The sequence below is a fragment of the Cydia splendana genome, chromosome 9 (assembly GCF_910591565.1).
Source record: "Cydia splendana chromosome 9, ilCydSple1.2, whole genome shotgun sequence".
NCBI classification, from domain to species: Eukaryota; Metazoa; Arthropoda; class Insecta; order Lepidoptera; family Tortricidae; genus Cydia; species Cydia splendana.
The window spans coordinates 12703765-12813837 of NC_085968.1; the positions used below are offsets into that span (position 1 = coordinate 12703765).

Below are 110073 nucleotides of genomic sequence, written 5' to 3' on the forward strand. Positions count from 1 at the left end.
TCAGCATACATGTAAATGTTGGGGCCTTTTATGACCTGTGGGAGGTCATTGAGGAGAATGCTGAATAGGGTATTCGAGAGGCACGAGCCTTGAGGTACCCCGAGTAGGCATTTCATTTCCTCCGACCGAACGCGACCGCCATCACCTACGACCACTTGGCATCTATCGGACATAAAAGACATAAGTAATGCTAGTGCAGGCCCACGAACACCGTAGTGCCCTAGTTTGCGCGCGATAAGGCGGTGGTCGGCGGTATCGAACGCGCGCGAGAGGTCGCAGCACACCACAGCCACCTGCAGCGCTAAGTACATATATATTTACTTAAGCCAGGCCAATAGGTACAGACCTATGTCATACTTCAAATTATAATATACTTATCATTATCTAAACTAAAACATCATCACGATCGAGGATCTCGATTAGCCTTCCAATTGCATAATCGCGTCCTTAAAATATTCTCTTTTTATGATGTAAGTATCTCTTATCCAATATTCCTCCTATCAACCTGGCTTTCATTCCCTGATAGGATAATAATATCATCTAAATAGGACCATACAATTAAACTCACACGTATAAACAATACCCTAAATAAAATTCCCAGTAGGCAATCATTTGTAGGAGTAACACAACACCTCGCTATAAAAAGCGCAATCATTCTGTCGTGTGCCATTTCAATTGTAAACTCTTTCGGGTATCCATTACATTATAAATTTGACCTATTTCAACATAACTGTTCAGTGACCAGCGAAAAAATATATTAGGGGTGGTGATTGTGATTTAAACGGGTGGCGGAGCGAGGGCGGCGCGTCATCCATCATACGCTTTACATATGTTTGAATAAAGCTCGTGGGAAAAGGATTTCCTCTCAGAAGTCAAGCTACATTCTGCAACAGCGTAGGGTGACCGTCAGTGAGCAGTTCGGGACAAGTCCTAATTGAACGCGGGGAAAATTCATGTTTCATTATCAACCGTAACCTGTAACAATACTCAACAGTTTCTGACATAAGCTCTACTGCACTTAGCATATCCAAAATCCATGTAGATAAATAGGTAGGTACCTCACATATTTGCAAACTATGTGTTACCTACCTACTAGGTAGCTAGCCTAGGTTAGGCTTAGGTATTTTTTTAGGACATAAGAAGTGTAGTAAGTTAGGTACAACTACATTTAAGCTCAATTTTATTAAAACCAACCCGTTTTAATTTCTTGGAAATTTCTATGGAAGTTTCTTTGTATGGACATTTTCATGTAAAGTGACCCTTGATATTGAATGGGTACCTATAGATACTTATTTGTAAGCTGCATTCTCTACTAGGTGTTATTTTCTGCATATACTTATATTTATATTACTCTGGTACATGATACTAGTTTATTAGTATTGACGTAGGACTGTGGACGTGGACCGATAAAATAATACAGTCCTGTGTCAACCCGCTCGCTGCATGGTGCTCCCACACTACAAATAGCGGATTAGGGCAGTTTGGCAAACAAGGCGTCGCCCGCGCCCTTACGGCTAATGCCGTATTAATGTCTATTAGGAGCCGGCATTGTTCGACGCGATTTATTCAGATTAAACTAATGCGACACAAACGCGCGACTTTCGCACGATTATGCGACGACTAGTTGAGTGCGTTGATTGCCTTTTTGACAGACGGTTATTATATGCGGAGTGTTTGTTTTTACTTAGGTAGCTAAGTGTTACATTGGTGCAATATTAGACATAACATACATATACAAGAGTACAAATATACACTCGGTTACAAATGCACACGGTGAAACTTTACGAGTTGATCTCTCTAATTTGACTATAGAACCATTATGAAATCGAAAAACGTTACGATCATATCAGCATAAAATGTAAACAATTTAAACAAACCTCGGTTTTCCGGAAGATGTGTTAAACTACCTCAGTACGATTAGTTACTATGAATGCCAACCATATCCTTAGCGTAGCAAAAGATTAAGGAAGACAGATAGACAGCTACAACACTAATTCGGTATTTGTATATTTAATATAGGTGAAAGTGGCCCAGATATAAAACTCTGATGTTACATAAAAAAGGAAATTGCATAACAATAACAACAATAGCAACCACAAGATAAGGGCACCGTGAAAAAATGTTAACAGCACATGAAACATACAATACCGGAAAGGAAATTTAGATTAGCTGAAGCGATCCATTTCCCTTTATGCTTTTGAAACAATGGTTGACATGTAGAAACCTCCGTATGTAGAGCCCGCCTATGTTTCAAAAGGCAAAATTGTAAAATCTTATTTTGTATAGCTGCGTAACAAATCCATTGAATGTTCCTGGCGTATTCACGTAAGCGTGAAAAGATAAAGTGGTGGAACAAAAGCCAAATTAGCTAAATATTGCTAGTCTGCTACTCGTCTTACCTGTGTACCTATTTACATTCTTATAATTACGGTGATATGTACTTTCATTAAATAGGTAGGTAATGTTAGTTATATTTCGACCTGAAAACGTGATTTGTTTGCATTTTCTTATAATGAGTGTCATAAATATAATAAACTAGGGACACTGGGTAATGAAATGAATAGGTACCTAATTTTTAACCACTCTGACGTAAACCAATAGTGATATGTCATTATTTCCTGCAGGTAGGTCTAGATTTTTATCTTTCTTCCCTTATCGCCAAAATCAGTTCGAATAGAGACCTATAAATTGACCGAGACATAAGAAGCTCCAACCTTGCCCTGAAGGGCTGCACAAGGCCACTGCCATAGATGTTATCTGGTAGAAACTCGATAAAATAGGGTAAGCTTATCATCACACCAGCACGCGCCGCCACCCCGGCTGTATACTTTATTATGGTTAGACGAGGGACCCATACGATTGCTAATCTGAATTACTACTACCTACTACTGTTTAAAGAAAACTCGCTCATGGTTACAAGCATGGTGCATGGGTAGTCCAAAAAATTCTGCAAATTATTTATTTTAGGCTTAACATACGCACTGATGTAGAATTAATAAGCAAAATATAAGTCAAAGTCAAATATTTTATTGCGTTTCATGTGTACATTTGATGCTTATTTATAGCTTGAAGCTAAGTACAGTTATATATACAACTTCATGAACATACGTTGCATGATATTAACAAAACACGTACTTACAATAGTTTTCGTCGGGCATTGATTTGATTGTGCTATTTGTGCTGTTTTCCTTTAACACTTGATTCATTATTCTACATTCTGTTCGTAGTGGTAAGGTTCACAGAACTTCCGCAGAACCCATGTGTCGATGGTAAAGTGACGGTTCTGCATTTTGCCCTCGAGTTACAGAGACTGAATGTCTGATAATCTCAGCTCGTGTGTGGTACGCCTAACTTGACTTTTGGAAGTCTCCATGCCGCGCGAAGGTTTTTAACTCAGCTTTCACACTTAGGTAGATGTTTGTCTTCTGAAAGCAAAGAAGGACACAGCATAAGCAAAGAAGGACACAGCATATCATATAACAACTGTTAAGAGCGAGCACCCTTCTAATATTTGGCCAAACCCAGCAGACGTTAAACATCTTTCACAATCAAAACGTAGGTAATATGTAAAGTAGGTAAATAAATACTTATATATCCGAATATCACTGCAGAGCAGCCTATTAGACGAAGGCAGTGCTAACTATACGAGTAAAGGATGACTCACGCTAGACCGGGCCGGGGACGGGTCGGAGCTTCCGGCGCTTCGTTTTCGACTCCACAGATGTAAAAAAAATAGTGGTATTTGGCCCAATCCCATTATAGGAGCTGTAAAACTGCATACCTCCTATGATGGGACAATTTACATAATGATGCTTGCCATGCCATAATTTCATGTTTAAACAATACAGAAGTAAAATGTATTTACGAAATATGTCAACCAGGAGGTATGCTCGGACTTCGGATAAATTAATATCGTTTTTCCAAACTTTTATTTAACTTGCCCTGTTAGTTAGTGTGGGTCAAATCTTAGTAGCTGAATTTGAGCCACTTTCCGATTTCCGATTAAGTTGAAATTTTGTATACGTAATTAAGCATACAAATCGGATGATAATGCAATATTAAGATAACACTTCAGCAGACAGGAAGTGGCCATAGGAACTCTGCGATAAACGCTAACTAATTGTGTTTGGGTTTATTAGAATTGTCTCGATGGGTCTAATACAATAATAATTGGCTGTGGAAAGAAAAATACGTTCAGCAATAAAAGCTTATACCAACAATTTACGTTTTTGCCATAACTTATTCCCTATTTCAATATTTTATACTGATAGAGCAATTGTCCATTATAGGGGGCCCATTACTGGATCCACGTCCATTACCGGGGTTCCATTACTGGAGCTTTGGTGTCCATGAATGGAGAAAAAAAAACATAGTTTTAATTTGTTAAGTATGTGGAAACTCATTGCAGTATCTTTGATACGACACGCCTGAAACATGAAAGACGGATAGGACATTCATCTTTTAACACGCTAAGCGGTAGACCATTTACATGTATCAGGGAAATATCACAAATACTCCAAATTTCCTCTTAAATGTCCCATGACTGGTGCTGTTACAGTTCTTGATCGTCAAGAGACAACCCTTAGTAACAACTATATCGATATCAAAAAGGCGTATGCAACTACGGAACTAAAAAAAATATTTTCGTGAAAATTACATTCTGTCGGAGACCTAGGCCAAATCAAGAAAATTTTAAACGACGTTTTAGTCTCAAAATATGATCAGGAGTACACTGTTGAAATCCTTAAGGTTACTCCCGGCTACTGTACACTGTGTGTAGGTACTTATGTAGGTACCTAAATGTCGCCGACGCTAGGTTAGGTATCGATTTCGCTAGTTCTCTCGTCATCCCACAAAGCGATCTCATTACCGCCGTTTCACTTTACACTTCCTGCTCATTCGTGTGCAATCTGTAGTGCAAATCCGTTAATCTTATTTGGCGGTAGTAGCTGCACGCGGCGCCACGTGCCGCCAAATCGAACTAATCTAAAAGCCGTACGCGTCGCGGGGCAGAGCGCGTGCGCCGACGCGATAACGCCAAGAAACGCCATTCATTCCCGCTCTTTTGTCGCGAACAATCACTTATTTATTTATGATATTTGCTGCTATTCAACCTGCCACCCTCGTGAGTTAATGCCCACTTAGCTCAGGAGCTTTCTAAGTTACCTACTAGATATTTTAGTTGCCTATAACAACCCTTTAGGATGCTGTCTTTAGGCAGTTCCCCACACCTACTTTTTGGTCTTTTTGTCATTCATTACATCCTGCAGGAATTGCAGGATCATAATACAACTAGGGTGTAACAAAAATAGTGGGAGTCCGTTTAAGGGCATATTCGGTAATTGCGGTAGGTATCGTGTTTTGATTAGGAAAAAGTAGAATAAAACTTTTCTATTGGCAGCGGGATATATACTGTTGCGCCATATCCGTCTGTCTGTCTTTCCGAGGCTAAAGCGGGGATGATTTTTAGAGCACCGTACAAAACTTTGTTCACGGTGCTCTTATGGGATCACTTCGGTCTTGCAAATCGGTTAAATGCGTTTTTCTTAAAGACCGTTTGATGTAGGTACCTAAAATTTGGAATAGTTATGGCAAGTACCATCACTAACACTGTGAATAAGTCAAAACTGCTTATTTCTGATTTTAGGGGGAAATTTAGGGGGTTGAGAGGGGTAGCCTGATTTTTTTTTTATTTGGAAGAATCGTGTGGGGTACCATTAGAAAGCTTGCAAAAAATTGAGTCGATGGACTGATCTTGACTTCATTTTAGAGTGCAATAGTTTCGATAAAAAATGCATTTAAAGTTGCAAGTTTTCATACAAAAATTTTCACCTCTGTCCTGGTGATTTTCGCGAAAACTATAGCTAACAGGCAGCTGACCAGTCAATACCCAACTTAAAGAAGCATGGAGACGGCGGGAAAATTATCAGCTTAACTTTATCTTTATTAGTTTTTCAACTGCAGCCTGATCTTTGGTGGCTTAGGGCTAGCTAACTGATGCACTGGTCATTTCATATTAGGAAGTAGTTTTAGCGAGAAAGATCCTTAGTTAAAACTTTGGCATTGAAATTTATGACTAATGACTTTGATACAAAGTTTAATTCTGCTTGCTTATTTTTGTGGGATATTAATTTTTTTCTGAATAGCCTACTATAAGTATGAGAGAGATCTACAAAATACAACCTTATTATATTGCAAATAAGTTTAAATTTCGAACGGGCTTTCCAACCAATTGACTATCTCAATGTGCTCAGTAAGAATCATATTTATTTATGCAGTTTATCTGAAAAAATTCAAATTAAGAATTCCGTTCTTCACTCTCGTTGTGTTTTTTTTTTCACAATAGAGCACATAGAGTTAGTAAGGCGTATAGAGAAAGGGAACGGTGCTCTGAACACCGTAGTCTTGACTTCGTGCTTGGCCAATTATTTTATCTTCAAACCTACAGTAAGGTGTAGTTGTGGTAGGTCATTTAAATCGAATATGACCCCTATTCGATTTAAATGACCACATAAAGAATAACAAACATTTTTTGATAAAATGAATCTGTTTGGAAATATAGTGCGTCAAGCAAATCTTGTCAGTAGCAATGTAAAGCAAACTAAAGTAGGGCAACACTCAAAGAGCAGTATTGCGCTAAGAAAAGCAGCAATGTACGTCGAACCAAAACGAATATGATTTTTTTTCCGCTGAGCGCGCCCTACGTACGTCAATTCAAATTGTCACTTGCGGCTTATTGAAAATTTTAGAAATTGTTATTTAATATGGACGGACAATTTAAAAGCCATGTTAGTCAAAATGATTAACAAATTTGAAGATATCAAATTACAATTAGAAACGGACTATGCCATTAAACCATTCTGAGAGAACTCAAAATCACCAAACGACTCTCAACAATCTGCCAGGAGAGGGCTCTTAGATTCTTTGGGCACATACTGCGGTCGCCACACCACAGCCTCGAACGTGACATCATACTGGGGCAAGTTGAAGGCAAGCGCGCAAGCATGTGGTTCCATGCAGAGGGCAGCCCAAATAGCCCTTGTTCGCGATAAATGGAGGGACATAGTTATTGGTCACGATCCTCAGTCATGAGGGAACGACAAAGAAGAAGAGATGCCATTAAACTAGAATGTATGAATAAAATCATTGCTTCCGCAGGTACATGTCCTACTGAATTTTAATATTTTATTAGATTTCTCTGTTGGAATTCAATTTTAATCATAGCAAAATGGAAATTGTGGAATATTTGATACTTACAATATAATATGCTACTTGTTAATGTAAATTAGTGTACTTTTCTGGATCAATATCACATACCTACCTGTGTAATATTTTGATTGGTATATGTATATTGTACAATATACTTACATAATAAAAATAAAACAAATGATATTTGGGTGCTTATTTAATTTAAATGTAAGAGAAGATAAGGGTCACTTTAACCTACCTACACTTTAATTCAGGGCATTCATTGAAAAAATATGAAGTTACCAAGGTTACCTGGTCACTTCAACCAAGCATCATAATACTCTGTAGTCATCTATTGCATCTTAAGCATAAAACAGATTTGTTACAAAATGTGTAATTTAAGTTTCCAAACATAAGGAGTTAACTCCTTTTATCTTCCCTATATAACTTTAATTAACTTACAATAAACATTTCTTGGGTAAACTAAATATTTTTAGTTTAGTTTAACAATAATTTGTCTAATTTAAAATCATACTCTTTTTCTTATGCTAAAGCTATGAGTATAATTTTCTTGGATCTGACTAACTGGCTAGTTGTGTTTGCCCGGCTAAAGTTTAGGAAATATGTTTGAGAAATATAACATAATTATAATATTGTATAATAAAAATAAAAAATACTGTTAGGAAATTTTATTAACTTGTACATTGGGCTATTCAAGACTTGTCATTTTGGAAATGTGAAAATACTTTTCTAAAATGATACCTACACTGCGTCTAGTGCTCCATATGAATGCTGACTACATTATTTTCTTTTATTGAACAAACAGGTATGTAAAGCGACTTAAAACTTCTTTTAAAAAGATACATAGGTACAGTCAGCAGCAAAAGTTACTAAGCGGGCCAGGTATTCAAAATTACCTTGACACACTCTTATTCTCTTAATAATAAAGTCGCGTGAAGATCATTTTGAACACCTGGCCCGCTTAGTAACTTTTGCTGCTGACTGTACCTGTTTCAGCAAGTATAAACTAGGATTTCTCATAGGTATATATGTGCAGTAGCTGAGAGCATGAAACAAATTAGCCTAAATAATATACTTTCTTGATGACTAACATAAGGACAACTTATACAAGAATAATCTATTCCATCAATATTTAAGCTCTCAATATTTTTGTTACATTTTTAAATAATAAATTTATTTTTCGTCTTGGTTGCGCTGTACACGTATATAAACCGCCGTAGGTAAGTATTGTCTGACTGAACTTCTGAAGAGAAACTACCTACTACGAACGCCTCATATTGAGCGAGATTTAATCCTGCAACAAACATATGTAAGGATTAGGTAATGTTGCGAAAGAACGGCGATATAATCAAAGTTCTTAATACTGTTTTAAAAGTTTACCTTTGTAAATTATGTAGTCGAATCAGTCGCTGAAAATAGTAAGATATGTGGGCCTATGGACGGTTTCCAGGACACAATGTGTGGTCTTATTGGATAGATTTAGGCATACGTTTTAATTTTATTTATGCCTTTTAACCCTAAAACAAAAAAAACTGCACATAATCTTAAAAGTTCCCAAGTTCTTCCCATGTTCTTCCAGTACTTGTCATAACCTAAAATTTTAGTAATGTTTACTATGAACGAGTATGATTATACATTGCAGGCTTAGCTTTGCTTAAGGTAATGCACAATCTTATTAAATATCAGAAAATATCACAGGTCACAGCAGAAATATCTCTTGAAATAAAAACGATTCAGAATGTCAACAAACAAGTTGGCCACAGATAAAACACAGACGACACGCGATTTTGGAATTATTCGAACACAGTGTTGCTAGCCCGCGATTTTTCAAATTTGCCGCCTTTTTCTACTGACAAGATTTGCTTGACGCAGTATAATTGCTCTAAAAGAAAAAAAATATCTTACTTTATCTTACTTTTTAACCATGGAACCAAAAAATATCGTGAAAATAGAGCTTAATATAGATATTCAATGAAAACTATAGCTAACATGATCAGTTTAGCCGTTTTTTAGTTATCGCGCTTTTCGCGCCCTTCATAGTAAAAATACATACCTACAAAGCGCTTTGAATTTTGCTTATCATGATACTTATTAATAGAGCCCGTTCAAGGTATATTGTGACGGACGGGTAACTAAGGAACTCTACACTGAGCATGGCCCGACATGCTCTTGGCCGGTTTTTTGTTTTTGAATAGGGGATATTACTGCAATGTTCTGCCGCCAGAGTGCAGCACTACCGACTCAGTAAATTCGTAGACTAACCATGAATCTAGTATTTTAACTGGATAAGGCATGATGGGTGGGGGAAATGAGCGAACGGGATAGTCTTATGTATCTTTCAGTAGGAGTAGCCGCGAAAGCGCTTTTATTGTTTGTCCTTGTCACAGTCTCACATTTTATTTGTTCCCCACCATTTTTTTAGTATGGATTATGGTGGGCAACAAATGAATTCGACCAATCACAGTGTCGCATCTGCGTATGTTTTGTTCCTCACTCCTCCTTCTATGAGACTAACTTATACATACTGTGCCTTAAACTGTTTTTTGACAAGTTTTCACAGACGATAAAATATGGCATTGATGCATCAAGTCGGTTTGTTAACAAGGGCCTACCGGTAAACGCGAAAATCGAAATTTAGTTATCTGCCTCTTTATCGCTCGAATATGCAAGAGTGATAGAGAGATTAGATAACAAAATTTCGATTTTCTTGTTTCGCGGTAGGCCATGTGATTGACGTGACGTGTGATGTGTCAATGTGGTTTGTTTACTGTATGTGCCACAAAGGTGCCACCTACGCAGAGCTTTGCCTAATATTCCCTATTGCTTAACGCACCTTTAGGCCCCGTTCGCACGGCAGCTTTTTCAACGCGCGTTAAAAAAGCGTTTGAATGACGCAAATGGATAACCATGTATGTATTCACACGAAGGCGGTTTTTAAGCGCGGCGCTTTTTTATCGAGCACTGTTCGATTTTCGGCGTTGAGCGTTGGCGTCAAATTGAATAGAGCATACGGAACTCCGTGTATCTGTTCTCACAAGCGTTAAAAAAGTGCCGGCGCTGCTGTCAGTTGGCTGTCAAGTGTAAATTTTTGGTGTCAATCGTCATGATTATTATTAGTTTCACCTTAAAAATGTCAACTTTTGCTTACAAATTCCTGAAATATTCAAGCTATATTCAAATAATACGTCGTAATAGCAAATAAAGTATGGCTTTGCTGAGATGCGTACGTGGCAGTACGACTCACAAGTGATTTTTAAGCGTTCATATGAACACAAATATTGGAAACGGTAAAAAAGCGCCAACGTCGGGTTTTAACGCAACGCTTTTTAAGCTGTCGTGCGAATGGGGCCTTACCGTTGAATCATGTTTGATGGGATTAATTTTTACGTGTAGCTTACTTCCTAAACACAACCATAGCGAAAACCACAGACTAAAGACGTATGTCAGTGTCATGAAAATTGACAGCTGCGTAAATAGTAAATACGTCAGCCACTTCGTTGTCGTTGTGAAATTTGTGAATATTGTATTGTGATTTGTGGTATTTCAATGAGATTTTTGCTGTTTATTTAAACAAACGGTTTCAATAATCCTTAATAATAATCATGGGGGAAGAAGACGAGTATGCCTGTGTCAACAAATCCAAACTCAAAATCAAGACGGACTCTGGAATAAAAAAGAAAAAGAAGAAGAAGGCTAGCAAAGATACTGACAAAATCATCGAAGAAGAGTTAAAAGAACAGATGAAACAGCAGACAAACACAGACAAACGGACCAAAGCCGAAATCGCCTTCCAGAAGATGCAGGACAAAATGGTATGGCATGGTCAAATGTTTTTTGTAGCCATTACAGAATTACACTCATTTATTTGGGTGAATCAAGTATTTATCATTTATTCACTGGGTCACTCTTAAAACCATTGTTTGAATTAACCAAACATGCATTTTTGTGGTATTTGTTGGACACAACAATGTTACAGTGAATCTAGAATATTAACAGTACCTATCTGTGGTTCTATAACACAGCAATGACAAATATATTGTCAGGTGCAAACAGGAGAGGGCAGCAATAAACAGCAAAGAACTAATTAATGCTTTTGTTTTACTGTATGTCTTATATGTTGAATAAAATAAACATGAAAGGTTTTGCCACTGAATTTCATATACATATAAACTCAAATTTTCCCCAATATTGATCAACCCAAAGATTTTCCATTTCAGAAAAAGCAGAGAATACTACAGAAGGCAGAGATGACTCACAAGCAAAGAGTAGAAAAGTTCAATCAACATCTGGATAGTCTTACGGAGCACTTTGACATACCTAAAGTATCTTGGACGAAGTAAAAATACTGTGGAGATGTTCAATATCATTGTGCCCATTTTATTCTAATCTTAATAGGTTCAAAATACAAATCACACTGGATTGAAAACAACTGTACATATTTGTGGTTCAGTTTATTTACCAATTGCTGAAGATCTCTTTCTTGGTTAGGTTAAGTTAAACATAAGTCATGCAGCCTGCTTGTTTCTCATTAATTAGAACCTGAGTTTGTCTTTGGACAAAATTAGTACTGAATCGTTGTTTTTTTTGTTTTATAATTACTTGGTGAATGAGATAATTAATAAATGTAATATGAAGAAGACTACTTTATTATTATCAACCTTTTGTGGTATGTACCTACTAACCTGAGGCTAACCAAATACAACTAAACTAAACCATCTAACTGAATACCACCAAAGTCCACCTTAACCCTTTACCAGGCTGACAGTTCAAAAATGACAATCAAATGTCAATCTTACTCATCGAAAATAGAACACATGTTTGAAGTGCCGTATGTGGGAAATATATTATATCCCTTAGCCTGGTAAAGGGTTAAAGATCAGTAGTCCCTAGGAGTACACACAGAGCTTAACCTTTTGAACGCCAAACAGCGCATTCATTTGCCGTGCCACTGACGCCACGGGGGTAAAATTTAGTTTTGTGAATAAATAATGCCAACCTAAAAGTGGGGTGTTTTTCAGTAGATTTTCATCAAAAAACGATCGATGTCAAATGCCGTCTTTGGCGTCGTTGTCACGATTTTGCGTTGACGTCAATTGCAGTCTGTGGCGTTCAAGAGGTTAACCCTTAAATGCATGATTTTTTCTTTTTGCCCGAGATTAATATATGTATCATATAATTCTGCTGTGGTTCTAGGAAAAATAGTAAAAATATATAACATCGATTTTCACTGCGAAATCAGTGTTAGAAGTTGCATAGGCTAAATCATATTTATGTGAATATATAATTATTAGTATTACCCCTTGGTATAGGAAAAATCTTACTGGCATCAGAAAGGTACACTATTTGTGATATGGGGTCATCCATTAATGACATCACACGTTTAGGGGGAGGGAGGGATCAAGAAAATGTGACATGTTGTGACAAGGGGGAGGGGGGAGTCACAAACTTTGTGACGTCACTTTAACTTCATCAGTAACCGAAAATTTATTTAAATTATTTTATTCGCTATATAGTTATAAATAATAAGTTTTTGAAACGATAATCGTTTTTATGCGTTTAATTTTATTTCTTAATCATTTTTGGATTATAAAATTAAATTACTAATATTTCTTTTGTCAAAAATATTTTGATAAAATATTAAATAAATATTTGCCGATTGACGTGAAATGTGACGTCACACCATGGGGGAGGGGTTTGCCAAATGTGACCAAGTGTGACAAGGAGGGGGGGAGGGGCCAAATAACCTAGAAATTCGTGTGACGTAATTAATGGATGACCCCTATTGATATTCCTATGATAAAGCTTTTAAATATAAAATAATTACCAACCCCGAAAAATCTGCCCTAATCACACACTAAAAATCATCAACTTCCGGTTTTTCCAAGTTTTCCCACATTTCGTCTTAAAACAAATGTAATTTTTATAAATTAAAATATTGCGTATATTTAAGTACAAATTCGGAAAATGGATTAGTTTAACTATTGAAATAATATACAGGAACAAATAGAATTTGTCTAATTATGCATACAATTTGATGTTTATATTGTGTAGGCTGCATCCTACACTATGCATTTAAGGGTTAAAGAGATTATAAATAAAACAAACCTTTGTTGACTTTAATTGACAATCAACATATTTAGTAACTTCCAAACAATTGGTGCCAGCAAAATATATATTTTTGAGTGGTCCCTTAGCACTGAAAGAACCATTGTTATAGATTTAGATTGGATTCCATAGTCTGAAGGACTTGAGAAATTGTAAAATGTAAAAAAACACAGTTTCCTTTTATATATTTTATTGTGTAAGTTTGACCAAAATAAAATTAGGCTTATTACATAGTTCTCTTTGTAGATGTTGGAAAACCTGTAAACTTAATACTAGTTTTACTTTAAAAAAAATTGTATACATATATAAATTATTCATTATCATTTATTTTGGACGGATAAAAATGGAATGGTAATGCATATAGTTATCATTTTTAAACAACTACCAGACATGTTAAAAAAAAACAAGGCACATAATCACATATTAGGACGGATGATTATCTAGTCAATATAACTAAGTCTTAAAATAAAAGTATTCAAAACACAAAATGACTAAGTATATGTGGCGCATGTGCGTAAGGACCCTTTAGACATGAGACGCCACATATGTACCTATATTAACTACCATTGTGTTACTTCCTAATTAAGGCACATACCTAACATATATGTATAATATATTTTCTCTTTAGTTTCTGCTGGTAAAAGTGAGAGAAAATTGTATAAAATGAAAATAAATGAGATTCACTTTAGCTTATATCTACATTCAAAGCACAACACAGCTGCACAGTTTACATTAAGTTTAAAGAAAATTTTACAGTAAATGTGTAAAATGTAAATTAAGTATCCTCTATTATAGTTCTAAACTAGTTTATAGCAAAATGCGGACTTCATACATCATATTACAGAATAGTTCATTCAGAGATAAAATTCAATAAGTTGTCTTACTAAGTGCCAATTATATAACTTACATTATTTGATGTCATGTGATCTATCACAAAACTAACCACAATTTTGATATTGGTCTAAATATTATAACAGCTGAATAAGAACAGCCAGTATAAATGTTTTAAAGCTTAAAGCTAGAAATGTTGCGTCGTTACTCCTCCAAAACGAGTAGCTGAATTTAAATATTTTGATATAATTCTCTTTGGTGGTCCACGGGTCGCTGCCATCGTCAAAGTGCATCGGGCACTGGTCGCGCTCTCTCTCGTACTCCTCCATCTCGACGGCGACTGCGGCGCCCTCTGTGTAGTTCCATGACGTCACATCCTGCTTGAGATCGCAAAACGGCCCTATAGCCTGAGACATCAATATTCTGAAAGAAATAATTATGAAGTGTTGAAACTTTGTTGAAACATTTTCAGTTTATAATAATTTAAACAAGAATATATCCACAAATTTCAAGGCAAAATGAAACTAAGAGGAATATTACTAAAGATAAATATAAGATGGTTATAATTATTGTAGTAGGCCTAGACAGGCCCGGAACGTAACGGTACCTATAGTTCGCAAAAGATTAAAAGACCATTCATGAAATAGGAAAAAGAGAGGGAAGGTTTTTGCCCAGCAATTAAACACACCAAGAGGCTAGAAAGAAATTACCTATTGAGATCGGCCCTCTGATACACCCAACATCTGTACTTGGAGAAAGGATCCAACTCGTCATAAGTAATAAGATAAGACTTTAAATTTTCTTTCCAGTATCCAATGCATTTCATTTTATAATCAGGATCACTGTAAATATCCACCGGTCGGCCGAGGTAATCCACTGAGAGGCAGTAATTTTCTTTGATTTGTATAGTCTTTTGGTCAGTATCACAGACAGAGAAGTCACTTATGTTCAGTTTGCAGTACAAGTTGGGACGAGGGCTCAATGTAACACCGCCAAGGATTCTAGTCTCGAATCTGACATCGCCTCTTTGAGTAAAGTTGAACTTTCCAGCAACAGGGCAGCGGATGGGAGATGGATCCTTTTTAAGGAAAAGGTCATAGCGCCATTGTTTCTTATTCGGGAACTGCACCCATGAACACACTGTATGGAAATTACTCTGGATCATAGCAAGACCTTTGCGGTATCTGAAAAAGTAGTCAGGTGTTAATAAATCATGAAAATAATCAATAGTTTGACTTCTACACCTCTCAATATTATGTACATACCTTATTATATTGTGATGTTGTGGCACAAAATCGAAGCAAACATAATCTTTTTGACAGCCATCTACTGTAAGGCGAGCCATCATCACCCTGCTGTCACGCTGTTCCCTGTAAAATACAGTAATTGAGTTATTTGATAGCTAAAAAAAAGTAAGTTGTTCATGGTGTAAAAATCGTGGGGTCTCGTTCAAATGAGCAAGCAACTGAATTGTTATTTATTAATTTAAAACCAAGTGCGAGTCGGACTCGCGCACGAAGGGTTCCGTACCATTGCGCAAAAAAACTGCAAAATATCACGTTTGTTGTATGGGAGCCCCACTTAAATATTTATTTTATTCTGTTTTTAGTATTTGTTGTTATAGCGGTAACAGAAATACATCATCTGTGAAAATTTCAACTGTCTAGCTATCACGGTTCATGAGATACAGCCTGGTGACATGACAGACAGACAGTGAAGTCTTAGTAATAGGGTCTCGTTTCTACCCTTTGGGTACGGAACCTAATAAGTGACTAAAATGCTGTTTTCAAAGACCCACAGGATTTTCAAATAATTCTATGATTGCCACAAATATTACCGGCAGACATAGATAGTCCTTCTGAATCTGTCCTCATCAGGGTAATATGTCTCTATTATATGTGTTTCATTTATAAACACATCTGCATCAATGTTGGCCGTGTTGATCCAATCTCCAGAGAAGTTTTGAGGTAGCCGACAACCAGGTTCAACAACTTCAGACTGTAAATAAAATTAAAAGAAGAATCAGTAAGTTTTGAAGACAGGTTTCCTCATTCGATTTTTGCCTGAATAAATAGCCAGTTGGTCCTTTGCTCAACCAGTTAGCTATTCATTTTACACCCACAAACCACCTCCACCGGGTCAAAATGTGTAGCTTCTTTAACCTAACTTACCTTGACAGGGTTGACTTTGTATCTTTCTGGGGACTTTTCAACAGTCTTCAGTGCATTACATTCGGGAGTAATTGACGCGCCGAGGTACAAGTCATCATCTCTGTTCTTAAGGAAGCAGCGGTATTTCTCATCTTTTCGAGATTCTTTAGTGTTGGCCACAGCAAAGAAATGATTTTTACCAACAAACCAATGCCCTAAAAAAATAAAATTCTAATTGGAATATGATAAAAGTGCCTAAAAGTCAAATGAATCGGTCGGATTTACAGCTTGGCAAAAAAGAGTAGAAATTAAAAAGTGGGAACACTGTAGTGTTGTCCCTTTCAAACCAATTTATATAAGAAAACGGGACGACACTACAGTGTTGCCACTTTTTAATTTCTACTCTTTTTTGCCAAGCTGTATTTCCAGTATCACCACTTATTAATTAGAATAGGCCAGTATTACCTCTTAAAAGAAAATGGTGGTTGTAGGATTACAAAACACTGAAAAGTCATCATATCTGATGAAACAAACAAGCAGGAAATAAGAAACTTAGTTGTTCAACTGATTGGACAAGTCATCAACCAGTTGAACCAGATCTAAGGGATTTCAAAATATTATATCCCGCATGGACAAAATAATTGGGTAGATATTTTATGTTTATTTGTCTGTGAGCAAAAAGCATAGGTATTAGTGGTGTAAATGCCGGCAGCCGATCGTAAGATCAGGCATATCGTAAAACGTGAAAATCTTTGACTTGTTCCCTGAGTCGACGGAGGCTCCTATTTCTGGGCAGTTTGCCCTTCGGGCATCTGAAGCAACCTAACGCACCTATCTTACCTATATATTGGTTTAATGTGACTATCGTCAAAACATTACACAGGAACATTACGATCTGCCTGATCTTACGATCGGCCGCCGACATAAACATCAAAATTTTAGTCATATTAGGTTATCAACTATACAGATAGTAAACTCAATTTGGTGCTTTAAAAGTAACATGAACACACAATCTTTGACCTGTAAGGTCAATATACAGTTAAGTTCATAAATATGTATACATTTTTTCACCTTATTGCAATGGATTAAGGTCTGGAAATGTTTACATAAATATGAACTTAACTGTACAATACTTTACCTAAACAACTGTACTCCACAACTCCATCAAATGTGCCAGACATTCCAGGGCATTTTCGGTAAGTGATGTTGAATTTCTGGTTGGTGATCAAGAACTGTGTGCCAGCTGTCTGACAGGACCTGATCTGCGCGTCTGGGTGGCTGCACTCTCCTGTGAACCTGAACCGGTTCTGGTATCCAAATGTCCACACACCTTCTAATGATGAACGGCAATTCACCTGATACAAAAGTAATAGTTAAAAATATATTCCAAAATGGCAAGTAAGTAGTCAGGGTATTATTGTACAGTTGGTGCCCTAACATAAGTATCCACTTTTCTATACAGCTAGTACCTACTGCTTGTACAACATCAAATAGATACACCTTTGTTACCATAGAAATAATAAGGATGTGTTCCATGTGTTCCGATATATCTGACTGCTTTGGCCATCACTATCTATTTCATGCTGACTGTACACAGTTTATTACAATAAAAAATACTGATTTATATACAGTACTGGATTGCTCAAAACTAAAAGTATATAAGTTAAATAAAAAAAATCTCATAAGAAACTTACTGGGATATAGTTCTCAGAAAACAGTGTTGTCAGTTGCTGGTCATTCCTCAAACCCCTGCAAACTCTTTCAACCGTTGGTTCTTCATCTAACGCCAGATCGACACAAGGCGTCTCTAACTTCTCCAGAACATTGATTGTCCTCACAATCAACTTCACACAGTAGTAACAATTTGTATATTTGAAAACCATCGTGTAGTTTACGTGAAAATCGGCTTTAATGTTTTGGCAGACTCCCCTAAAAAATAAAAAAATACGTTAATCAAACAAATACTACATGTGCCGACTAACTGAAGACAAAGTAAAATAAAATATACCTTCCAGTCATATCGCTTGCGTTGATGTCGGTAATAGTTTGCTTGCCATTTTCAAAAGAAAACCAAGTATTTCGTAAAACAATCGGAATAGTACACTCTGAACATACCGAAGCAACTGAAACAAATTAAAAATCTTACGTAGGGCGTCGCCTTTATAAATGCAAAACATATAAATAATTACAACACGCAATTACTTACCTCCTAATATTAATATTGGTATAACCACTTTCAGAAACACATTTGCACCCATTTTATACAATTTATTTTTAAGAATCCATACATAAAAGACATAAAATATTAGTTACCGATTCCCCAAACTCGTTTCGTTCGTTTAGTTGCTTTTGGGCTTTTGGCAGTGGCACTGGCAGTTCGGTTCGGTTTCATTCACGGTTTGGTTTGTTTGATTACTTTGAATTTGAATGGCGGTCGGAACATGTCGCATTTTAAGGGCTCCACTCACCTTGCAACAAGTCGCATGCGATTTTAGATACATTGCGTCATTTGATTGAACGACCTAATTTATTGCACCTACTGGGTCAGCAATGTATCAAAAAATTGTATGCATTATGTTGCAAGGTCTGTAGTCCAGGGTCATTCCATGTGATTTCAACAAATTTGAATTAAAAAGTGTGCCGCATATTTTTGATTTGCATAAAAAAAATTGAGGATATATTTCATGGTGGCAGAAGTGCTGAACCACCACCAGTTTTTTTTTTATCTTTTAATTTCCAATATTTGCCCATTCGAAGTTAGCAGTGGGGTCAAATTCTTGCTTGTACAAAATCAGACCTAACTTTTTTTCTATAAAAGGTAACGAAATAATTATTACTTTTTTTGATTAGGTAAGAAATGTGGATATTATACTGTATGACAAAATTTATCTGAATTAACTACAAAAAAAATGGTGACCACCCGAAGTGTACACCTAATTGGTCAATTATTGCAATTTTAAAATGGTTCTTGTGCCAACCCTGGTGCATATCAAATATTACTTTTTTCTGAAATAGAATGTACTTGCCGTGTTCATCTTGTAAAATAAATATAATTGTGTTAGATCAATTACTTCTAATAGAAAAATATAAGTGAAAATTGAGAAATTCGAAAAATGCTCGTGTTTGACTCTAAAAAAATCCATGTGGAAGAGAAAATAAAAATTTGATTGTAGTCAGAAAATATAGCTGATAATTTCGTTAATTAGATTTAGAAAAAAAAAATTTGTTATTTTGCCTATTTTTTGAAATATGATTTTTTTAACATGCTACTTTTTACAACTATCGATACAAAATGTTTTATGTTATAAATTAATAAAAATGGGACGGTAATTGGTCATACGGATATTATTTACGTTTTTTATGTTCAAATAATTTTTTTGACATGGCAATAATTTCATTTGTAAATTTAATGAGGGTAGAAATTCGACAATGCACTGTTACCTGACAAGGATTGTGAATCACTTGCGAATGTTTCTTAATTTAGCCGTGTAGTGAATAACCGACGCCTCCTGACTTGTTAACAAGCTTTATTTGCATGTTACATGGGTAAATTACGAACATAAGTAAACGGCCCAATAATCCTTATCGAAATTCTATAGGAAATCGTATTTATCTAGGAGATAATGAAGTGGTGAATTAAAAGTGCGACGTTATTCAACTTCAGAAAATTTTGAAGTAGCAAAGGTTTGCAAATGATTTTTTTTTGTATAAATATATAAAGTAAATTTCAATCGTCTGGATTTTATTTATATTTTTCCATCGAATTCATTCATATTTATAAGTTTAAGGTCATATGTATTTTAATCTGCATAAATACAACAAGAGCGAAAATGTATGAGATGAGCAGTTTAAAAAATCATATTTCAAAAAATAGGCAAAATAACAAAACTTTTTTTTCTAAATCTAATTAACGAAGATATCAGCTATATTTGCTGACTAAAATCAAATTTTTATTTTATCTTCCACATGGATTTTTTTAGAGTCAAACATGAGCATTTTTCGAATTTCTCAATTTTCACTTATATTTTTCTATTAGAAGTAATTGATCTAACACAATTATATTTATTTTACAAGATGAACACGGCAAGTACTTTATATTTCAGAAAAAAGTAATATTTGATATGCACCAGGGTTGGCACAAGAACCAATTTAAAATTGCAATAATTGACCAATTAGGTATACACTTCGGGGGGTCACCATTTTTTTTGTAGTTAATTCAGATAAATTTTGTCATACAGTATAATATGCACATTTCTTACCTAATCAAAAAAAGTAATAATTATTTCGTTACCTTTTATAGAAAAAAAGTTAGGTCTGATTTTGTACAAGCAGGAATTTAACCCCACTGTTAACTTCGAATGGGCAAAACTTGGAAATTAAAAGATAAAAAAAAAACTGGCGGTGGTTCAGCACTTCTGCCACCATGAAGTATATCCTCAATTTTTTTTATTCAAATCAAAAATCATACGGCACACTCGATTTGTTGAAATCACCTGGAATGACCCTCCATAAAAAATAAAAATCTGTCTGAGACCACATTTAAAACGTCCATCCAAACGGTGAATCTGCCACTGCCACACCACTATTCTGTCAAACAATTGACGTTCCAATTCTTCATTTGAACAGCATTTCTTTTCTTTTTCGTCTTGTTCTACTTGAATTATAAGATATTTTACATTCCTTAGATTAGAGCCAATTTGTGAGACCGTCCAAGGACAAATCTTAGAAATTGCAGGAGAAACCTCAACCTTTAGAGCAAAATATGGGACTTGAGTAAAATCATCTAAAACAATCTTGTTCAACAGTTCCCGATCTATAACAGCAAAAGCTAGCAAAGTCCCGAGTGAGTACAGCACAAAATATTCCTTATTTAATGTATAGTTCACTTTAATTACGTAGCTCTTTAGCAGTAAATAATTAAAATATTTGTTTCTGCAGTATGGGTCGCCGCAAGTCAAAAAGGAAGCCGCCGGCAAAGAGGAAAGCCATAGAGCCGCTTGATCAACAATTCAACTGCCCATTTTGTAATCACGAAAAATCTTGTGAAGTAAAAATGTATGTGTAATTTGAAACTACATTATCCAAATGTTACTTATGTGTTCATTGTTTATATTTGCCAGATGGAATGATTCATTGTAATTTCATTGTTTTCAGGGATCGAGCGCGTAATACAGCTCGAATACAATGTCGAGTGTGTTTAGAAGACTTTCAAACCACCACCAATGTACTGTCTGAGCCCATAGATGTTTATAATGACTGGGTAGATGCTTGTGAAAGCGCAAATTAGCCCTGCAAAATGCCCTAAATGTGTATTATGGGAGTCTCTATAAAATCTTTAAGATAATATGTATTTTAAGATGTGTACTTTTGTATTTATTTCCAGTTTTTAACAATCTTAATTATTTTCAAATATGTATCTCACTGTTCAATGAGCATAATATAAACTTATTAAAGGCTTGTTTCTGTAAGAAATGCTCACAGAGATCTCAGGCTAAATGTATGCCATATTATTGTCTTGTAAGTTACACTGTACTGTACCTAGCCCAGACCATTAATACTGATTCTACAGCCTTGACTATTTTTTAACCATTTGAGCGCCTTGCAGCAGTTGCAACTCTTAAAAGTGTAAGCTACATTAGGGTTTGGGTCACACCTACCCAGTCAATGTCTGACTTGAAACTATTGTTGTTGCCATTTTCTGATACCAATTTCCTGTTGCAATGAATTTATAAATTGTATTCAAACCAACTTACCAAGTTAAGGTATTTTTGTATACAGTAAGCCAGAGTTGCCCCAGTTTACCACCTATATGCACCTTGTATTTGCAATGTTCTAGTAATTAGCAAGACAATCAGATATCAACGTAAACCTAGGTTTTTAGCTTTGAGGATAAAAGAATAGTTTATAAACTTAAGATCAACTAATTGTATTAGATAATGATTATCAATAAAAACATGAAATAACATTATATAGTTTATCAATCACTTTATTTCCCAACAGTCATTTGGTAATTCCATAATCAATTTTACATTTCATTACACTGTAATACACTCAAGCACTACTGAGTTACACTCTAAAAGCATGATTGAAATTCAACACAGTATACATTAATAATGGAATTCCTTTAATAAGTACATTTGACTACAATATTAAAATGAGATTATTGCTTAAATGAATGTGAGCATGGAATGTAATCATTAAATCACATCACGTCAACCAATAACATATTAAGAGAGTTTTGTTTAGAAAAAATATAAAAAAACAATACAATTTCGTTAATAAAAGCGTAATATAACATACCCAAAAATCTATTTAAGAACTCAATTTAAACACCAAATTGTTATAAGTATATATAATAAAATTGATTTGTAATATTTTATAAATACTTTTATTTTTTGCCTTGTACTGCCAATGTGCACAGGCAGTTAATCAAGACCCTAAAGTGCATTATTTATCATATTTGTTTAATTGTACTCATTTCTAGTTGATGAGTCAATCAACTTTTTATCGTTAATATTATATTTTTGACTTGACTCAGAAAATAACAGTGAGTGAAGTAGTTTTATGTGATATTTGCTTCTTTATCATGTTGTTTCCCCGACCAAATAAGAAATTTATTATTTATTCAAAATTAAAATTGTATATGCTGCAATACTGTCTGGGTGATACCTGGACGCTCCCCAGATGGATTGCTAGCTAAGACACATCCAAGGAAATTCGGATGGATGCTCTTCTCACTTCAGTAGGCAACATAATGCCCATGAGCAACAGAAAAAAAGTTGATTGACCCCAGTAATTATTAATCATGTCAATAGAAGCTTTGTAAAGGTGCTACCCTCTACTTCATAACAACAATATGCTTTAATACTATTAATATACTTTATCAAATTGACAACATCTTCATCTTATAGCTATTCGTCAAGTTATACACTGATCAAAACATTTCTAATATAAACATAAAGGGACAGCTATCGCTGAAAAACATATCAACAGTAAACTGAAATAAATAATATTGCTCTTTCAACTAATATAATACATTTGAAATTGAGCTATTGCCTAGCATAAATATTAAGCTATAACACAACTAACAACCCTGGGATTCTGTAACCATGTCATGATGCTCTTACATTATATCTACAGATATGGTGTTCTACTTTACGGAAAGCTTAGTGTTATTTACACAGAACTAGTAACAAGAGTAATAAATAAGTTTGTAAATTACAAAAGAAAATGACATGGTTACTAGAGCTGCATACCACCATGCCCCCTCCGTGCAGAAGCCGTGTAGGTTCGGGTGCCAGAATAGCTCAGAACAACTAACTTGCCCGGATACAAAAACAGGATGGAGTGCAATAGAATCGAGGCCCGCTTCCACACTATCTACAACATAATCTTCACACTTCGCAAACACAACATCCTCTTTTTATAAACTTTTATACTCTCAAGATAACATAACATGTATACAATCATATGTTAGATAAATATTAAACAGTGACATGTCTATTATACAAGTAAACATGTGCGGAAGCTTTACAACATCGTATGTAAATAGTAAGAGTAAAAGGGTAAATGTTAAAATTTAGAACTTGCCCAAATCTACAAAGGAGTCATACTGCAGGTCGGAGCTGTCGCACACCGTCGTGTCGTCGTCGGAGGGCGCGAACTGCAGCGGCGGCAGGCGCGCGTCGCCGTCGCACACCGCCGTGCTGTCCGAGCTCGAGCTCGAGCTGTCGATGTACTCGAACAGTTTGCCGCGCGAGTCGTCTATGATACTCGAAATGTCTGATATCTCTAATGTACTCGGTATGGTGGATGTGTCTACGTTGATAACGTCTAATGACTGAGAAAGCAGGGCGTCCTCGCACGAGGACACCGGGACCGTTTCTTGCGAAGCCGGGTAGTGGGATGAGCTGGGGTCCTCCGTGAACCGACCGGAGTCGCCCATTTCGGACACCAGGAGAGACAAACTGACGTCTTCGATGGGGAACGTTACGCTTTCGCTTAGCGCCTGAGTGTCCTGATCTTGGACGTTGGACTGGGGACTGTCGGCTTTGGGAATATCGGGGCTGACAGGTTTCAATGACACCGAGTTGTCTTCAGAGAAGTCTCCTTCTGCGTTAAGCGTGACGGAGTCGTTGCCCTCCCTCTCTAGCAAATGTTCCAAATCGTCGACGCATTTAGTGGAGTCGTCGCTGCTATCGGACACGATCAGTTCAATACTTCTATCCAGTAGGCCGGTATCTGTACAAGTGGACATTTCGTCTTCGAAGACGATCTCGACACTCCTTATCCTCATTAGGGGCATTTTGGCGGGGGAGAGTTCGTTGCCTTTGGGCGAGCGGCCCTTCTTCCTGGACTCTGCTATCTCGGAACATTCGCTTATTTCGTCGTAGTCTATCTCGTAGCTTCTAAGGTCTGCTGTACATGGCGTGCACTCGGTGGCCTTGGAGTTAGGCCTGGAGTGCGTGAGGTCGGGTGAGGTGCGCGTGGTATGCGAGTGTAGTCCCTAAGGTTGCGATGATCCTTATTGTATAGTGGTGCCCAGGTCGAGCCCGCCTTCCTCTTGCATCTTTGTGAGGAACTTGAATACTCTGTTCTCCTCTTCCGTCTGTTTCACCATGTCTATTAGCGCTAGCAGCTTCTTGATTCCGATGAAGATCCTGTGGAAAGTATAACATATTACTGTTGTGGTTATATACGAATAAGTTCATTGGCAAGCAAGTATTTTACATACTTGGAGTTCTCTTGGTCTTTAGGTTTCGTCAACTTCTTTTTATACGTCATTGACGGCTGTAGCCGTTGATACCACCTTTAACAATGAAATCTTATGTCCTGTATACTTAGTATGAAAGTACCAATAAGATATAATTAGTTTACCTAATTACCTTGTTGTTTTAGAGTACATGGGGCCGGCGTCTCTTTCGTATTGTTATTTGTTAGCAAAAATTAACGTGCAAGTGTATTCTGTCACTAATAATATAGCGTACCTGGCGCACGACCATACGAAGCACATACGACAGACTGCAATCCAATGGAACGTAATATTCATCATCCATACTGTTATTCCCAAGCTTTTCTTTTGAATTTAGTGCCTTGGTTACCAGAGGATGTTGTATGGTGCGTCATAGGATATACAGCAACATGTCGATCTACGCAGCGTGTGGTGTTAAGAGTCACAAGAATTTATCTGTCGCTATACAATGGGGTTGGCAGATCGAAACATGTTACAGTTGGCGCCAGCATAGATGGCCCTGTTTTTTTTTTGGAATTTTATGACCTGGATGCCAGCCCTTTAAGCCAAATCTCATAAAACAAAACTAGAGACAGTGGAAAGCTATGATGGCGCCATCTATGCAAACCTTTGACAGTCGCCAACCCCATTAAGAAAATGTTAGATAATGTAACGTACTTGGCCCCGCGCAGGTCGTGCTGGATCTTCTGCAGGTCGCGCTTAGAGAAGGCGTCGCTCTCCTCGAGCACGGACATCACGTGCTCCGGCTGCGACAGGTTGGGCACGTGCAGCACGCCCGTGAACGCCGACGTCACCTCCATGTCCTCCAGGACTTGTCTAGAAACAAGTGTTCATAATGAAACACAATACATATACGTAGGTATGTGTGCATTCAAGTCCCAGTAACCCTTATGCAATTGTGTCAATTGTGCTTATGTAATTGTAATCATATTTACCAAGCGACGTTGCCGGACTTCGGACGACATGTAAGGCGCGCAATGTTTCCCGACATGTTGAGCGAAGTCCGGCAGCGTCGCGGCACTTCATCCGACGTCGCTGGCGACACGTTACGTGGGACAATTGTCCCTAGTCTAGCCGTGGTTTTATTGTGTGATTCCAGTTTATTAAAGTTTCAATCGTTGAACATAGGAATCGAGAAGAGTCTCCGTTTAAGCTGCTTGTGTGACGAAAGAGGAAGATAGAGAGAGAGAGAGAGAGACATTCCTGCTTTCCCCAGGAATTAATGGTACTTTCATAAAGACCCAGCTAAAGATGTCCTATTCCAAGATAGTGGAATCAATATAATTAACCTAAAAGATCAATCATTTGTAAAATTCTTGAGTTAGCGCTCGATGTTGTCTATCAGGATACATCGTCTCACCTGCGGCTGCTGGTGCAGAGGATGAGCAGCTTCTTGCCCTTAGGCGGCTGTTTCTTGAGCAGCACGAGCAACGCCTGGAGGGTCAGGTTGGAGTAGCGCGGCCCGATGGGGCCGTAGTCCAGCAGGCGCTCGATGTTGTCTACCAGGATACGTCGTCTCACCTGCGGCTGCTGGTGCAGAGGATGAGCAGCTTCCTGCCCTTAGGCGGCTGTTTCTTGAGCAGCACGAGCAACGCCTGGAGGGTCAGGTTGGAGTAGCGCGGCCCGATGGGGCCGTAGTCCAGCAGGCGCTCGATGTTGTCTACCAGGATACGTCGTCTCACCTGCGGCTGCTGGTGCAGAGGATGAGCAGCTTCCTGCCCTTAGGCGGCTGTTTCTTGAGCAGCACGAGCAACGCCTGGAGGGTCAGGTTGGAGTAGCGCGGTCCGATGGGGCCGTAGTCCAGCAGGCGCTCGATGTTGTCCACCAGGATGCACGAGAGCGTGGAACGGTAGGCGTCGTCGAAGTACTTTGAAAAGGAACAATTTTTTTTAGTCTCTCTTATACTACTATCGCAAGTGAAGGTATTTCTTGGGTTTTCCAAGCGTTTTTTGGAAACGTCGGACCAGCCGACCCCAACTAGTGTGCATTTAGGTCGTAATATCAAAAGAAGCATCGAATGTAGTTGTATATTTTCCTTTATTTTGGTGGATCGACTTTTTTCTATCGCTAATTGCATTTAAACTCACTGGGCAATGTAAGTGTTAAGTTAATAGAATCAGCAGAACGCGTGTCGAAGAAATAGTTAATGAAGTACTTAGATTTCGGCTAGGTAAATATACTATTCATGCAATTAAAATGCGCACTTGAAGCAAACACCCCAGGATTTTGTACGACTTCTTATGTGCTTTTTCCTTCTAAAATGAACATACTTTAATATCTCTTACCTTCCTGATCTGCAGACACTTGGCGGTCTCCGTGAAGCCGACCATGTCCTCGGGCGAGCACACCTTCACGAACGGGAAGTCGGACATTTTGGCCAGTTGCGCCGCCAGCGCGGTCTTACCGCTGTTGGGCGGGCCTTCTAGCAGTACTGATACTAGACCTGAAATTTGTCCATAGTTTAGACATACAGAGTACCTGTTGGGATCATCACAATTTAGCAGGGTGTTCTATTTTAAACGTGTACCATTAACGGCCCGTTAGGTCCAAAATTGAACGTAAGACGTGACTTAAACATAACTTAAGTCGCGCTTTAAGGTACAAGTTAAAGTGAAAATGCCCACCATCTACATTTCTTCTTCGTGATATTAATGCTGATATTAAGGTGAAATGAGTGTGTCTGAACATTTGAGTGATAATATACCAGTACCACTGATATTACCACAAAATAGGTAATAGAATTTTAGACATAAAAATAGGGAAGGAACAATTAACGGCCTCCTAGCCTAGTCGATAGTGAACCTTCCTGCGAAGCAGGAGGTCCCAGGTTCGAATCCCGGTAAGGGCATTCATTTGTGTGTTTATCACAAATATTTGTTACTGAGTTATGGAACTTATCTATTTATCTAAGTATGCATATCGTCGCCTAGTAGGTACCCATAGTACAAGCTTTGCTTAGTTTTGGGCTAGGTCGATCTGTGTAAAATTGTCTTGAAATATTTATCTTATACCTTTAAATGAGCAATTCTTGTATATATATATATATATATATATATATATTATGGGGATCTCGGAAATGGCTCTAACGATTTCGATGAAATTTGTTATATGGTGTTTTCGGGGCGAAAAATCGATAGCTAGGCCTTATCTCTGGGAAAACGCACATTTTTGAGTTTTTGTATGTTTTCCGAGCAAACCTCGGTCTCCCACATATTTTATTTATATTATCGTAAACTCACCGCTGGCTTCAGTGGCACGCGCCTGCTGTATGTAGAGCTGGCCGTCCTCGAACAGCGCCGAGATGGGCGCGCCCCAGTTCACGATGCCGCGCGCCAGGAAGTGCTCCAAGGCTTCTGCCGCCGTGCCGAACGCCTGCCGGAACACAGTTAATAGTTATTGAATGAGCCACTTTCATTTTGGTATGATAACATTGTTTTCTTATTTTAGCTACCTAGATTATACTTAGTAAGTAAATTTATACCAGTTTCCGATGACCACTTGAACTAAAATTTAACATAACGTATGCTTCGATGACAATTCAATGGTGTGCAGCAAGATGGTAGCTACAAGAACATTGTTACAAAACAATACAACTTGTTTTTAATTTGGGATCATTACAATGTTAGAATTATCTTATTCGACAATAAAAGTTTTAACCGATTTTTTTACAAACGCTCAAAAATTACTAATTAAACATGCATAAAAGAAAGTACCGGTTTGATATCGTTCTCCAAGGCGTGCAAGAAGTCGGCCCTCTCCACCCTCAACTTCTCCATGGCCTCCGGGTCCACCTCCACCTTGCTGGAGGCCTTGATGAGCCGGTTCATGGCCGTGGACTGCGCGGCGCGGACCAGACCCTCCAGCTCGGCGCCGGAGAAGTTCTTCGTGACCGCTGCGAACTCCTGTTCAATAAATTGAAATATGAGCATAGTATTAGCACAGGGCGGACACGCCATACATCAAAATCATTTGAGTTTATATGTGTGCGCGACACGTCTGTACGGTCAGCCAAGAAAATGGTTTACCACTTTTCGACTCTATCAAGCAGATGATAGAGTCGAAAAGTGGTAAACCACTTTCTTGGCTGACTATACACGCGTCATTGTGTATGTGTGGGTAAGTCGCTTTACTGAGAGGACGCCAGAAGTCCGCCAGATTCATGTCGCGGCCAGTCGCGGGGCGAGGTAATGCGAGTCGGGGCGGGGCGGTGCGTGGCCGTTCTGTATGATAATACTATTACTTATTCTGTGGTATTAGATAAACTGCAAGTACTAGAGCCTCTCTTTTCGGGTTATTTTCTTTGTCAAAAATTACACGAAATGGAACCCTATCGCTTTGAAATAAAGTTTTTGATCATTATGTAAAATGTATTCCTTCTGCTTTGAAAAGGCTTTATAATGTTAGGAGTTGAAATAGCTTCTATTTCAGTGTAGCGCTCAATAAATCTATACGATATCTTACGTTCGTCGATATCCGTAAGGCATAATCTGATCTGTATCTTTAATTCCGGTTTTACATAATAGTAAACCGGTTAATTTCAAAAACATTAATGTTATATACCAGAAAAGTGAGTAAAAACTGTTTTTATGCCGAAACCGAAACCGAAATGTTTTAAGACATGATAAAGATTTGATATTGAAACGGCAAAATCTACAAACCTCTATATCAAATGTTCTCTCATACGCTAAGTGTGATCGTTAAGGATCTGGACTCGGCCCTTCTCGTCCGGCAGACCGATTTCCGTCTGGACCTCGAGGCGGCGGTCACATCACAGATAGGAATAGTGTCAACAAACCTTCGCATCAAAGTCCTCTGCCAGCTTCTTATATTCCCTCATACGCTAAGTGTGATCGTTAAGGATCTGGACTCGGCCCTTCTCGTCCGGCAGACCGATTTCCATCTGGACCTCGAGGCGGCGGTCACATCACAGATAGGAATAGTGTCAACAAACCTTCGCATCAAAGTCCTCTGCCAGCTTCTTATATTCCCTCATACGCTTAGTGTGAATATTAAGGATCTGGACTCGGCCCTTCTCGTCCGGCAGACCGATTTCCATCTGGACCTCCAGACGACCAGGTCGCATGAGCGCCTCGTCGATCATGTCGCGGCGATTCGTCATGCCGATGACGAGGATGTTGTTGAGTTGGTCCACGCCTGCGAATTGAGGCTTTATGATATTGGGAATTGAGTTTAGTTTGGATTAGCATAATATTAGTGCTTTAAGGAGATGCCAAGCTGAATGTTTGTAGGTACTTTAGTAACTTGATTTTAGTGAGTAAACCGAGGTAGAAAATGGAATGACAATAAAATCATTTATTTTGACTCAAACGTCTCTTTCTTCCTCTTAAGGGTCGATTGCACCAAACTTTGTAATAATCGTAATAGCCGGGTCCACACAGAGCGAGCATACGTGCGAGGCAATTTCCTCGCGTGTATGCTACTTTATTTGATTAAAATAGTAAACGTGATATTTACCTGCATCCGCAATCATCGCTGTGTGTATCTGTGTTGTCCTAAGCTATGTGAGTGTGCGTGATCCGCGCGCGCTTGTGATAGTGCAATAAAATTGATAGCGACTGTTTACTGTGTAACACTAAGTGACTTTTTTGCGTGTGGGGGTAGGTGCCAATTAAGAAAATACAGCCGTTTATTCAGTAAATAACTTCAAAACTTTTTCTTAAAGAAATACAATTTGGTACTACGACGGCATACACTTACAAACTCTCAATAATACCACCGCAATCGGAATATTATCATTTTATATAAATTATATAGACACTACTTTAATATTAGCGCCATCTAGTGGCTCCCGTAGGAACTTCTCAGCTCTAATCCATAGCGAGCAAAATGGTTGTCTGCGCCGCGGCTTGTGGTAAACCCCTTGGTGCGACAGGTGTCGCTAAGTGCGGCTGCGGCCAATCATACCATAAAGCTTGTGTGGGCATGGGCCAAAATGCGCGTGTCGCAAGCACATGGGCGTGCCCGGCGTGCAAAGCGACGACCCCTCGACGTGACAACTCCGACAATACGCCGGTGAAGCCGAGTGGGGCCGGCGACGACGATGCGCCGTTGGATCTGCAGCCCGATGTCGCTGAGCAGCTGCGCTTGCTTCGTGGGGACTTCGGCGCTGTGCGCGATGAAGTTGCGGGCCTGCGCCAAGAGGTGGCGCGCTTCAATGAGCTCCTTGGTGGTCTTACTGGCCGTCTGGATGTCCTGGAGGAGAAGGTCAGGCGCCTGGAGGAGCGGCCCGTGGAGCTCGTCGACGGTGACCCAGGAGACAGATCGCCGTCAGGAGCAACGGTGGAGCTGCAGCAGACAGTGGCGCGCCTTCAGCTGGAGCTGAATGACCGCGACCAGGACGCGTTGCTCTCGGACCTCGACATTGGCCACGTTCCGGAGACGAAGGGCGAGAACGTTGTCCACACGGTCACCGTCCTCGCGGCCAGGTTGGGTGTCGCCCTGGAGCAGCGCGACGTGGTGTTCGCCGAGCGAGTCGGGGCGGTGAGCCGGGCCGGAGAAGGGGCCGACAGAGAGGCTGGAGGCCGGCCGCGTCGCGTCGTCGTTAGGCTGGCGCGGCGGCAGCTGCGGGACGAACTGCTGCAGGCCGCCCGCGTTCGGCGGAATTTCACCTTCTCTGTTGACGACTTGCCAGGCCCCCCGCGTCGCGTTTTCGTCAACGAGCGCCTCACACGCACGAACCGCCTCTTGTTCCACAAAGTTCGAGAGCTGTGCAGGGAACATCAGTGGAGGTTCTCGTGGACAAGGCGGGGCCGAGTCTATGCCCGACAAGGCGAGGGAAAGCCAGCTTTCTCCATTCGCTCTGACGCAGACCTGCATCGTGTTTTTGGAGTCAGCACCGTCTGAGGTCTGGGCGGGCGAATGTAGCATATATTGTTTTATCATTACACAATGGGGCGGCAATGTCTGTTTGTTCATCTCATTAATTTTCAGCATTTATATAATTATAAAGTTGTTGATAATCTGCAGGCTCTGGTATCTACGCGACACTGGTTCTGTTACTGTTATACGTTTTGTTAAAGTAACGACATCTGTCTGGTGGTCTGTCTGGTCTGAGGTGTATCTTTATAACTATAGTAGTAAATAAAACACTTAAAATAGGTTTGTACAATGCAGGTTCTCTTGGCACAAATCATGACAATTTCATAGCGGCTGCTACTCGGCAGGATGTTGATGTGTTGGCGATCAACGAATCATGGTTAAGGGCGGGCGAAGAAGGGCGGGCGCCGACACTTCCTGGATACAGTTTCCGGCATATTCCTAGACCGCAGGGCGACCGGTCACGCGGTGGGGGCGTAGGCTTTTATATTAAGTGTAATCTCAAAGCTCGGACCTGGCCTCATCCCGTTGACCCGTTGCATAAGCTGGTGGAGCAGATGTGGATCATGTTTACTCTCAACGGCAAGAAGCTGGCAATTGGAACGGCATACAGACCACCTTGGATGGACCTACAACTATTTTTGGATGCTGTAAGTGACTCGATAAGTTCAATTCGCAGTTATGATAACATAATAATACTGGGTGATTTTAATGTAAATCTATTGAACAGCTCTGACACAAAATGCACTCAATTCCATAATTTTGTTACCAGTTTTGGACTATTTCAATTGGTGTCTCAGCCTACACATTTTACTGACACCAGCCAAACGCTGATCGATATTGTGTGTTCAGACATGCAGGCAAAAAACACTACCATTGATCACGTGGGTTCCCTGTATGGTCACTGCCTTGTGGTTTGCAACTTCAATGTCAAGCGTGAGAAATTAAAGCCTTATCACATTACCTACAGACCTTTTAAGGAAATCTGTGACAAAGACTTAGATGTGGACCTGCGGGACGTGAAGTGGGACTTAATATCAAATCTTGGCAGTATCAATGACATGGTAACAGCATTCAACCAACAAGTACTTAGTATATTTGATGTACATGCCCCTCTAAAAACATCCATAGTTAAAGTACAATCCCACCCTTGGATTACTGATACTGTCAAGTTCATGATGCGGTTGCGTGACGACGCTGCATCAGACTTTCACAAGAACCAGAATGATGTAAAAAAAAAATACTACAAGGACTTGAAATCTGTTGTGAATAAGGCTCTATATTTTGAAAAAGTGGCTTATTTTAAACAAAATATAAACAATAAAATAAATGACCCAAAAACTTTATGGAAAAACCTGAAATCCACAATATTGCCTAGTAAGAATAATGAATTACCTTCACTTTTCAATAACCCATGTACCTTAAATAAACATTTTCTCGATCTGCCAGGAATTTTAGATGTAGCATTGTCACGGCTAACTTTTTTTGAGTTCCATAAGTACAGTGACACAGTTTTTCATTTAAATACAGTTAGTTCTAATGAAATTACTAAACTAATTAGAAGTTTAAAATCTAATGCGGAGGGTGTTGATGGAATAAATTTAAATATGCTTATTTTAACGCTGCCTTACACAATTGACATTATTACTAGTTTAATTAATACATCTATTCTTTCATCCACCTTTCCTGATATTTGGAAGTTAGCAGTTGTAAACCCCTTGCCTAAAATAGCTAACCCATCTGTGATTAAGGACCTTAGGCCAATTAGCATACTACCATGTATGTCTAAAATAATGGAGAAAGTTGTCGGTGCTCAGTTAACCACCTACCTAGAAACCAACAACATTTTGCCGGATGTCCAATCGGGTTTTCGGAAAGGACGTAGCACTACAACCGCTTTACTTGATGTTTCTGACAACATTTTGGATGCTCAGGATAAAGGCATGTGCACTCTTTTAGTGCTCCTTGATTTCTCGAGGGCTTTCGATTGCTTAAATATAAATCTGCTATTATCTAAGTTAACCTACTATGGTTTTGACCAGAAAACTATAAAGTGGTTCCAAAGTTACCTCAGCAATCGGTCACAGATAGTTAAAGTGCGCCTTGGTGATGGTTCCTCCCTTTTTTCAGAAAAAGCAGAGCTTACTAGAGGAGTCCCTCAAGGATCGGTACTTGGCCCGCTCCTTTTCATACTTTATTCTGCTGATATTGTGTCTCACATTAAGCATTGCAAATACCACATATATGCAGACGACATACAGGTCTACATATCATGTAAGCCATCGGAAGTTAACACTGCTATAGAGAAACTCAATCAAGACCTCACGAGTATAGCAACCTGGGCTACAGAAAATTGCCTACTGCTTAACCCAAATAAAACAAAGTACCTTGTCTTTGGCAGCAAGCACCAACTGGCTGGTGTCAGTACTTCAGTAGATGTTATGTTAATGAATGAACCAATTGAGAGGGTGTATGAAGCGCGAAATCTGGGCCTTTTAATGGATTGTGGACTTCGATATGAAAAGCATACCGCAGAGGCTGTAAGAAGTTGCTTCTATAAGCTCAAGGTGCTATATAAAATTCGGCCATACCTAAGCGAAACCTTGCGCATTCAACTGATCGAGTCACTTGTACTATCAAAACTTAATTATATGGATGTTGTAACTGGGCCTAGGCTACTTGCTAAAACAAAAAGACTCATACAACGTGTTCAAAATGCCTGTGCTCGCTTCTGTTTTGATATTCCTTTGAGAGCCCACGTCACTCCGTTTCTTAATAGTCATAAGATCCTCAAAATGCAGCACCGTCGTAAACTTCATTTGGCTTGTTTGCTCTTCGGAGTTCTGAAGTATAAAACCCCTGCATATCTTTGTAACAAGTTATCTTGCATCACGCTCCGCGACCGCCGTAAATGTGGGATTCAATTGTTGACGCCACGCCACGCTTCGGCAGCTTTCCGGGGCAGCTATCGCTATACTGCCTCAAAATGTTGGAATAACGTGCCACCGCCAATGAGGAACCTGCAAAGTATTCATACTTTTAAAACGAAGCTTAAACAGTACATGCTTAGCCACCAACTTAGCCAGGAAACCTGCTTACACGATACAAGCTGCCTGTAGTTTCTGCTTTTACTTACCACTTAGATTACGTTCCCTCTGCATTGCCATAGCACATTACTTTTAAAAATGTTATTCTCGCCCTCTTGTGACTCTCTATATGTAGTTAAATCTGTATGATCGATAAAATATTGCTTAAACTGCTTTTGTTCGTAACAAATCGACCTGTTTTATTTGTCATTTTAGTTTAGTTTGCGCAGCTGCCGCATGGCGCTAGATGTAATGTCAGGCGTAATGTACGGCCAAGATGAGTTTGACCTGATAATGTAACAGCTGTATTGTACGTAGTAAAACTATACATAGTAATTTATTGTAATGTATTCTTGACTAATTGCTATCTTTGTCCTTTGTATTCTTATTACTATCTTTGTATTTTGTATGTATTAATTTTGTTGTTAATTCTCTTGTTATTCATGTTACCTGTCGTGATTGTTTCACCGGATGGTCTTATCGGAAGATCAGCGCTGGAAGTCGCCAGCAACATGCTGAGGTGAGACCATTTCGTGTCACTTTCTCTTTTTTATGTTTCTCTGTTTAGTATAAGTTTTTATTTTGTGTTTGTGCTTACGAATAAAATTATTTCTATGCTCGCTCTGTGTGGACCGGGCTATTTACGTTCGCAATTTTTTGTTTCATAGAGAATGGTGATGGTGGTGGTGGAGAGATGTAGAAGTTTCATAGTTCTTTGTTGACTTACGTTGGTCAGTCCGTCGATTGTGGTTGGTGCAACCTGCCCTAGACTGAGCATTTTTTTTATTATTCCGCAGATATTATGAGACTAAGGGTGTTCATAGTATTTCGCAGCTACCTACTGTCAAATAAACAATATGTCTCACACCTACTAGGGCGGCGCCACAGTTATGCACGGAGCGACTTTTGGTAGAGCTTAATATTTTTAGTCTCCAGCTTCTAAAACTTGTAATCTTTTTGTAAAGTAGTCCTCACCATCGATCTTGGACAGCAGCTGGTTGACGACAGTATCGTGGACTCCTGTGTTGCCCCCGACGGAGCCTCTGGCCTTGCAGATGGCGTCGATCTCGTCGAATATGATTATGTGCAGACCGCTGTTGGGACCGGCCTGAAAATATCACAATTATTGTATACTGCATGTATACATGACAAATCTGACATTGGATTGAGTGAAATGGAAAAGATGAACCGAAAAAAATACCAAAGATTTTTTGGTAACTAGTAAATCTTCCTTATTTTACAATAACCTAAGAAAGATACGCGTTAAGAAAAGTAAACAAATGTCGTGTTAAAAAATTTATGTAGCGTAAAATCTGGTAATTTTAGTCCACAACTTACAACTATGGTCAAATTATAATGAGCTAATATAGAAAAAGCATTAGTATATCTAAGCAACAAAATAAATGTAACGAGTTGGTACACATCAAAAAGGCTCGTTGATAATCAACGTTAAAAATTGGACCATAGTTGTATTATAGTCATTATAGGACTATAGTTACCTGATTTTACGGTATAGATTTATTTGACGTTCATAAGCGCATTGTAATATGCCTACTTGAATAAACTATTTTTTATCTTTATCTTTATATTTTTACAGTAAGTGTTTACATGTCAAGTAACTTATTTTTAAAACAATGGGAAAATTATGTGCGTATCAATCTTACTCTCTTTTCTTCTTCTTCGGCATCAGCGAACAGCCGTCGAATGTTGGCTTCGCTCTCGCCCACGTACTTGTCCAAGATCTGGGGGCCGTTCACGATCTTCGGCTCGCGCGCGTTCAGCATCTGGCCGATCTGCCGCGCCATCAGGGTCTTACCCGTACCGGGCGGCCCGTACAGAAGGATACCCTTCACGTGTTTGCAGCCTGCGTAGAACAAGAAATGAGAAATCTAACGTTATTTCTGACTGTTTGTGACATATGCATGTGTCAAAAAATCTAATGAAAACACGCTGCTTAAGCCCCTACTCTTTTGACCAGATTCATTACCATGTCTGTCTTTCGAAATGTCTTCCGACTTTCACACTGTACTACTAGATTGTATTATCGGCGCTAAATATCCATATTATTCTATGATGCAGCATTTATGTTACATTTTTATTGTATTACTGTCTACTCAACCAATTCCTACCGTCAGTGGCCGTCCCATCTTGCCTATGTCCTCATCGGATAAACTTTTGCGGGCGTTTCCTAATAGATATTCAAACTATCTTACGTAACTAATCAAAGATCTATGAGAGAAGACGCAACAAGAACATACCCATCGGTAGATGTTAAAGTTGGTCTGTTGAAGTCTAGACCGCCGACGCCCATCCTGTCGAAGTCCCAGTCCGGGTTGATAATGGACTGCCATGTCTGTCGTGTGTTGTGCAGGCACGTTGAAGCTATCTTACCTAACTGCTCGACGACCTCGGGAGGGAAGACGCGAGACGCGAACGCTCGCCGGAAGATGGCGTTGAACTCGTTGTCCAGACCGCCGATGCCCATCTTGCCGAAGTCCCAGTCCGGGTTGATAATGGACTGCCGCGGTTGTTTTCTGCAGAGATATACGAACTTAACCTTTTGAACGGCAATTGACGTCAACGCAAAATCGTGACAACGACGCCAAAGACGGCATTTGACGTCGATCGTTTTTTGATGAAAATCTACTGAAAAACACCCCACTTTTAGGTTGGCATTATTTATAAACAAAACTAAATTTTACCCCCGTGGCGTCAGTGGCACGGTAAATGGATGCGTCGTTTGGCGTTCAAAACGTTAAATGTCGTTACGGTTTAACAGTGCTCATCTCATACGCAGGACGAAATACGTGTTTGTAGACATCGGTAACTCGCCGACGTACGTTTTAGTTACTTACTAGTGAAAATATCATAAAGTGTACCTACCTTCCTACATCTGTGAACCAGATTAAAAAAGACCTGCCCTTAAAATTACTTTCTATTTTGTTAGACCAGATATTTTACTTTTTTGAATGCTGTGAAAAAAAAACGGTACAAGATCTGTACAACTTGTATCTCATCACATTTTCATTAGTCACATTAAACTTCGGATGATCTTTGGAGAAAACTAGCTGCTATATATAAAAAGGCGCTTTTTATTACATTTTTACTTCTTTGTGGTCGATATCGGATTGGCAATATAAAAACGCTCTGACAATGACGCCACCTGAAACGCTTTCGGCTGCCAAGTAAAAGCTTACCCCTTGGCCTTCCCGACGAGGTTGAGTGAGGAGTTCTCTGCCTTGTCGAACTGTATGCAGGCGTCGGGCAGCAGCCGGCCCAGGCGCACGCGCCGCGGCACCACCTTAGAGCCCTGCGCCATGGCTTGCGCGTCAACAGCTAAAATATCACAAATTATAATTTTTCAAGGTTTTTTTTCTACTCCAACACTTCAATCTGTCATTTAATACTGACTGATATATAAATCAATTTAATTTGAAGCGCAGCGCGATGGCGCTGAAGTCTCCTTATCTTAGGATCATAACATAAGATAACTGCTTAGTTGTCGTCTTATGAATATATTACAACAGTTGTATTTTTTTAACTTCCAGGCATTATCCTCGAAAAAGGTTAGTTATTAAAATTATCACCTTCTCTAATTGCTATTTATTTGGGTACATTTATTCAAAATTAGGGCGATATTAACATCAAAATCCAAGATTAAGTCCCGAGTCCGAGCTCTAATCTCGCAGTAGACGGTATTTTTAGGGTTCCGTACCCAAAGGGTAAAACGGGACCCTATTACTAAGACTTCGCTGTCCGTCCGTCCGTCCGTCCGTCCGTCCGTCTGTCACCAGGCTGTATCTCACGAACCGTGATAGCTAGACAGTTGAAATTTTCACAGATAATGTATTTCTGTTGCCGCTATAACAACAAATACTAAAAACAGAATAAAATAAAGATTTAAATGGGGCTCCCATACAACAAACGTGAGTTTTGACCAAAGTTAAGCAACGTCGGGAGTGGTCAGTACTTGGATGGGTGACCGTTTTTTTTTTTTGCTTTTTTTTTTGTTTTTTTTTTTATATGGTACGGAACCCTTCGTGCACGAGTCCGACTCGCACTTGCCCGATTTTTTTAATGGTTTCAGACATAAGTAGGACTACTATAAAGTACTCGTTTACCTTCCAAGTTCTTGACAGTTAGCGACAGCACCTTCTTATCCTGGAAGGAGAAGGCGAGCTGCTGGCCGACGGTGAACATCTGGTTGCCGAACTGAATCAAGAAGTCGCGCGCCATCTGCTCAGAGTCGTACGGCTCCGTCGATACGCTAGAATATATACCATGATGAAACCCTGTGATAAATATTGCAATTCATTGAAAATTAGAGTTGGACCATGGTATAATAATATACTCCGCCTGGTACTCCATTCCCGTCTTTTCTAGGTCACCTAACTGACACGGGCCTACGTCATCATGCGACAGCGCTATATGATAATATGCGATAGCGCTATATATAGCGGCCATGTTGTTGTGACGTAGGCCCGTGTCACTCTGGGAATGGAAGACCATGTTTTATTAGACTATGAGTTGGACAAACTATCTACCATAGGAAACCTAACTTCACCGATGGTGCCAAAGTTCGCCCAAATAATATATTAAATAAATGAAATTTAAATAGAGCTGCGTAAGTTTTAAGGAAAAAAATAACTAAAATAACATAACTTCACTACCCGTCCCATAGTTGAAGTTGCTCAGTATGACCTATAAGATCATCTCGCAAAATGTTAAAAAAAGGATAAGCCATACTTACGTTTTCTTAGACATAAAGTCAGCTTCTAAAGTAACACTGCACAGGCAATCTGCACTTTGGGGCTTGAATGGCTTGACATCGATCGGCTGTAAAAATATACATAAAAGTTATTAGTAATTCATCTCAATATCCAACAAATCCAACAATTTTGTTCCTGATAAAATAGTAGGTTAATACTCAAAGTTAGAAATTAGATAACATTGTGAGAAAACCTGCACAAATCTGCCAAGAAATTCAAATATGTGTGGGTGAAGTCTCCAATTCTTGCACTCATCTGCATTAGGCTTATCGGGGTTCTACAGCCCAAAACCTCTTGTGAGAGGACATAAGTGGTGGGTTGTTATAAGCTGATGATTGGCAGGACAAGGGTTGGTAAACTTTTGAGTAGACCAGTCGGCATACAAAATGTACAAATCACCAGTTTATAGAATCTCAAAGAGCAACTGATATTTTAGTGGACTAAGAACACAAAGTGTGAAATTAGAAAAGTGCATTAAAAAATTATATAGAAATATCATACTTGGCCAATGGAGAGTGTTGCCCATTTTCTCTGTGGTGCTGAGAATCCCACTGTGCCACTCTCAACCCCACTGTAAAAGCGGGTGCTGAAGACGAAACTCTGTGAAGGCCCTGTTGTTACTTCAATGTGTCTGAAAATTTACAACATATTTGCATGTGGGTAAACATGAAGTGATTTTAAGATTTTTGTTTTCAATTTCTGTCAGCCAGTTGAGCCAGTTAATATTACAATACATTCTTTCCTAATTTGGGCTGGCTGACCTAATCACCTATAGGTAGTTATCCCATATTTTTGGGGTGTTAAATTGTAAACCTAGTATAAAAAAGACTGTATCTCCCTGCTTGTGCTCCAGTTAGTCACAACTTAGACTTACCTAAGCTTAATGAGATGACTAGATGGCTCTTGAATGGGTTTAGAGATATAATTGATCGAGTAGATTATAACAGTTATAATTTTATATTATGTTTCTTTTGGTTTGGATCACATTAGCTTCACCAAGCCGGCTAAGCACTAACATTGTCAGTCCCTGTCTCCTTGTACAAGTATCAATTCAGATGAGGTTTTGACCTCTAGTACAAATACAGATTCAAAATGATAAATTCATTCTGGATTTTACAGTTATGTTACATTTCATTTTATTGCCTCAGTAATTAATGGTCCAGTCCAGTAATAAGTGTCCTCTAAATTTCAATAACTAATGATATCCTATCTAATTTAAACATGATAAATTGATTTACAGAAGTTATATATTTACTGTAACTTATAAGTAGAGTATTTAGGGTACAACAACTCACTTGACATCACTGGGAAAATCTTCTTTGTTAATGAGGGCACAGTTTGTAATGGCCAACTCGTCCGAAGGACATTTTGCGGCCTTCATACGCTGTGTAAAACATATGTGTACAATGAATAGAAGTAGACACAGTAGTAAATAAATAATGTTAACTACAGGAATATTGTAACAGCACTTATGCATGAAAGCACTTAAGCACTGATTTAAATTAAATTACAACCATGTGTAAATTAAATGAAAATTTATTGTAGATAAAAGCGATTTTTATTTCAAAATATACTATAAAAACCTTAAATATGAGACTGAAAGATGGTACAATACAAGTCACATAATTTTTAATGCGTATCTACAAGTGCCATATCTTTTAAATATAGGGTATACTAAGGTCGAATTTATTTTACTTACCATTGAGGAATACATTTTGTAAATTTGTTATTTTCCCAATAGGTATCTAATAATTTGACAATGATTCACGTCAAGTGATATTTGGAAGATTTGACGGAACCTACTCCGCCCGTCAGCGAATGACTGCAATGGACCTTTATTTTGCTTGAGAATCATTGGTCGGTGCGATCAATACGGGTTCGCTAGTGTTGTCGGTGTACGAAAATAATTTAGCAATGAACGCCAGAAAGATAAAACTACTATAAAATTAATATTATTATATTCAATTTACTTATATACAAAAACATAATCGATCACCCCAAAATCTACCTTATAGGTATTACAAAAAAACATCAAAAAAATGTTTAAATAAGGCTGTTTAAATGATTACTTGAATAGCTTAAATGCAACGAGTGAATGAACTGAATGATTTGAGTGCAGTCAAGTGCAGTGGATATTGGATGAATGAATGAATGATTGAAAAGTATTTTAGAACATGGCTGACATTGCGGTTTGTCGAACGTGGAGTTTTTTCTTGAATATTTCATTATTATTAGAGACGTATCTACATAAATGAACTTGTATAAATAACTAGTGTAGTTTTTAATGAAAGGACATATAAAGTGAACTTCACTGTGCTCATTATTGTGTTAAAATGACTGTGGGAATGTTGGGACGCCGCGACCTCCATATCTAAAAAGAAGACTTCTCTAGAGCCCCATAACCTCAATATAACGTAGCTACAATGGAACTTCCGCAGCCACCTCAAGGTTTGTACAAAAACCTCCCTTTAATATGTTTGTACACTTGTTATGCCAGTATTAATGCACGTCGTCATGTTTTTAGATCAAGACCTGCGCAACATAATAGACAAACTGGCGCAGTTTGTCGCAAGAAATGGACCCGAATTCGAGAAGATGACAAAAAACAAACAGAAAAACAACCCCAAATTCAGTTTCCTGTACGGCGGCGAATACTTTAACTACTACCAATACAAAGTGACGACCGAGCAAGCAAGTAAGCATAACCAAGTGTGGATGGAAGAATTTAAATATGCGCGATCGCGCGGTATCGCTGCTTGGTATAACCAACTCAAGTGCCTCCCCGCTGTTTATAGTTCTAAAGCAATCTGCCGGGGGCCAGACGGCCGCTCCCGCCGGGGCCTTTATGGCTCAGAACAGGCAATATGTACTGCCCCAACAGGGCGGTGCCACGGCCGCGCAGCTGGGTCTCGCGGCGTCCATGGCGGCGGCGCCGGCGCTGCAGCAGTGGCTGGCGGCCAACGCCGCGACCGCGCCCGCGCACCCCGCGCCGCGCCCTGACACCGATGCTTTGGTGCAGCAGATCAGCATACTCAAAGAGCAAATCACTCAGTCTGAGAGCAATCTCAATGCCCAGCATAAGGTGAGATGTCATACCATTTTTTTACTCTTACCTGTATCATATGTCTAATTTATTTTCTGTACCTACAATTGAGGATGTTTTTGTATAGCACTGACAAGGGTTTTTGTTATCAGTCTTCTGTATTATGTGAGAATAGAATTGTGTTATGTTTCTCTGTTATCAATTCAGATTCTATACCAGACAGAGACTAAAAAGATCAAATCACATGCATAAGAAACCATTTAGGGAATTGGCTATGCCAGAATACCTGTGAGAAGTCTTTACTGATACATCTATTAGACATAAGATGATGACCAAGAAAAAATAAGAATTTTAGACTAAGATATAGTCAAAGTTACTGTTTACTTTTCCTTAAAAAACATAACATTTGTTTTTCCATACTGCTACCCCCTTTCCTATGTAGGCATGCTTAAATATGATTTTACACTGTACTTAAAATGGAATATTATTTTTACAGGCATCAATTTGAGGCTTTGTCCTCATAAAAGGATGTAGGCACATTGCTACAATAAGTTAATTTAAAATGTGAATTCATACTTTTCAATAAGTTAAAAAGGATTTAAATTTTCAGGTGTTGATTCAGCAGCAACAAGCTAAAATAAATGAGCTGGTTAGCAAGGCTCAGGTGGAGACGATTCAGTCTCTAGCCAGTGAACACAACATTAGTCTGACAGAGCTAGACAGCATTCTGCAGCCAATTATTGATACTTGTACTAAAGATAGCATATCTGCTGGTGAGTTCACTTTACTGAGATGTGCTATAAATTTCAATAGGTACCGTCAGCATCAAATAGGGATGGCCAAAATGGCAGAATATATTGGAAGATTGGAACTCATCCTTATTTGTATGGTAACAAATGTGTGTTTCAATATATTTGACCATGTTGACCATCACTATCTAAACAATGCTGACTGTACCTTACCTATACTTCCTTCCAAAAATCCAAATGGAGTTCTTTCTTATGAGATACAGCAATATTAAAAAGTCAATGTACAGCATTGCATGTGAAAATGTTTTATACATGAAACTTTACTGTTTGATTTGCCACTGTTTACTTAGGTTGTTTACCTTTTCTTATACATACATGTTTGTAAAACTGTATTATGGTTGCCCTTGGGGCTTTAACAAGGGTCAAAAGCCTACTTCTTAAATTGAACTAGAACTAGTCTTCAATGCATTGCATTGAAACTTCAAATTAATGGGTTGAACAAAGCCTTAAGAGTCATGAGAACCTATCCGCCACCATACAATGGAAATTACACTCACATTTTTAATTCTGAACATTCAAGTAACATATGTATATCTATATCTTGTACCAGTTTTCGTTGCTATAAATTGTAATACAAAGTAATTAGAGCAAGTAGAAGTCTTACGTACATATTTACTTGCTTCTATGGATTTTTTCACCTTTGCTCCTTTGTTTCTAGGCAAGGGCTGGATTTTGCAACATGCCACATCTCATGATGCGGGGAAAGTCATATCGCAGCACCTGTTGCGTAAAGTGACTCAGCCGGGGGCTGCGTTCACACAGAAGCTCCACATCATCTACCTTGTGAATGATGTGCTGCACCATTGGTTAGTATACACTACTTCATATCTCTTACTGGGTATTTCATATTTGTTCTCATTCTCATTTCGTCACTAATATTTCGGTCTTCATGTAATATCCTTACACATTTCTGATTGGTAAAATTTTTATTTACATGAAAAAATTATTTTAAATACCTCTTTAGTTTTTATTCTAAGCAACAAATCTTTAGTGATTACCTATTATGACACCAAAGATGTCCAGAGCATGTCTTTCGTTCCCTGAGTTATTAAAATTATGAAGTTATTCCTGATAATTAGAATTTGTTCTTAATTTTTAAACTGTAATGATATTATACTTCAAAAGTTGATATTACTGTTAATCTTCTTATTGGTCACACAAAATTTTATTTTTCATGATATTTAAATGTGACAAAATTATCTTAATGTATATGAAAGTTCTATAACTGGTAGTCAACATGTGGTAGTGTCTTTTTTTGGGTCATTTATAATTTATATTGGAAACCATGACCGTTTCTGTTATTCCCCCCTGTTGTCATTATAAATTCGGTGTCTATGATACTTTATTCCTAATTACAGTGCACGCAAAAACGCAGAAGATCTCAAGAAAAATTTGGAAAATGTGGTGGTACCAATGTTTTGCAATGCCAGTATAGGTAACATATTTATAATAATGCCCTCGAGATATAGGTCTCTTTTTGTTCGATTGTGCATTCTCATCTTGTATAAACGCATCTTTAGAGCATCACATGTGGTTTACGTCAGTCAAGGTAACTTGCTTAGAAATGCTGGCCCATACGACATCGGTTTAATCATTTGCTGTTTCAGCGGTGACGGAGGAGCAGGAGGCTAAGTTAAATAAGCTGCTCCGGCTGTGGGAGTCCAAGTCTAACTATTTCGAGACGGCGGTCATTGAGAAGATGAAGAGCCCGACCAGCAGCTACCAGGAATACCAGAACAATCTGGTGGCGCAACACTCGGGCGCCATCGCCCATCTCACGCAGCAAACCAAAGCCACATTCGAAAAGTATGTACTCGTATTTTATTATAGTAAGCCTCTTCAAGCAATAGTTACTGACTAACCCCTTATATTTTCAGTTACCAAACCCAGCACCAAGCATTCGTGGCGCATACAATGCAACAGATACAGCAACTCGAAATGCAAAAACACGCATTAGAATTACAACAGCAAAATAACCACGAACAAAACAATGATAACCAACAGAATAACATACAGAATAATTTCCAAAACAATTTCAATGATCAAAGCTTCAACTCTTCGAATTATGATAAAAATTTCAACACGACAACTCAGCAGCTATACGGTAGCGAGAGTGGTGATAATTATGCTTCCAATAATAGCTTAAGCGGAAACGAGAACAGCTATGATAGTCAGATATTTGATCAGATGAAAAATCAGAATAACTCTGAAGTTGAGGACGTTGACTTATCAAATCTGCCAAATGTAAACTTCTCGCAGCCGCCTCCGGGCTTCCAGCCCGAGCCGCCGCTCGCATTCCAGAACGGTCTTCCGGATCTCACCAAGCCCCCGCCGGGCTTCCCGCCGTTCCCTGAAGTCAACAACGAAGAGTTGATGCCTTCGGTACCCTATTTTGAATTACCGGCCGGCTTAATGGTCCCACTCATTATGGTAAGTTTTTATATAAAAATAGTAGGCATTTTGCAATTTTTTTGTGCCGTAAAGACTCATAAAAAGCTGAGAACCACGTGGGTCACATGATTTTAGATCGATTGAAATATGTGTAAGATAGATCACCATTCAACGAATACTGCAAAGTTAATTGGTTTCTTACATTACTTATAGCTGGATTAAAATGCAGGGGTGCCAGGCTATAATAGCTTTGCTGACTGTACATTTATGCGCCCTTATTCATAAAACTTAGAAACCTCTTACAAACTTCTGTTAAATTTTGTCTCTTCCTAACAAACAGAAATCTCTAAATAACGGATAGGGACAAACGATTATCACACATTGAATAGTTGTAAACATCCTGCAGCTAGAAGAAGACCAGTACCGGCCGCTGGACCCCGCCACCATCCGCCTGCCGCCGCCCGCGCCGCCCAACGACCGCCTGCTCGCCGCCGTCGACGCCTTCTACGCCTCGCCCAACCACGAGCGGCCACGAGACAAGTCAGTCACTTTCACATGATACGATTAGTCTCAGAGGCATCGGCCATCGAGCCAATGCTAGTTAAAATGTGGCTTTCCATCAGGGTATAAGGACCCTTTTCTGATGGAAAGCCACATTTCAGAAGCTTACTATATTATTGGAGGTCAAAATTAGTCCAAATCTCCCCCACCGCGAACATCTAATTTCGGTATCTGCCACTATCGCTCAAATATGCTCAGATGTCCTACTTAGATTTCACTTCCCCGCGCCGTTCAAAAATGTGTTTTTATTACTCCTTATCACATATTGTATCAATTTACATATTCCGCAATTTTAATTCATTACGCTGTAATCAGGTTATTATCACTTGTGTTTTATCCAGTGACTTATAAACTTTTTGTTTTCAGTGAGGGCTGGGAGAAACTAGGTCTTTATGAATATTACAAAGCGAAGAACGCAGCAAGAAAAAAGAAAGAGGAAGACATCTCTCAGGGTATACGACAGAAGTCAAGAACTCCATCACCCATACCAAAGGACCTGCAGAAACAACCCTCACCACCCGGTAGAAGATACAGGTACATATTATGCTATAGCAAAAGGTACATATTATGCTATAGCAAATTAACAATTGATTTCCCGTGAACGCGTTATCGCGTCGGTATTAAAGTTACTTCTAAGTGTAAGGCTTGAGTGGAGGCTCGTTCGGCGGGGCGTGCAGCGTGGCGTCGGGCTCACAAGTGATTTAAGCAGCGTGCACTTCCTATATGTTTGCATGCACGGAGCACGCCCCGTCCCAACTCGATCGCCCACTCAGTTTACATTCTAAGTAACACGGACGCAATAGGGCACACGCAATTTCATAGACAATGTCTGAAAAGTAAAAATCCCTGGGAGGTTTTTAAATTGTCCTTGTTTTGGACTCGAGGAGTTAAAATCTACTAGCTCCTGGCCATGATTCCTTTCGCGTTAACTTTTTTACTAACACTATTTCACCTCTTAAAACTATGTAATTAACTTTTTACTTCGACAGGTCAAAGAGTAAAACACCAGAGAAACCATCCCCAGTGAAGTCAAAATCGCGGTCACCTTCGCCGAGGCGGCGCTCGACAGCGTGGAGAAGAGAACGAGACAGTAAATATCTTACACTTTTAGTAGCCGTAACAGACTACCGCACCAAGGACACGGTGCGGTGCGGTAGTCTGTTAAGATTAGTCTAGGCCATTTCATGGTTAATTGCTGGGTATCCACCGCACGGCAGAGCTAGCGTTTCTAGTGGTTCTGAATAATGCAGTGAATAGGAGCGCCTATGGATACAGGTTTTTCACACGGACCACTTGGAAAGTGTTCCAACCGCGTTCGATTTAAGTGTAAGTGGATATCTAGTTATTTAGAGTATTTCCCCCATATATTCAATGCAAAACAATCGTCTTCCTCAGTTTTATGTTTTATACTTGCCAAAAGGAACTACGACAAATGTGTCAGGGGTTCAGATTAAATTCGTCTATGACTCTATATATAAGTATATTGATTTGAATTTATAATGGCGTGTTTTGTTTAGGTCGCAGAAGGTCGCGGTCCCGTTCGCGATCCCGGTCGCGCAGCCGCTCGCGGTCGCGGTCGCGCGAGCGCGAGCGAGACCGCCGCGAGCACCGCGAGTCGCCGCGCACGCGCCGCGTCGAGCGGAGTCGGTCGCCAACGCCGCCTAGCTTCCTGTGAGTAACACACACTTATGCCTCACCTATGAATACAATGCTCCTAGCCAATTCGTTCGACACTGACAGTGTTTTTTTCGTGCCCTTTGGCTAATGCCTTCATTAACACGTTCACAGCCAGCTACCCGCTAGACGGGTTCTCTCTCTGTTCGTAGGCGTAGGCTCTCTCTTTTCGCTACGTACGGGTTTTCCTATGTTATCGGTTACGCTCGCGGCACGTAACTCGTGTTGGCATTGAATGTTTTAATTAGCGTAGAAAACTGAATAACAGACTTGACCAGCACAGAGTCAAAAGTCAAAATATGGTAAGAGGTAAAAACCACTGACACGAGTGTGATTTGATAACAAGCAGATTTCTTCGTGTTTACGCGCGACACGCACCTATACTTGATAAGATCTCACATACTCATGTGTGCGTGCGAAATAGGATTGTTATCAAGTCACAGTTTTGTCTTAAGCGATCCTATCTCTGAACTCTGTGTTACCGAAACAGAAATTCACGGCTTTATAGTACAGCTTGGCAAAAAAGAGTAGAAATTAAAAAGTGGCAACACTGTAGTGTCGTTTTTTTTTTTTTTTTTTTTTTTTTATGAAATAGGAGGCAAACGAGCAGACGGATCACCTGATGGTAAGCGATTACCGCCGCCCATGGACACCCGCAACACCAGAAGGGTTGCAAGCGCGTTGCCGGCCTTTAAGATGGGAGTACGCTCTTTTCTTGAAGGTTTGTAGGTCGTATCGGTCCGGAAATACCGCTGGCGACAGTTCATTCCACAGTTTGGCTGTGCGAGGCAGGAAGTTTCTGGAGAAACGCACAGTTGAGGACTGCCAACCATCCAAGTGATGAAGATGGTAATGTTGTCGCGTAGGGCGATGGCGAAAAGAAGCGGCAGGGATTAATCCGAACAATTCCTCGGAGCACTCCCCGTTATACATGCGATAGAAAATGCAGAGCGAGGCTACATCTCTACGCAGCGCCAAGGAGTCAAGCCGTTCCGAAAGACGCTGGCAGTCAACAATTCGAGCCGCTCTTCGTTGGATGCGGTCGTCCCTTTCAAACCAATATATAGAGCCTGGCTACTGAAATATTACACAAATGGTTGGCGGGAAATTCAAAAAATCTCGGGCTGGTCACACTTTGTGTAGTAGGAATTATAGTTTTGATACTAGAAAATATTTTTGATTTTCTGTACACATAAGGTACGTACCTAAGGATATACTTAAGTTAAATATACTGACGTGCACTCAAAGTCAGTTCACATAATTTCTACCACTATGTAAAGTACAGTCAACGATAAACACATATGTTAACACTTTCTCACCATATACCATTGTAACAAGGCGAAAAATGAAATGTAGTTTAAATAAGACCTAGCTCGATAATACCGTAATATTAATCCATCACCAAAAAAATACATAAGTACTATGCCAAATATGCTAAATGCTAAGTATCAAGATATTTATAGAGCACCAACCTCCTAATTTGTTTACATTTGTTTAGGAGTTGTAAACATTGCAGTTTTTCGTTATACAACGCTACACGTCGACTTCGCACATTGTCGTAATTATTTAAGAGCTTAAATAATAGTTTGCGAACCTCACTCAGTATAGACATTATTAATATTATTTAAAATAAACCCATTATAAACCGCAAACAATTTGAATGAATGACATAAATTGACAACTGACTTTTAGCTTTTTTTTTAAATCATAGACAATTGGTGATACTTTTTTTTTTTTTTTTTTTTTTTATCTACGTTTTTAAAAGGAACCTTTGTCAAACGGGACATGTCGGCTCCGTTGGGCCTCTACATTATATGAGTTTCAATAAATGTTATACTAGTTATCAAAAAAATGGTACACTAATTTTGCAGTTTTAGACAGGGGTTCCGCCAAAATCGACTGAAAAACCCCAACATCAATTTCTTTATAGTCCCCAGCTTCAAATAATTGTGCCCTCTTGACTCGAGTCCGGACACATTCCATTAAGAAGTGCTGTACATCTTCGACGGAGCCGCAGATATCGCAGTTGGGCGACTCTGCTTTCCCCATCAGATGAGCAAACTTATTTAATGGAATGTGACCGGACCGAAGCCTGTGGGCACGTACAATATTCGCCCGGTTTAAGTCAGTTAGCTCCCACCAGGGTATCCGAGGAGGCTCACATTGAATGGTCTTGTACCAGATTCCTTTTTCTTTCGATCTTTCATCAAAGAACTCCTTCCAGTGACCATACATTTTACTTTTATACTTTGCGACTATTTCTGAGAAGTCTGGAGCGACATCAATCTCAGTTCCCCCAGAAGCAGCCGCTGCCGCCAACCGGTCAGCCTCCTCGTTTCCCACCAGGCCGATATGTGACGGAACCCACTGTATTTTCAAACACCTTCCGCAATTTCGGAGCTTAATAATTTTCATTAGGATTTTGTACGCCAGTGAAAAGCACCGTTCGCCTGAGGCACACCGGCTCAAATGCTGAATGGAGCTTTTACTGTCCGTGAAAATTGCCACATTGGGATAATTTTGATTTTCAACAAACACTAAAGCCTGATAAATCGCACTGAGTTCCGCGGTCATTATAGAAACTCCAGTCGAAATTTTGTATTGTGCTCTTGTGGCACTAAAAGGATCAAAAAAGGCAGCCCCTATTTTTTTATCGCACTTCGACGCATCAGTGAATATTCTATAGAAATTGATATATTTTCTATTCAGTTCTTGAACCACATCAATCCGCAGAGCATCGGCGTTGTGTTTGTGTTTTGCACCAACAACAGATTCTAAACCGTTGTACAAGACTTCATGTAATTCAATTTTTGACACCCAAACATCTAATTGAAACATTGGTAATGGGAATGACGACTGAATATGCTCTTCAGAGATTTCCTCATTTACGACAGCTAGCAAAGGTCTTTTCCTTGTCTTAGTCCAGTACCCCCTTTGGCATGAGGCCCGCAACTCCAGAACGTCATCAACCGTGGCGCTATTTGACCAGGTAAGTGATTTCAAGCAAAACCTAGTGGCCAGGAACCATCTACGGAGATGCAGTGGCACAAGACATAGTTCGCTTTGCATAACATGAATCGGTGTAGACCTAATAAACCCTCCGATTACCCTTAGACCTTGGTTTTGAATTTTTTCAAGCTTATAGATGTGTCTGTTGGCGCTATTGTGAAAAAGTGCACTCGCGTAATCCAGTCTACTTCTAATCAAGGAGATGTACAACCTTCGTAGGTGCTTAGGATGTATTCCCCAAGACGCGCCAGCTAAAGTTTTCAAAATGCTGAGGTATTTTTGGGTTTTTTCGACTACATAGTTAATATGCTCTCCCCATCGTAGGTGTTGGTCTAGCAATACACCTAAGTATTTAATAGATTTATCAGAGCAAAGCGGTTGTCCTCGAATTAATAGGTTTACTTGTTGTTTTTTATCACCTTTGCTGAAAATACAAAACTTTGACTTACTAGCTGAAACCTCAAGTCCTAAACTGTCCAAAATTTTTAACATTGAGTTTAAACTGTCTTGCATTAAGCAGACACTGTCATGTAAATTCTTTTGCCTGACATACAGCACGAAGTCATCAGCATATTGGGAAATTGAGACATTGACTATGTCGTTACAAATCTGGTATGTAGCAATGTTAAACAGAAGAGGGGAGAGTGGATCCCCTTGAGCTAGGCCCTTGTCTGTCCACCGCACCATAGACAAACCGACATCAGGGTCTTTTAGCAGAAGGTGCCTCTCGCTCAAGAAGGCCCATAAATATCTACAAAAATGTCCCCCAACTCCTAAGGTATCTAGAATAGAAACGACTTTAGAGACCGAAACATTGTTATATGCACCTTCAATGTCTAAAAAACAAGCTAGAGTGCAAGTGTTTTTGGCAAAACCCACTTGTATGTGGGATATTAAGCGAGTTAGGCAGTCCATACAGGATAGACCTTTCCTAAAGCCCACGGTATTTCGAGATAGAATCTGGTTGTGTTCTATAAACCATTCCAGGCGTCTCGTAAGCATTGTGTGGAATATCTTAGATACACAGGACATCAAAGAAATCGGCCTTAGCTTCGAAGTGTTATCTTGACTTGACTTAGGAATAGGTACGACCTGGATAACTCTCCACTGCCTGGGCACCTCGCCTGACACAAAAATCAAGTTATACAGCTTTAGTAGAAATAACAATGCTTGTGATGGCAAATTGCATAATACAGCATACGTTATTCCGTCTACCCCTGGAGAAGATTTCTTATTTTTTAAACACCTTGTCAATTCTTCTAGTGAAAATTCTACCTCTAATTGTGGGTTCACAGATGTAAACGTCGGTGACTCCTGTCGCACGAAATCAGGCGTGAGAGAACGCAACAGTTCGACTTTTTTCTCTTCAGATGCAACAACCCTAGAACGCTTATGACCTTTTACCCACCTCATACGATTCCACATGTCAGACGCGGAAATAGTTTGATCTATACTTTGGCAGAACTCCCGCCAACTAGACGCCTTAGCATTACGAATGAGGCGTTGTGCTTCTGCAACCTTTTCTTGCAACAGTTTTAGATTAGAAGGGGTCGGATTCCGTCTGAATTTTGCTAGTGCTAGTCGCCTTTGAGCTACAGCCAAAGATAACGAGCCATTCCAATAGCTTTTGGGTTTGAAATTCCTTGTAGGATCAGTACACGTTTTAATCACAGGGATATTAATCGCTAAGGACTTATTGATACCAGTCTCAAAGATGTCATAAGTAACTTGAATATCGTTTTGCGTGGGGATTGGCTGTTTAGAGAAGTATTCTTTTAGGAAATCGCGAAAGCCGGGCCAATCGGCTTTTTTAAAATTTAATCTTTGCTCAAAATGCCTGATGTCTCGATAATCTAAACTAAACTTCACAATTAGATGATCACTCCCTAAATTTTCATTGGTGACCTGCCAGGTAAAATCAACAGCAATATCAGACGAGCAAAAGGAGATATCTGGAGCGCTTTCCTGGAGTGACCCATTTACGAGTTTAACCCTTGTCGCATTTCCATTATTAAGAGACACAAAACCATGCTCAAGTGCCGAATCAAACAGCTGATTTCCTCTACCGTCACATTTATATGACCAATTAGTATGATGGGCATTGAAGTCCCCTGCTACTAATGATTTACTCGAAAGAGCCGTGAAAATTGAATCCCAGTCGAGTTGAGTTGTTCGCACTGATGAAGGGCAGTACAGTGATATAATATTATTTAAAGAGGTACAGTTTAAAAGCTTAACACATACAATTTCAATACCAGGGTTATTTAAGGCAATGTGAAACGACTGGGCCTTGATGGAGTTATGTATAATGACCGCGACACCCCCATACGAGTCGGATCTATCGTTACGAAATATAGTGTAAGAGTTTATGTTTAGTGTAGAATTGCCATCAAGCCATGTTTCACTAACTAAAGCAATGTGGACCTTTTCGCTATTCAATAGGGCTTCAAATTCAGTTAACTTAGGCCTAATACTTTGCGAATTCCATTGCATGAGATTCAATTTTGATTTTTTAAAGGAACTAGCCATTTACATTAGGAGAAAGCAACTTAAAGAAATCTACGGAGTTGAAAATCCCCATTAGCAGTACAACAAATTCCTTAATTAAAATATTAACTATGAGGCTTAGCTTATTGGTCAAGTTATCTTTAGACATAAGAATGTTTTTCACACTTTCAATCACTCGTGTAAAAACCGTAGAGCCCTCGTTGCTATCCCTAGCGGTAGAATCTTCGGTGTCAGGGGTGTTCAGAAAGTGTGATGAGGGTATCGTTTGTATTGGTTGTTCGGCCTCTTTGTGACTTTTTGCATTCTCGTTCTGTGTAATGTCTTGATCTCTCATCTCTTGTTGCAGTGGCGTATTATTCCTCAACTCTTGGGCCGCGCATGGTTTGATGACTTTAACGGTGTCGTTGGAATCTTTATTTACTTTTTGTGATAGGACGGCGTCTCTATATGATTTTCCCAAAATAACTGGTTTGGAAATAGGTGGTATTTCATAAGTCCTGGACTCTATAGCTGGCATTTTCTTGTTCTCATTATAGATCCATATTGCTTTTTTATAAGTACAGCCCTCGGATGCCATTATTCTCCGAATGTCTTTCTCTTTTAAGAAGACCGGACACAATTTGTTTAAGGCCATGTGGGGTCCTTTGCAGTTGATACATTTAAAGTTAGTTGTCATACAATTGGCGTGCCCGCCTCCACATTTCGGACAGATAATTTTGCTTGTGGGACAGGATTTGCTTAGATGATTGTACTTCCAACATCGAGAGCATTGGCTGACAGGGAAATTATATGGCCTCACCTGAAACCGGCATCCGTAAGCGTAGATGTATGGCGGTAGGGCAGCTCCTTTAAAACATAAACGTATGACTTCAGACTTCGTCCACTTACCATCAGTACCTAGTCGATTTAATCTTCGTACTGCTAAAATTTCCTGCTGACATTTAATATTTTTTGTAAACTCTTCTTCATCAACTTCCAACTCAACTTGTTTCACAACTCCATAAGAGCAGCTTGTTTCGTTTGTCCAATATGTGTGTTTATCGTTATTATTAAATTCTTTCAAGGTCAGGAGCTTTTCAGCCTCTTCTATCGTATTTAGCTGTATTAGGACTTTATAAGAACTCAGATATTTGATCCTCAAAACTCCTTTGATATCATTATGTTGTAGTAATTTGGCTAAACTAAATTGTTTTGGGAGTCCCGACTTCGAAGCCACATACACCTCGAATTCTTTTTCAGATATCGAAATCCTCTCAGCCTCTATTTTACTACTTGTCCTCATGCGTAAACCCTTTGGTTTCTTCCCCACAGTGCAAAAACTAGCATCCGACGTACAGCTATCATCACTCAGGTCACCATCAGCCGATGACTTTTCCAAATATTGTAGCACATCCGACTTGGTATAGACGTCCAGCAGGGACTCCGCTTGGCTAAACCCACTTAAATTCAAAAAACTCCCACCACGGCTTCTCGTCGAAACCCACGACGGCAACTCATTTGACCGCTGGCCACACTCGATGTTGGTGGAGTCGAGGGACTCCGCCCCTTGACTTTTTTCACTCATTCCCGTTCCCAAGTCACAAAAATTTACAATAAATGAAATTAAAATTAAATAAGTAAATATTTTCCTCCCGTCACACTTGACACACGTCATAGGGATATAATTGGTGATACAACAACGAAATATCTGTCAACAATTTTTGGCTAGCCAGACTCTACAAGAAAATGGGACGACACTACAGTGTTGCCACTTATAAATTTTTACTCTTTTGCCAAGCTGTAGTTGCCCTGGGCGCGTAGCCAACGTGCCAATCGTTAACGCTCCGTAGCGTATAGTAGTCATCTCTCTATCACTCTTCCCCACTAGTGCGACAGTGACAGTTGCGTTTCGTTCGCTACAGAGCGTTAACGATTGCACGTTGGCTACACACCCACGGAAACTATTATAAAGCTGTGAATTTCTGTTTCGGTCTTGGTATTTGAGTTAAAGCTTGCACGTAGTTCATTCGTTAGCGACATAAATCAATATTAGTTGTACGTCCTGCAGGGGTTCCGGTTCAACGTTCGTCGCGTCATCGAGCGGGCTGGACGCGAGCAACAAGGGCCACCAGCTGCTGCAGAAGATGGGGTGGAGCGCGGGCGGGCTCGGCGCCTCCGGGCAGGGCATCGCGGAGCCCATCAGCGGCGGACACGTGCGGGACAAGCAGGACCAGTACAAAGGTTGCTTCACTACTTTATTCTTATAAGGATAACGTCCAACAACATACAGCTTGGCAAAAAAGAGTAGAAATTAAAAAGTGGCAACACTGTAGTGTTGTCCCGTTTTCTTATATATAGTTTGAAAGGGACGACACTACAGTGTTGCCACTTTTTAAGACGAAACAGGAGCTGAGTTTTAAATATTTTAGGTAAATATACCCGTCTCGCTAACGGAAGCGGCACCTAAAAGTAGTGCGATAAGGACAAGGCGAAAAATTCTGCGTAAAAATCTCAAAAATCGAGGTTTCGTACTCCTCTGTTTCCTCCTCCAAAACTTAACCAATCGTAACCAAATTTGGAAATCTAAATGATTATGAAATTATCTGTGTCGGACCGTTTTGCTTTTTTGGCTAATTGATACCAGTTTTGAATGCCACGCCTCTCATTGCGGCATAGTCAATTAGGCCATTTTTGAAGGGCTCTAGCGCCTTAAAAAACAAAAATATCAAAAAAAGCAAAACGGTCCGACACAGATATTGACAATATTAATCTGTGTTGAAAAAATCATTGCTCTAGCTTCAGAAACCACGGAGGAAAACGAGGAGTACGTTTGTATGGAGAAATGACCACTCCCGTTGGCTCTTAATTTCTCCTCTTTTTGCCAAGCTGTATGTTGTTGACTGCTGAGGTGCCGTTTATCAAAAACTTGTAATACAAGTGGAAGTCCCTTACTAACAAAAGCTGTCAAAAACTGACGTCCGCTTGTATTACAAGTCCCAAGCTTTTGAGAAACGGTCCCCTAGTCACTATCCCTACTAAGTAATATTACAAATTAAAAAATATATGTGCCATTCTCAATCAAAAGGGTACTTATTGTCGGTTGTCAATAAGGCGCTATTTTTAGGGTTCCGTACCTCAAAAGGAAAAAACGGAACCCTTAGATCACTCGTGCGTCTGTCTGTCTGTCTGTCCGTCTGTCACAGCCTATTTTCTCCGAAACTACTGGACCAATTAAGTTGAAATTTGGTACACATATGTAAGTTTGTGACCCAAATACGGACATGTAACGTAAACAAATGAATTTTAAACATGGGGGCCACTTTTGGGGGAGTAAATGAGAAAATTTAAAAATAAAAGTTTTTCAAACTATATCGTGTTACATATCAAATGAAAGAGCTCGTTGTGAGAATCTCAAATATATATTTTTTATAATTTTAGAATAACAGTTTAGGAGTAATTCAAGAAAATAGGCAAAAAATGACCATCCCCCCCCCCCCTTTATCTTCGAAACTACTGGGCCTAAAATTTTGAAAAAAAAAACATAAATAAAAAATAGGTCTTTACCTATAGATGACAGGAAAACCTATTAGAAATGTACAGTCAAGCGTGAGTCGGACTTAATTACTTAGTTTTTGATCCGACCCCTACGGATTTTTTAAAGACATTTCACTCACGTTTCACATAAAAAATACATTGTTAAAAATTGTGTAATGTACGGAACCCTTGGAACGCGAGTCCGACTCGCACTTGGCCGGTTTTTTCCATATAGCTTCAATTTGAAATCAACAACAGGCAATGTGGTACCTTTTGGTTGAAAACGTCTCATATATTATCAGGCAACTAAGGCCCATACATACATAATACAATAATAAAAAATTTAAAAGCTAATGTAACTGTGTTACATTTTTACGCTTAAAGCGCTGAACCAATTTAGATGAAATTTGGTATGGAGATGATATGAGGCCTAGAATAGTTTTCATCAATCCACGCAAACGAAGTCGCGTTTAAGGTTGGTATCCCACCTGTCCAATTTGTTGGTCCAATGTGCAATGTCTCACTCTCACTAAGCAAAACGTGAGACGCAAATACACATTGGACAGGTGGAATACCATCCTAATATAAACGCGAACACAAATGTTTAACCTTTTGGACGCCAATAACCGATATATCCGCACCGTAGGTCCAACGCCAAAGACCGATTAATTCGTCACAGAGCAACACAGACCTACGTGCATATGCATAAAGTTCACTTTCAGTTTTGACACTTCGGTGACGTGGCGTCTGAGTGACAGCTGTTGTGTTTGATACGGCGTCGAAAAAGTTAAAATAATGAAGTTTTGTGTACTTACTTGTAAGTTTCCATTTATGAATACTATTTTTTTTTTTCAGGTGTTGGTGTTAATTTAAATGATCCATACGAAAACTTCAGAAAGAACAAAGGTGCAGCATTTATCACAAGAATGAAAGAGAGAGCACTGGAGCGCTCCTCATGATCAGTGTAGGCTCGAGTAGATGTATATTATGTGTACAATGAGATTGTGTGGTTGGGATATGATTTATTTTATCTAAATCATCTTTAAAATAAATTTTATGAATTTTATTTTGTTGTCTGATTATTTCAAGAAACATCTTTCCTAAGGGTTGTATTCCACCTGTCCAATGTGCATTGCGTCCCACTTTCTCATTAAGCAAGATGTGGGATGCAAAACTAAGATATTGGACTCATGGAATACCACCCTAAGGGACACTAATTAAATTATGTGTACATATTTTAAAGCATATTTGGGTCGACCGACTGGATGCCGTCCTGTTGTAGGTCATCCTAAGTATCGATGGGCGGATAGAGTGGAGACAGATCTCCGGGAGCTCAGCGTCAGTGAAAACCGGCGTGTATCCGAACAAGACCGGGTAAAATGGCGTGCTCGTGTATTGGAGGCCAAGACTCATTTTGGGTCATCACGCCTAACTAGTATTTTATAAAGCAACTCCCTTCCCTTACCAAAGATACATTAACACGACACAGTAGTTATGATAATTAGGTAGGCTTGCCATTTGGGAGCAACAACACTAAATGCCAAGGACCCATATTCTTAAGCCCTGTCTTCATATTGCGCGGCAAACTATCGAACATTGTCTCGCGAGGCAGCCGCGCGCAATGGATACTGGGTTGGCTCGCGAGCCAACTCGATCGGATCGAGTTTATACCAGATTGTATAAACTCGATCTGATCCTAGAGAGTTTCAGCAACTGGTAGTGAAAATATTGCGCTTGCTTTTAACTCGCGTTCATAGGCTAGTAGGGGGTAGTATAAAAAAAATCAGTGATTAGTGAATTAATTTATTAACAAGTTTAACATCAGAGTTATATTATTACTATTAAAGTTCAAAATTATCTTCATAGTTATCTTTAAATTCGGCAAGCCTATCCAAAGTCTCCTGATACTCGGAAGCTTCCAAGCCTTCCTCTCGAAACTTGTGTAGTTTTGCAAATTTTACCCTACTCACCTCTCTGTGTAGCTTTTCAAGCATATCTGTTAGGAAGTTGCCATTATGGTACCCTGCTATCACTGGACAACTTTGGATCTGGTTTTCACTAAGTCCATTTGTGACAAAACCATTTTTATTTAAGTTCTCTGAAAAAATCCTTGGATAAGGACTTTTCAGCTCTAAAGATTGGTCACAAACTGTAACATTAGTAGCGGATAGGAAGTTGTTTGCTTGGAAGTATAACTCCATCATTTCTTTGACATCTCTACACCTGTAAGCTGGTAAATTCATCTGCTCTTTAGCATTCTGAAGAGGAGCTTTTAGATAAGTCTCTGGTATACCTCTCACTGTAATGAGTTGAAACATCTTATCTGTTGCAATCTTACAACTGGGCGTTATAGGTGTGTAGATAGGTTTTGTAGTCCTATTCAAATAGTCAATTAGATACTCTGACTCATTCATTGTAAATGGAATGCCCATAGATGCTGCGGCCATTTTTCTTCCATAGCCCGTCATATCTGCACACATATCTGACAAGGTGTAAGTATTACTTTTGTGCCTGTATTTTTGGCTCAGTGTGTCCAAAGCGGAGGCCAGCAGTGCTGATGAGTGGTAGTAATTTTTTGGATTGTAAGTAACATGTTCAAAAAGCCTGGGACTACCTGGCTTTCTCCAGCCTTTCTCTCCTGTACACAATGGAACAAATAAACTAGAATGCTGAGATAATCCTTCAATGGAAAAAAGTATATTGACAATTCTTATTGAATCTTTTAGGTTTGCGATATCCCTTTCTTCTTGACTCTGTGGAGAGTTGTCTGGATAATGAGAAGCTATAATAGGATGGCAGAGTAAGGGTTTGGTATAATCGTCCACCATATCTTCAATACATGCTAAAGCAAGGCCTGAGAACCCATCAGTGCAGTCAAAGTTTATTTGGAAACCCTGTATACTATCACATTCTTCAACATATTTTCTGATATTATCACTGAAGTCTTCGCCAAATTCAGATTTCCACACTGGTCGTCCAAGATGAAACAAATCAAATGGTGCCTGGAATTATAAAAATAATTAGTTAGCCTACTGGAACTAGAATTTTGTAAAATTTTACAGACCAGGGGCCTATTGCATAACAGACTACAACTAATATTACAAGAGGAACTCCTTTTCTAATTTCACTTATTAAATAAGGAGTTCCGCTTGTAATATTAGTTGTAGTTTGTTATGCAATAGGCCCCTGATGTGATTTTAAACAGGACACAAAATCAGTATGAAATTATCAGTAGCGTAGTGAACTAATTTAGCCATGGGCGAAGTCGCATCTGCGAGGCCCTTTTCTGTCAATGTGTATTCCCAAGATAATAAAAAGGGTTGGCTTCTGTGCGGCCCCCTTAAGAGCGAGGCTGTGGGCGAGGGCCCACTTCACCCAGGCCTAGCTATACCACTGGAAATTAAATGACATGCTCAATTAACTCAGTTGGCAGCTTACTGTGATTAATCACTGCATCACTTTTTTTTTTACATATTGTGAAAATGATGCTAATATTGTAACTCATAACAAACCATGAAGTGGCTATAATAATGGATCTACTCAACTTTTTATTTTATAGCAGGCAAAAAAGCAGACAAATCTCCTGATGGTAAGTGATTACTGTTCCTCATGGACACCAGCAACAATGGAGGGATTTTAGTGCGTTGCTGGCCTTTAAGATAGGAGTACACTTAAAGGTTCAATAGCACTTTTCAACCGACGAAAAAAAAAAACGGAGGAGGTTCTCAAGTCGACGCGTATATTTTTTTTTTTTTTTTTTTTTTTTTTTATGTATGACCACGCATAACTTTTTACAGAGATGTTCGATTTTGATAATTATTTTTTTATTGGAAAGGGTATACCCCGAAGTTGGTCCCATATAAATTTGGAAAAAAAAATCCAACCTTAAGGGTAGGAAAATAGGGGATGATTGATTTTTTCACTCACCGATTGTAACATATGACCACGCATAACCTTTTACAGAGTAGTCGTAATAATAATAAAAAAATGGAAAAAAATCCTACCCTAAGGGTGGGAAAATAGGGGTAATTTATTTATATTACAGAACAAAATAATAGTTAAAGTAGGATTATTAATATAACAGTTAATAGCTAAAGCAAGGTAGGTAGCTATTTTAAAAGTAATCAAAACTTAAGCATGTAATAATTTGTATAAATTATAGCCACAGAAAATTATAAAATAAAAACTTTTTAACAAAAAAAATAACCGCCGAAAAAAAACTAAAAGGAAATAAAAAAACCGGCACTAACGCCACTAACACGAAACGAGTCGACCAACAAAAACAATAGCACACTGAAAAGAAAAAAATAATTATTTTGTCTTCAATAACGCAAGTGAATACCTATGAACTATGTATATACATACTTCTGAAATCAATCACACAAATCTGCGTATTTATATATTTACAATCTGTTATTTTTGGAGTCGGTGCCAGCCTCAAACAAACTTGAGCACCTTAGTGAAGCACCTGCACCGACTCCAAAAATAACAGATTGTAAATATATAAATACGCAGATTTGTGTGATTGATTTCAGAAGTATGTATATACATAGTTCATAGGTATTCACTTGCGTTATTGAAGACAAAATAATTATTTTTTTCTTTTCAGTGTGCTATTGTTTTTGTTGGTCGACTCGTTTCGTGTTAGTGGCGTTAGTGCCGGTTTTTTTATTTCCTTTTAGTTTTTTTTCGGCGGTTATTGTAAATGGTATAGTAAAATGAGAATTTGGGAAATACCTAATTTCAAATATATACCTGGAACAAGAAAATGACAGAAAATGAAAAACTTACCTTATCATCTCCATGGCTGTATTCTTTGACAATGTTAACAGTGCGAGGATGGAATCTTGGATATAAAAAGTCAGTCCAAGTGTTCACACTCTCCTCCAATCTGTATTGTTTTGATCCGGCAACAGAGGGCCCGGCAGAATCAATGTCCTCTAAGAATTCATTCTTAGGAGCAACCGGTTCCTCAATTTTTTCAATACTTTCCCAAGTAATATCCTCAACATTTTCAAATTCATCAGGCAATCCACCACTTGCGGGCAATGTTTTCAAAGAGCCCTTTAAATCACATAAAAGTAACCTAGGAGTGTAAGTGATCTCTCCCGTAGCGGTTTGTCCCTCTCGATACAGGATATCATTATTGCATTCGGTTTTGCTAACACCGGTGTAGTCGAAACCAAGTTCTTGTATGTTCCAAAAATGAGATCCAATGTAATTTGAATAGTGCCCAAATTGTATCGTAAGTATTTCACGTTTTGACATGACGATGACACTGAATACAAGATAAAATATTTTAATTTAATACATTTCAATTAAAACCACCAAGACAAAGCAAAGGGAACTATGACGAACCGAGGAACAACAAAACGTGAGTTTGACATTTGATTTGACATTCAGTTTTTTTAAAGATATATATTTGGATTCTAGGATTTTTACTTTGAGTATTCGTGTTGTTAAAAAGCTTTTTACACTTTCCTGAATTTAGGCACTTGTCCCACCTCCGACGATGAGCGATAAGCGAGTAGAACGATAAACTAGAAACGAGTGGGCGAGAAGCGAGTTTTAGCTCCAATAGTTTTGTCGCTCGGCCATAGGCGAGTGTTTGAGTACGACGCTTGTACGACGGGCTATTACTCGCGTCAGTCGCGTCACTCGCTCGGGCGGTGCACCGGTGCAGCGTAGCCGAACACGCAGACTGATCGGTCTCGCATCTTGAGTTCTAACTACGAAGCGAGCATCGCCGAGCGAGTACCGCTGAGCTAGTTTTATCTTATCGCGGCGACAAACTAGTAGAGCGAGTGTTCTCGCCGGCAGTGTGAACAGCCAGCGATGAACTATTAATATATGTGTCTCTTTTACTAACACAGGATCCTAATCTTTTGTTCGTTTCTTGGGCGAGAAAATCGCCGATAGTTAATCGCTTACTCGCTCTTGGTGGGACAAGTGCCTTAAGCTCTATCTTGGGTACTGCTCTCCCAAGTGCTCATCAAGGCGCGTCGGATGATCAAAACAGCGTAGGCCTATGTTGCACCAAACCTGAGTTCCACTAGGTACATCCAGGGTTCAGCATCAGCTCTATCTCGGGTACTGCTCTCACAAGTGCTCATCAAGGCGTGTCGGATGACTAAAACATCGTGGGCCTATGTTGCACCAAACCTGAGTTCCACTAGGTACAGCCAGGGTTCAGCATCAGCTCTATTTTGGGTACTGCTCTTCCAAGTGCTCATCAAGATGCGTCTGATGACCAAAACATCAGCGTGGGCCTACGTTGCACCAAACCTGAGTTCCACTAGGTACATCCAGGGTTCAGCATCAGCTCTATCTTGGGTACTGCTCTCCCAAGTGCTCATCAAGGCGCGTCGGATGACCAAAACAGTGTGGGCCTATGTTGCACCAAACCTGAGTTCCACTAGGTACAGCCAGGGTTCAGCATCAGCTCTATCTTGGGTACTGCTCTTCCAAGTGCTCATCAAGATGCGTCGGATGACCAAAACAGCGTGGGCCTATGTTGCACCAAACCTGAGTTCCACTAGGTACAGCCAGAGTTCAGCATCAGCTCTATCTTGGGTACTGCTCTTCCAAGTGCTCATCAAAACGCGTCGGATGACCAAAACAGCGTGGGCCTATGTGGCACCAAACCTGAGTTCCACTAGGTACATCCAGGGTTCAGCATCAGCTCAGATCTATGTATACTAAAACCTTCTCCAGAATGTAACAAACATTTTTCTGAAAACCGCATCATAATCGGTTCAGCCAAACGCGAGATAATCGCTGACAAATATACATACAAACATACGGGTCAAACTGAGAACCTCCTTTTTTTTGAAGTCGGTTAAAAAGAGCAGAAATAAAAAAGTGGCAACACTGTACTGTCGTCCCGTTTTCTTATATGTATTGGTTTGAAAGGGACGACACTACAGTGTTGCCACTTTTTAATTTCTACTCTTTTTTGCCAGATTGTAAAGGCCTGTCCAGGCGGGGACAATTTGTTGCCCATCTGATTACATTGACCGATCAAATCAGGCCGTGCGGACGCAAACGCCAATTTGACTCGCCGAATGACTGATATTGCATATTGCCGACACAATGAGGTGCGGACGCAAGAATACTTCGAGCAACACCGGCTTCCGACACATCGGAAGGGAGGGGCCCAAGCGATATCTTAACATGCAAATCATTCTGCCATTTTTCGCGGGGGGGGGGGGGGGGAACGTGCACACAGTCGCACTTCTCACTCACTTACATACAAGATCCAATCTGTAATGACGACACAAATACATAGCAAATAACACACTACACAGACAAATCTTGCACACCTCGATCTGTTTTTGTGTACGGACGAGTCACAAGTGTCATAATCTGTCACAACACGCACGCTTTAAGTAGCTAACACACTACCGCACCGCACCAAGGTCATTGTGGGACGCACCCATAAGTAAGAGGGAGAAAGAGATATCGCTTTCTCCCTCTTACTTATGGGTGCGTCTCACAATGACCTTGGTGCGGTGCGATAGTGTGTTAGCTACTTAATACATACTAATAGCCGGCTTAGACTCTCGCGCGAGCCACGAGCCGAGCCGCGAGCCGCGCCACGAGACGTGAGTGTAAACGGTGGGCTCGTGGCTCGTCTCGCGGCTCGTATCGTCGAGCTAATATAATTTAAACACTAACGGCACGGCATAAGGTTTATAACCGAATGACAAGCCGAACACGAGTGTGTCGAGTTTGGTGTCGAGGCGAACCACGAGACGCGCCGCGAGCCGCGAGTCTAAACCGGCTATAACACATTTGAATTTTATTGCTTTTTGAGCATAGAGGTACAATAATCTAGAGATGACACGGGGGAGGAGCCAAACGACCGAACGAGATGCACTTATGAAAATTTCAGTAGGAGTAGCAGAGAAAGCGGTATTATTGCTTGTCCTTGTCACAGTCTCACTTTTTGTTTGTTCCCCACCAAAAATTTAGTATGGTTTATGGTGGGCAACAAATAACCCGACCGAATTACGTAGATTGTTTTTGGTATGTTGTCAGGAATGTTAAAACGTGTTTTTAATATTGTCGCTTTGCGCATGTTTTGTCCCTCACGGAGGCACGCGTACAGCTCATCTATGTAATACTAAATCTATGTTTTTGAGAGATGTGCTTGTGTCGACATAGTAATATCGAAATATTATCGATAAGTTGAGGCATTTATGGTACTAAGGAGGTAGGAATAAAGGTAACTAATTGAAACATTTTCAACCTAAAATACAGTATTTATTACTTTTTACAGGCCTATAGCACATTACATAGGTAATAATTCTTACGAAGAGATACTTATTTCTCAAAGAAAACGCAAATAGCTACCGGTTTGATACCTACAAAAAAATACAATGGAGTGACCTTCAACGCGCAGCTCCCCGCACCGCGCGCAGCGGCACAACGCTAGGGTTGCCGACGCTTAGAAATTATTTTACAAATAAGTACCTACTTAAACAAGAGAAGACATAGACTACTACTACTTAGGTAGGTACAAATATAAGTTTTAATTGTCAAGGCTGGCCTTGAGATCGACTTATCAAACTAGCATTAAAATTAAAACTTGCCATTATGTAGGCATATAAAAGCAAAACGTAAAATACCTATGAGCAAGATAAGTTGCAATAAGTAACTGCGGTAACCTCAGTGTTCCTGTTCACGCCATTTTATAAACAATGCAATGAACCCAGTAAAAATTAATTGTAAAACTCCGAGTATAAATTACACCTAAACCAGATAGAGAAATTAGAGATTTATGTTACACAATAAAGAAAACTATTTGAGAAAACATAAATAGAGAGAATTATAGGTCCCAGAACCAGGTCATAAGTAATACAATTAAATAGCAGTAAGTACTTAAGTACTTACTTACATAAGTGTCTTACATAAGTGTCATAGTGGGACTAACTGCATTGCATTAGAAAAAATATCTATAGGTACTGAATTGCGCATCCGCAATTCATAAAATCAATGCGTTATCTATACGCAAATACAGTTTGACGTCGAAATGTCGTTGATGACCGGTCTGGCTTAGTGGTTAGTGACCCTGCCTAATTGCCTATGAAGCCGATGGTCCTGGGTTCGAGTCCCGGTAAGGGCATTAATTTATGTGATGTACACAAATATTTGCTGAGTCATGGATGTTTTCTATGTATTTAAGTATTTGTATATTATATATATCGTTGTCTGAGTACCCACAACACAAGCTTTCTTGAGCTTATCGTGGGACTTAGTAAATTTGTGTAAGAATGTCTCTATAATATTTATTTATTTATGATTTAATGGATGAAATTGAGACGCAAACTTATCACCTTTTGGCAAAAAGTTGTGTGGCACTCTTTACAGCAACCGACTAGCTTTTACACCGTGAACGAGACGAGATTCATATGCAAAAATGCCTGTCTCACATCCGAAACAGCATTAGTATCCAATTCGATCCTTGAATAATACCCGATAGGGGAAACTTGCCTAATTCGTACCCCTTAAGAGAAAATGCTAATTTCTTGGAAATACAACTAATAAAAAAAAATCAAATGATGTTTAAAGAATGTTTATTTAATAACGAACCCACAAAAGTAACAAGTTAGACATAAACCTCTACAACTTCTGAGAAAAAAAAGTTTAAAAAAAAAGTGGAAAAGGTACGATTTAGGCCTAATTGTCCCTAAAACGTACCCGTATATTCGTATATCGTACTACGTACCTATCGTACGTATTGTCTCCATGTTAAACCATGAGATCTTATAATTAGTATCGGTCTTATAATCACAGCAATTGACATAAGTAATCTTTGCAGTAATCACAAATAAAATTATGAGTATTTTTGTCAACCCCAGCACATAGTACGTGAAAGCGGCTTAGCACGGTCGCGTTTTTATCCCTTGTCACCATGCCTGTCACGTTCTAACAAGTATGTAAGTGCGAAAGGGACGCGCATAGTGATAGTCGATAAAAATGGAACCGTGCTGAGCCCGCAGGTTTCACAATATGTGCATTGCACCATGTCTTCTAAAGTACGAAATAAAACAAAGTGTTCAGTACGAATAAGGCATATGATAACTAACGATTTTAATATTGCCGCATAAAAAAATGGCTGCCGGGCTGGCGTCTGTCGTCCATTATTTGAAACCGTAAAAGAGTATATAATTAAGCATAAAACTTCTAATTTACATATCTCAACATGTACGGAATTGAAAATCTTACGTATCAACCTAAAAAAATTACTCGAAAAGAGTAAAATTACTAAGTTTTTGAATATTTTTATGTAGAAGGGCAGCGTGGAGTTGTTGTACGGGTGATGAGACATGGCGAACTAGTAGTTTCATTTTGTAGCACTGGCCATGGTCTAATAAAACATTGTCTTCTATTCCCAGAGTGACACGGGCCTACGTCACAATAACATTGCCACTTTATTTCAACATAACATGTTACATGGGTACATTATACCTATGGTTAATAAGTTAAAATATTTCTTTATAATTTTCATTTATATGTATTTTATCTTAAATTTTACAATAACACGTCATTTTTAATTATTCGTTAGCAATATCTTCCGATTCACGAAAGAAATTTCAGACGTTCGGGTAATTCTGTTTACATTACTGGCAACACAGGATAGCGCTGTCACATTTGACAATTCGGATCTAGATAACTTCATGCCCTGACCGTCATCCTTGTCGAACGCGTGTTAATTGTTATTTCCTTCTCGCTCAGTGTCAGCAGTCGCAGTGTTTTCCAAACTTTTTACGTCGTAAGCTTGGTAATTAATGTGTAACTGTGAATTAGTTTTTCAAACGTTTGTCTTGTATAGATAAATAAAGTTTAATTTAATACATTAGATTTGTTTTATTTTACTATGTTTTTACATGAATAACTTAAAATTAATGCCGTTAAAATAATTTTCACCGTTGGTTAAAATTCTCCCACATTTTAAAGTTTGAGAACCTGTAAACAGCATGATGACGTAGGCCCGTGTCAGTTAGGTCATACGCGAATCTCGGAATAGAGTACCAGGCGGAGTATATTATTATACCATGGCACTGGCGTCGCCACTGCAGTTTCACAACTCGAGATCTTGATAGGGTACGTTATAAGCCCCCTCCTCACTCGTGCGCGAATCGCGGCGCGAAGCCGCGAACGCGAGTGTGGCATCGATTTTCGCAGACAGCGAAATCGACTCCACACTCACGTTCGCGGCTTCGCCCGCGATTCACGCGCATAGTCTGGAGGGGGCTTTAGGCGCAGGTACGATTAAGGAAAGTTTCCTCTACAATATGCAAACAATACTTTCATTGGTTTTTAAAATGTATTAATTTTGTGTATATTTGACGTACACATTTTTTTGGGTTCATGTTTTTATCAGGAATGAAATTCTAGTGTCGGAGTATTTTTCTAAGATTAATCTAGCAAGCTCCATATTATGGTCCATAAAATCATTTTCATAGGAGTGATAAGAAATGAACGGAAATAAATCTTTGCCAATAAATTTCTTCAATTTGGTTTGTGATACATGATCGGGTAGATTTATTATCTTCTCCTAATCGCTGTCTTATCTCCTTTTCGCAAACTCGACATAAGTTGATTACCTCTTTTGAAGCATGTTGTAAGTTGCCTCTGCTTTTTTGATGTATTAAGCTATTTTTGTCAACTGGACCGAGTAAACCTTTGATGCAAGTGTTGCATTTGATTTTTTTTTACACGACTGCCCAAACAAAAAGAGTGTATTGTTTTCAGCGTTCATGTTTGTATGTATGTGAGTTTCTTTATTCCACCTTAACTTCTGAATGCCTTATTATATACAATAAACAACAAAACCTGCTATGTACTCCACAACTTTTTTGCCAAAAGGAGATAAAAAAGTTTGAGTCTCAATTTCATCCATTAAATCATCAACGACATTTTGGAAATTGACTTCATCAGTGTCGTCATTGCTGAATTCGCGTATAGATGACGCATTAATCTTTTGAATTGCCGTGAATTGCGGATGTGCAATTCAGTATTGATATTTTTTCTAATGGTATATGCAGTTAGTCCCACTACCAGTTTGCATAAATTGTGTATTGATTAGTAGTTTTTAGGGTTCCGTACCCAAAGGGTAAAACGGGACCCTATTACTAAGACTTCGCTGTCCGTCCGTCCGTCCGTCCGCCCGTCTGTCACCAGGCTGTATCTCACGAACCGTGATAGCTAGACAGTTGAAATTTTCACAGATTATGTATTTCTGTTGCCGCTATAACAACAAATACTAAAAACAGAATAAAATAAAGATTTAAATGGGGCTCCCATACAACAAACGTGATTTTTGACCAAAGTTAAGCAACGTCGGGAGTGGTCAGTACTTGGATGGGTGACCGTTTATTTTTTTCCTTTTTTTTTTTTTTTTTTTTTTTTTATGGTACGGAACCCTTCGTGCGCGAGTCCGACTCGCACTTGCCCGATTTTTTATATATGGCTTCAAACTGGCGGGGAGTGGGATTATCGCAGTGACCACCATGACTTCTTACATTTGAAAAAAAAAGTTCAATAGTCCTGGCTTACTCTATGGAGAGGCATATACTGAAGGCCGTTCTCAGTATCTTGAACTAATTCTTGAAATATAGATTTGGCACTCTCTATACAGATCAAAAATCCAAGAAAACCAGTGCACCGAGGAGAATTTACTAAATTCATTTTACTTATCTCACCATTACGCTTTTTAACGTAAGCCGACAGATTCATCAAAACCTTTTGAGCTTCGGCCATTCTTTGATAAGCCTTTCCAATGTTTTCTTTATTTAATGCTCTTTTGAAGCGATGCTGACAAGATCGCGAATCTAGTATATCAAAAAGATCATTGATAAGCAAAATAAAATTTGCAGTTGCAGTAGAACCGTGGAATTCTGGTAAATTTAATTTTGTCTCACAAAATATAAGTGCGTCAGCAACACTTGCACTAAATAATTGAGCTGCAAGACGAACATTCATAATTTTTGATTTACAATAAATGTGGTTTGTCCTCAACTTATTTGCCATATAAAACAACTCTTCTTCCTGTATTTTATTCAATGTTTCTATATATTGCCAATCAATTTTGTTTCCATCATTGTCAAAGAAACATTTATAGTCGCCAAAGGTATTACGGATCAACTTATTAAGCATGTGACCAGGATCAAAAAATAAATAAACGCACTGCCCGGTAGTAGGATCTAACATGGTTGTTTGTAATTTGCTTGCATCTAAACAGCAATCTAACTCGGCTGCCATAGCTAGGTTCGGTCTTGTGCCGTCACATGTTAACGCTTTAATCTGAATTCCAGTTTCATGAACCAGTTCAAATGCTTTAGTTACTAATTGTGCCTTTAATTTTGCACTTGTGCCTTTGACTAAAAAAAAGCCAATTGGAACCTTCCATGATGTGTTTATACCCACTAGTAGAAAAACTAGGACATCTGTAGCTTCTACTGAATTGTCAGTTACTAAATCGAACCCATAATCAACACGGCCGAATTGTCTGTTAGTAATTAGGAGGGCTTTCTGGATTACACATTATTTTCATCTCATCAAAAACCAGAGAACAGTAATTTTTTTTATCTGGATTGGCCTCTGCTTTATACTTCAACGCTGTTAATGCTTCCTTGGTAAAACCCGGTCGACCTTCAATATTACTGTACCATTTAGTCAGCATCCTCGTATGCGGCAAACATGTTCCGAAAGTTTTATGCACGAATTTATAGGCTTTTGGCGATTAAAAGTTAAGGATTAGAGCGAAACATCTTAGTTAGGTGAATATTTGTCCCTTGACAGCTTATCACTTTCACTTTTCTTCTGTTGTCGCTGTATAAGCTCTTTTTCTTCAACAACGATTGTTTCAAGAATCATTTTTTTTTCTTTATCGATAAATGCTTTCTCATCCAGAGTCTGAAGAATTTCTTCCAGAGTAGCCACTTTTTTCTTTAAAAATCGATTTTTAGCTTGAAGTCGCTTTATTTTTTTCTTTTGGTGGTCTATTTGATTTTGCATTTTTCTTTTTCTTGGCGAAAGACTATCGCTTTGAGTTAGAGACTTTGGAGCACTTTTTTCAGAAGAAACTGTAGTCTGAATCTGAAAACATAAATATATTTATATGGACTAATAAGTTTTTTACTTTACTAACGTCATTGTTCATGCCCATTATAAGCTAACCATAATACCATTTCATGCACGTGGGTAAAAAGCCTATGCAACTAATAGTGACTTACTTCCTGTTTTTGAGGTTGTTGATGAGATGATTCACTAAGAGAAGTCAAAAAGGTTGGCGTAGCTGAAGTGTTAGCCCCAACAGTATTGCACGATGGTTCAAAGGGTAATGGATGGCTCTGGAAAACAAATATAATTAAAGAAGTATTTATTAATTACTTAAATTATATCGTATGTACTAAACATACTTACGGTTAGCAATGCACCAAGGAGAAGTTTCCAAAGTTGCGAAATTTTCTATAAGTACGGAATGTTCTCAGAACTTAAATTTTACGAACCATAAAAATAATTCAGGAAGTCGCTGGACACCGCCGTTACCAATTATTTTAACTGACTGTTTTATTTACGCGTTTATTAAAATAATACTAATATAATAGTACATTTTTTGATAATTCTCATAGGGAATGTTCTCATTGGAAATTTAATTTAAATTCTCATGTAAGTTTCCGGAAATTCCCGAGAATGTAACTGAATTTTTGAGAATATTCTGCAACTTGGACATTGCTACTTACGATGCAAATGCAATTTGGTATTAATTTTGGAATTGAAGATGCTACGGTGGATGTGCGGAGTTTCACGCAAGGATCGCGTCCGAAACGCCCACATTCGGGGTAGTCTTGGCGTCCGTGACATTGCAGACAAACTGCAAGAGTGTCGCCTTCGTTGGTATGGCCACGTCTCGCGCAGACCGGCAAGTTACGTGGGTAACAAATGCCTGGCCATGCCGCCTCCTCCCGGTACGGGAAGAAGAGGCCGGCCCAAGAAGCGATGGCTTGATGTAGTCAAGGAGGACATGCGTGCCAACGGACTCACTACCAGGGATGCCGAAGATCGGGCAAAGTGGTCACGAAGGAGTCGGAAGGCGGACCCCGGGTCCTCGCGCCCCGCGCGGGGGCACAGCCGGGATTGACGCCAGGATGATGATTAATTTTGGAATTGCATTCTCCACTAATTTTCTCCTCCTGTTCGCAAGATTTTGAAAATCCGATGTTTGGAAGTGCACTGAGCAAACTGTGCTAGTCCTTTTGGGATCCCAGATTCGCTTATTATTGCAAAATTCTTTCCATAGATTCCTTAATTTCGGATTTTTGGGGAAGCTGTAAACACAAAAAGTGGGATAAGTCACGACATCATGAAAATAATAATGTTTTCATCAGTCTGAAAGATCGAAAAGTCATAAATAGCAGACCAAAAACACATTGGGAGGCTCCCAATGGGAGCTCATAGCTCCTTGGCTCAGTGGAGGGTTTCGAAGCCGCTAATATAACGAAAAATATGAAAACGGATAATATCGCGTATAGTGAATTTATAATACATCCCGACGTTTTCAACCCTTTACAGCGTTTGTGGTCAACGGGTGACAGGGGGTAGTTTTATTTCAAGAGTAGGAACTATCGCGGTAACCGAGGACTATATTTTATACTATATATAGTTAAATACGCACATGGGTACCCTTCTCGACATTGTGAGAAGGGCACTTTTGTCTGCAAATGTGCCATGCATGTTGGAACCTCCAGGCTTAAGCCGGTCCGATAGCAAAAGACCTGACGGGCTGACACTTATTCCGTGGGAAAAGGGTAAGTGTCTACTTTGGTATGCCACGTGTGTCAGCACTTTTGCCGCCTCGCACATTGGCAGAACGGTCCGGACTGCAGGAGCGGCAGCTGAATTAGCGGCATTTCGGAAGCGCGATAAGTACACGGCGCTGCTGACCAAGTATATTTTTGTCCCATTAGCCGTGGAGACGTCTGGGTATTGGTGTGCCGAGGCCAAAATATTCTTGAGCGTATTGGGGCAGCGGTTGAGGGAGAGAGGTCACGACCCTCATTCCGGGTCATTCCTGATGCAGAGGCCTATGGTCTATCGCGATTCAGCGCGGCAAGGTGTATGACGAAGTTGTGGGTTTGTTTAGTTTTAATTTAGTATATAGTTAATTTTAATGTAATTTTTGAATGTACCTACCCATTGTTTGTAACCTTTCAATACATAGGTATTAATAAAATTCAATTCAATTATTTATCAAAAAAAAGTTAAATACATAATAATAATATAAGGTTTACTCGGGTAATTCCGAATGTCGAAAACTGTCGGATAATTCCGAAAGAGACTTTTATTATGATGGAATTAAGGGTGATTTTCATCTGAATTTCGGAATTATCCGACATTCGGTAATACCCGAATACACCTTACAGGTTTATTCAACTTCATCGCCTGTAACTTAAGAACTAGTAAAAAAAATCATCTATTTAATGTTTTACTAATGAAATATAATATATGTACACTTCACATAAAAACCATAATAAGAATTTGTCTAATCCGAACTATTTTACAAGTAGACGACCTCATTCAAATTTATCGACACAAGTTATTTTGTATAGAGGTAACGTAACTAGCCCGATAAGAAGTCGGATTTGTCGCTCGACCGTTCCGACATTTGTACTGGGCCTACTGCGAACCACGTTCGACGTGTTGCCTCCCTGTCCCATTTACGTATGAATTTACAAGTGCGACAGAGAGGCAACACGTTGCACGTATTTCGCGGTAGGCCCTCTGGACCGCGAAAAATCGATAAATCCAGCAATGACATGAGACTAAAATATCATTATTTGGTGTTTAAATGTAATTAAACGTAATAATATGTAAAAAAAATACTTACATGTGAAATGTAACACCATCTTTTTGTAAATTAGACGTATTCGACTTGTTTTTGCAACAAAAAACCGAGCAAACAGGCATTTTTGTGCAGCAGTGTTCACGCGCGCGTCTGGACTCGGTCTAGTGAAAAATCCAAGTGCAACTAGTTTTATTACCCGCGCTAGATTAGATTCATTAGATTGACGCGCTAATCTTGTACCTCGGCAGAGGGGAAATAGTGCGAATGCCGCCTCCCTTCCGTGTTGCTCGAAGCAAGAATACCAATTTGTGAAGCTAATAGTATTCGCGTTTGGGGGCATTTTTTTTCATGTGGTCCGCTATACGTCCGTTAAGGACGCAGCTATAAGTGGGAGCGAGAAAGAGATATTTTGTTCGCAATCATATTATAAGTCAATATTTTCGGAAATAGAACTTTAAAAGAAAGTGTGACAATTTTTTTTGTTGGTGTGGGATGCCGTTGGATGTGGGCCTTTAAATAACTTTTTTAATACAGTTGCTCAAAAAGTGCTACTTTACGTAGCTGTTTAGCGTGCGGAAAGTTGGTTATCTCGAACTAGTGCTTTTTACTTTTCCAATTTTTTTAAATTTATACTTGTTCCAATTCACGACTACTTATTGATGAGTGTTAGGTCCCGTTCGCACGGCAGCTTCTTCAACGCGCGTTAAAAAAGCGTTTGAATGACACCAATGGATAACCATGTATGTATTCACACGAAGGCGGTTTTTAAGCGCGGCGCTTTTTTATCGAGCACTGTTCTATTTTCGGCGTTGAGCGTTGGCGTCAAATTGAATAGAGCATACGGAACTCCGTGTATCTGTTCTCACAAGCGTTAAAAAAGCGCCGGCGCTGCTGTCAGTTGGCTGTCAAGTGTCAATTTTTGGTGTCAATCGTCAAGATTATTATTAGTTTCACCTTAAAAATGTCAACTTATGCTTACAAATTCCTGAAATATTCAAGCTATATTCAAATAATACGTCGTAATAGCAAATAAAGTATGGCTTTGCTGAGATGCGTACGAGGCATTACGACTCACAAGTGATTTTTAAGCGTTCATATGAACACAAATATTGGAAACGGTAAAAAAGCGCCAACGTCGGGTTTTAACGCAACGCTTTTTAAGCTGTCGTGCGAATGGGGCCTTAATATTCGTTTCCTTTAAACGTCGTAATCAGCATAAAAACCTACTGTTAATGTAAGAATGTGAAAAATATACATATTTCATATTTTAATACTTACCTCTTCATCATTATAACACGTTTATTTTTTAATATTGAATATTGAAAATTCCGTTCTTAATAAGTTGTCTGAATGGAACGGAATAGCTGCCAAACGCCCATAGATATAATATACTTAAAGACGACGTCTAAGCGAGCTGTCACTGTTACCACTTTTGTTTAGTGTACGATTAACAATGTTTTACTTATTTTTTCGCAACTGTATTAAAAAACGTCGTTCGATACACGTGCGGAAATGTCATTCTTCACTCGTCCCGAGTCTTGCCACTCGCCTGCGGCTCGTGGCAAAATATCTCGGTACTCGTGTAGTAATGACATACCTTCCGCACTAGCATCGAAATGTACTATTCTGATAAATTGTATTATTTTGGAAATAAGGGAAAAATATTTTTTCATCACACTCGCTCAGTAAATGTGGGATTACACGCAGGTTTAGCGGGAGTTATAGAAAAAGCGTTCTCCCTAGGGAGTTATGAAGTTTCTAGTGCCATAATTAACAGTTTTTTGTCTTTATACTTAATTTTTGTATCGCAAGTGTGATGAAAAACATTGTGTAACTCGGGGCGTAAATATTGCAAACTCGAGTCTATAAATCGCTCCGGCAAGCCGTCGCGATTTAACTTACTCTCGTTTGCAATATTCAACTTACGCCCCATGTTGCACAATGTACTATTTCTCAAAAATAATAAAACTAGCAAAAAGCAGAGCTTTGTAAGGGCTCGCGGAGTTTTTCTACCTGAACGTACCGGACCGCGACTTTGATCCAGTCCGAGGCTTGTTCCATGTTCGATCGAGTGGGTACGTAATAAGTCCGTTAAGGACGCAGCTATAAGTGAGAGCAAGAAATAAATATACTAACCGGACCCCGGTCGCTATCCGGTACGCCTGTCTATTACAGCTTTTACTTTGTCCATTAAAAACGTGTCCAGACGACAAAATCAAATTGTCAATATCATCCACAAGTAATATACAATTTGAAGCGCTTATGAAATTGTCAATTTCATAAGCGCTTATTACATCCTACACGGTCGCCCAGTACTTTTTGTAAGGAAGCCAACTGGCTTTCCTACATAATACACCGAGCAAATGTCCTTGAATTTATTTATGCGTCCACACCACACAATTGAGCGTAAAACTATCACGTCTGTACACCTACTGGCGGTAATCATGCTTCTCGGCACATAAACTTACGTATAATTTGCTCTCTTAAGTGCTCATCAAGACGAGTGAGATGACCAAAACAGTGTGTGTTGTTGTATCCTATGTTGCAACAAACGTGAGTTCCGCTAAATACTGCCAGGGTTCATGCAGCTACAGCTCTATCTTGAGTATCTCCCAAGTGCTCAAAAAGACGAGTCGGATGACCAAAACAGCGTGTGCCTATGTTGTATAAAACCCAAGCTCCACTAGATACTGCCAGGGTTTAGCATCAGCTATCTTGGGTACTACTCTACCAAGTGATCATCATGACGAGTCGGATGTCCAAAACAGCGTGTGTCTATGTTGTACAAAACCCGAGCTCCACTAGTTACTGCCAGAGTTCAGCATCAGCTCTATCTTGGGTACTACTCTCCTAAGTGCTCATCGAGACGAGTGAGATGACCAAAACATTGTGTGCCTATATTGCAACATACCTGAGTTCCACTAAATACTGTCAGGGTTCAGCTACAGCTCTATCTTGGGTATCTCCCAAGTGCTCAAAAAAACGAGTCGGATGACCAAAACAGCGTTTGCCTATGTTGCACCAAACCTGAATTCCAATAAGTACTGCCAGGGTTCAGCATCAGCTCTATCTTGGGCACTGCTCTCCCAAGTGCTCATCAAGACGTGTCGAACTACTAAAACAGCGTGTGCCTATGTTGCACCAAACCTGAGTTCCACTAGGTACAGCCAGGGTTCAGAATCAGCTCTATCTTGGGTACTGCTCTCCCAAGTGCTCAGCAAGACATGTCAAATGACTAAAACAGCGTGTGCCTATGTTGCACCAAACCTGAGTTCCACTAGGTACAGCCAGGGTACAGCATCAGCTCTATCTTGGGTACTACTCTTCTAAGTGCAAGGCAGCTCAATAGGATGTCTCCTGTTCTTGATATATATCAACGACCTTCCAAAAACTATACAGCAGAGACGTGTACTTTATTTGCCGACGATATCTCCATCCTCACTTCGTGTACAGACGATTATAATATAACACAAGACTTAAGCACTTTATTAACAAACGTAGTTGACTGGTTATCGGATCACAATTTGGAAGTAAATTTTTCAAAAACAAAAATCTTACAGTTTAGGCCTTATCAAAAAACACCCCTTAATATTAATTTCACCTTCAATAATATAAAATTAGAATGTGTAGATACCGCTCCTCTTCTAGGTTTCGAAGTTGACTGCAATGTTAACTGGAAAGCGCATGTAGCAAAAATAAAAACGAAATTGTCCCAGTTCACGTATGCCTTACGCGAATTAAAAAACGCATGCGACCTCAACACCGCCTTAACAGCTTACTATTCCTATGCCCATGCTTGGCTTACCTATGGTGTCATTCTATGGGGGAATAGCACAGATGTGGAAAGCCTATTTATATTACAAAAAAAATGTGTTCGAATCTTGGCTAACATAAATATACCGGAAAGTAGTAAGACACACTTCATCGATCTAAAAATACTTACCCTAACATCAATATACATTTTGGAAACATGTAAGTTTGTAAAAAAATACCCTCAATTTTATACCAAACATTCAGAAATACCCCGACGTTACGCCAGTAGGTTTCAAAATAAGCTGGTGCAGGTTATCCCCTCAAAACTCAAACTACATTCAAAAAGTCCTAACTCAATGGCAATAAAAATATTCAATAAAATTAGTAACGAAATAAATAACACCAAGTCCGACAATGAATTCTTTAAAAAACTAAAAGATCACCTCATTAAAAAAGCTTATTATACTTTAAATGAATTTTTTCACGACCAATAATTGCAATTAATAAAGCACCTATACAATAAATAACACTAATTAATATAATCTTATTATTTTGTACAAAAAACTCGATCTCCTCTTATTAAACTGTTTGCTGTGCCCTACAGGGTGTCATATTGTACACAATTCTATGTAATAGGTTAAGATACAATGTGATATGCAATCAATATTATGAGTATGAGTATGAGTATGAGTAAGTGCTCATCAAGACGAGTTGGATGACCAAAACAGCTTGTGCCTACGTTGCACCAAACCTGAGTTCCGCTAGGTACAGCCAGGGTTCAGCATCAGTTCTATCTTGGGTACTGCTGTCCCAAGTGCTCATCAAGACGTGTCGAACTACTAAAACAGCGTGTGCCTATGTTGCACCAAACCTGAGTTCCACTAGGTACTGCCAGGGTTCTGGGTCATTTTGTTGAACTGCACGCCGACGTTGCAATTGGCGTGCAGTCGGCGTGCACTTTCCATACAAGTTGCAGTCGGGTTGTAGTCCGTCTGTATCGGCCCTAAATCACTGAAGTTTGTATTACCTAATAGAATATTTGCTATTATAGACGATGCGAGAACTCGCATGCGAGTTTCATTACATTTCGGTTTTTGATCGGTCCGTTGAATTGGACGTAACCAACAGTCCGCAATGTAAAGCCCCCTCCTCACTCGTGCGCGAATCGCGGTGCGAAGCCGCGAACGCGAGTGTGGCGTCGATTTTCGCAGACAGCGAAATCGACTCCACACTCGCATTCGCGGCTTCGCCCGCGATTCACGCGCATAGTCTGGAGGGGGCTTAACTAAAATCGCTTTAGAGTTCGCGCGCCGTATAAATCAGCCCTAAACTGTTTCTCGAACTGAAAATACCCGATTTAAGTTTGCTAACACAACATGACTGATCAGTTCATCGGCGTGACAGAACTGTGAATGTACAGCAAGATTGAATTTTCCGGTATTCGCAGAAACTTAATTGCTAAATTGGGAATCAAACCGAGCGAAGCGAGATGGGTCAGAATCCAAAATTATAACCCACTTTTGTATTCATCGTTGTTAGCACATAGTACATTAGTCAGGCCTCCGTCACACGCTCAAGGCCACGCGCTATATGCCTACCGCTCGGCGTATCGTCGACGATACAACCGACAGAGGGCCGCCGAACGCCCGCCTCAGCGCTCGCACTGCACGTTTCCCGCGCTTATGCTTCGAAATGCCGAAACCACGTAATTATTGTGCAAAAGTAGGGTGAAAAAGTAAAAAAAAACAAAGGAAAAAGCCTATAATAAAAATTCATTTTTTTATGGCGGGCTAAAGGTCCCACCTGAAAGTTTAATAATTATATTGAAGGGTTAAAAAAAGTATTTTTAAATAACTTTGACGACGTAATAATTAATCGGCCTGGGGCCTAATTCGACACGTACTTATCTGACATTTGAAATCCACTTCATATCCTCAGTTGATTGTATCGCATGTTCGTCGAATCGCATTCTATCGCAAACATGCGATCGAAAAAATAAGTAAGAAAAAATCAACTTTGTTTTATTACTACTATACGGTTTATTATAACTTTGAACTCGGGGTATGTCGGTTACGTCGGTTTGGTTTCGTTGTCACCTAACTGTGGATTGCTAATGTCAAATTTTGACAGGTGTGGATACTATCGCTAGACTTTTTTGTCCATGGGCTTGGGCACCATCTTGGAGTTTTTGACGTGCGAAAGGGTATTTTATAGCATAGAGTAAAGCTTTTTTTTTAGTATATACGTTTACAGGAATTAATGACATCTTGTGAGCGATAGATGAACTAACGCGCTATTCACGGTGCGGCGGCGAGTAGTGGAACTATACGTGACAATTTCCATCAATCAAAAGGGGACTACACTGTTGATGGTCGATAAAGGCTATTATTAATTGAATTTTAACAGCACGAACGCCTTATTGACAAGCGTTCTTTTTGTTAAACCCACACCTATACGTCAAATAATGCTCGCTCCACACATTCACCTATGAACGCTCAAAAATGCTTATTCACGTTCATAAACCAAGTTGTACTTTAACCATATTTAGAAAAGTCCGTTTTTTATTACTGGGTGGAATTAGGGATGAAAATCCCGGAAAAAATCAAATGCTTATCGATCATTTCACAAAATTTAGTTTTTCCGGTTTTTTTTCCAGTTTAGGATGACTCATGTTAGACCGGGCTGTGGCCGGGCCGGAGCTTCCGGAGCTTCGTTTTCTATGCAAAGCGTTATGTCATCACCATGCAGGGCTCGGGAATGGCACGGTGCGGGCCCGGCCCGGTCTTGCTATGTGCAAAGCCCTGACCCCCCGGGGTTTCTTCACAATTTTCACTATGATATTGATGCATCAAGGTGATTTGTTTACAGTACCTATGTTTACAGATGGCCTACCGCAAAACGCGTTAATCGAAATTTTTTCTTCTGCCTCTCTGTCGATCGAATGGCCAAGAGTGATAGGCCCTGGGTTGTGCTATTATTATTAACACTTTAACTGTCCCTCGCCTTCACTACTGACATGGACCGATACGTCCGTGCATTACAGGTAATGCACAAATACAAATAGTTTGACGGTGCATGTCATGTAATGCACGGACGGTAACGCCCTCTACGCAGGGTTTTGCGTAATATTGCCTATTTCCTGCCTCAAACTACAGTGCGACAGAAACCAGTAGAAAATAAATGAGGGCGCCACTTTCTACGTTACTATCCCTTTTTTGACGTAAAATGCTTAAACATGGCAACAATTTAGTATTGAATATTTATAGTTCCAGTTTATTTAATTTCTACTATTTTATGTCGCACTATACCCAAAGGCACTAACTACTGAAATAATACAATAGTACTCTTTGTATATATATTTTTTATAATAAACTGAACGGGCATTGGCTCTAGTCACACCTGATGGAAAGTGAAAACAGAGCCTAAGATGATGGAGCTTACCGGCTCAGTAAGTAATAGCCTATTCACTCTTGCTTTAAAGAGACCGAGGTCAAATTTCCCAGGAAACACAGATGACGGAAGCGCATTCCATTCCTTAATCGTCCTTACCAAAAAAGATGAGGCAAATCGTTTTGTGCGGACAAATGGAATATTAACAACGAACGGGTGCATTCGCTCCTCGCGCCTGGACGTCCGGAAAGGGAAAGCTGGGATCAGGTCGTGCAATTCTTTTGCGCACTCCCTAGAAACACCGATAGACATGTAACTCGTCGGCGATGATATGAACAAGACTTTGTAACTTTGATTTGACAGCCATCGCCAAAAAGTATATGAGCCCGGCGCTCTATCGAGTCCAGGGCTGCCAGCTGATACTTGGCGGAACCGTCCCATAGGTTGCAGCAGTATTCCATGCACGAAGGGACCTATGCTTGGTGCCGCCTCACCTTAAATATTAGGACATCAAGTTTCTTGGCAGCAGTCCTGGACTCAATAGTCGACCCGAAATTTAGGTTGGATTATTATTGTTCTAATACAAAGGCCGCAATGAGATCATAGAAATGATCGTATATATGGAACCCTATTTGATAGCAATCCTACAATTATGATCATACACGCCAAATTTGTTAAAATTGTGTGTGGTACTATACAGCACGTCCACGGATGATTTTGTTATTTCTTTTGCGGTACATATTCATGAAAAGAAATGTACTTTTATGTACTTATGTTTTTAAAAAATGTACTCGCACGGTTTTGGCATAGCGACATACAGGTCGTGGTCGTGCTGGGTAGATACTGCCTGGCACGACCACACTATATTTATGGTTAATTTAATGTCAAATGAATACAAAACAAATGTACTCAAATTGTACTATGTACAAGCACATCAAAATGTGACAGTCATACTGCAAAAATCGCTGTCATGATTAAATAAGAGCACCGTGAACAAAGTTTTGTACGGTGCTCTAAAAAGGTGAACCTAAGGGCTGATTTAGACGGCGCGCGAACTCGCATGCGACTTTCATTAAATTTTTTTTGATCGGCTGGTTGAAATAACTAAAATCTCATGAGAGTTCGCGCGCGCATAATGTCTAAATGTGGGATCATCAATGTAAAGGGACCTTATTGTCGATGGCGTTTACGCCGCACTGCGACGAGCAGCGTTGTATTTGTATCGGAGCATCGTTTATAATGGCGGAAACGATGCCACCAGCCGATCAAAAAAAATATAATGAAAGTCGCATGCGAGTTCGCGCGCCGTCTAAATCAGCCCTTAGGTTCACCTTTTTTAATCATGACAGCGATTTTTGCAGTATGACTGTCACATTTTGATGTGCTTGTAGATAGTACAATTTGAGTACATTTGTTTTGTATTCATTTGACATTAAATTAACCATAAATATAGTGTGGTCGTGCCAGGCAGTATCTACCCAGCACGACCACGACCTGTATGTCGCTATGCCAAAACCGTGCGAGTACATTTTTTTAAAACATAAGTACATAAAAGTACATTTCTTTTCATGAATATGTACCGCAAAAGAAATAATAAAATCATCCGTGGACGTGCTGTATAGTACCACACAAAATTGTTGTTATTACACCATCATCTGTAAATATGTAGTTAGTTAATAAATTTGTGTGTATGCCTACTAACATTCGTTGAAAGATTAAAATTAAAATGACGAAATTGATCCTTTGTTGGTCTTAAATCAATTTAATTTAATTTTTAATCATAGGGTAATTAAATAACAACAATTTTAACAAATATGGCGTGTATGATCATGATTGTAAAATTGCTTTCAAATAGGATCCCATATTATATTAATATGATCATTTATATGATAGTTTAATTAATTGCCTTGTATTTTTTAGAAATCATAATTGCCCCAATGAGGGTGCCATTGGACGGTCGACGCAGTCTTAACTAATAACATCTTATTGACATACATTCTTACATATCAAACGAGAAAGAATGAACATTTTTTTTAATAGGTAGGTAGGTAGGTAGGTAGATCTTTCTTTGACGTGGCTGCTATAGTCTTCAGGATTTGATTTGCCGTGTGATCATCGCTTTCCGGTTGCAACTTGATGCCATCGAGGAATGTCCATAGTATATATATGAAAAAAAAAATTATAATACCATTCATTGTATGACAATACCTTCTACTACTAGAGGGCATTCCGGGAGTGGGCAGTCAACGTTAAAAAATGTTCAAACGCTGGAAAGTGCAGGGGTCAAAATGTCCATACGGAACCGGCTGTCTATGCAACTAGACGTAACTAGACGGAGCCCCGCTTCGCGGGGCTCCTATTTCTCGGCGGTTTGCCCTTCGGGCATCTGAAGCTACCTAACGAACCTAACCTACCTACTTTTTGCCACATAGACAGCCGGTTCCGTATGGACATTTTGACCCCTGCACTTTCCAGCATTTTAACATTTTTCACGTTGACTGCCCACTCCCGGAACGCTAGAGGGCACCTTTAACCTTCTTTTGGCAGTGATAATAATATATCCTTACAAAAATAGGTTAGGTGTCTAATTGTGTATCAATGATATTTTCAGTGGGTACACTACATAATTCCGAAATATTTTATGCCGAATTTTAAAATATCGAATTTTATTATTCCGATTTTTAAATGCTCGACCCATCAAAATTCCGATTGTCGTAATTACCGAACGATGAAAATCACGAAGTTTTATATTTCCGAATAGTAAAGCCGACGATTTTTTAAATTCCGAACCACATAATTCCGAATATAACAGTTCCGATAGGGAGAAACACCGAATTTAACATTTACGATTTTTGATATCACGAATTCCGAATTGTCATAATTCCGAAATTTTGAATTCCGATTTGACGTGATTCCTATTTTTTACTAGCACTTTTCTAGTAGCAGTTGGTTTCCGTAAAGGTCGCAGTTCTAACTTAAGCCACTTTTCTAGTAGCAGTTGGGTTCTGTGAAGGTCGCAGTTCTAACCTCACCTAACCCACTTTTCAAGTAGAAGCTGGTTTCTGTAAAGATCGCAGTTCTAACCTAACCCACTTTTCTAGTAGCAGTTGGTTTCTGCGAAGGTCGCAGTTCTAACCTAACCTAACCCACTTCGCTAGTAGCAGTTGGTTTCTGTAAAGGTCGCAGTTCTAACCTAACCTACTTTTCTAGTAGCAGTTGGCTTCTGTGAAGGTCGCAGTTCTAACCTAACCTAACCCACTTTCCTAGTAGCACTTGGTTTCTGTAAAGGACGCAGTTCTAACCTAACCTAACCCACTTTTCTGGTAGCAGTTGGTTTCACTGAAGGTCGCAGTTCTAACCTAACCTAACCCATTTTTTTAGTAGGAGTTGGTTTCTGTGAAGGTCGCAGTTCTAACCTACCCTAACCCACTTCGCTAGTAGCAGTTGCTTTCTGTAAAGGTCGCAGTTAACGTAACCTACTTTTCTAGTAGCAGTTGGCTTCTGTGAAGGTCGCAGTTCTAACCTAACCTAACCCATTTTTCTAGTAGGAGTTGGTTTCTGTGAAGGTCGCAGTTCTAACCTAACTTAACCCACTTTTCTAGTAGCAGTTGGTTTCCGTAAAGGTCGCAGTTCGAACTTAAGCCACTTTTCTAGTAGCAGTTGGGTTCTGTGAAGGTTGCAGTTCTAACCTAACCTAACCCACTTTTCAAGTAGAAGTTGGTTTCTGTAAAGATCGCAGTTCTAACCTAACCCACTTTTCTAGTAGCAGTTGGTTTCTGCGAAGGTCGCAGTTCTAACCTAACCTAAACCACTTCGCTAGTAGCAGTTGGTTTCTGTAAAGGTCGCAGTTCTAACCTAACCTAACCCACTTTCCTAGTAGCACTTGGTTTCTGTAAAGGACGCAGTTCTAACCTAACCTAACCCACTTTTCTGGTAGCAGTTGGTTTCTGTGAAGGTCGCAGTTCTAACCTAACCTAACCCATTTTTCTAGTAGGAGTTGGTTTCTGTGAAGGTCGCAGTTCTAACCTAACCTAACCCACTTTTCTAGTAGCAGTGGTTTCCGTAAAGGTCGCAGTTCTAACCTAAGCCACTTTTCTAGTAGCAGTTGGCTTCTGTGAAGGTTGCAGTTCTATCCTAACCCACTTTTCTAGTAGCAGTTGGTTTCTTTAACCCGAAAGGTAGCAGTTCTAGCATGTCCAAATGATTTAAATGCATTTTTTTTTGCAGATCAATTTTAAAAACGGCTGACCATTTAATTACTTCCCTTTTGAAAATCACGAATTTCGTTATTCCGAGTTTACAAAAGATCGAATTTCTGAATTCCGAATTATTTTATTTCCGATCGGTCAATGATTTTTCGGAATAGACAAATTCGGAAAAAAAAAATTCGGATTTTTTAATAATCGGAACTTTAAGCTTTCGTTCATATGACAATCGGATTTTAAGTATTCGGAAATAGCGCAGTCGTGATTTTCTTCTTTCGTGGTTTTCAAAGTCGTGATTTCGATATTTCGGACGTATAAAAAATCGTGATTATGAAAATCGAGGTTATGAAAGTCGGAAAAACATATTTCGGAATATTTGGGTGTTCCCATTTTCGGTGGCTCATCTCTGTAGCTTACTGTTATATATATACTAGCTTTTGCCCGCGACTTCGTCAGCGTGGAATTATTAATTTAGGTAGGTAGCTATTATTTTATTCAATCAGTTAAAGGGTGATTTCTTGAATGAAAATAACCCTTTGTCGTTCCCCGGGAGTCAAACTATCTCTATTCTATGGTGTACTTTCGTTTGGGCCAAATACCTTTTGCCAAATTTCACTTCCCAACAAACTTATCGCAATAGTTTCATTTCCCAAAGAAACCTTTAGCAAAGTTACACTTCGCATATAATTTATTTGGTCAAATTATCACTTGGCATGATTTTACTTTGTCAAATGTTGTTAGGACAAAAAATTATTTAGCAAACGATTTTTATTGGCTAATATTATATTCCAAAAAAGCCGTTAAGTGGGTTAGGTTAGGTTTACAGAAACGAAATGCTACTAGAAAAGTGGGTTTGTTTAGGTTCGAACTGCGATCCTCACAGAACCGAACTGCTATCAGAGAAGTGGGTTAGGTTAGGCTAGAACTAAGACCCTTACAGAAACGAAATGCTACTAGAAAAGTGGGTGGTTTTACCTCCTTTTCTACATAGTGCACCATCTACAATAATCTTTCACCGGCCCCCATAGAAATCGGTATTTTTTTTCTTAAAAATTATAATGTTTATGGTTCAACTAATCACATCCGTAGGGGGAAGCGGGGCAGCTTGGTACACCTTTTTTTGAAATCGATTTTAGGCCTCAAAATGAACTCTAAACACTTTGATACATTACATGGGACACTTTGATACATCGTTTTGGGGTACTTTGGCACGTGAATCAAAGTGCCCCGTAAGTGTTTCAAACTGCCCCGCAGAGCACACTTTACAGATCAACTCAGTTAGCTGACCAGTAGTAAACTTTTTAAACATTACAAAACGTCTATTAAGTGCGGTGCTATTAGAACATACTACAGTTATGTCAAAAATGCATTTAATTCGGTCGACCGCGGTGCTCTATTAGCAGAAGTAAAAAAAGAGCTACCAGAACTTTACAAATACATTTGGCAATGCTACGGAGCACCTTCAAAATTACTTTTTGGAAATGATATTATCTTGTCAAGTATGGGCTGCCAACAGGGAGATCCGCTTGGGCCTGCCATTTTTAGTTTGGTCATTCACCCCATCATCTCTAGTCTAAATTCAAAATTCAATTGTTGGTACTTAGATGACGGCTCCCTTGGCGGAGACGCACTAACCGTACTACAAGATATACAATCTATCATAGATAAATTTTCGAAAATCGGGCTTGCATTAAATTTCACTAAATGCGAAATTTTTATTCCAGATCACGTTCCATTGAATACAAAAATAGATATACTAACAAATTTTAACGCAGTTGTTAGAATATTGTTGTTCTATGTACAAATTAATTGTATTACGTATGAAACTGACCTGTTACTCTTTGACGTCCAATGTTGATAATATATTACACTATTTAAACACTTAACACAACATCACGTGAATTTGACAGAATTTGTTATTTATGTGGGTACGATACGAAACCACGGTTGACAAGAGAAACAGTAAGTTAACCTACTATTAAGATTTGTAATCTACTTTGAAGTGATTATATTTTGTATTAATATTACTGATTAATAATTATGTATAACGGAGTTTATTGAAAATATATTCTAATAGTTTTATTCTGCATGATTCGATAAATGGACAAGGTACATGAGAAACTACTTCTGTGACGTCACTTATCGAATGACAAGTGGCATGATCAACCAGTTGCCAGGTAGAAATGGGTATAAAAGGGACCGACCGATCCATTATTGATCATTCTGATTCTGCATTCTGCCTTGCCCTGCAGCACTGAGTTAATCATCGCCAAAGGAATATTGAAAGTTAAGTAAATACTATGTTGGTAATTATTGTAATAATTATGTACCTACTTGATTAATTAGATGGATTAATTAATTAATAATTAATTAAATAATCTCTTACTGAATTATAAACTAATAGTGGTTGTATATCGTCGTTGAGAATGCCAAATACGGTATGTGCGCGATTTTAATCAAATTAATTAATACCTTATGTATTTTGTTGCTAGGTAACTATTTGTCAATCAAGAATCGTGCACATAACGGATTTGGCATTCTCAACGACGATATATTAGTTGTTGATGATAAGGTGAATAAATTGTATTATTCAATTTAATAAAACAGTTTTATTTTCAATTACATCTGTTTATTATTTTATTTATCTTGCTTAAAACTTAAATAGTATCCAGTTATTGATTTAGCAGTTTTACATAATTATGAATCAAGGTAAATAAATAACTTCCTGACAAGTTATGCCTTGAAAATAATATTTACTATTAAATTTTGAGTTTTTAATATTTAATATTAAAAAAAAAATTATATTCATTTATCTAACACAGTTTTACCTAATATTTCCGTTCATTCAAAAACATCCCTCACCCTTTTAGGCTCACCAATTTTTGACGAATCAATCGCACCCGTCATTAACTGTAAATTAAATTTATTCAATAATACATCAGACCTCCTATTTAAAATAAATCCCCATATGGCTCTTTTCATCATTCGTTTTTGCTTATTTACACCCAAATTTATGTATTTACTCCGCAGTTGCCCAATTTGGAAATTTCCGTCCATCCTGTCTTCCATAGACTCCTCCCTTCAGGCAAGCCTTTCCAAAACACTGAACATTCATCTCGACAATAGTTCATGGACCCAAGCGGTTCTACCCATAAGGCTGGGTGGACTGGGCGTTCGCACTTCGGCCAGTTTGGCTCTACCCGCGTTCCTGTCCTCAGTATACGGCTCGCTATCTCTCGTCGGTATTATTTTAAACCTTCCTCAGATACCTGACGATGAGATAGCGAATCTAAGTGAGGCCAGGGAGGCCTGGTGTGAGTCGTGTCCGGGTGAGGACATCCCAGTCGCCCGTCACATTCAGCGGGCTTGGGACTCCCCTCCCTTAAAAGCAGCTCATACCACACTTCTTCAGGATAGTCCGGACGACTTCGAACGTGCCCGAATTCTAGCCGTATCAGCCCCCGAGTCGGGCCATTGGCTACGAGCACTCCCTTCCCGTCAAATAGGCACCGTTTTTGACCCAAGTAACTTGAGAATAGCTATATGCTTAAGGCTTGGGTCCAAAATATGTGTCCCTCACACTTGCGCCTGTGGCAAAAACGTCGATCAGCTGGGCCGACATGGCCTTTCATGCCCCAAAAGCGCCGGCCGCCTATTTCGCCACGGTACCATCAATGATTTGGTCCGTCGGTCGCTTGCCACCGCGTCTGTGCCTGCGATTCTCGAACCCGCGGGCATGGCGAGGGACGATGGCAGGCGCCCCGACGGGGCCACATTGGTGCCGTGGAACTAGGTAGGGCCCTGGTGTGGGACGCAACGTGCGTAGATACCTTCGCACAGTCCCATATCCAGGCGACCCGCACCCAGGCCGGCGGCGCGGCTGACCAGGCCCAGGTTCTCAAGCGCCGCAAATATTCGTCCTTACTTAAGGACTACGAGTTTGCGGCGCTCGCGGTAGAGACACTGGGCCCTTGGTCAGCCGACATGCAGGCCTTTGTGAGGGCCCTGTCGGGGCGGCTGATTGACGCCACAGGGGACCCCAGAGCTGGCGCGTATTTCTCGCAACGAATCGCCCTGGCGGTTCAGCGAGGAAACGCCGCCAGCGTAATGGGTACCATGCCACAGGCGGACCTGCTAGAGGGGGTATTCTTTTTATAATTAGGTTTTTATTTTATAGGTAAGTTTCTTTTATTTTAGTTTTAATTTTAATTTCTTTGTAGTTTTAGTTTGTTTTAATAAGTTATTTTATATTCAATATGTTACATTCGTAAGTTAAAGTTAATTATGTTTCTCATGTTGGTATATAGTTATTTCGGCGTTTTTTTACACGAAGTAAAATAAAAAGTGCTGACAACCAGTTATTAAGCAGGTGCACTAAAACTACAAAAAAATGAAATCAGTGCCAGTTTTTCACAAAAAGCTACTTTGGTTGTTTTAACTTTTCTTTGTAATTTTTTTTTCTCTTTGTACATGGCACTATTCAGTAAAAAAAATTTCACAACAAAAAAACTGGCAGGGGCACTTAGATACACTAGAGGGGCACTTTGACATGTTCAAAACTGCCCCAATCTTTATTGTACCAAAGTACCCCAATGGTCAAATAAATGAAAAATAATTTATTAAAAATATATTATTAAGTATTAAGTACTTTAAAATAATAAGCTTACTCTATTACTGAATAAACGTACTAAGCGCTCATTATGATGTTCATCCGGTAAAGTCTAAAATTTCGCACCACAACTCGATAAAAAAATCATAATTTATTTACTATGCGACCGCGGAAACACGTTTTCACGCACTAAGCGGCAACGGCTGGCAGGAGAGATGTGCCGAAGCTGGTACCTCAATCACACATACAAAGCCACGTTTTAGTGTTGCAGAAGGTGAACATAAGTTTTTAGTTAAGGAATTAGTGTGGGTGTTCAAAACTGCCCCTTGTGCCTATCTGCCCCGCTTCCCCCTATGCGTAAAACATAACCAAAATGATAAAAATACCAAGGTCGGGATTAAGTATTTCAAATAAAACAAAAATAAAAATATCTATTGGTATGTAAACTGTATGCCATGCAATGTTATGCTTATTTGACTAAATAATACTTGGTAAAATGAAACTTGTCCAAGTAATTATTTGCTAAACAATAACTTGCCAAAAAAGACTATTGCTAACTGAAAAATTGCGATAAGTTGTTTTGCCAAACATTTTTTTGGGAAATGATAATTTGGGAAACATAGTTTGGGATGTGATACTTTGGGAAACGTTTTTGGCCCATTCGTTAGTAAACCCTATTCTATACCCAACTAAATCGTGCACCAGCGCCGGTACTACACCGCGCGGGCGGGACAGTTCCTATTGACAAAGTTTGATGTGCAGTTGGTGTTAAGTCCCCATACAAAACACCACCCCTTTAAGGGATGATTTCTGGAATAAAAACTATCCTATGTCCTTCCTCGGGACTCAAACAATCTCTATACCAAATTTCAAATAAATCGGTTCAGCGGCTTAAGCGTGAAGAGGTAACAGACAGACAGACAGCCACACTTTCGCCTTTATAATATTAGTATGGATGGATATGCACTAGTTCAAGGACGTGTAAGTAAGGGCCATTTTATTTAAAGTTGTCCCATACACTTTCTTTTTCATATTTGGGATTTTTTATGTTATTTCTACTCAGAATCATGAGCTTTTTTTGATCGTAATGGGTCAAACAGATCACTGTGTTATGTCTTTCCTGTAGACATACACAAGAGTTAAGGGCTATAAAGGTTAATTTTCTTATTTAACCCTTATCCACGTGAAAAGGTCCTCCTTTTATTTAGAGAACTATGATAAAATCATTGCTTACATGCCCACAAGCTGTTAACTATTGCCCACAGGAGAGAAAAATGTGCTGTTCGCGATAACACACTAGTTTTCTCTCCTGTGGGCAATAGTTAACAGCTTGTGGGCATGTAAGTAATGATTTTATCATAGTTCTTTAAATAAAAGGAGGACCTTTTCACATGGATAAGGGTTAAATAAGAAAATTAACCTTTATAGCCCTTAACTCTTGTGTATGTCTACAGGAAAGACATAACACAGTGATCTGTTTGACCCTAATAGGAGAAAAAAAGTGTCCCGAAATTCCCATAAAATTTTCGATCTTTACATTCCGTGACTGCCATACAAAGTCTATGAAAAATGGTACCGGAATGGAAATAAAAACCTTGGCACACTTTTTTTCTTCTATTAGGATAGAAAGAGCTCGTGATTCTGAGTAGAAATAACATAAAATTTCCCATATTAAAAAAAAAGTGTAGGGGACAACTTTAAATAAAATGACCCGTAAGCGATAAGATAGAGATTCCGTGTCGGTAAAAGAGATAGATAGATCGCTGGCTGTTCACATTGCACGAGGACTCTCTTTAAAGTACTATGCCTTATGGGAAACAGTCGAAGAGATAGCTCAGATCCGGAAACCGCTACCAACTTTTAGTATGTTGTTGCGCATGGTATTGGGTCTCCAAAACTGCCGGGAGACAGCGGCGCCGGCCATCTACTTCAGGCCTTCAGCGGAATGATATCATCAAAATGACTCCCGTCTCGTTGCGAATATTGCATATTGCACCCAAACTATGCATGGCACATACACGTGTGGGGTATTAAATGAAAGCTAATGAAATATTCTATACTTCATTTATACAGTGTGTACCAAAATATACAACAGTTTAAGAGCTATTTACAAAATAAACAAAATGAGGTAAAAAAATATTCGATTATTTGGATTTTATAACCAAACCAAAAGTCGGACGTTAAAGAAATGTACCACAACATTAAAGATGACATCTCAAGGCATACACTGATATCAAAAAAATCCAAATTTGACCAAATATGTGGAAATTATGAAATGAAATGTATTATAAGTCACCTAAACATTGTTTGCAGAAAAAAAATGGTTTAAGAGCTATAAACACAGGAATACCATTTTTTATGAAAAAAGTAGGTGTATATCGATTTTATAGCTAAACCACAGAATAAATGTGTCGCTTAACTTCAAACTCGGGTAAATCCATTCGACCCTCTCAGCAAATATCTACCCTATTACCTTTTCTTAATACCAAAATCGCATAATCTGACAGATGGATTTACCCGAGTTTGAACTTAAGCGACTCAAATAATAGTACTATCGTACAGAAAGGAAACTTCCTAGAAAACCGAAGTTTGACAGCGGTTCAGGGTCGAATCATGCTATCCCTTTCTAATATATGGCACTATCTCTTTCTGCTATTTAGGGTTGTCAAAATTCAAGTGATTATCTTATCTGTGGTCGTGCATGCAAAAGGAAGTCAAGTGGTGCCAACCCTAATAATTGCTCGGAGCAATGCTGAGCCGAGTGGAGCCGAGTTTGGCCGAAGTCAGGAGTTTCGCACCCCTGGCTAAACTAAAAACGTTAATAAAATGTTGCGTATAATATTAAAGAAACCAGTTATTCAACTATACATTACAATTTAAATTTTAAATTTCCGATAAAAACTGTGAAAGTTGTAGAAAAAAAACTAAAGCTCGCCAACAATTCTATTATTTTTGTATTTGTACAATTCTATCTTAATGCGCTCTTATTATGCAAAGAATTGTTCTAATTATCGAGTATTAAATGAAAGGACATTACATAAAATACATGAAAACGACATTTTCGACTGGAATCTTAATTTATAAATTGAATTTGCTTCTTAAACAAGCAAACGAACTGTACCTTCCTCCTTTGATAGTTGGTTAAAATGTGGTTTTTGTCACCTGGGCTACAAACACGAATGAATTGACACCTCATTTATTAAATAAGTTCAGTAGTTTCATGTAAACAGTACATGCACGCATAGACAGCAAATTCTGCCGTAGTCGAGCAAAAGATTAAAATTAATTAGACCTTTATTATCATTGCCTGGCACTACAAATATAAACTATAAACTCTGTGCGGAAAGAGAAGAGTCTGACCTGTATGTATTTCAGAGGATCAGAGGGAAAATACTGCCAGCCTTCACAGCCTTGAAGCCCTTGCAACACTCAAGATTCCACTTTTCGAACTACTCGCTACGCTCGTAGTTAAAATTTGCTTCTATAAAAGGCTAATCGAGGCTGAATGAAGTAGATGGTCGGCGCCGCTGTTTCCCGGCAGTTTTCGAGACCCAATGCCATGTCCAACAACATACTAAAAGTTGGTAGCGGTTTCCGAATCTGAACTAAATTCCCATAAGGCAGTGCACTATTACACTCTTTACTCGCAGCGATAAAAGCTGTCAACGATAAAATCGCTCAGCGGTAGGTACTCGCGAAGCGATGTTCGCTTGGCGGTCGGAGAGACCATGCAACTAGAAAAAATAGTCGTATTGTTTTACCACATCTATATCGATATTACTAACGAACCTCTGTAACTCGAAAAAAAGAAACTGTATTTCTACGTTTCTATAATTACCTGCCTAACACGAATTTTTAATGCGTTTTTAAGACGAACAAAAACCTACAAGAACCTCTCTAAGTCGATGCCCTCTATAAGACGAAACCTCGTTAACACGAAGTTTTTGGCGTTTCCCTTGAGATCCGTGCTATCGAGGTTCCATTGTACTTCTATTCTGTGACTAAGGTTACAATTAATACTTAATTCACGAAGGCTGATATTTCCTTGTAGACCTTATTAACCTTAAATACAGTGTTTAAAACGTCAAACTCGTATTCGACCACTCGCTTTATAGCCGGGCGGCAAAACTATCAGAAGTAAGTACCAGAACTATACTCGCTTCTCGCTGCTCGCGCGCCAACTCATTTCTTATTTTGTAGCTCCAATCGCTTCTCGCTCATCGTTCTTGGTGAAACCAGTGCCAGTCCATTGAACCTTAAAAAATAATATATTATATTTACATTTATAACAGGAGGTACTATAAATATACAAATTATTTTACACTACTGAAAACTGCAACTAAAACGTTCGATATGTTTCGGAAATGTTTGGGCACAGTCATTTATAAGGTCAAACATGCCTCCCATCACCCATCCAATTAAATGAAATGTTCCGTATGGTGTATGTATAACTGTATACAGGTGTATAAAGACGGGCCAATAACAACTGCTTTGTAGGTATCTATTGTTTTATTTTTGAAGATTCTCTACCTAAACCTACGTAAAATTGACACCAACTACGCCATTTTTGGTACTAGCGTCCCGCCCCGGCTCCGCACGGGTTACACAATACCTTAACAAATTATACACCTAAATCTTCCTCAAGAATCACTCCGTTGATAGGTGAAAACCGCATGAAAATTCGATCCGTAGTTTTTGGGTCTATCGCGAACAGACACACAAACAGACGCGGCGGGGGACTTTGTTTTATAAGGTGGAGTGATTATATACTCGCTGTGGCCAAGGCTTTGCCCGTGTGGAATTTGGTCAATGTCTCTTCCTTCGTCTCTCCCCACCCGGGAGGATATAAATAATAAATAATTAAAAGCCTAAGCCCAAACACCTATTAAATACTTGTCATGGACAAGTTCCCTACACACACAATTAGGTTGCTTTGTTTCATCACAGAGTTCCTATGGCCACCTGCTGTCTCCATCATCAGATCAGTTCGACAGTACCATAATATTATTGTATTGTCATCAGAACTACATACAGCTGCCAATTTTCATGACGCTACGATCCTTGGAAGATGGTTAAATTAGTTACCTTAGATTCCATTACATAGTTAGTTACATACAGGTCGAACTAATAAAAGCTTTTTAAAAAAAATACTATCATCATTCAGGCCTTTAACATCTTGACAGATGATTTATGCAGCGTCTGTAAGCGAGGAACAACGTCTCTCGTGGCTGTATAAGCCAATGCGGGACCGGCATTTGCGACCGCATTTGTGGCAGTTGAAGCTGGGAGCCATGTCGGCATCATCAGGTGGATTGTGCCTCTTTACGCGTTTTCGGGAAATGTTTCATGAAACCATGCTTTGTCGTGGAAAAAATATACTATAAGTACCTGTATATAAAAGATTTGAAAATCTTTGGACATACCTACTGTACAGTAAATAATAATCGTATTTACTTTATTCCTCTTCAACTCGATACCTCCACCCTTTCCCGAGATAAAGGGTCTTGACATACAGACGGACGGACGGACAGACGGACGGATGGACAGACGGAAAGACAGATAGACACACGGACGGACGGACTCACAGACGGACAGACGGACGGACGGAAAACGAATTGATCCTTAAAGAGTCCCGTTTTTTCCTTTTGAGGTACCGGACCCTAAAAAATTACTTCTGCTTATCATAGCACTCTTCCTTTGGACATACTGTATACCTAGTAAATAATAATACTCGTATTTACTTTATTCCTCTTCAACTTGATACCTCCACCCGTTCCCGAGATCAAGGGTCTTGACAGACGGACGGACGGACGGACGGACGGATACACGGATAGACGGACGGATAGACCCACCGACAGGCGGACGGACAACGAAGTGATACCTAAAGGGTCCCGTTTTTTCATATCTGTAGTTAATGCAAATGCTCTATTTGTCAAAGTAAATAAAATCTCTTCACACGATCAGGGTTTTGGGGGACAAAAACATGGAAATAACTTGGGTGCGCATGTTTTGGATAGATAACGAAATCCTAAAATACAGGCGGATAACACAAACAACCTACACCATATCATATTTAAGCAAATACCTTAATTAGTACATCTTATGTTGTTATGTTACTCTTGCGTAGGTATTTATTCATACTTTAGTAGCTTTCTATAAATAAGATCACTATTTTTTCTCTTGACATGTTTATTTTACTATTCGAAAAACATGACAGCGTCAAATATTTAAAAGTCGAAAAAAGTATAATATAATTACGTAAAAAGGCTTAAGATAATTAAGAAAAAACCGGACAAGTGCGAGTCGGACTCGCCCACCGAGGGTTCCGTACTTTTTAGTATTTCTTGTTATAGCGGCAACAGAAATACATCATCTGTGAAAATTTCAACTGCCTAGCTATCACGGTTCATGAGATACAGCCTGGTGACAGACGGGCGGACGGACGGACAGCGGAGTCTTAGTAAAGGGTCCCGTTTTTACCCTTTGGGTACGGAACCCTAAAAAAAGTAAAACCGACTTCAAGCCTTCATCAGCAGTTCCACTTTATCAAATGGCACTTTGTAACTGTAAATGCTTAGTTATTTAGTTGATGAAAATACAAAACTCGCTGTATGTATGCTTATAAGGTTTGAGGAGTTCCCTCAATCCCTCATGGAACCTATCATCAGACTAAACCTTGATAAAAATGTTCTTTATAAATCTTACGGGCTTAGTAAACTTAACCAAGAGTACAAATCGCCAAAGTGAACTATGCATCGTTAAAGAGTTCCGTTTTAATCATCGTCAGCAGTTCCATTTCGTTAATTGTCACTTTAACTGATATAAATAAAAACTGAATGTAAATACCTACTTGCTTTATTGATGAAAACACAAAAAACGCTATATGTATGCCTATAAGATTCGAAGAGTTCCGTGGATTCCTCATGGATCCCATCATCAGAACTGGGATAAAAACGGGACCAACTTGGAACTATGTATATACTTCCAAACAAAAAACTAATTTTCCAAATCGGTTCACCACCACCAACCGGTTGAACTTGTAACCTAAGTAGAGGTTTACAAAATTAAATATACTTAAGGTCACTGTAGGCAAGACCGGCATATTTTTTTTTCACTTTGGAGTGATCTAGTTTCGTTAATTATTAACCTACATTAACGCTTGTAATCGCATACGATGAAGTATTTAATAACTAGTAGTTCGCCCCGAACTGAGAAATCGCGGTTAACCAAAAATTATATAGCGATTGACTTTGTTGCACCTACTTAGGTACTCGTATAGTGACATAAAATAATAGAAAATAAATGAGGGCGCCAGTTTCTACGTAACTGTCACATTTTTGACGTAAAATGCTTACACATGGCAACAATTTAGTATGGACATTTTTGAGTTCCATTTTATTTAATTTCTACTATTTTATGTCGCACTATAGGCGGCAACTGACAGATTTAAGCAAAGAGTAGTATGTATAATATAAATAGTTGGTCAAGCAGATCTTGTCAGTAGAAAAAGGCGGCAAATTTGAAAAATGTAGGCGCGAAGGGATATCGTCTGATACAAAATTTGAATTTCACGCCTTTTTCTACTGACAAGATTTGCTTGACCATCTATATACAGGGTGACCTTAGCCATTGGACCATGGTATAATAATATACTCCGCCTGGTACTCCATTCCCGTCTTTTTTAGGTCACCTAACTGACACGGGCCTACGTCATCATGCGACAGCGCTATATGATAATATGCGATAGCGCTATATATAGCGGCCATGTTGTTGTGACGTAGGCCCGTGTCACTCTGGGAATGGAAGACCATGTTTTATTAGACTATGCCATTGGACAAACCCTGATATCCCACGTAGGGTTACTTCTCAGAAATGCTCTAACGGTTATTATTATTTTAATCATGGTCTAATAAAACATGGTCTTCTATTCCCAGAGTGACACGGGCCTACGTCACAATAACATTGCCACTTTATTTCAACATAACATGTTACATGGGTACATTATAGCTATGGTTAATAAGTTAAAATATTTCTTTATAATTTTATAATTTTCATTTATAATGTATTTTATCTTAAATTTTACAATAACACGTCAATTTTAATTATTCGTTAGCAATATCTTCCGATTCACGAAAGAAATTTCAGACGTTCGGGTAATTCTGTTTACATTACTGGCAAAACAGGATAGCGCTGTCACATTTGACAATTCGGATCTAGATAACTTCATGCCCTGACCGTCATCCTTGTCGAACGCGTGTTAATTGTTATTAATCATTGGCAGTGCTTTTGGCATTTTTTTTGAAAATGTGCGACAATGATGACATTTGTCAAAAGTCAGAATCTTATTAATGTCATAAATAAAAAAGATAATCAAAACGGTCCAAGAAGGTTTTATACTATTTATTACCTCAGGAGCTATTAACACAGAGGTTGCTCCAAAGTAAAAAAATTGTAATTTGTTAATTTATTCGTAACCGCTACACCGATTGTTATGATACTTTGTATACTGGTTCTATATACCCTGATGCATATGTACATTTCGGCTTTGTCCAATGGCTAGGGACACCCTGTATAGGACAAAGAGACCTTCTCGTGGAACTTTTTTGCATCAATTTTGAAGCGCCATCTGTAATTCTTAACCAGAAACATCAACGTCAATATCAGGGGTGAAGGGGCATAAATAGCGTCTAAGGACCTATGTTGCGAACGTAAAAAACTTCGACTTTGAAGAAAGGCTTCAGGATATTTATTAATACACGAAAACAGGTACTTTTAACTTGACTGTTGATGTAAATAAAATACCTATCATACACGGCTGGAATAACACACAATTGACCACGAAACACAATTGAACGCAGCACAGGTTGTGAATCTACCCGCCCTGATTTTTTCTGAATTTTCTGATAATAAAGTTCTCAGCAACTGTGATGGCGTATGAAAACTTTGTTTCTTTTAACATTGTAAAACTGAAAGTATTTTTATTTATATGAATTATGTCGTAGTACAGACTATAAATACGGTGTTATAATATTTTGAGTTTTATTCGACAAAGTTGTTTTTTTGTGACAATTGCCTCCATGGCAAGTATGGCAACGCGATGTTTATTTGTTTGTTTCATGCCCTGGATACAAGACTTTTAAGACGTTCTGACGAAATAAAGTGAAGCCATATTAACAAAAAAAAGTTTAGCGTTAAGTAATATAGATGGCGCTATTTTTTCGAATAAAGGGCTTTGTATACGGCTGTCCCTCCCCTGGACTTAAGTCACCACCATAGAGATAAAAATAAACTGTATCTGTGCTACCCTGAAACATTTCCTGTCAAATGTCAAATACTTATGTTTATTTTATTTTTATCTTGCTAATTATTCCAAACTGGTAAATTTAAAAACGATATTATAAAAGTGTAAACCAAGCACTTTCATTTGATACTAAACTCGACCATGTTTCTTGCAATTAAAATGACCAGAATAGCAAGACCTCTTACAAACAGCTTTTTGGCCTTCTAAGCTCTTCTAGCTCAATAACCCCTTGATCGGGCCTGCTCATAATTTAATGACTAAAATATAATGCCCTCGACTACACGTTTACCTAATTTCATTTAAATTAGAACAAATTTACTTAAGTTATTGAGTATCAAACTATCTTCTGCCAGTTCAGCTTAAAAACATCGAAATGCCAGGACGTGCCCCTAGCCAGCCGCGTGTTCAAAGTCGAATGTAAGTACTTCGCTTCGCTCGCTCGTTCGATTAATAGTTTAGCTTTAGTGACAGATCATTTCAAACACAAATTAAGCAAAAACAATAGTTTTTTTTTTAAATTTGGCGAGTAGACGGACTTCCCGTGCAGTTTAAGGGAAGTCCGTCTAGTAATGATATCAGCCAATCTATGGGTGCGTATATTATGTTCGTAGTCAAATTCCTAAAAGGAACGAATCAAGACAATGAAAAGTGTACTTTAAACTTGTTAATATGGGGTGTAGATTAGAAATAAACACCATTTTTCTAATACAAAGGCAAGTCGCCCATATAGGCCATATACGACGAAAATGGGGTGGTAAACCTTTTTTGGCAAATAATTACACGTAGGTAATTATTTTTTTGATTTCCGAAATAAAGGATCAATAGTCATTTAAACTGAATTTCAATCGTTTCTTTTAATTTACTGAGATCAAAATTTAATAAAGTACCTAACACCATGCGAAAAGGATTCAGGCATCAACTCGTCACACCAAAATTTTGTTATAACTAGTGTCCGACCGAAACATGTTTTTTTGCCGAAACCGAAACCGAAACCGAATGTTCGGCTTTGGTTCTAGTTTCGGCCGAAACCGAAACCGAAACCGAAACTTTTGTAGACTTGTTAAAATCGTTGAAAAAATTTCCTAAAACCGCTTTTACACTCATATTATGGGGTTATCAACACCCAATGTCCTTGAAATTGATGATACTTAAGCAGTTTTTTAAGAAAATTACTAGAGTTAGACCAAGATAATTCTGCAACGATTTTGATAACACACGCAGTGCAAGTGTTATTTTAAACAACAAAACTTCTATGTAATTATGACGTATAAATAACATTTGCACCAGTTACACTGCGTATGCTAACATGTAGATACAGGGTCAACCAAGAATGAACCAAAAACGCGAGCGTAGCGAGCGCGAAATTTTTTGTTGACAATATTGAAAGGCCGGGTACCGATCTTAACCTGGGCCTAAAAGTCCGAAGTGCGTCAGTGAGGCGAATTTTCATGCGAAGTCAAAGCCGTGTTTCAGGCTTCAGGATAAGTAGTTGAGCACAGACTCCAACCAATGTCCATTGTATTAAAAAGCGAGACCGCAGGCCGAGCATGGCCCAGCGAGGCCAAAGGCTAAGCTGAAGTAGAGGACATGTGGAACACAAAAAAATGGTAAATCGAGGTAAAAAGTGAGGCTAAGGTCGAGCACTCGTATGAAAAACTGTACTGGGACACTTTTAAGGGTTTTTTCTTCGTTTTAATCAATAGTCGGCTGTTCAGCCTCGCAAAATATTAACTATTGAGAAAATCAACTTCGCGGCACTAGTTGAGCGTAGCCTACTTATTGCCCAACTTTTGGTCTTTGTCTGATTTGAAGTACCATTTCGTAAGTTTCGGCCCGGCCGAAAGGTTCGGCCGTTTTTTGGCCGAAACCGAAACTACAGCCGAAACATGATTTTTTGGCCGAAACTGGCCGAAACCGAAACCGAAACCGAACCTTCGGTCGGACACTAGTTATAACCTGTCACACCGCCAAAAGCGAAATTATTTGTTTCAATTCTTCACAAGTAAATTGAGTTCTCAAAAAAAAGTCACATCATCAGCATCATCACAAAAGCGTCAGCGTCAGTCATTAAGTCACATCATAGTTTTGTAGCTATTGGTCACACGGCAAATCTGTTCCTATTCGTCATCCCGTCAAACAGTTCTAACTGGTCACAAGCAAGACTGAAAGGCCGTCGTGCGCAGTGATCGATTCTAACCTATGCCTAACCAGGCCTATGTTTCAACCCTCCCCAATTTATCGATATCGATAAAATACGCAAGCATGTAGCATACTACACTATTTAAGTCTGTTACAGGGCTCGGAAACCGTTCTCAACGCTCAAACCGGTTTCGTTCATTTGCCCGGGAACGAAATGGATTTCGTTTCCGTTTGCGGTTACCGGTTAAAGAACTGTTCTTTTGAAATAACGGTTTACACCAATTACGCTCTCTTGAGGAACGAAATAAACCGGTTAAATTGAAAACGTCGCAGCAAGATAAAATGAGTATTATTATTTGTCACCGGCAGAATATCAGTGCTTTCCTCGAAAAAGCGAAGCGTATCGCTGCGTAGGAATCCTTTTGCGTCCTGCAGTACGCTGTGTGCGCCGAAATATGTGTTTTTTGTTTATTGTTTTTTTATTACTTTTCTACTTATTAATTAATTAGTGTATGTTTGTTACATGTTTTTCCTGTTTGTTAATAAATAATAGTTTCAGATGTTTTATTTTATAATTTTATTTAATAATTTTTTTTATAGCAGCTTTAGAATGATTATAGAAGAAGGTATTATTAATTATTTATATTATTGATTAAAATCAACCAATTATTTATTTATACAAGAAAACTAATCAGTTTCATATTTGCCACCATCAATTAGCCCATCTGCTTGAAAATTTAAAAAAAAACCGGCCAAGTGCGAGTCAGACTCGCGTTGCAAGGGTTCCGTTCGTACATTAGAAATGTAACATTACACAATTTTTAACAATGTATTTTTTATGTGAAACGTGAGTGAAAAACCCGTAGGGTCGGATCAAAAACGAAGTAATTAAGTCCGACTCCCGCTGGACTGCACATTTCTAATAGATTTTCCTAAGGTATCATAGTGGTTATCCGGGTCAAGGTCCGGGTCCGAGTCCGGGTCCGAGTCCGAGTCCGGGTCCGAGTCCGGGTCCGAGTCCGAGTCCGAGGCCGGGTCCGGGTCCGAGTCCGAGTCCAAGTCCGGGTTCAAGTCCGGGTCCGAGTCCGGTTCCGAATCCGGGTCCGAGTTCGGTTCCGAGTCCGGGTTCGTGTCCGGGTCCGAGTCCGGGTCCGAGTTCGGTTCCGAGTCCGAGTCCGGGTCCGAGTCCGGGTCCGAGTTCGGGTCCGAGTCCGGGTCCGAGTCTGGTTCCGAGCTCGGGTCCGAATCCGGTTCCGGGTCCGTGTCCGGGTCCGAGTCCGGGTCCGAGTCCGGGGTCCGAGTCCGGGTCCGAATCCGGGTCCGAGTCCAGGTCCGGGTCCAGGTCCGAACCGGATCCGGGTATGAGTCCGGTTCTGGTTTCGCGTCCGGGTCGCAGTCCAAGTCAAAATCGAAATTCGAAATCACCAAACGTGAACTATGCGTCGTTAAAGAGTTCTGTTCTAGTCATCATCAGCAGTTCCACTTCATCAAATGCGACAGTTTTTAATGAAAATGCTTGATTTTCTGATGTAAATACAAAAATCTCTATACGCATGCCTTTAAGATTTGAGGAGTTCCCTCGATTCCTCATGGATCCCGTCATCAGAACTCGAGCTTGACAAAAATGTGGCTTAAAAACTTAACTTGCTTAACAAACATAACGAAGACGACAAATCGCCAAACGTGAACTATGCGTCGTTGAAGAGTTCCGTTCTGATCATCATCAGCAGTTCCACTTCATCAAATGTCACTTTTTTGGATGTATATGCTTAATTTGTTGATAAAAACCCAAAAATCACTATATGTATGCCCTTAAGATTTGAGGAGTTCCCTCGATTCCTCATGGATCCCATCATCAGAACTGGGTTTTGACAAAAACGGGACCAATCTGTATGCATATACGTACAATCATAAAAGAATTTTCAAAATCGGTCCAGTAATTAAGTAATGACACTAATGACGGAGATATGGAGTAACAAACATAAAAAAAAAACATACAATCGAATTGATAACCTCCTCCTTTGGGATTTGGAACTCGGTTAAAAAGGATTAACAAAATTCAAAATGAATATCTATAGACAATAAATAATTTGCACGCCAGCGTGTCAGCATTGTTTGCTTAATTACGTCCACCAACATTTAATATTCTTTTTAATTTGCATACAAAATGCAAGGAGGAGAGGAGGAGAAGCTGCTAATACAATTCAGAGCGTTATATCCTTTCAGACTAGGATTATCAAAAAAATGTGTACCCACTTATTTTACTTACAGTTGTCAGAATCGAAATTATCGGTCTCTTCTTCATTGAAAAATGGTTGACTGTCCGGAATATATTTACAACTTTGTGAATCCATTTTAAATGTAACAAAACACCACCAACACCAACAGTCAAAACTCACACGCCCAAAAAGTATAAATAAGAAAAACCGGGCAAGTGCGAGTCGGACTCGCGCACCAATGGTTCCGTACCATAATGCAAAAAAAAAACGGAAAAAAAATGCAAAAAAAAACGGTCACCCATCCAAGTACTGACCACGCCCGACGTTGCTTAACTTTGGTCAAAAATCACATTTGTTGTATGGGAGCCCCATTTAAATCTTTATTTTATTCTGTTTTTAGTATTTGTTGTTATAGCGGCAACAGAAATACATCATCTGTGAAAATTTCAACTGTCTAGCTATCACGGTTCGTGAGATACAGCCTGGTGACAGACAGACGGACGGACGGACGGACAGCGAAGTCTTAGTAATAGTTTTACCCTTTGGGTACGGAACCCTAAAAATAAACAATTCAGTCAGCAAGCAGCACCGTCAAGTCAACATCGAGATCGAGTACTTAGAGTGGGTAGCCGGATAATGTATTAATATCTTCGAGCAACACGGAAGGGAGGCGGCATTCGCACTATTTCCCCTCTGCCGAGGTACAAGATTAGCGCGTCAATCTAATCTAGCGCGGGTAATAAAACTAGTTGCACTTGGATTTTTCACTAGACCGAGTCCAGACGCGCGCGTGAACACTGCTGCACAAAAATGCCTGTTTGCTCGGTTTTTTGTTATAAAAAGAGGTCGGGGACATCAAATTTACAAAAAGAAAGTGTTACATTTCACATGTAATATTTTTTTTTACATATCATACGTTTAATTACATTCAAACACAATTATTATATTTTAGTCTCATGTAATTGTTGGATTTATCGATTTTGCTCGCTCAGTACAAATTGCGGATCGGTCGAGCGACAAATCCGACTTCTCATCTCAGCTCAGAATACAATAACATACTTCAACGAAAATTTGTTAGTGTGCGTGTTGTGACACTTGTCACTCGTCCGTACACAAAAAGAGATCGAGGTTTGCAAGATTTGTCTTTGACGTGTGTCATTTCCTATGTATTTGTGTCGTCATTACAGATTGGATTTTGTATGTAAGTGTGTGAGAAGTGCGACTGTGTGCACCTTTCCCCCCGCGAAAAATGGCAGAAAGATTTGTACGGTGAGATATCGCTTGGGCCCCTCCCTTCCGATGTGTCGGAAGCCGGTGTTGCTCGAAGATTAATATTGTAGACGGCTGAGATTAACCGGTATTATATCGTTCCTCGAGAACGAAAACATTTGGTTCTCTCAACTAACCGGTTAGAAGAGAGAACTAAATTTTAAAGTTCGCGTTCCATCAATTAACCGGTTTATTAATGAACGAAATAATATAACGGTTTATGAACGATATTAACCGGTATATCAATACCGGTTCCGAGCCCTGGACTCTGTTATGTTGGTACTATTGTTCTTTGACAGTTCTTTGTCGTACATGTTGGTATGGTTGGAGAACCAAACTCACACACAGACTGACAAAAACTGATTCCAGTCGCTAGTATGGAAGTCCCGTCTCTTAAAACGTAGTGATTAGGTATCTCTTTGATGTTGCCGGGCTTGCCTTGTAGCCGGACTTGCCCACAGTGACCTTACCTTCATTATCTTATAGTTTTGAGTAAAATTGCTGTGACATATGGACAGACAGACAGATGCATGACGAAACTGTTAGTGTTCCGTTTTTGCCATTATTGCTACGGAACCCTAAACTTACAGTGCTTAGTAAATTTCAACTACCTATTATCGACAAACAAAATATTTTTCCCAATAAGTATGTAGTTTATTTTTTGTAACTGTTAGACAATTAGTGTAATGAGCTTAATAGTTAATATTTACTTACTCATTTTTTTTACTTTGAGAGTGCACCACCGACATTCTTAGTGGTGAACGTATTCGCTGTGGCCGAAAACGTGTTTGTAGATGATTGATTATCTTAAATCGCTACTTTAAAATTTTGTTACATTCCCACAGCCATCGGAAATTTCTTCTCTTTTATTTAAACTTTCGATTTTCACGCGTTCCTGAAACTGAAAAAATCTGTACACATGAACACTGAAGAACGTGGGATTGATGGAAGAAAATAATGCCAAAACCTGACAAGCTGAAATCTAAATTTGTACAATGTAGCAAAATGCATTGGGCACTACAGTTTGTTGATGGCTAACTACCTATATTCCATAATATAAATATCCAGAGAGGAAAATGGGGACTACGTTTGTATGGAGAACCGGTCATCCCCTTTCCTCTTAATAACTTAATATGCTTCGGCACATGATTACACATATTTATATATGTAGGTACGTGCATTGTATTTCCATATCTTCCAAGCGGAAAGCCAGACGGTGCTTGCTGGATATTGGTTTCTGAAATCTTCGAAAGAGTCTTGGGTCATATGGAAATAAAGCTCATTGTATAATATTCTCCTTTTTCTGAACGTGTCCACCAAAGTGGATGTTCGTCCCATTACCTAGAGCATTACCAGAAGCATATAGGTATAAAGGCCAGCGCAAACCGGCGGAGCGCAGCGCAGATCACCGAGGAGGATTTACGCCGCGCAGCGCACACCGGCGAGGTGAAATCCCCCGCGATATCGCGAGCGCGCACAGCCCAAGCGCTGGCGGCCGGCGCACCAGAGAGCACTTTGGCGCAGGCCGGGAAATGCCGCGGCATGCCGCCGCGTGTACTCTATCACAAGGGATTAGTGACTAGTGTGCACGAGTTCTCCCCCGTCGTTCCGGCGCTACTCCGGCGCACGCCGCGGGAGGCCTCGGCGCATGCCGGGGGATGCCGCGGCATGCCGGCGCCTACCGCCGTGGTATCCTCTAACGTGCTCCTCGATGCCACGGAGTAACAATCCTCCGTGATGCTCCGAAGTCGGTCTCAAAGCATTTAAATTTATACCTGAAGGTAATTGAAATAGGGAAGAAAATACATTGATAATTTTATTTTAAAGTGATCTGCGCTGCGCTCCGCCGGTTTGCGCAGGCCTTAAGGCGCTTTGACAGCTCCTCATAGAGGCAACGCGTGCTAGGCCGCCACGCCAGGGGCCTAGCACGCGTTGCCTCTACGGGCCCCCACGTTTCAAGCCGAGTGAATTATGTACTTACCTATTTTACCTTAACTTTGTTCACCTGTGTATCCTTTCCAAGATAATCATCTTTTTTAAGATGTAACCCGTATAATTGGTATATCATTTTAATTCTATAATAAATGATGCTTTATATATTCAGCATTTTTTTCTTGGATATTAAATTCTTTACTTCGATTGACGTGTTTATTATTTTCGTTACTATGACAGCGTTAATATTTAAAAAAATAAAAATTATAACGTGAAGGTTGAGTACGCAGGTGATGGTACAGCAATGGTACAGTGACATTATAACTCACACAAGCAAGAACCACCAACGACGATTTAAATTGATTTAAATGAATATCAAAAACATTTAAATACTAACTTTTTGGCGTTTATCGTGCGTACTTCGTCTTTGCGGAAAAAATACCACAAACAATGGGCCTACCGTGAAACACGAAATTCCAAATTTTGTTAACTGCCTCTCTATCACTCTTGCATATCCGAGCGATAGAGTGGCAGATAACGAAATTTCGATTTTCGGGTTTCGCCGCAAGCCCTCTGTAAACAAACCGCCTTGATCCATCAATGTTATATAGTTGGTCAAACCAATTTATCAGTCAGTAAGAACCGGGAAAACTATAGTCGTCCTTTTCTTTTGGATGCTAGTACTAGTGTAATGTGTAAGACAAAGATAGTACCTATGATTGTCTCTGTATACGATTGAAATGAGACAGTCCTTTGAAAAAACTATATTTATTCGGAACATCTGTGAAAACTTGATTACTTGGGTCTTTAGGTTTGATTGTTACAAACAGACAACGGGACAGGTGAAAGTGAAACTACATAAAAACTTGTAAAAATGTGGCTTTTGGTTCAATTTAGTCCAATTTCTATTGGAATTTCAGATGAAAACGTCCTTATTGCACTTGAAGCATAAAGACGTGCCCTTATTTTATGGAAAGCCACAAATAACAACCAATTCGAGCCTTCTAGGTGGCAAAATACGAGTAGGTTAAATACACGAGTCTAATCAAATAAGGATTTAACTATTTAGCCAAATATTCTTTATTGTGTTATCCCGGCATAATTGCCACGGTTCATGAGAGAGAGCCTGGGGTCTACTTGACAACTAATCCCAATAATGGGCGTAGGCACCAGTTTTTACGAAAGCGACTGCCTTCTGACCTTCCAACCCAGAGGGTAAACTAGGCCTTATTGAGATCTAGGCTTTATTGTGCCAAAGTTACCTACTCGTAAGTCTCGTAACACAAACAATAAGTTTCACAGAACAAAATTACTTACATATAGGTACCTAAACAAGTAAACATATTACTTTTCTAATAAAAGGACTGAAGTGTAGTGCTGCGAAGAAACGGTATTTTAATGATATATGGATATACATGGTAAAATAAGTAGGCATGGAATCCTCCATTTTGCGTGGTCTGACGCACCTGGCCGGTGTTTCCCGATTTTCTGTCAATGTCTGTGAAGACCTTTCTTCACAAAATACCTAAAATGAATAATAAGTAAAGTTTTAAATTAATCTAAAACTCTCCAGTTTGCTATTCATTCAAACTGAGAAAATCCAAATTTCTAAGTCGGTATACGACCGGTGTCTTATATGCCATTGAAAATTCAACATTAATAACAACTAATTAGGCATAGCGTCCAATGTAGAGTATGGCACAGGCACTAGTTCTTACGAATTTTACCTGAATTTATTAATCAAAGGAGCTGATGTAAAAGTGAGTTGGGAAAGTTGGCAGCTAGTCGCCGAAGCTCCGGTTTCCTCGAGATTAGCCCCTAAGCCTGCACCTAACATACCCTGGCTCATGGCTTAGGGCTTTTAGCTTGCTGTTGTGACAATTAAAAATTTTATAAAAGAAAACTAGTCTAACAACAAAATAAATGCTTATTTTCAGGCATTCTTCACTATCTCTCCCTGCCATCTAACCCAGAGGGGAAAAATATATACCTTATAGTAGCTACTCCGTCTTCCTCGTGATATTTTACTTCACCGAAAAGCAATCGGTTAAGATAGTTACAACAAGTTCATTGTTAATAATAGCCGGGGTTAGGACCCACGACCATTGGTTTACAAATCAAACTTTTTACCTATATCATTTGTAAGTATGTTTATAATAAATCTGTTTTCTTTTTGCCATTTTGGAGTATATGTATTGCTTTATGATATTTGTCAATTATTTTTTTAATCATAGACAATTGTCACAGTCATGTTCGTTTTCATGATAGATCTACACCCACGCAACCACACGCAACTGCATGTCATGTTCTTGCGGTTTATTTTTATAACGCCAAGATGCTAACTCCATCTTGCGTCCAGTAGAAGAATCAAAATATTGTAGAAAAATAAGAATGCAGTTTACTCTATGCCGTAGGATCTCCTTTTGAATGTCATAAATCCAAATATGGCGGCCATACCCATCGACAAAAAAGTCTAGTGATGATGTGATTTCATTGACAGTTACGATCGCACGCTGTCAAATGCAACAACTTGCGATCCATTGCGATCCTAACTAGAGCTGGGACACGTTGGCAAAATGCGTACCAAAAGTACGTTTCTATGAAAATACCAGTTTTACGTGTACCACCCCAAATAGGCAATTTAAGTGTTTACCGTACTTAAGCGTCTTACAAATAAGGGTTATTTATGCAAATATCGACTTTTCATTAGTAGGGATCCGACGTATCGTGACGTTTTGAGTCAAGGCCATTAATCAAATGACATATTAACAATGTAAAAATTATTTCCATTATTTTTTGATCCAACAGATACCCGTACGACTGTCAGTTAACAAAAAAATATTTTACTTAAAGTAAAGGTAAGAATGGAGGTACGAGGTGTTGGCAACTTCATATTTGTTATATTTTGAAAATTAAAGTCCGTGCTTTTAAATACTCGACAAACAAAAAGTCGTCCATTAAGAAAAACCTGTCCCAAAAACTATTTCAGTACAACGCCCCACCTCTAGTGAGGATATAGTTCACTGACAGATGGCAAGTGTACGCAATTCGACAAGTGACGAATTATCCGCGTCAACTGGATATTCCATCGAAACGTCAAATGTGCCTTCTGGAATTGGCCCCCTGGTAGCACCGTATTACAACTTTTAAAAAC

At 39.2% G+C, this 110073-nt stretch overlaps 8 protein-coding genes and 1 long non-coding RNA gene across 10 annotated transcripts in view; 3 read left to right on the forward strand and 6 right to left on the reverse strand.

Annotated features, from left to right (window-relative positions):
* Window positions 1-311, reverse strand: part of LOC134793927 (uncharacterized) — a 772-nt gene extending 461 nt beyond the window's left edge. The window contains exon 1 of the mRNA XM_063765642.1: window positions 1-311. This exon is cut by the window's left edge and continues 364 nt beyond it. Coding sequence (XP_063621712.1) covers window positions 1-311 — 311 coding nt within the window.
* A 10492-nt stretch (window positions 312-10803) lies between these two features.
* On the forward strand, window positions 10804-11846 carry LOC134794005 (protein FAM32A). Its single transcript, XM_063765711.1, has 2 exons — window positions 10804-11021; window positions 11427-11846. The coding sequence occupies exons 1-2, from the start codon at window positions 10812-10814 to the stop codon at window positions 11547-11549; spliced, it is 333 nt and encodes a 110-aa protein (XP_063621781.1). The 5' UTR covers window positions 10804-10811; the 3' UTR covers window positions 11550-11846.
* Window positions 11847-13596: 1750 nt separating this feature from the next.
* Window positions 13597-18648, reverse strand: LOC134793593 (uncharacterized). Its single transcript, XM_063765216.1, has 9 exons — window positions 18502-18648; window positions 18304-18418; window positions 17990-18224; window positions 17434-17650; window positions 16317-16510; window positions 15983-16143; window positions 15411-15515; window positions 14856-15329; window positions 13597-14568 (listed from the first exon to the last, which is right to left on the reverse strand). The coding sequence occupies exons 1-9, from the start codon at window positions 18551-18553 to the stop codon at window positions 14283-14285; spliced, it is 1839 nt and encodes a 612-aa protein (XP_063621286.1). The 5' UTR covers window positions 18554-18648; the 3' UTR covers window positions 13597-14282.
* A 2271-nt stretch (window positions 18649-20919) lies between these two features.
* Window positions 20920-22261, forward strand: LOC134793594 (transcription elongation factor 1 homolog). Its single transcript, XM_063765217.1, has 3 exons — window positions 20920-21138; window positions 21234-21350; window positions 21450-22261. The coding sequence occupies exons 2-3, from the start codon at window positions 21235-21237 to the stop codon at window positions 21580-21582; spliced, it is 249 nt and encodes an 82-aa protein (XP_063621287.1). The 5' UTR covers window positions 20920-21138; window position 21234; the 3' UTR covers window positions 21583-22261.
* A 1613-nt stretch (window positions 22262-23874) lies between these two features.
* LOC134793928 (uncharacterized) lies at window positions 23875-24600 on the reverse strand. Its single transcript, XM_063765643.1, has one exon. It carries the CDS (start codon window positions 24598-24600, stop codon window positions 23875-23877), a length of 726 nt encoding a protein of 241 aa, XP_063621713.1.
* Window positions 24601-24812: 212 nt separating this feature from the next.
* On the reverse strand, window positions 24813-41599 carry LOC134793595 (vesicle-fusing ATPase 1-like). Its single transcript, XM_063765218.1, has 16 exons — window positions 41439-41599; window positions 41035-41123; window positions 40241-40370; window positions 39721-39806; window positions 39092-39237; window positions 38168-38306; window positions 37362-37504; window positions 36635-36834; window positions 35946-36078; window positions 29999-30201; window positions 28761-28949; window positions 28287-28419; window positions 27333-27490; window positions 26730-26914; window positions 25705-25863; window positions 24813-24955 (listed from the first exon to the last, which is right to left on the reverse strand). Exons 1-16 carry the CDS (start codon window positions 41451-41453, stop codon window positions 24820-24822), a joined length of 2244 nt encoding a protein of 747 aa, XP_063621288.1. The 5' UTR covers window positions 41454-41599; the 3' UTR covers window positions 24813-24819.
* A 314-nt stretch (window positions 41600-41913) lies between these two features.
* LOC134793596 (calcium homeostasis endoplasmic reticulum protein) lies at window positions 41914-58313 on the forward strand. The gene is made up of 14 exons (XM_063765219.1): window positions 41914-42187; window positions 42264-42434; window positions 42535-42821; window positions 43393-43555; window positions 44250-44397; window positions 44950-45026; window positions 45199-45397; window positions 45469-46021; window positions 46389-46522; window positions 46910-47077; window positions 47533-47633; window positions 48061-48214; window positions 55782-55954; window positions 58103-58313. Exons 1-14 carry the CDS (start codon window positions 42163-42165, stop codon window positions 58204-58206), a joined length of 2457 nt encoding a protein of 818 aa, XP_063621289.1. The 5' UTR covers window positions 41914-42162; the 3' UTR covers window positions 58207-58313.
* Window positions 58314-59033: 720 nt separating this feature from the next.
* LOC134793597 (protein misato) lies at window positions 59034-62615 on the reverse strand. Its single transcript, XM_063765220.1, has 2 exons — window positions 62039-62615; window positions 59034-60249 (listed from the first exon to the last, which is right to left on the reverse strand). The coding sequence occupies exons 1-2, from the start codon at window positions 62513-62515 to the stop codon at window positions 59089-59091; spliced, it is 1638 nt and encodes a 545-aa protein (XP_063621290.1). The 5' UTR covers window positions 62516-62615; the 3' UTR covers window positions 59034-59088.
* An 18583-nt stretch (window positions 62616-81198) lies between these two features.
* LOC134793708 (uncharacterized) lies at window positions 81199-107119 on the reverse strand. Of its 2 annotated transcripts, none has more exons than XR_010144570.1 (4): window positions 106969-107119; window positions 105702-105882; window positions 94205-94314; window positions 81199-81537 (listed from the first exon to the last, which is right to left on the reverse strand). It is a non-coding gene; the product is annotated as an uncharacterized LOC134793708 (long non-coding RNA). The 2 variants fall into 2 exon arrangements; XR_010144569.1 differs by having other exon boundaries at window positions 105702-105888.
* Window positions 107120-110073: the final 2954 nt, after the last annotated feature.

Coding starts and splice junctions, on each gene's coding strand:
- LOC134794005 (XM_063765711.1), top strand. CDS start 10,812: ATGGGGGAAGAAGACGAGTATGCCTGTGTCAACAAATCCAAACTCAAA. Junction 11,022..11,426: donor AGAAGATGCAGGACAAAATG/GTATGGCATGGT, acceptor TTTCCATTTCAG/AAAAAGCAGAGAATACTACA.
- LOC134793593 (XM_063765216.1), bottom strand. CDS start 18,553: ATGGGTGCAAATGTGTTTCTGAAAGTGGTTATACCAATATTAATATTA. Junction 18,225..18,303: donor GCAAGCGATATGACTGGAAG/GTATATTTTATT, acceptor TTTATTTTTTAG/GGGAGTCTGCCAAAACATTA. Junction 15,330..15,410: donor CAACATCACAATATAATAAG/GTATGTACATAA, acceptor CTACTTTTTCAG/ATACCGCAAAGGTCTTGCTA.
- LOC134793594 (XM_063765217.1), top strand. CDS start 21,235: ATGGGTCGCCGCAAGTCAAAAAGGAAGCCGCCGGCAAAGAGGAAAGCC. Junction 21,351..21,449: donor AAATCTTGTGAAGTAAAAAT/GTATGTGTAATT, acceptor CATTGTTTTCAG/GGATCGAGCGCGTAATACAG.
- LOC134793928 (XM_063765643.1), bottom strand. CDS start 24,600: ATGCCCCTAATGAGGATAAGGAGTGTCGAGATCGTCTTCGAAGACGAA.
- LOC134793595 (XM_063765218.1), bottom strand. Junction 37,505..38,167: donor CTCGTCGGGAAGGCCAAGGG/GTAAGCTTTTAC, acceptor ATATCTCTGCAG/AAAACAACCGCGGCAGTCCA. Junction 36,079..36,634: donor CCGAAGAAGAAGAAAAGAGA/GTAAGATTGATA, acceptor TGATATTTTCAG/GCCGGTCCCAACAGCGGTCT.
- LOC134793596 (XM_063765219.1), top strand. CDS start 42,163: ATGGAACTTCCGCAGCCACCTCAAG. Junction 45,398..45,468: donor ACCAAAGCCACATTCGAAAA/GTATGTACTCGT, acceptor TTATATTTTCAG/TTACCAAACCCAGCACCAAG. Junction 55,955..58,102: donor CAAGCAGGACCAGTACAAAG/GTTGCTTCACTA, acceptor TTTTTTTTTCAG/GTGTTGGTGTTAATTTAAAT.
- LOC134793597 (XM_063765220.1), bottom strand. CDS start 62,515: ATGTCAAAACGTGAAATACTTACGATACAATTTGGGCACTATTCAAAT. Junction 60,250..62,038: donor ACAGCCATGGAGATGATAAG/GTAAGTTTTTCA, acceptor TTATAATTCCAG/GCACCATTTGATTTGTTTCA.